Consider the following 144,179-nt stretch of genomic DNA (forward strand, 5'->3'; position numbering starts at 1 on the left):
GTAGGCCACTGGAGTACTGTAGAGGCCACAAAAATTAGGCATTCACCTGACAGAAAAGGCCTTTTATGCTGCTGTATATACATAAGACTAGGACCATTCTTTGTTCTGTGTGTTGGCGGATATGTGTGGGCTGGCAAGAGGAAATTCAATTACACGTGGTCGTCACAGGTGTTGAATTCCTCCGAGACGCATAAAAATGTGAGGTAGTCCACACTCTCGTGAGTTAGGCGAGTGCGCTTATCGGTCACGATCCCCACTGCTGCGCTGAACGTCCTTTCGGACAGAACACGAGACGAGGGGCAAGCCAAGAGTTCCATTGTAAATTGTGCCAGCTCTGGCCACAGGTCAAGCCTGCACACCCAGTAGTCCAGCAGTTTCTCGCTTCTCAGAGGTTCCACATCGGCCGGTAACCCGATGTAGTCGGACACCTGTGGGTCTAGGCGTTCCCTGAGGCTGGATCCGGAGGGCCGGCTGTCGATGGGTTTTCTGCAAGAATGCTCTCATATCCGAAGTGACCAACACATCTTCAAACCGCCCTCTTCTTGCAGGCATGGTAGGATTGGTACCCGCACCTGTTTCGCTGTGGGTGGAAATTCCTCTGCCATCGCCCGCAACAGCAGAATGTAGAATCTCTTGCAGCAAGGCCTGGAAATGCTGCATTCTGCCAGCCCTCTGTAATGCTGGTAACATGTCTGCCATTTTGTGTTTGTACCGGGGGTTTAAGTGCGTTTCCACCCAGTACTGGTCCTTGCCCTTTATGCTTTTTATATGGGGGCCCCCCTTCAAACACTGGAGCATGAAGGCCCCAATTTGCACTAAATTGGTAGTGGTGGAGCGCCCTGGCTCCTACTCATCACCCAGGATAATGTCGTCCTCGGTCTCCTCCCTCCAGACACGGACAACACCAGGGATCCCTGAAAAGTTTAAAGTCCCCCTCAAAGCCTGCTTTTCTTGCTCCTCCTCCCCCAGCCACCATCCTCCACTGACTCCTCTTCAGACTCCTGCTGACTTGTCTCAGATGGAGTAGCCCCCCCCCCCCGGGAATTCATTTAGCATTGCAGGGATCTCAACTCTCCCGGAGGTTCAGGGAGTCTCCCGCTATTAGATATGTGAGACAATATATCCCAGAAAGGTTTATCTCAGTCAGATAGCAGTGCAGAGAGATAAGAGAAGTGACAGGACAGAGTTTAGATTACAGGTAGAATTAACCCTTTAGGGTCAAATTGGCTTCTCAAGGAGATATATATGTTAAAGGCATCCCTTCTGTCTCATACAGTAGCTATAGAACTATTTAGAGAGATGCATTTTTTTGAAAATACATTTACACATTTAACCCTCCATTTTAATTATATTATTTACCCCAGTGTTAAATTCACACCCCCTGGATGCTTTAATCATATATATAAATATGATAATTTGGGGCAGGGTAATGAGCCCAGTCCTCCACACCATAGAGCAAAGTGTGCAGATACTTCATATGTAAAAAGTTTGTGAAAAAAAAAAAAGAAAACCTCCCTGAAATGAGAAGTGCACCTCCCTGAAATGAGGTTTTGCAGGTTGGGATGTCTGGCATTGTGAATACTTCATCTTCCAGGTCCTGCTCCTCGACATCTTGATCAATCACACGATGCATTGCACGCTCCAAAAAGTCCATCAAGATATGGGACCAGGGTCTACTGGGAATGGGTAGGGGTTGTAGGTTACCAGCAGGCCGAGTCCTAGGTGTCTTAGACCTGGCACAAACCTCACAGGCTGACACGTAGGACTTGACATCCCTGGTCAGAGTGGGCCACCAATGAGATCTAGAAACCAGATCCTTAGTGCCCTCAAAACCCGGATGTCCACAAAAGGCAGAATCGTGACATTCACCTAACAGCTGAAGACGAAATTGTACGAGAACAAACAACTTTTCTGTTGGGGTGGATGCCGGTGCCAGATGTTGTTCAGCCTTAATGCCAGCCGAGATATCCTGGGTTAGAGCTGCTAAGAAGATGTTTGCTGGTAGGATGGATTCAGGCGGTGCCTCAGTGGGTTGAAAAGCATGGAAGCTCCGAGATAATGCATCTGCCTTCACATTTTTACTTCCCGGCCTGAACGTAATGGAAAAATCAAAACGGGTAAAAAACAGAGCCCATCGGGCTTGCCGGGGATTCAACCTCTTAGCAGACTTGAGAAACATTAGGTTCCTCAAATGCCCATTTAATAGCCAGCAGCTCCCTATTCCCTATGTCGTAGTTTCTCTCCGTGGGAGAGAATTTCCTGGAAAAGAAGGCACACGGTCTCAGGTTAGTGAGGCTAGCAGGACCTTGTGAAAGGACTGCTCCTGCGCCGTCCTTGGATGCATCCACCTCCACAATAAAGGGTCTCTCCTGATCAGGCTGGATCAGAATGGGAGCGCTACTAAATGCCTTTTTTAATGTTTCAAATGAAGAAATGGCCTTGGTAGACCAATTCTCCAAATCCGTCCCTTTCTTTGTAAGGTCGGTCAATGGTTTAGCAATTACAGAAAAATTCATGATAAATTTACGATAGTAATTAGCGAAACCCAAAAACCATTGTAAGGCCTTTAAGGATGAAGGCCTTACCCATTGCTTAATTGCCAAAACCTTACCAGGGTCCATCTTAAAGGCGTGAGAAGTCAGAACACGCCCTAGAAACAGTATCTCCTGTACACCAAAGACACATTTCTCTTGCTTAGCGGATAGCTGATTCTCCCTCAACACCTCTAATACTTGTTTGACATGAGACACATGAGATTCGAAATCAGGAGAGAATATCAAAATGTCGTCAAGATAGACAATAATAAATTTACCTAAGAACTCCCTAAGAATATCGTTTATTAAGTTTTGGAACACAGCTGGGGCATTGCTGAGTCCAAAAGGCATCACCTGATATTCAAAGTGTCCTATCGGAGTATTGAACACTGTCTTCCATTCGTCTCCCTCCTTGATTCGGATTAGATTGTATGCCCCTTTCAGGTCAATCTTGGAAAACCAGGTTGCCCCCAGAACCTGGTTAAATAAATCTGGAATCAATGGGAGAGAGTATCTATTTTGGACAGTGATTTTATTTAATCTCCTGTAATCAATACAAGGTCTAAGACCACCATCCTTCTTCTTAACAAAGAAAAACCCTGCTCCCATTGGAGAGACTGAAGGTCTAATATGCCCTTTAGCAAGGCTCTCCTTAATATAATCTTCCATAGCCCTGCGTTCGGGCTTAGAAAGATTATAAATTCGTCCTTTAGGAAATTTGGCACTCTCTGTTAGCTCTATGGCGCAATCATAAGGTCTATAGGTGGGTAGAACCTCTGGAGTAGGGGTTGAGAATACATCAGAATATTCCTTAATAACTGAGGGTAATGTATTAGACCTTACTGAAATCCCAGCCTGGACCACGGATAAGCATGAGTAACACTTAGGTCCCCATTTCACCAACTCTCATTTGGACCAATCTATTGTGGGGTTATGTAAACGGAGCCAAGTCAACCCTAGTATCACATCAACTGGTAGGTTCTCCAGGACTAAAAGAGAACATCTCTCAGAGTGGCACACACACACGGTTAGAGAAATTTCAGAGGTACATGACCTCACCGTACCACCAATCAGGGGAGTACCATCAATAGCCATGACATGGATAGGTGTAGGTAAAGCAAACAGTGGAATATCCAATTTACTAGCATATTCAAAGTCAATAAAACTGGCCGCTGAACCGGAATCAATAAAGGCCTTACCCGGCCAATTATTAACCCCCAGAGATATTGTTATGGGTACCAAAAGCTTACATTTAGAAAAATCAGGGTGAACCTGGTCTTTAGGTTGTCTTGCCTTAGGAGACTTGTCAGAGAGGACCCTCTTAGGACACTTGTTGATCCAATGGTCAGGATCTCCACAGTAGTGATGAGCGGGATGTGCCATATTAGATTTCGCGATATTTCGCGAATATTCAATCGAATATTCGTCATTATGCGATTTAATTAATTTCTGAATCAGAAAGAGACAAAAAAATTTGACAAAAAAAAAAATATTATAGCACTACATTAGTGAAATTTCAGTCTATATGTGTAATTTACGAATATTCGCTATGTTGCTGAATATTCTTGTCTTACAATATGACGAATATTCTAAAAAATGAATATATAGCACTATATCACACATATTAGTTTTTTAGAATATTCATTTTTTTCCCCCCAATTAGTACAATTATGGACCTTCGGCATACTCCTCCCCGACAAGCGTCCCCGTCACCATGGGAACGCCTCGTGGTTAGAATATACCATCGGATATGAGTTTTCACGATCTAACTCAGATCCGATGGTATATTCTAACCACCAGGCGTTCCCATGGTGATGGGGACGCTTGAAGTTAGAATATACCGCAGGGCGCTGTGATCCGCGCAATTAACCTCTCAGGTGGGGGTTAATTGCGCAGATCACAGCCCCCTGTGCGCCCTCCCCCCCACCTCCCCAGTATTAAAATAATTGGTGGCCAGTGCGCCACCGTCTGAATTGGGTGCAATACTCCTCCTCAGGGAGATGGCCCTGAACCAGTGCCCTAAGAGCCGTCTCGGCTACCAGGGCCCTATCTGGTTCGTCATAGAGGGTACCCAGGGCCTGAAAAAAAACCTCCACAGAAGTTAGACAACTGGCCCCAGGAGGTAACGAGAATTTCCAGTCCTGGGGATCACCCTGTAGTAGAGAAATGATAATACCCATGCATTGGCTCTCGGGACCGGAGGACACGGGGCGCAAACGGAAGTAGAGTTTGCAACACTCCTTAAAGGAGAGAAACCTCTTCCAGTCTCCAGAAAAGGGTTCTGAGAGCTTGATCTGGGGCTCAAAATGTGGACTGGAGGGCTGAGGAGTGGAAGAACCTTGCCCTAACTCAAAAGAACGGAGTTTCTCTCCTAGCTCCTGCACCATCTGTGTCAGGTTAGAGACATGGTCAGTCAGGGTCACAAGATGATTCATGATACAGTGGTTATTGGGCCTGTTAATCTGTAACGGTCACGTCCACACACACACAGGGAGAAGGATAGTGACCACTGCTCTCCACCCTCACCCCTGGCCCTGCCTACTTGCCTCATGAGTCCTGATGACAGGGGACAACTGGACGACAGTCCCTTACTTAGGATATGTGCAGGGAAGACAGACAAGACAAAATACGGAACGTGAACGGACCGGGTCAGAACCAAGAGAGCTACGCAGTACAAAGGGTTAAGCAAAGAATGGTCAGGAGAAGCCGGGGTCAAATACCAGGAGAGTAGAGAAGTACCAGAGGAGTCCGCAAAGAGTAGTCAGGTGGGAGCCGAGGTCACAATACCAGGAGGGATGCGCAGTACAGGAGGAGCAGGCAAAGGATCACCAGGGAACAGGATCCGGTGAGTATTCAGTAGTCCAACAAATAGCCAGGAACCTAGAATTAACAGGCAACCTGTGGCCAGCAGGCTGCCTGTATTTATAGTGGGGTCTGAGGGTCATGTGACGTTGCCAGCGTCACATGACCAACAGACAGACAAGTCAAGCTTCGAGTGATCAGCTCGGCGCTCAAGGCAGACCTAGGAGCAGAGAGCCTCCCAGCTAGCAACGCTGCCCTTGGAACGAGGCCAAACACAGATCCTCGCTCCCGAAGGTAAGCAGCAGGTCTGCAGCTGATGGGAGACCGAGTGCGCCTTTGGCACCCCGTGACAGTATATTTATCAGTCAGTTTTAATGTATAAATTTTTTGTGGATAGTTTTTAGAATAAAACTAACGATTTCATCGTTCCAGTTTTGCCCTTGTTGATCTGATCTATGCTAAGAACTCTGTCCTCTGAAGAGACATAGTACCGCATTGTCTTATTTTTATACATTGTTGATTGGTTAGCTAGGTTGCAAATAACCATTTCTTCCCTTTAGGATTAGCTAGCCGGGGTCTCTTCTCCCCGATTCAATACGAAGAGTGGTGGCAGCAAATTAATTTGATTTCCAGCTTGAAATCAATAATTTTATTTTTCCGATTGTATCGTATATGGGAACACCAACCAATCTTAAACGTCTACTGTGCTCACAGTGGATTCGCCTCCAGAAGTCTCTAGTGGATGAGACCTGTATGGCAACCGTGGCAAAGTACGACGGGATTGGCGGGTGGTTGTCACATTAGTGGCAGCAGTGGGATAGTAGAACCCAAAACCAGGCAGAAGTCAGCTTTTGGGAGATCAGAGCACAAAGAACTGACAAGTGCAGTTTTTGTACTATCAGAACAATAGGACAGCAGTTACTTAGTATCCTGTCCTGCGGAACTTGAGTTCCTGGCGCAAAACGGTACTCATTAATAGCAAATAGATTAGTATACATTTTCCCAGCTGATCAAAGATTTGACGAAGAGAGACGGCCAAGCGATGCAGGATTCCAATCCCATCCGGGAGGCTTCGCTGCCCCTTCGTTGAACGTCACCCAGCACCGCCAGCTATGGGAGTGCTGATGTTGCCACTTCAGCTACGGGTGATGTGGATACCCTGGATTACACTATGTGTACTGCTCCTGCTAACCCTCAGCAAGTAACAAGCAGCTGTGGACTGAACTTCACTGCCTTGGGCCCTATGAGCCAGCAGTTGTTACCGGGCGTGACTGGCTCGGATTTATGGTTATACCTGAAGATGCAGCTCGAACTAGAGGAGCGACAGTGCCAAAGAGAAGAGCGACAGCTTGAAAAAAATGAGCAACAGCAAAGAGAGGAGCGGCAGTTCCAGCTTCAGAGAGAAGCGCTGCAACACCAGCGGGCACTGGAACTGGCCCAAGTGAGACAGGCCGAGCGGTCTTCCTCTCCTAACACTCCTGCGGCAGGAGGCGTACCTCTACCTGTGGTCCCCAAAGCAAGGTTTCCAGTTACATTTACGCTCATTTGAGTGCTGCATCCCTGAGGATCAGTGGGCTCTACACCTGACGCCTCAGCTGACTGGTAAAGTGCTGGGTGTTTTTGCGGAGCCACCCACAGACCACGACTGCGATTATCAGACTATCAAGGATGCCAAAATCGCTAAGTTCCAGTTAACCCCTGAGGTTTACCGAAGAAAGTTTCGTGCCACCCAGAAAGGGTCCACAGACTTTTACGCGGATGTGGCTAGCCGCTTATGCACCACATTCCGCCAATGGACTCGAACCCTTAAGGAAAAGACTTACGCTAACCTTGAGGATTTGATGATCCATGACCAGCTCCTCGCTGTATGCCCGACAGATGTGAGACAGTTTGTGCTGGAGCGCAAGCCCCAGTCTGCCAAAGAAGCCGCTGAGCTGGCAGACATGTTTGTCGCAAACCCAGGTGCCGGACGTTCGCAAACCTGTAGTGGCGGACGTTCGCAGGCCTATGGTATCAGACATCCGCAAGCCCCTGTTACCTGACAGCCACAAAACTCCAGTACCCAACAAGGACAGAGCCATGTCCCAGAACTGGAGAGAAGGCAGGCCCGCTGGCCCTGTGAACCGTGAGACAACCAGGCCCTGGTGTGAGCTGTGTCGCAGGCCCGGTCACACCAAGCAAACCAGCTACCCCAGGAGCTGCCAGCCCAACCACCTAGCCAGGCAGCTCGTCAAACCCTAAGGGGGCCAACGCCTCCACACCTGCCTCATCTGCTATATTGCTGGTCGGAGTATCCGATGTGCACCGCGGATACCAGAATCACCATTCCGTCACTGTGAACGGCCAGACTGTCATCGGATTCCGAGACACCGGTGCAAATGTCACCTTGGTCCGTTCACATCTTGTTACGGAAAAGGATATCTTTCCAGGAAAGTACCTCCCTCTGACTGGAGTTGGGGGTCCTGGATGATATTCCTGTCGCTACAGTGCTTGGCACTGATTTGGGCACCCTTGTTTGCCATTACGAGTACCCTGAGAACACACAGGAGACCCAAGCAGGACTCCCTGACCAAAACCAGGTACTGAAAAAACCCTTTGGGGCAACAGGGAGATGGGGACACTTTACCTGCTATGTCTACCGTACCTAACGCATCTGGACGGGAGATATCAGATTTAAATGTGCAAGTAACTGAATGTAATTTGCCTATTTCTGCATCTGTCATTGTTGATCCAAATGCATGTGCCAGTGTTAATAATGGTTAATGTTAATAATGGTAATATAAATGATGCTGTACCCGTCCTGGCCATTACACGTGCTATGGCCAGCCGCCTGCATTAAGAGCCGACCGTGAGATCACCCCTTTTGGCCTCTATGAGTTTACTCGTATGCCCTTTGGGATGAAGAATGCGCCCGCCACCTTCCAGCAGGCCATGAATGAACTGCTGGATGGAACGCAAGGTTACACAGTACCATACCTGGATGACATTGCGGTATTTAGTCCAACCTGGGAAGATCACTTTGACCATTAGTCACAGGTATTGGAAAGACTGTCCACTGCCAATCTGACCATTAAAGGGAATTCTGTCATCAGATTTAACCCCTGAACCCTAAACATATGCTCATGTCCAGACTAATAAGAAGAATTCTATGGCTCTATTTGCCCAAAAAACAGGTTTTTATAACCTGTCAATCACTTACTTAAGGTGCCCAAGGGGAGGTCCGTTAATACAGGGTGCCTGGCCGCACCCCTCGCTGTCCGGTGCCCAACGCCGCTTTCCCTGTCTTCAGCGCCACCTTCACTGTCTACAGCGCCGCCTTCTACAGCTCAGCGCCGCCTCCGCAATCCTCCCCGTCCCTCTGCCAGATCCCGCGTCTGCGCACTAGGTTCAGCCTGATGCGCCCGTGCGGACTCCTGGCAGCGGCTTCGTTGAGCGAAGTGCACATGCGCTGGCCTGATGCGCACTTCGCTGATAGGACCTGCAGATTGGCTGAGCCTAGTGCACAGGCGCGGGATCTGGCAGAGGGACGGGGAGGATTGTGGAGGTGGCGCTGAGCTGTAGAAGGCAGCACTGAAGACAGGGAAGGCGGTGCTGGGCACCGGACGGTGAGGGGTGCGGCCAGGCACCCTGTATTAACGGACCTCCCCTTGGGCACCTTAAGTAAGTGATTGACAGGTTATAAAAAACAGTTTTTTGGGCAAATAGAGCCACAGTGAGGTTTAATAAGGCCAGCTTAGGATTCTTCGTATTAGTCTGGACATGAGCATATGTTTAGGTTAGAGGGGTTAAATCTGATGACAGAATCCCTTTAAGCCTAACAAATGTCAGATTGCCATGACAGAGGTTCAGTACCTTGGACACAGAGTAGGCAGCCAGACCCTGAAAACAAATACAGGCTTTTCTGGGAACGGCAGGATACTATAAGAAGTTTGTTTCCTTCTATAGTACTCTGGCTAAACTAATGATTGATGCAACGGGTAAAAAAAACAACCCAACAAGGTCACGTGGAGCCCAGAGCTAGAAGAGGCGTTTCGGGCCTTCAGGGAAACCCTGGCTAGCGTTCCTATCCTTCAAGCTCCCACCTTCTCCCGTCAGTTCATCGTACAAACTGATGCCTCAGACCACGGTCTGGGAGCCGTACTTAGTCAGGTGGACGCAACCGGGAATGAGAATCCTGTCCTCTGCCTGAGCAGGAAGCTACTTCCACGGGAAGCCGCTTAATCCTCGACAGAGAAAGAGTGCCTAGCGATCGTGTGGGCCCTACAAAAGTTACAGTCGTACCTATACGGACGATCCTTAATGGTCGTCACCGATAGTGTTGAGCGCGAATATTCGAATTGCGAATTTTTTTCTCGAATATCGCAATTTCGAGATTTCGCGAATATTTAGAATATCGTTCTATATATTCGCGAAATCGAATATTCGTTTTTTTTCTTTTTTTTTTTATTATATTTTTTTCTTTCCCACTTCCCTAAAGTTGTTCTTACCTGTCCTTTGGATTCCTGGCTTCCTGGCTGCTCCAGTCAGTGGCGTTTTCAACTTACTGCTATATTCCATATTAGCTAAATTACAATCTAATCTATATGTGTATTTTACGAAATTTCGCAATAGTCGCAATTGCGATGCGAGTAATATAACACGAAATATTCGCATGAAGATTTCAACTTAGCACTGCTATACTCCATATTCTAGCCTAATATGGAATATAGCTGTGCTAAGTTAGCACTGCTATATTCCATATTAGGCTAGAATATGGAGTATAGCAGTGCTAAGTTGAAATCTTCATGCGAATATTTCGTGTTATATTAGTCGCATCGCAATTTTGACTTTTTCAAATGTTCTTAATATTGCTCTAACTTCGTCTTTTAGAAATTTCGTAATATTGCTCTAACTTCGTCTCTTAGAATATTACGAATATTCTAAAAGACGAAGTTAGAGCAATATTACGAAATTTCGTAAAATACACATATAGATTGTAATTTAGCTAATATAGTGCTATAATCCCTTTTTTTTCCTGTAATTTTTTTTTGCCTCTTCTGAACTTAAGTTTTGTAAAATATGTACACTATTAAAAATTATTACTATAGCAGTATATTAGCTTAAATACAATCTATGTGTATTTTACGAAATTTCGTAATATTGCTCTAACTTCGTCTTTTAGAATATTACGAATATTCTAAAAGACGAAGTTAGAGCAATATTAAGAACATTTGCAAAAGTCGAAATTGCGATGCGACTAATATAACACGAAATAGTCGCATGAAGATTTAAACTTAGCACAGCTATATTCCATATTCTAGCCTAATATGGAATATAGCAGTGCTAACTTAGCACAGCTATATTCCATATTAGGCTAGAATATGGAATATAGCAGTGCTAAGTTTATATCTTCATGCGACTATTTCGTGTTATATTACTCGCATCGCAATTTCGACTTTTGCAAATGTTCTTAATATTGCTCTAACTTCGTCTTTTAGAATATTCGTAATATTCTAAGAGACGAAGTTAGAGCAATATTACGAAATTTCGTAAAATACACATATTAGCCTAGCCATAGTCATTAGCATAGGAACGTTGCCTTATACTATCAAGATAAATTTTCGCAATATGTGAAAAAATAATTTCGCGATAATTGGAATAATTGCGAATATTCGATTTCGACGAATATAACACGAATATTCATGCGAATATTCGCGAAATATCGCGAAATCGAATATGGCACCTCCCGCTCATCACTAGTCACCGACCACAACCCCCTCAGCTGGCTGAAACGTTCTGCTGGTACCAACGGAAAACTCCTCCGTTGGAGCTTAGCGCTTCAACAGTACGATTTCACAATCCAGCATAAACCGGGAAGTCGCCATCAGAATGCTGACGGGCTTTCCCGCTGTAACAAACCCAAATAGCGAGTGGGGATTGCTTCAGTCCCAGTCTTGCTGACCACTCCTTCCCCAATCTTCCAAAGGGGGGAAGGTGTGACGCTTTGCGATCTCAGCAATACGAAGAAATCGCGAATGTGTCCTGTTTTAAAATCACAAGAGCCCTCTCCTGCACACAAAGAGTTTTTCGACCCAGAAGTAATTTAACTTTCAGTTACTGCTCACAGATCAGAGGTAAAATTAGCACCTCCTTGCCAAAGACTCTTCCTGCCCCCATGCCAGTTTAAGTACCCATCAATCTGGTATTCTCCTGAAAGAACCTCATAAAAAATCCCTTTCTGTAGTCGGAGCGGCTCAAACCCAGCATGAGTCCTCACACCTTAAACCTCGTCAGAAAGCTTCAAAAGAAAATGATAGATCTGTATCAGATCCATAGATTTCATAATTATTCCCATATTTCCTCATATTTAATGGGTTAGGAAAATACTAAATGAACCATCTCTTCAGAGGTTGTTCGGGTTATTCTAACCCACCTTCCAGGAAACCCGCAGGCAAATCAGAGATTCCCGCTCTGAGATATAAAGGTTCTCAGGCACACTGTATTGTCGTCCAGTCGTATTTTGTATCAGATGATGTGTAAAATTGTACTGATTATCAATATAAACTATACTTCTTAATTTGACTTATGGGTACGGAGAAACTGGCAAAGCAAAGATTCTGTGAGATTTTCTCCCTATGGGGCAAAGGACTGCCCCTGTTCCAATTATACAAGGCTGGACCTGGAAGTGTCATAACCACTTCCCGCTTCAGAGTGGGTAAAAACAGTGACACACTCAGGTACTGCGTCCTTCCTCTACCATTTGACGTTGACTAACATTGCGACCGCCCGCTGGACACAGGCACACCACCATCTTGGATTAATCCTTCAAAGACTTTATCTTTTACTGGACTCTACCACGGTAATTCAGACATTCTATTCCCTTCTACCTCTTACCTATTTCTATCCAACCAATCTGTTCGACTGACAGGTACAGTATATTTATCAGTCAGTTTTAATGTATATATTTTTTGTGTATAGTTTTTAGAATAAAACTAACGATTTCATTGTTCCAGCTTTGCCCTTGTTACTCGATGATCTGATCTATGCTAAGAACTCTGTCCTCAGAAGAGACATAGTGCCGTCTTATTTTTATACATTGTTATTGGTTATCTAGGCTGAAAATAACCGTTTCTTCTCTTTAGGATTAGCTAGCCGGGGTCTCTTCTCCCTGATTTAATACGAAGAGTGGTGGCAGCAAATTAATTTGATTTCCAGCGTGAAATCAATAATTTTATTTTTCTGATTGTATCATGTATGGGCACACCAACCAATCTTAAGCGTCTACTGTGCTCACAGTGGATTCGCCTCCAAAAGTCTCTAGTGGACGAGACCTGTATGGCAACTGTGGCATAGTACGACGGGATTGGCGGTAGTGGTAGTCACAGTGCCCTCTTGTCTTTTGATGGGATTTTACATGGAACAGCTTTGCACCATAATTTTTGTACTGCCCATTTATATATTTGTATATGATTATCATGTCCCTACCTTAGACGGTCCTTCGCAAGACTTAATACATTTCATTATTTTAATCTTTCCTCATAATTAAGACTAGGGGTGCACCGAAATTTCGGCAGCCGAAAATATCGGCCGAAAATGCACCTAATCCACTTCGGCCGATATTGTTACATATCGGCCGAAAATATGGGGTGTGGGATTTGTCACCCACCATCTGCGGGCGGGCGCCGGGCGGGCGGTTTACTTTGTCACTGCATCTTTATTTTACCTTACAATCGTGAGGCTCTAGTAACTAACAACTCTGCAGGCAGAGCGGAGGCCGGCGTAACGTCACTTACTCACGTGACGCGCCTGCTCCGCCTCCTTCATTCATAAAGTGGGCGGAGCAGGTGCGTCACGTGAGTAAGTGACGTTACGCCGCCCTCCGCTCTGCCTGCAGAGTTGTTACCGGAGCGTCACGATTGTAAGGTAAAATAAAGATGCAGTGAGTGATGCTGTGAGCAGCAGGGCCGGGGCTGTTATGGGTAGGGGGATCGGTCTATGGCACTGCTATGGGGAGGGGGGATCTGTGCACTGTTATGGGGAAAGGGATCTGTGCACTGTTATGGGGAAAGGGATCTGTGCACTGTTATGGGAAAAGGGATCTGTGCACTGTTATGCCCATAACAGTGCACATATCCCCTTTCCATAACAGTGCACAGATCCCCCTTCCATAACAGTGCACAGATCCCCCTCTCCATAACAGCACCACCCACAGATCCCCCTCTCCATAACAGCGCCACCCACAGATCCCCCTCTCCATAACAGCGCCACCCACAGATCCCCCTCTCCATAACAGCGCCACCCACAGATCCCCCTCTCCATAACAGCGCCACCCACAGATTACCCTCTCCATAACAGCGCCACCCACAGATCCCCCTCTCCATAACAGAGCCACCCACAGATCCCCCTCTCCATAACAGAGCCACCCACAGATCCCCCTCTCCATAACAGCGCCACCCACAGATTACCCTCTCCATAACAGCGCCACCCACAGATCCCCCTCTCCATAACAGAGCCACCCACAGATCCCCCTCTCCATAACAGCGCCACCCACAGATCCCCCTCTCCATAACAGCGCCACCCACAGATCCCCCTCTCCATAACAGCGCCACCCACAGATCCCCCTCTCCATAACAGCGCCACCCACAGATCCCCCTCTCCATAACAGCGCCACCCACAGATCCCCCTCTCCATAACAGCGCCACCCACAGATCCCCCTCTCCATAACAGCGCCACCCACAGATCCCCCTCTCCATAACAGCGCCACCCACAGATGAATTTCATTCATGAAAAAGAATTATTAATAAAATCATAAAAAAAAAAGTATTTTAAAAGTATTTGGGCAAAAAGGCAGTTTCGGTTTCGGTTTCGGTTTTCGGTCAAGGGCATCCTGAATTTTCGGTTTCGGTTTCGGACCAGAATTTTCATTTCGGTGCACCCCTAATTAAGACCCTCCATGCCCCTTATCAGTTTAGTCGCTCTCCTTTGTACTTTTTCCAGCTCCATGGGCATCCTTTCTATGGAATGGTGCCCAGAACTGAACTGCATGCTGCAGACGAGACCACAGCAAAGCTTTGTATAGAGATATAAAGTACACTTGCTTGGCTGTTCTCACAACTCCATAGAAATGAATGGAGCATGCTGGGAGTCATAGTCTCACCACAGCTGGAGTGCCAGAGTTTAGCCATCACTGGTATAGTGGTAATATTACATCCCTGTCCCGCGAGTCCATGCCTCTTTAAATATATGCTAATATCCTGATAGTCTTAGAAGCAGCTGATTGGCATTGCATGCTGTTATTTAATTCGTGATCTACAAGTAGACCCAAATCCTTCCCTACGAATGACTCTCCCAGTGGTACTCGGTCTAGAACATATGATGCACATAGATTATTACTACTCAGATGCATAGATGCATTGAATGTTCTTTTTAGTTCTTGGCTTAAATGGCATCTGTCACCATGATCAACCCTATTAAGGTGGGCACATAACCTGTTGGGGTTGCTCATGATGAAAAAAAGATGACCTGAATATGTATTTTTGTGGTCCCATTAATGGGAAAATAATGTTTTGATTGATATGTAAATGAGCTTACTGGAGCACCGAGGGGGCCAGTTGATTATGCTGAAAGATGCACTTTAACCCTTTCACGACTTGTGACGTACTATTACATCACATATCTGATCTTTAAAGATGGTTTCACACAGCAGACACTCGGGCCTAATGTCCATGACAATTAGTAATTAATTGGGGAGCAATTAGGCATTATTAAGCCAGAGCCTGTACAAGAAGGCTTTTAGGGTTATTACTTGTATAACACAATTCAGGCTAGCAGGTGGCATGATATATCATTACTTTATAAAAATTTCAATCTAATGATTGCAAGTTGGGGTCTACTTGGAGGCCTAAAATATAAAAAAGTATATAAAAATTCTAATCACCCTCTTACCTCAAAATTAAAATAACTTTACATCACAGGCATTGCCGCATCCGAAAACGCTATTAAAATATAAAAAAGTTATCCTATACGGTGAATGGGGGAAAAAAATCAATATAGCCAATTTGCTGTTTTTTCATCACTTCATCTCCTCCTAAAAAATATTTAAAAAATCAAAAAGTCATACACACCCCATTAATAAGAAACTACAGATCGTCCTGCAAAAAATCCTCATATGGCCCTGTTGACATAACGATGAAAAAGTTATGGCGATGAAAATATATATTTTTTTTCAAGGTTTTTTATTTTTTCCAGTCTTAAAACACAAGAAAAACTATACAAATGTGTTATCGCATTAATCGCACTGACCCGGATAATAAAGCACAAGTCAGTTAAACTGCATAATGAATATCATAAAAACTAAACTAAACCCATAAAACTGTGGCGAAATGTCATTGTTTTTTTTCAATTTCACCACATTTGGAATTTTTTCCAGTTTTCCACTATATCCTCTGCAATATTAAATGGTGCCATTAGAAACTACAACTTGTGTCGCAAAAAACTTTGCAAAAGTCCTCATATGGCTTAATGAATGGAAAAATAACAAAGCTATGGCTCCAAGAAGGTAAGGAGTAAAAAATGAAAACACAAAAATGGGAAATTGCTCCGTCAGCAAGGGGTTAATACCTATGGACACTTTTGTGGCATTTAATTTTTTATTATTGCATTTTACTTATTTTTAGCTAAAAATGGTATTTAGACCAAAAGATGTAAAATTGAATAATATAAATATTGCCTTTAAAGGACATTTCTGCATTTAGAATGTAGGCATTCTTTTTTCTTCGAAATGGTGTAATTCTAGTCCATGAGATCTACCTGGCATTACAGTAGAGAAACCCCACGCCTTGGTGCATTTGGAGTGCTTGATTACTAACTCAAGATATGCATTCTCCAAATTATGATTCAAGACTTTGTGTTCACAGAAACACTGGACAGTCCACAAGTTAATGAGCATTTTGAGTCGTGATCTTCTTCAAACCTTCAGATTGTTCATCCTGTCACAGTGTGGGTCAAGAGGTGTGTAAACTGCAAAAAGATTCCAATGTTCCCCACTGGTCTTTGTTTACTGTAGTAGTGCTCACAGTGGCAGTCCTCACTCTGGTTCTCCCTGGGCCATGCCGTGATGGGAAGGGTGCACCTTTTTTTCCCTTCGGGGCACTACTTCTGACTGGTGTTAGGTCGGTCTGTCCTCGGTGTAAATGAATTCTGAGGTGTAAGGCAATGATGAGGCTTGTTTAATGGTATAACTGTGCTTCTACTGGAAATCAAAGTTTCAATACAGTATTCAGACAAGGTAGTTAAAGGAAACCTGTCAACATGAAAATGAAATGTAAACTACAGGCAGCATGTTATAGAGCAGGAGGAGTAGGAGCCTCATTCTGGACTTTGAAGTCAAGGAAATGGTCCCCCTTGAAAGCTATCTGTGTATACACATTCATACAGGGAATGCTGTCCATCACTGATAGGATCGCCTCCTTGACTTCAAAGCCCAGAATGTGCAGGAATTTAAATGTATAAATTACAGGTTAAACTTAATCTTTTACCATAAAACTACAGTATACTGTATATCAATTTGCTCAGCTCCTCCTGCTCTATAACATGCTTCCTTTAACTCAGACACAAAGTTTATCACAACAGGTTCCCTTTAACAGGCCAAGTCTTCTCTTTAAAACATGCATCCAAAAAGAGGAGTGCACACTTCTCTTGGTGCTTTTTGCTCTGTCAGCTTAGATGCTACAGTTGCTGTTGACTGACACATCTAAGTGGTTCAACTGCTAGGATTGGAGTTATCCCCAATCTTGTGTCACAGCCTCTGTTGTGTTCGCCGTGACACGGTTGCCGTGCATGCTGTTGCCAGCGGCAAAGTGTGTGTTGTTGCAGCATGTAGGTATCACGGCCTCTGTTGTGTTCGCCGTGACACGGTTACCGTGCATGCTGTTGCCAACTGCAACGTGTGTTTGTTGTGCAGTGAGCTGGACCAGGGTATGCACTCTGACGACAAATTATGTAATGGCTGGGTCAGGTGTAGATAATAGTCTGGTTTTGTTTGTGACGCTAACACATTGCTCTCACCTGGTGGTGAACATGGAAATTACAGTAATAATGAGATTTAACAAGGTTTTATGCACATTTGTGAGGATATAATGTAAAATTACATCAGATGACAAAATGAAAGCTCTTAACAGATTGTAGCGGGGTAGAAGACTTTCGTAACACAACTCTGGGGTGTTACATTCCCCCTTACTTCGAGTTAAGCTGACCTCGGCTTATGCTTAGGAGGGAAGGAACATGCTCTGGGGTACCCAAATGAATGCAAAGTGCTGCATGTATTACACATATGACATACAAAGACTAACATATAACGGCTACCCTGAGTTTCTTGCCCACATGAGTAGGGTGTCCTAAGTAACAGTTTCCCTCTCGGTATAACCAGTGAACAAAGGTCTGCACTAAGCAATCACTACTGACTGATTTTGAAGTGTTCTGGCCTCTAAACACCAAATAAAGCATGGGGGTGTCTTTACTCTGTAGTCCTGCCATTATGTAATGAAATACTTGAAAATGGAAGTGTGGCTTTATCCTGTATTCCCTTCCCTGCACCAAAGTCAAAATATAAGGCTTAAAGCACAATCATTATGGTGACTATGGGTAGCTAAAATGGCACTACCTTGAGGTACCATACCTTAGGCAAAGGCACAAAAGGGGAGGTATTAGCATCTCCATGCACTTCGGGCAGTCACAGGAGGAGGGCATGATAATCCCATGAAACTCCTGGAAGACACCTCAGGAGGGGAGCAATCCTGAACACATAACAAACGGGAAGGAGGGGTCAAAAACTCCTCTAACCATTCCTGAAGCAGCGGGGTTACCCGTGTAGTTACTAGACCTGCCAGGACTTACCACTTGGTCCTACCCTGGGTACCTATGGGTATATAACACCAGGTGTAGGCAATTAGTATTAAGCGTCCATATAGGCAGTTCGTATAAAGGGGGGAAGAGAACAAGAGCTGTAAAGCAAGGCACACAAGAGTAAGTTGCTACATATCTGGCTAAGTGCAAAAGTTAGTGCAATATCACAATAAGTGCATGAAGGTCACATTGCGGCACCTAAAATAGAATACACACAATGGTCATATTATACTTGAACATTGCATAACAATATTATTATTATTTATTATTAAAGCGCCATTCATTCCATAGCACTGTACATATGATAAGGGGTGCACATACATAATACAGACAATTGCACTAATCATAAACAAGACGAGTTACAAACTGGTACAGAAGGAGAGAGGGCCCTGCCCGTGAGGGCTTACAATCTACATGGTATGGGAGAAGGACACAGTAGGTGTGGGTGAAGTTGGTTATGGTGGTATGGAGGCAGCAGGGTCACTGGTTGTAGGCTTGTCTGAAGAGGTGGGTTTTCAGGTTTCTTTTGAAGGATTCCACTGTAAGTGAGAGTCTGATACGTTGGGGTAGCGAGTTACAGAGTATGGGGGATGCACGGGAGAAATGTTGGAGGCGATTGTGGGAAGAGGCGATAAGAGGAGAGAGAGAAGAAGGTCTTGTGAGGATCGGAGAGTGCGTGTGGGGGTGTATCGGGAAAGTAGCTCAGAGATGTAGGGAGGGGACAGGTTATGGACGGCCTTGTATGTATTTGTTAGTACTTTGAAGTGAATTCGCTTGAATGGGGAGCCAGTGAAGGGATTAGCAGAGGGGAGAGGCAGAGGAGTAATAGGATGAGAGGTGGATTAGTCGAGCAGCAGAGTTGAGGATAGATTGGAGGGGTGTAAGAGTGCTAGATGGAAGGCCACAGAGGAGAGTGTTGCAGTAGTCTAGGCGGGAGATGATGAGGGCATGTACAAGCATTTTCGCAGATTCAAAGTTAAGGAAAGCACGGATGCGGGAGATGTTTTTGAGTTGGAGGCGGCAGGTGGTGGAAAGTACTTGGATATGCGGTCTGAAGGAGAGGGCAGAATCCAAGGTCACTCCAAGACAGCGGACTTGGTTGACCGGGGAGAGTGTGCAGCCATTGATCGTGATAGATAGGTCTGTTGGGGGGGTTGAGCAAGATGGGGGAAAGAGGATGAATTCTGTTTTATCCATGTTAAGTTTTAGAAAGCGAGAGGAGAAGAAGGATGATATAGAAGATAGACATTGTGGGATTCTGGATAGTAAGGTGGTGATGTCTGGACCAGAGAGGTAGATTTGTGTGTCATCAGCGTAGGAGTGATACTGAAAGCCATGGGACTCTATGAGCTGTCCCAGGCCAAAAGTGTAGATAGAGAAGAGCAGGGATCCTAGGACAGAGCCTTGCGGGACACCAACAGAGAGGGAATGAGACGAGGAGGTGGTGCGGGAGTGGGAGACGCTCAACGTCCGGTCTGTGAGGTATGATGTGATCCAGTAGAGGGCCAGGTCAGTGATGCCAAGAGATGAGAGAGTTTGCAACAGAAGGGAGTGGTCAACAGTGTCGAAGGCAGAGGACAGGTCAAGGAGAAGGAGGACAGAGTATTGTTTCTTGGTTTTGGCTGTCAGTAGGTCATTGGTGACTTTGGTGAGGGCAGTCTCAGTCGAATGGTGGGGTCGGAAGCCAGATTGTAGGCGGTCAAAGAGGGAGCAGGAGGAAAGGTGAGAGGACAGTTCAGAATGGACATGTTGTTCAAGTAGCTTTGAGGCATACGGAAGAAGTTATATGGGGCAATAACTGGACAAAGAAGATGGGTCAAGTGAAGGCTTTTTGAGGATGGGTGTATGTAGCATGTTTAAAAGCAGAGGGGAAGACACCAGAGGTTAGTGATAGGTTGAAAAGATGAGTTAGGGCTGGGATAAACACTGTGGTGAGGTTAGGGATGAGGTGGGATGGGATTGGGTAAAGTGCACAGGTGGTGAGATGTGATCTGGAGAGTAGAGTGGAGAGTTTTTCTTCTGTAATGGTGGAGAAGCGGGTTTTGGGAGAAGTGGACCGAGCAGTTGTGTAGAGGGTCTGTGGGGACTGTGTGGTGAAGCTTTCTCTGATGTTGACTATCTTTTGTTTGAAATATTTGGCAAAGTGCTAAAAAGTTGTTTAGGGCTGTGGGCCACAGAACATATGAGAGATGAAAAGTAGGCCTTTTTTGCATCACCGAGTGAGGATTTGAATATGAGGAGGGATTGCTTGTATGCGGTGAAATGATCTTTTGAATGGGATTTCTTCCATCGCCGCTCAGCAGCCCTGGAAGCTTGTCTGAGTTTTTTGGTCAGGTTGGTGTGCCAGGGTTGCCTGTTAATTTTTCGGGTTTTGTTGTGTGTGAGGGGGGCAACAGTGTCCAGAGCTGTACTTATTGCGGTGTTATATAGGGTGGTAGCAGCATCTGGGTCTTGGAGGGAACAGATAGAAGAGAGTCAGAAAGCAAGCGAGAGTCTAGATGTTTAAGGTTCCTGTGGGGGTGTGTTAGTGTATGGACCGGGGGAGCAGCAGAAGAGACCAATGAAGAGAAGGTGAGTAGGTTGTGGTCGGATAGGGGGAGAGGCGGGTAAAGATAAGATCCAAAGTGTGACCATCTCTGTGGGTGGGAACTGAAGACCACTGTGATAGGCCGAAGGAGAAAGAGAGCGATAGGAGTTTAGAGGCGGCTGAGTGGCAGGTGTCAATGTGGATGTTGAAGTCACCCATGATGATAGTGGGGATGTCGGCAGAAAGAAAGTGCAGTAGCCAGGTGTTAAAGTGGTCAAGAAAGATGGTGGCTGGGCCTGGAGGGCAGTAAATGACGGCTACTTGGAGGTTGGAGGGAGAGTAGATGCGAACAGAGTGTACTTCAAATGAGGTGAGCGTAATGGAGGGTGGCAGTGGAGTTGTAGGAGAAGACCAACTCCTCCACCATGTTTGCAGCCGGGGCGGGGGGTGTGAGTGAATTGAAATCCACTATATGAGAGTGCAGCAAGGGAGTAGGTGTCAGAGGGTGTCAGCCATGTTTCTGTGAGACCAAGAAAGGAAAGGTTTTGAGAGATGAAAAGTTCATGAATGTACGACAGTTTGTTACAGACAGAGCGTGTGTTCCATAATGCTCCTGCAAGAGGAACCAAAGGAGCAGGGGTCACAGGAATGGTTATTAGGTTTAAGGGGTTGCTGAAATTTGTAGAAGGAGATTTGTATTGGGACATAGAGGTGATAGTGGGGATTTGCTGAGGGGGGCCTGGATTTGGAGAGATATCACCAGCAGTAAGGAGAAGCAGAGAAAGTGTTAATAGGTGAGAATAGGAGAGGGCAGGAGGTATCTGTGTGTGTTTGGGAAGGAAGTGTTTTATGTTGCCAAGCAGGTTTGTGCAAGCTGTCAGATGAGAAGGTAAGATGGAGGGAGAGATGAATAGTTCCTTGCTGGGTGAATGGACGTGGGGGTATTTCAGGAGGTTGTTGACAAGTGGGAACAGTAAGATGAAAAATTGAAACATTGTTTGTATTAACTAATGTCTGTAATTACCTGTGGTCCCCTTCTGGTCAAATTCTGGTATAATTCAGTCTGTGCTCTTAAGAGATGCACTTGAGAGATGTTGCATTTGGAAAGACCAAGGTCTGAAAAGACCTAGGACCTTAGATTTATACCACTCAGTGTTCAATCAGGTGTGACCAAAGTGTAAACATTAAGCAAAATTAGTGCAATAATATCACAGTAGAGATCACAAAGAGCTCAGGTACACGTTTGAGTATTTTCTTTGGGTGCAAGCTTTTAACGTTGCAGTAACCATTTTGGTAAAAACAGTGCAAATATATTATGCATTTATTAGTGCAATAATATGCTCAAATACGACTTGAGTCCTTCTTTTTCTTGAAGTGATTTCTGTAGAATCCTCTGGAAACAGGCAAAAGTCAATTGTAATCCACAGGAATAATAAAGTTAATTGCTATCCATTAGGTGGTATAGAATGTCATATAAAACACATAAAAGCAGCATATTAAGAATCGCAGTTCCATAAGGCTATCGAGTAACCTGAGAAAGGGGATAAAACAATGTGCAAACTTTGGCACAACCTGGGATGTGAAAGGTTGTTGAAGGTGAAGATGGGTGGAGTCCTTACTGCACATGACCATCAGGGTGAGGACGAAACAGGGCAACCTGAAAAGGAAAACATTAAAACAATGGCAACGGGTCCTCACCCGTCAAGAACAGTCCATGACATGGCTCCCAAATAGTTCAGGTGTTGAAGAGAAGGGCATTTAGAGGAGGACTCGCTGCTAGAGCTACTGAAGCTTATTAGAGGGCGCTCTTGCCTCTGGTAGCTTAATTTTGCAGCTGTAGTGGTGTGCCACTGACCTCTGTGGTGTCTTTAGGTGGTGGCTGTGCAGCCAACCTGGCAAAGGCTGCAGTGACCTGCTGCAGACTGGGATCCCCAGCTGGTGCAGAGGTGGTTAATACCTCCGGCTGAAGGGGCTCTGGCAGGCAAACTGAGGGTGCATGGGGCAGTTTCCAGGGCAGGACATATGGCTGCACCCCGGGGTTGAAGGTCAACACTGAATTGTTGATCTGGCCCACCCGTAGTGTTGGTGGTGCGGCCAGGTCAGGGATGAGGGGTTCAGGCTCTGGATGAAGTTGTTCTTTGAACCGCAAACTGGCATCTTGGGTCTCCTGTAAACAGCGGACTCTCCCTGCAGAGCCTGGGTCCTCCTGCCAGGTCTCTGGGGTTAAGGCAGGGGATAATGGCTTCGCGAGTAAGGTTACACCAGCAGCAAACGGGCCTTGGATGGAGCGCATGGGGGTATACTCCACCTGATCCACTGCGTACAGGTTGTGACGGGCCTGTGGTAAGTAGTGGCGCTTAACAGACCGGCGGCCCAGGTTACTGTGTATGAGCCCACCTACCATCTGGGTCTGCTCATATGGTTAGAAGTCAGGGCCAGGATTAGGGCGGTATTAGGAGGTGACCTGCTCCCTTTTCCTGGTTTCCAGGCCTAGCTGCTTCCCCATTTACCTACGCTATACGGTGGGGAGTTTTCCCCCACTCCCCACCGTGAAATCTTGGCAGGAAGATGGCCGAACCCACACTTGTGGTCCTACTGCTAATTATGCGAGCATGGTGACTACTGTTGAGCGAATCGAAGTATGCAAATCTTTTTTTCCTGAAATAGCAGGGGAAAAAAATACTCACCTCATCCATTTTCACGCAAAGAGGCCATTGCGGCCATTTTGATTGCAGAAACCGCACAAAATCTTGTGTGGGGTCACGTGTGCGTCACAGCGCCCGGCCAGCACGGTGATGCACACGTAACTTGCACACGTGTCTTCAATCAAGATGGCCATGACGGCCATAACTGGATTAGCCACTGGAAGGCCTTAATTTTAATCTTAGATTTTGCAGTCAGCGATAAACGCGGTATCTGAGGGGTTCAATGACGGTGGTGGCACAATCGCCATTCCCCATCATAGTGCCCGGTATATACAAAGGAATTCACTTTTTTGACAAAGTAATTATCACAAATAGAATGTCTTTGTGAAATTCGGCGAAGCAGCCGAATCTAATTTTTCATAACTTTCACTTATTTCTAATAGTGACAGTGCCAATGTGATCAGATGGCATGATAGTACAGGGCAGGTTTGAGGTCTCCCCCAGCGCTGTATTATTGTGTTGTACTGTCAGTATAAATTATTCTGTAATCTGTATTTTTTTGTTTAAATGACGTACTAGCTTTCACAGTTGTATTATACGTTTGTATTGCGGCTTGTTTTACTGTCTGCTCATCCCGTAGGCAGTCTCTATAACTTATCATTTACCATTAATTGACTTATGTTCACTCTGAATATTAGATACTGTAGGCATTTTGGTATTAACAAAAAAACAAAAAACAGCAATTGCGTTATTTAGTCATGACACTTATCTTTCTCCTCCAATGAATGTGATCAAATGACAGCCAAGTAAAATCGGAATGTAACCGAAACACACGCATATGTTTTATTCCAAGATTTCATCTTTTTATTTTGAATGAACTCCCACAAAGGAAAACGTCTAGTACAAATTATGTCATCAAATTAGTTTCTGCTTATCTTCGATTGTAAAAACCCTTCTCCTTGTAAATACCAAAATTTCCATAAACAATGGTAGATGAGGACACAGGAAACTAGCCCACAGAGGCACATGCTTACATTCTAATGGACAAGCAGTGATCAAGAATTGATGAAACGCTGCATGTAGTACCAGTTAAGAAGCCTTGCTGACTCTCAAAACAGTAATACTCAAAATGAGAGAAGAGCCCTGCGTTCTGATACAGTTCCTACAATATAACGGCTTCATTCATTTTTAATGAATAATCTGGAGTTTTGCTTTTATTTTTGTTGAATGTCGTTATAGATGGCTTCATATGAGCGCTCCTGAAAACTTTCATATTCACATTTCTATTATAAATGACGATGCAGCTGAGGGTTAATATATTCAAAATGGCAGGAATCAACTGACGCGGCCGTGAATAAGGGTCCTTTAAGACAGCCGATGTGGGGCCATAACAAGCACCGATCGTTGATAAAACAAGTTGATCGTCACTTGTTTAACTCCTTCTCGCCCCAGCTAATTTTTATATTTTTTTATATTCCTTTCTGCCTTCCAGAAGCCATAACTTTTTCAGCTCTGTGGGTCAGTATGATTCCATTTATATTGCTTTTTTCTATGTTTTACTGATGCATGGCATAATATAAAACTGGCTGACCTGTTGCAGGTGCGCTTGGCAGCTGAAGGCATCTGTGTTGGTCCCATGTTCACATGTGCCCGCATTGCTGAGAAAAATAATGCTTTTATATATGCAAATGAGCCACTAGGAGCAACGGGGGCGTTTCTGTTACACCTAGAGGCTCTGCTCTCTCTGCAACTGCTACGGCCCTCGGCACTTTGATTGACAGGGACAGGTAGTCAATCAAAGCGCAGAGGGTATGGCAGTTGCAGAGAGAGCAGAGCCTCTAAGTGTAATGACAACGCTCCCGTTGCTCCTAGAGGCCCATTTGAATATAGTAAAACATCATTTCTCTCAGCAGTGTGGGCACATATAAACATGGGACCAACACAGATGCCTTCAGCTGCCTAGTGCACATGTAACAGGTCAGACAGTGTCATAGGTGCAGGACAGATGCCCTTTAAGAAGAGCAAGCACCCCCCCCCCCCCCCCTCAATATGATATACTATCAGGTTACAAATAATCATATCAAATTCAAATTTAGACTAAGATTTGCATGGGCTTAAGTTGTTGGTTCCAGGCATATCTGAAGAACCTAAGCAAGGATAACTGATGCACACTGTATGCACAGGTCGTAGAGGAAAGCTTCAGAGAAAAGGTGATTAAATGCGGATCATACTGACCTTCTCTTTTACAAGGAGAGGACAACAAAAACAATGGATGGGTGACAGCCACTGAATTTACCCCATTTGGATGCCCATCCACTGAAGACTCTCCTCATCCTTTATGTGCTGCAAATAAGTGTATTCCTAAATCTGGAAACCTTCACGCTTCATGTATCGATGTCCTGTCAGATGAGGAAACTACAGTGTTATCTCGGTGCGGCTGTATATTCAGCACTCAGGCATCCCATACAAAGTAAGCAGGTAAATTGCTGTAATTCTGCCATACTTGAAGCCTTTGCAATCAGCTAATACAAATCCTATCGAACACTGATCAGGATGAATAGCAGCTTTGACATTTGAAGAAAAACCGCTAGATATCTGGATAGTTTCCAACAAGAAGGAAAGCAACTTATTTGCTAAGGGACTGAGATCTGATTGTATCTGGCATCAGTCTTCGATGTGTTATTCATCTAAAGCTTTTCCACTTCACAATCAATTATATCATGGAGCTGCTTGAAGCCTTGCAGCCTGACCTTCAGTTCAACCACTACCATAATACCGTCCTTCATTGTTCTCATCTAGGGTATATTTTTGTGTCCAAATAATAGTACATTTCAGATGCATACATAAAAAAAAAACGCAAATCTATAATGTCATTGATTTTGTCATTTTTAGGCCTCATGCACACAGCCATTGTGCGGCCGTTCCATGCATTGGGGACCGCAATTGCAGTCCCCAATGCATGGGCAACGTCCGTGCAGCGGGCCGGACCCATTCAACTTGAATAGGTCCTTGGTCTGTCCGTATCGCAAAAAAAAAATGACATGTCATATTTATTTGCGGTGAACAACAACGGAAAGAAACACCACGGAAGCACTCCGTAGTGCTTCTAGTGTTCCGTGACTCCGTTCCGCATCTCCGGAATTGCGAGCCCATTCAAGTGAATGGGTCCGCATCCGTGATGCGGGGTGCACACGGCCGTGGATTGCCGACCCGCCGTTTGCGGGCCGCAATATGGCCACGGCCGCCCAACGACCGTGTGCATGAGGCCTTAGACTGTCAGATAAGTCTGGTTCATGATCAACATTTCAAAAACAGAGTATCAAGAGCTAGAAAATCAGTGTGTGACAGAAAGAAGAGAAGGGAGGGAAAGAAGGAAGGAAGGATAGAAGGAAAAAAGGAAGGAAGGATTGTCAGGGTTTGTTTTGCTTTGGACTTTTTAACTAATAAAAAGCTCGAAAAGACTCATATACAACAAACAAGTAGTGTCAGAAATGATCAATCTGCAAATAAGGGTAGGTTTACATCCAGGGGAGGGCTGGCAGCCTTAGTCCTGGGGGGCAAATCCAGCCAAGTGGCCAATTTTTAGCCACGCCCATTAATAAAAGCCCCTCCTACATATAATAGGCCACTCCCAACAAACACTGTACAGCTGACATTCTATTGTTGATGCCTGTCTAAGCACATCATACCGAGAGGGGGGGCCTGTCCTGGCTGCACTGCCTGCTTCACATTATACAATAAACAGCAGGCTACAGCCAGGAAGCTCCTCCACTCTCCTCCCTCCCCAGATCCTGCTCAGGGCCTGTGGTTCCCCCCACCATCTGCCACCCGCCCGTGGCCTGCTGCCCCCCTTGGCTGTCCTCACCCAGCTCTGAATTCTCCTTCTGCAAATGGCAGGGGGAGGAGCCGGAGCATCTCCTCTCCTACATAGCGCCCCATACCTCTTACATCCAGTGATGTCACCTTTGTTGTAGACGTTCTCTTTCCTCGTCTTCTACATTCAGACCAGACCGCCATGATGATTTTTCAGCCATCTCCCGTCTCTGCAGAGATTGACAAACAGACATTAGTTTCCCACATTTCCATCATCTTCACATCTTCTGAACACCCTTTCCTGCCACCCCCAATACTGTGCCCGCTGTGCCCCCAATACTATACTGCAGAAACAGTCCCCTGGAAATACTACTACCACACAGATAGTGCCCCCTTCAACAATTATTTGCACACAGTGCTCTAAATAATAACTGCGCCCAGACACTAATAGTATAAAGATAATGTCCCCCCAAAATAATTGTGCTAAGCTGATACTATGCCAGGGTGCCCCCCCCCCCCCCCCCCCCAAAAGTAACAGTGCTTGCCAAAATCCCACCAATAGAAATAATTATCTGCCAGAGCACACTTAAAGAGAGTCTGTCACCAGATTTTGACCTAATAGACCGCTCTAGCATAGCAGTCTATGATTCTAATGGTACCTTTGATGTTTTCTTGTGAAGTTTCCCCAAGGCAAAAACGGACTTTTATTCATATGTAAATTAGGGCTCACAAGTGCCCAGGGCGGCGTTCACCTCGTTGGAGCCCAGGCTGTTCTGCCTCTTTTCGTCATATCCCCGCCCCAGCCTCTTCCTCTGCCCGCCCCGCTCTTCCTTTGCGTCCTCCTTCTCTGCAGCGAGATCCCGCGCCTGCGCTATCCATTGCTTGGCCGGGGCATGCGCACTGCGATGCCCATTGTGGGTGTCTCTGGTCCGCCTCCTCGCTGCTGTTTCTCGCCATTGGCCGGCGCATGCGTAGTAGCTACTGCGATGCCGTGCCCACAATGGGCATCGCAGTGCGCATGCCCCGGCCAAGCAATGGATAGTGCAGGCGCGGGATCTCGCTGCAGAGAAGGAGGACGCAAAGGAAGAGCGGGGCGGGCAGAGGAAGAGGCTGGGGCGGGGATATGACGAAAAGAGGCAGAACAGCCATCAAAGGTACCATTAGAATCATAGACTGCTATGCTAGAGCACTATGTAAGCGGTCTATAAGGTCACAATCTGGTGACAGACTCCCTTTAATCATGTTCCTCATAGCCCCTCAGTAGTAGTAGTAAAGCTCCGCATAATATCCCCTAGTAGTAATAATTCTCCCTATAATATGACAGTACATGAAATACCCCCGCTTAGTGCCTGCGGTTGAGCTAATGTCCCCATAATGTATGTGAGTATAAAATACCCCTATATAGTGCCCCAGTAAATGCCCTCATAGTGTAACTCTCCCCCTTCCCCATAGTGTCCCCCATAATATGCCAGTAAAAAAAATGCCCCTCCTTAGTGCCCCCAGCAGATGCTCCTATAGTGCGCCTCTCCCCCATAATATTGCATTAAAAAATACCCCTTCTTAGTGCCACCAGATGCCACAATAGTGCTCCACTTCCCCTTAGTACCCCCAAATAATGCCCCATAGTGCTGCTCTCCCCTATAGTGCCCCCCATAATGTGCCAATAAAAAAAATCCCCTTTAGAGCCCCTGTAGTGTACGGGGACTGTAATGCCCGTCACTACAAAAGTGTCACTTGGTGTGCTGTCGTCCCCCCCCCCTTATTTATGGGGAAGTTGGTATATGTCATCTTTATAAATTGTCATGTAATGTAATGTTATGTATTTCCCTGTTACTGTGACACTTGCATGTACAGGCCTGCTAGGGGTGTCATTCCAGCTTCTAGTCACTAGAGGGAGCTAGAGAGCCCTAGTTTATATAAGGCCCAGACAGGGAAGCAAAAGTCAGTCTAGTTTGGAGTCAGAAGTTTCTAGAGTGTGCTGAAGTTTCTAGAGGCTGAGGAAGCTGAGGGAGACAGAGGCAAAGCGCAGAGAAGCAAGAGGTACTCAAGATAACAGAGGAGGTACTTTATAAAGAGAGAACCAAGGATATACGCCAGAGTTAAGGTATTGGGCCTTGGAGAAGATTTTCTATGTCCCAGGATCAGTCAGGAATAGAGTGCAAGCTCCTGTACTGCAAGTCCTGTGTTTCACACTCTGAAGTCACCTTGCTTAATCTGTATTGCCTGCATCGACCGTATTGAAAAATCAACTGTATGCAAAGGAACTGTGCTTCCGTTAATGTCTCTATATGGAAACTACTAAAGTTGGAGTTTTGTTTTAACATCACGTGGTTCCTCAGTTATTCCTGCTATCAGCAAACGGCGTGCCACCGTTTAATTGGCACTGGCGTCACGAACATTTTCCTACCATCACCTGCCTATGCAGAGAGTCAGCCGTCTCAGGTTAGTGTCATTGCACTACTACACCCAGAAACTCTATTACACACAACTTGAGTACGCTGCACCCCCAGATGCCCCCATAGTGCTCCTCTCCCCCATGGTGTCCCCCCATAATGTGCCAGTAAGAAATGCCCCCATAGTGCCCCCCTAAAATGGGCAAGAAATAAATGCCCCCAGAGTGCCACCCCTAAAGAAATGGAGCTGTAAGAAATGCCAGATGCCCCCATAATGGCAGCAACCACCGGAAAAAACAAAACAAATAAAACCCACTAATTCTTACCTCCATTAGTAGTGATGCGATGCAGGCCTCTTCCGCTGTGTGCTGCCCGGCTCAGGCGGCACAATGATAATTACGTCATCACGCCGCCTGAGCCGGCCTCTGATAGGCTGCAGGCATTAGTGCCCGCGGCCTATCAGAAAAACAGGGAAGGGAGATGCCTCTCCCTCCCCTACCCTGCCGCAGCACAGGCATCTGTATCGCTGTCCTGAGGACGGCGATACAGATGAATATGGAGATGAGCGCTCATCTCCTACTGCCCCCCCCCGCCGCCAACTAGAACCAGGGCCGCGCAGCCTGTGGTGATCGGCGGTCCTGAGGAATTAAAAAATATAAATAAAATTATTTGTTAAAGACAGCCCAGTGGCCGTTTTTAACATGCTTTAGGGCGGCCTGGGGGTCAACTGCCTCCCTGCCTCCCGTCCCAGTCCGCCCCTGTTTACATCTCTACTAAGGTAATCCGGTAGTCTTTTCTGGCAGCGTTACCATATCCAGCATAGCCAGAAACTGCCACACACCACTGGATCCCCACTGACTATAATGGGATCTGGTGTCTTTCCAGCTTAAATGTCGTCAGAAATCTAGCATTTAGGGCTGGAATGCCACCAGATCCTATTATAGTGAAAGGGGATCTAGCAGTGTGTTGTGGTGTCTGGCTTTTCTGTATACGGTAACTCCAGTAGTCTGCTCCTCTGCTGGAACAGACTACCAGATTACCTAAGCGGAGATGTGAACCTATCCTAAATGTAGTAAAACAATTTTCCCAAGAAAAAGGTTGTCTAGAGAGACAAATGTTTTAGTAAAGGGCTCTAAGCATTTTAAAGAGGGTCTGCAGGTAAAAAAATAAAAAACTCGAAATGTCAAAAATTTATCTTTTTATCTGTATGCTAATGAGCATTTGAAGGTTTGAAGCCGGACATATCCCTTTTTTCCTCCACTCAGCCACTCTGACATGATCATTTCAGCTTTTTTGTTTACATTTTTACACTGCTAGGTGGAGGTTTTCGCCTAGCAGTGTTACCGATGATGTCACCAGCACTGATGGGTGGGCATTAGCATTTCCCTAGCTGCTTTAAAGGCTAGGGCAGCGCTATAGCCCGCCCATTAGTGATGGTAATGTCACCGGGAACAATGCTAGGAAGAAGCCACCGCCTAGCTTACCCATGGAGAGCCCGATACATCACTAGATCGCCAGAAAAAGCCGTTGCCCTGCTCCAATGCTCATGTCAGAGGGGCTGAGTGGGGGAAGGAGGGGATATGTTTGGGTTCAGGTCTGAACCCGGACAACCCCTTTAAGTGCACCATGGGTGGGGCTGCCATTCAGAGCACCATCGCTCTGCCACTTTTACGTTTCAGTAACTTTCACTCTGCTTTGATTGTCAGGACCATGCTTCCTCTACATCATTGCCCTGGCCCTGAAATCCCACTGAAACAGCACTCGGTCATGGCCCTACCTCTATGTATTTCAGAGCCAGGAGCAACAATGCAGAGGGAGCACGGCCCTGTCAATCAAAGCATAGAGCGAGACGCTTGGTGTTGAAAGCGATGGAGTCAATGCTAGCTGAATTTCTCCACATTACAAGGTTAAAAGCATACATTTCTCAAAATGCTGACTCATTAGTTTTTTCCTTTTCCAAAAATAAGGGGCCTAGCTCAAATCCTGACATGCAGGGCCATTCCATTATGCCTCCTCCACCACATTTTATTGTACACAGTAGGTGCTCCGACATCTGGTAAGTGGCATTCTTTTGGCATCTGCCAAATACAGATTCTTTCATCAGACTGCTAGTGAAATAGGATTCATTTTTTGCTTGACTGATTTGCGTCAAAGGTTGCATGCTATGACACTGCAAAGTAAACAGGCTCCTCAGTACAACCGCCATGGCCACCAATGTTTGTTTATGGAGATTGCATGTGCAACGAGCCAGACCGTGGTACGGTTACATGGACGCCAAATTATGCAGTGGGTCAGGATATGTGTATAATAGTCTATTGTTTGTTCGTGACGCCAATTGCAGCGTGCGCAGGGTACTGTCGCAGGGCCCTTTAAGGTGTTGTAACTCATGTACCAGGTTAGGAATGCCAGAGTGGTGTAATGTCTCTGTATGGTAGTAGTAATGGTGTCAACGGTGTCTCCTACTTAAGTACGGCTGGACTCCTGGATCCTGGCTCACTTGCAATAAAATGAGTGTGGTGCTAGTAGGAGTAATAGAGGGATTTGCAGCAGTAATTGAGATCCAGACCTTGAGTAAAGTTCAAACTTGTCTTTACTAGTTGCAGCTTTCATCCAAGCGAGATACAGCATTAGTCTTTGGTCCCAGCAGGTATTGGCAATGTGTGGCAGGAATATATCTTCTGCTCTATCATGTGCCTAGAGATTTTGCAGGAAAAGGACGTCTGCTTAGTAGCTCTGTAATGTGGCAGGAATTTATCTTCTGCACTATCTATCTTCTGCTGTCTTGGGGACTGACTTGCTGAGGAGGAATATGGCTTCTCCTGGGTTTCTGGACGGTACTCACAGCTATTGTCTTAGGGTATGCTTCTTCCTGTAACTGGAGGTGGCTGCTTGCTTTCTTCCAGCTGAGGCTGCAATGCTCAGGCTGGGGAGGATGATCAGTGTCTCAGCCGAGACAAGATCCTGGCTTTGGATCCCTATATCTGGGAGCTCCTACACGCACACAGCCTTTCCCTAGCAAGGGTGGCTGGCACACTAACTTAACTTCCTTCCCCACCCATGAGGCAGGATGTGGGAACAACCCATTTCTGCTCACAGAAGGGGGGCTGAGCTGGAATGAACTATTCCAGTTCAGAAACACTAAACTGTAGCTAAGTCCTTGCTGAACACATTGCTGCCACCTGCTGGTGTACATAGAAATTACAGCAACATATATTTACAAGGCTTATAATGCACATTTGTGAGAATATGATGTGAAATTACATTAGATGACCAGGTAAATACACTTAACAGGTTGTAGCGGGGTAAAAGAGTTTCGTAACACAACTCTGGGGTGTTACACATGGCTGTGTCCTTGAGTTTATGCACCTGCTTACAATGAGTGAGGCTGAAACACCTGAACTTAATAATTTGGAGAGGCATCCAGCCCTCCTAGTATGCTTACTTTTTCAAATCCAGTCTTAACCTGATTATGCTGTTGCTTATAACTACTTGCCAACCTACAGCTCTACTTAAAGAGGACCTTTTATGGGTCCAGACATTATAAAATAAGTAGCACGTTATGTAAGGCATAAAGCAGGGATCTAATAGTGCTTACTATTTTTCCTGCGCACCGCTCCGTTGGCCCGTTGTGTCCCCTGTTAAATTCTCCCGCCTGGTATGCTAATTAATAGCATCGGAACAGGGAGGAGGACATGCCAGGGTATCTTAATGGGCGTCTCCTTCTCCCTGGCTGTAGCGCTTTCCAATCACAAAGAAGAGCATCACAGCCAGGGAGAAGGTGATCTTTTTTTTCTCCCTGGCTGTGACGCTCTCCTTTGTGATTGGACTGCGCTACAGCCAGGGAGAAGGAGACGCCTATTAAGAAACCCTGGCATCTCCTCCTCCCTGTTCCGATGCTATTAATACCAGGTGGTAGAATTTAAGAGGGGGCACAGCGGGCGAACGGAGCGGAGCCCAGGAAAAATAGTAAGCGCTCTTAGTCCCTGCTTTATGCCTTACATAACGTGCTACTTATTTTATAATGACTGGACTCATGAAAGGTCCTCTTTAATTGGTGCATTAGTGTAGACTGAAAATAACACCCAAAAGCTGGCCAAACACTTCAGATACTGTAGCTGTTAGCTGAAATGTGCTTGTGTTCTCAATGGAGAGAGGGAAGTAAGATGCTGCCAGAATCCTCTGGTTGTGACTTTCCTCCTCTGAAAACCAAAAGATTGGCTATTTAAAAATCAAGCATGCCAAACCTTTGTTCCCCCGACATCTGCCATCATTGGAGAGTTGGGAGGCCACTATAAACATTGGTTGGTCATCCAGCTCTCTCGAAAATAGTAGGATTGGTTGACATTAATCTAATGAGTATGGCCACCCATAGCAGTCATATTGTATCTAGGAAGGTCCAACGTCTTTGAAAACCAATAATGCATACTTGTTTTTCTTGACACATATTTTGTTGGGACATGTGTAAAGATGAGCGAATCGAAGCTGACGAAGAAAAAATTTGATTTGCACCGAATCCAAATTTCCCCACTCTTCTTGGTAAAGAATCACGTTTTTTCCTAAAATAGCTGCTGCACGTGTTAGGACATGGAGCAAGGAACTCTGGGAACGAGGGATCACCCACAATGCCATGCATGAAGCCAATCAGCAGCCAGCAAGCCCTGAGATGTCACAGCCATATAAATAGCCTCAGTCATCTTGGATTTAGCCATTTTTCAGTGTACTTAGTGCAGGGAGAGACATTAGCAGGCGCTATGGACAGTGCTAGAAAATACTTTAAAACTCTTGTTTTGCTGTTTAGAAGTTCAGGGAAAGGATAGGGAGGAATCATTCCACAGTATTGAAGCAGAACAGGGTTCAGTATAGGAGTTTACAGCCTGGGTAATAGGAATAATCATATTACCCCTTGCTGCACTGACTGGGGATCCAAATTGGCATTATATAGCTCTGTAATTCCAGCAAACCGTTCTTGTTATAGGGATGCAAGTGCTGTTAGATACAGCCATTAATAGGGTTTATTACAAGGAAATATTTCTATGTCTTATTTGCCCTTGTGCAGTGCAGTTATATGCTCTAAAGCAGGGGTACTCAACTAGTTTTATTAAAGGTCCACATACCTGGGTCTGCAGTCAGGTGAAGGTCCGAGCTGAACGCCAACAGTAAAGATGCCATGCGATCATGTGATCCATGCGCGTGGGGCGCTCTGACGTTATAGTGGAGCGCCCCGGGTAAGTCCCAGAATTAGTAATGGCCACATTAGTGCCCCAGTAAGAATAATGCCCCCAGTAAGAATAATGTCCCCATTAGTGCCCCCAGTAAGAGTAATGCCCCCATTAGTGCCCCCCTTCTCTGCTTTTGCAAAAAAATAAAATAAAATTAGCATTCACCTGGCTGCGGTGAACATTCGCTGCTGACTGCAAGCTCAGGACCGGTGCTCCAACGTGATGACGTCTTGTAGGTCCTGTCTTGAGCTTCTAGTCAGCAGGGAGTGCTCTCCACAGCGTGAGCAAATGGAGGTGGAGGTACCGTAATTTTATTAATTTTTTTACTAGCACAAGTTGCGGTGGAGGTAACGGCTGTACTAATGGGCGTTCCATGATGGAAGCGCTCATTAGTAAGGGTACTTTCACACTTGCAGAAGGACGGATCCGACAGGCTGCTCACCCTGTCAGATCCATTTTGCCACTACTTCACCGTGCCGCTGCTCTGTGCCCATCGACTATAATGGGGATGGGGGCAGAGCTACGGCGCAGCACAGTGAGAGGTTGCCAGACTAAAAGTACTACATGTCCGACTTTTTCGTCTGGCGGCCTCACGCCGTGCACTGCCATGCTGCACCGTAGCTCCACTCCCGCTATAGTCAATGGGGAGTGGCAGTCCGGCGAAATAGCGGCAGGACGGATCTGACAGGGTGAACAGCCTGTCGGATCCGTCCTGCCGCAAGTGTGAAAGTACCCTAACAGTCCTTGCAGGAAAATTCTGGCACCGGCAAGGGAACTAAAATACCAGCCTTGCTGGTGAACTACTGGCCGGGTGGCAACCCAAGCCACAGAACAGACATATGATAGTTTTGTTCCGCATCCAATTCCCATTATTGGGGGATTGGATGCGGCCCCTTAATTACAATGGGGCCCCAAGAGATGCAGACAGCACACTGTGTGCTGTCTGCATCTTTTTCCGCTCCATTGAAACTAAGGGGTCCGCATCCAATGCCCCAATAATGGGAATTGGATGCGGAACAAAACTATCATGGTTTGATGGGGCTTAATCACTTTATTTAATCAGGTTACCTAAAGAAGATGGCCCAGGAGAGGTGGGAACATGACACTGGAGTCAGTGACGTGTTCCCGCCTCTCTGTAGCCCTCTCCACGCACCCCTTACTTTCCAAATGTGACATTTATTTCATTGGTGGCAGTGGTGATGTCCCTCCCCTCTCCAGCAGCACGTAAGTGTCCTTTGGAGCTTGAAGCTCCCTTATGTGCTGCCGCTGCTGCAGGGGAGGAGGGACCTGTGAGCGCACTGAGGGAGAAAGCTCCCTCCACCTGCAGGTGTCGGATGAAAGCGCTGGTGCCTGCATGTGGAGGGAGCCCTGTCTCACTGCGCCCCTGGGAAGGAGGAAGTTTGCCGGTAAGCTCCGCCTCTTGCACATACCAGAGTGTGCAGGAGGAGAAGCGCTATATGTGGAGGGAGCCGGCCTGTCTCACTGCGCTCTGGGACAGGAGGAAGTGCGTCGGTAAGCTCCTCCTCCTGCACGGCACAGTGTGCAGGAGATAGTGATGGGAAGTTCGGTTCTTTTAGGTGAATCGGTTCATTTGAATCAGCTCATTCGGATCAGAATCGGATCTTCGGTTCACTTGGCGAGTCAGACTGCTGAGCTGACTCGCAAGTGAACTGAAGACTCTAGGTGCCGGTGCGCATGCGCAGCTGCTGACTCAGTCAGTGACACTGCAGTGAGTCGGCTCTTCAGCTCTCTGAAGTTGAACTCGTCTCTGATTAGTATTGAGTGAGTCAGGAAGAGTGATTTTTTTATAGTAAAGGGAAGCTGAGGCTGACGTTGGACAGGCGGACAGGAGGAAGCTGTCACTGTGGTGTGCAATGTGAATTGTTGTCTGTTGTGCATTGTTCCCCACAGTGACAACAGTCTGACACTGACAGTAGTACAACCAACCAAGTGATGTGAAATGTGAATGCACAGGGAAAACTATGTGCTGAACTGTGTCATCTGTCCCTTCTCTTATCTCTCTGCTCCTGTCCCTTAATCTTATCACTGCTGCAACAAGAGCCGACAGCCTCAGTGTAACCTGTTCTACAGTCTGACAGCCTCAGTGTAACCTGTTCTACAGTCTGACAGCCTCAGTGTAACCTGTTCTACAGTCTGACTCCGGCTCTTTTAACTCAATGAATCGAATGAGTCACTGACTGAGTCGGATCTTTAGGTTCTTTTGACTCATTCCATTCATTTAGACTCCCTGACCCTGCACTACTCCGAGGACTCGAGTCAGAGCTGCTAGTGTGCTGTGCTTGCCTCGCCCCCTCAGCTCTGGTCGGTGATTGGTTGGTGGGCGGGGAGGGGTGGGGCTGGCAGAAGCAGCTTCCACTCTAAGATCATATTACGCTCCTCCCGAGTCCCTCCCTCAGGCTCCTGCTGCCAGCGTGAGGTGAGCTGAGCGTCTCTGTCAGCATTGCTGTGTGCTGTGACTGAGCTGAGCCGGTTCAAACGGATCGGATCACTCTGAACTGAATCGATTGGAGGAGCGCTCTGAAGGATGGCCGGGGTCCGGACAACTGGCGGCCGCGGTCCGTATTTGGACCGCGGTCCGCCAGTTGAGTACCCCTGCTCTAAAGCATTGTTTGGCTTGCATTAGTGGGAAAAAATGGCTTATTAGCCGTTGTGTGGTAAAGTGAGAAAATTACAACCTTTTTTGGTGTGTATTAGTGGCAACAAAATTTATATTATTTGCCGGTCAGCGGTGCAGTTATATGTTCCAAAGCCCTTTTTGGCGTGTATTACTGTAAAAAAAAAAAGTATTTGCCATTGTGTGGTGAAGTGAGAAAATTACAGCCCTTTTTGGTGTGTATTAGTGGCAAAAAATATATATTTGCCATTCAGCAATGCAGTTATATGTTCTAAAGCCCTTTTTGGCATGTATTAGTGGCACAAAAAAGTATTTGCCGTTGTGTGGTGAAGTAAAAAAAAATTACAGCCCTTTTTGGTGTGTTTTAGTGGCAAAAAAATATATATTTGCCATTCAGCGGTGCAGTTATATATTCTAAAGCCCTTTTTGGCGTGTATTAGTGGCAACAAAATAAATATTATTTTCCGTTCAGCGGTGCAGTTATATGTTCTAAAGGCCTTTTTTGTGTGTATCACTGGGAAACAAAAGGGCATATTAGCCGTTGTGTGGTGAAGTGAAAAAATTACAGACTTTTTTGGGGTGTTTTAATTAACTTTTTATTTATTTATTTGATCCAACAGTATGTCAGACAAAGAAGTGCCGGGCCCTGCACAGGGAAGTGGCAGAGGTCTAAATGTTTCTGGCGCAGGCACAGGTCGCAGCAGAGTAAGGGGGCGGGGCAGCAGGAATCGCAGCGAGAGACCTGAGCTCCCGGTGTCATCTAGCGGTCGTGTCTTGACCAGCAACCCAGTGGTTCTTGAATGGTTGACTCGGTCATTCACTTTGTCCCAAGTGACATCAGACACCCCCAGTCGGTAGGTTCATCGGACACAACCCTTAGTTGGCATGGCCAAGGAGTAGGCCCTTTGCCCTCACCTGTCGTCAACCTGCCTCTGTCCTTTTCTGTTCCCTCAGCCAGAGAAGTGTTATATGCTGTGGGCTCAGCTCCACTATACAGCGAGGATGAGCTACTAAAGGAGAGTCAGCAGCTACTGGCCAGCCAAGATGTGGAGGAGACATCCGCCGCTTCCTCCGGTAAGCGGGCAAATCGTGATGAGGAGAGTGGCTTGGGAGCTGTTGTTGCGATCGGTCAGGCTCCTGACCCAGAGACCGCTGAGTAGGACATCAGTGACGTGTAGACAGTACTCGATGATGATGATGTAGCTGATTGCACTTGGGAGCCGGGTGAATTAGGGGTTTCATCATCATCGGGAGAAGAGGGTGGCAGCTTGCCCGGGAGGCAGCGGCAGAGCCAGCAAGTAGCTTGTGTGGGCAGGAGTCAGCAGGGTCGCAGTAGTGGGAGGTCGGGAGCCAAACGTGTCTGGGGTAGACCACCCACTTCGCAGGAGCCTACCTGCTGGGGTTCACTGAAGCAGCGGCGGTAGCAGTCAGTAACTGCGGTGTGTTAGGGGTAAAATCACCTACTCGGCGGTGTGGCAGTTTTTTGTTAAGCCGCCGGAGGAGGTGAACATGGCCATTTGTAGAATCTGTGGGCAGAAGGTGAAGCGTGGCCAGGGTGCCAATGTTGTCACCACAGCCCTGCGTCAACATATGCTGCGTCACCCACAAGTGGCTCTGATGTGGTGGTCCAGCCTGCCGCAGCAACCCAGTGGCACGCACCCGATTTCAGGCAGTAAAGGCTCCACAACCTCAGCCGAAGGGAGCTGTCTGTCCTTCCCATCATCTGCTGGTCCTGATGCTCCTGCTTCTCCTCCTACTCCTCGTCAGTCATTCCATCAGCAATCGATCACAGAAGCAATTGCCAAGAGACAGCAGTATGCGTGCACTCATCCAACGGCGCAGAAGCTGAATGTGCTCCTGGCCAAATTACTGGTGCTGCACTCCCTCCCTTTCCAAGTGGTGCACTCTGCACCTTTCAGAAAACTGATGGCTTGTGCTGAGCCGAGGTGGAGAGTCCCAAGCCGTCATTTCTTTGCCAAAAAGGCAGTACCAGCCCTGCACACACATGTAGAACAGAACGTGGGCCAGTCCTTGAGCCTGTCGGTGTCTGCCAAAGTGCACGACAGCGCCGACGTGTGGAGCTGTAACTAAGGTCAGGGACAATACATGTCCTTTACGGCCCACTGGGTGAATTTGGTTCCTGCACAGCGACACCAGCAACTTGGCCAGGTAACTTTGCTTCTTCCTCTACGTTCTCACGCCATTGGTCCTGCAACAATGTCCGCCTCTGCCTTTTTATCCTCCACCGTGTCCTCAGCCTACACTGCAGGGAAAATTCACAGTGCGCCTCCAGCATACCACATGTGCAAGGCACGGTGGTGTCACACTGTTCTACACCTCGTTTGCCTGGGCGAACGGAGTAACACAGGGGAGGAACTTTATTAAGAAATTGAATCAGCTTTCTCTGCGACAACTCAAAATTGGAACCATGGTGACCGACAACAGGAAGAACATGGTGTCGGCGCTGCCTCAAGGAGGGCTGAGCCATGCGCCCTGCATGGAACTCATGTTCAATCTGGTTGTCAAGCGGTTCCTATAGTCTTCCACCCATCTGCAAGACATCCTAAAAATGGCCAGGAAACTTTGCATGCACTTCAGCCACTCGTACACCGCAAAGCACACCCTCCTTGAGCTGCAGTGGCAGAACGGCATCCCCCAACATAGGCTGATATGCAACGTTTCCACCTATTGAAATTCCACCCTCCATATGTTGAACCGACTATAAGAACAGAGAAAGGCCAGAAACGATTTCTTGATGATCCAAGTGGACAGAAGTAGTCCACTGTGTAACTTCGATGTCAGCCAGTGGCAGCTCATGCGTGACACCGGCCGTTCTCAGGCTCTTTGAGGAGGCCACGTTAATTGCCCTGTCGCCAGAACTACGGGATGAACAAAGTCATTCAACTGCTTCATGTCCTGGAACAGATGCTGGTAAATCTTGTTGCTCAGGGGACTGGAGACGTGGCGCCTAGATCTCACAGCCACATGAGGGGGCTGAACCGGAGGAGGAGGAAGACATTGGAGAACAAGCAATGTGTAGAGAAATGGGTGGTTTTTCTACACAGGTGACAGGAGAGAAGGAGCAGAAGCAGCCAGAGGAGCTACAGGGCGATGAGGAAGACAAGGCAGAGGACCCAGACACACTGTGGCAGTATATAGTGAAGATAGAGGTAGGGAGTCCCTCCGAGTCACTTGCACAAATGGCCCGATGCATGCTCACTTGCTTGCTTGAGGGATGACTTCTGGCTCTCCACCTTGTTGGACCCTCGCTACCTATCCAAAATGGGGGCCTTTTTTTACACCCGCTGAGAGGGAGGACCAACTGAACTACTATAGAGACATCCTATGCAGTCAGTTGGTTGCTGCCTATCTGCGCCATCGTCCATTCTCTCGCAGGTCTGACCGGGGGGCCCTTTGCGCTCACATTCCTCTGCCATGGCTGCCGTGGCAGGGTGGGAGGGTAGGAGCAGTTCCAGCTCCATCAGCAGCAACTTGAGTCTAGAGACCCTGATGAGCAGTTTTCTTCACCCGCCTAGTAAAGATACTACTCACCAGCAACAGCAGGTGGTGGCATACTTGGACAGCACCCTGCCACCCCACAATGAAGATCCGCTGGACTACTGGGCAGCCAAACTGGATTTGTGGCCGCAACTGGCAGAGTTTGCCCTGCAAAAGCTGTCCTGCCCGGCCAGTATTGTGGCATCAGAGCGGGTGTTTAGTGTGGCGGGGGCCATAGTTACCCCAAGAAGAACTCGCCTGTCCTCCCAAAATGTGGAGAGACTGACCTTTGTCAAGATGAATCAGGCGTGGTTCAGCCAGGATTTCCACCCACCAATGCATGATGCATCAGACTAGATCATCCTTGGTGTCACAACAACACTTTGACAAAAGAGACTGGTTTCTTCTGGCTATCTGCTTCAGCTACTATTCTGATGCTGCCACTCGCCTCATGCCACACATCTGATGCCAAGTGCTCCTTCTTTCACCCACCATCTTCAGGTGGTACTGGTATTGCCACCCACCTCCCCAATCTGTCACTGGGTCACTCTGTGGTCTCGTGATGCTGCTGCCACCTCACCACTCAGGTCTCCTGATGCTGCTGCTGCCACCTCTACACTGTCATTGTGCCACCCTGTGGCCTCCTCCTGATGCTGCGGCCACCACCTCCACACTCTGTCATTGTGCCACTCTGTGGCCTCCTGATGCTGCTGCTGAAACCTCCACACTATCATTGTGCCACCCTGTGGCCTCCTCCTGATGCTGCTGATGCCGTCGCCACTTCCTTGCTCTGTCATTTTGCCACTCTGTGGCCTTCTGATGCTGCTGCCACCTCCACACTGTCATTGTGCTACTCTGTGGCCTCCTCCTGATGCTGCTGCCACCTCCAGACTCTGTCATTGGGCCACTCTGTGGTCTCCTCATGCTGCTTCCACCTCGCCACTATGTCATAGGGCTACTCTGTGGACTTCCCATGCTGTTCCCACAATCACCTCTTCATGACTGGGCCACTATTTTGCCTTTCGGACTGGCTGAAATCATCATTTATTTGACCCTTCTTCTGATATGTCAGAAGGAACAAAAAATGAGACACACAACGGATCCTGTCTATGTAACAGCTGTAAGGCCTGAATGACATTGTCCCTATTTTGCATCAGAATTGGCTTATCATTTGGTAGCCAAAAGCAGGAATGGGTACAAAACTCAGAAGACATGCAAATATTCCATTCATGTGTCATCTCTGTTTTGGACCCACTCCTGTTTTTTTGGGCTTTAGCAATACTGATGGATTACTGACCAAATGCTGACCGAGTGAAGGTGTATGCTCCACAGACAGGATTCATTTTTTGGGGGGTTATTGTTCTGATGGATTAGAGGAAGGGCAAAATAATCAGTGATGTCAACACAAACTTACTGATGACACCCACTCCACTTTGTCAGGGTAACTCTACTTGTATAAGCATTTAATAGAACAGGTTCTGTAGAAATTTATGTGGAATCAGTGATTGGTGTAAAAGGAGTGCGCTCTTTCACGCTATAGTAGGTTCTTGGGCCTCTGCATGGTTCTTTATACCTGGCACTAACATTGACATGTAAGGCTGAGTTCACACTAGAGTTATTCGGTCAGTTTTGGCCACGTAACTGCCCAAATAAGTGAAGTGTGCAGCAGGGGCGTTGCTAGGGTCTGGGCAACCCCACAGATCATCCTAACCTATGGTCAGCCTATTTAAAATTAAGCAAACCCCCCAATTATAAACTAATCACAGAAGTTGGAACCCATCAATCCCCCTTGTACTTGTTCCGCTACTTGTAGGCTGCACGGGCATGAGTTCAGAACTTCAGTCGATTCGGTCAGCAATTCTGTTCTGTGGCACGTGATCCAGCGAAACCCGTGACTGAAGTTCTGAACTTATGCCCGCGCAGCCTGCAAGTAGCGGAACAAGTACAAGGGGGGTTGGGGGATTATCTGTGGGATTGCCCAGACGGCTAGGAATAGCCTAGTAAAAAAATAAATAAAACCCACCAGCATAAACATTCGGGGCACTGGACAAAACATCCGGGGCTACAGCCCCGAATGTTTTGACCTAACGACACCCCTGGTGTGCAGTGATTATAAGAGCGATGCCTGTCATCTGCATGTCATACTGACTCACAGTATTGTTTCACTACCACAGCAGACTCCCTTTGCGTGTTACTGCAAGGCACAGTGTTCTACACCACTATAAAGGCTCTCTGCAGCCAGGAAATATCTGTTTTTTATCAGATCGAACCGAATTTCTTCAGAAAATTCGGCGAACCGGCCGAATCAAATTTTTGAGAGATTCGGTCATCTCTAGATATGTGTAAACTGAAACATCATTGAACTCACTGCCTCCAATGCATGGTGGACAAATGACAGAACAAATGTCTTTTATGGTTTATTTCATGAAACTCTATACCTATATGCACTTTCTGCAAAGACAAATGTCCTTTTGTCAATGTTATGTCTGTGCAAAAAGGTTATTTGTACGCTGGGAAGCAACTTTATTGATGGATGAGTGGGAGTTGTCAAGACCATTAAAGAGAAGAAAGAAGATAAGAGCAGAATACATGAGCACTGGTTAAAGAATCACAATCAATCAAAGTAAACGATAAAGAGACTTTAATATTCAAGTAGATGAACTCTGAGTTATCATTAATAGTTTAGGACTTTCCAAGGCCCTGATGTTAGTTTTTTTTTCTAGTCAAAAAGTAACTCCCCACAAATACGACCACACAAAACAAATCCTGATAAATTCAGTTTTGGTAAATTATTCTGTGTTGTTTTGTTTCCTCCTGATACAATAATCACACATGGTGGAGACAAATATTCAGGTTTATTGATGTTACAAACAACAAAGAATTCTTTGTTGCCTCATCCTTGCCTGTTTAATAGTGTTGAGCGCAAATATTAGAATCGCGAATTTTAATCGTGAATATTGCCACTTCGAGAATTCGCAAATATTTAGAATATAGTGTTATATATTTGTATTTGCAAATAGTGTTGATTGCGAATATTCTAATAGCGAATTTATTGCGAATTTATCTCAAATATCGGCCCTTAGCAACATCCCTAGCAACAAATAGGAAAGTTGCCTACCCCTTAGTGTTGATCGCGAATATTCTAATTGCAAATTTGAATATATTACATTGCCGATTTTCATAATCAAGTAAATAACAGTGATGAGCGGCAGGGGCAATATTCGAATTCGCAATATTTTGCGTATATTCGTCATATATTCGCGAATTCGAGAATTTGTGATCTTGTCATTTTTTCTTGATTGCATAAATCGTTAATCGGAATATTAGCGAAAAAAATTGCGATAAAAACAAAATACGCGAATACGCGATACGAAAATGTGCAATCAACACTGCTCCTAAAGTCAAAGAAATTGCAGCCTTCTCATTGGCCCACAAGCAAGAAGCAGTGAGGGATCATGGGTACTGATAAAAAAAAATCTAGAATATTCACGATTACGAAGATATGGCACTATATTCTAGATATTCGCAAATTCTCAAAGTGCCAATATTCACAATAAAAATTTGCGATTAGACTATTCGCGATCAACACTAGTAAATAATGACTGGAGATCATGAATTCTTGAATTTGCTAATTTATGGCGAATATTCGCCCAAAAATTTGTGAAATATCGCAAATTCGAATATTGCCTATGCCGCTCATAACTAATGTTTAATAACGTTGTTTGAGGCATGCTATGCAACTCCCTTGCATCTGAGTCTGGGTAAGTTTATTGTCTAGCTTTTTTAGCTTGATCTAGTTAATTTAGGGAGGATTGCTTAGCCTTTAAAACTCCTGGTGTTTTGCTTCTCTGTTTGCTGGAGATAACGTATGAATTGTGCTTTTGTTTCCGGGATCTTGTTCTAGACTATTGTGTTGTATCATTGTATCCTGAGACCTGTGGTTGTCCGGCCTTTCATTGCTGTCAACAGTGAAGACTATTGTTTGTTTATTCCCCGTGATTCTGTTTGGTTTCTGAATTACCGTATGTTGTCCATCTTGCTGGGTTGTATTACAGAGCAGGGTCAGCTCAGTAAATATTTTGTTGGTGGTTACAGTCAAAGGCACAGTACGCGTAACAGTTCTCACTTGGAGGCACAGTGTTTTAACTACATATAGTCTAAAGTTTTAGTCTATATACATAGTAAATACTTCCAAGGTAGACCTCCCTGATCCAAAGATTAAGTTTGGCCACTAGGCTCCAAGATCTGCTCTTACATGCAGATGTCACATTTGCCTGGGGCATTGCACCTCCAGCTATGCCAGTTTTTCTGGAAGCTGGTGCACAGAACAGAATACTGGCTCCTCTTTAGCGCTGTAGCACTAACTCTTTTCTCAGAAAGCCAACTCTCTCCTGTCAAGAATCTCTCTCCTCCCAAGGTTTTAGTTGCTGGTCAAAGGTTGCTTGAACTAATAGAATGAGCACTTTAAGGATTTCATGTTCCGGCTATATCCTTGAACTTTCAGATAACTGGACTCAGAAGTTACAGCTGTATATGTTAATAGAACTTTAAAGTGTTAGAACTGAATCTTTCATGGTTTTGTTTACTCTGTATTTCCAGAATAAGAAATAACATTGGTTTGCAACCTATCATTTCCTGTATCTCTTGCTGTTTGCTCACAAATCTAGCACCTGCTCAGATAAATAAACCAGCGAGTAATTGCTTCCGCTGCCTTTTCCAAGAGGTTTAGATTAGGATATTTTTATTGCCTTAAAATCATGTAAATAAAGGCGCCATTTACATGTTAAACATCATCAGCTGAAAATAAAAACATTTTGCGCTAAAAGGCAACAAGGTCAAAGCCGAAATTAAAACGAACTGTTTGTAAAATGTACTTGTAGAAATCTACCCAATCTTGAGCTGCACAATCATTATTACATGATTACAAAATACATGAAAGCGTTTCTTTTCGGAAAGCTGCAATTTTAGCCTTTGGTACATTTTATCTTTAAAGTGAAGGGCAGACCTTGAAATGCGATGCTCATCAAGATAATGTCTGCTATCAGAGAGAAAGTGATTTTAAGCTGTCTGAAAGCAGTTTCACTTACTGATGCAATTAGCATTTCACTTCCCCAGATGACTTCTTAAATGATAAATCCCGATGGGAAGAATGCTTTTTGTCAAACAGAGTAACAAAATCAATTTGATCAAGATATTACAGAAAAAAAAAACAATCCAAACAAAAACCTCCAATACAACAAATAATACACAAGTAAATGTGGAGGAGGCAAAACATCAATCTACAAATTCTGGTAAGATCTGACTACCAATGGTATATCTATTGGTGGTACCCATCTCAACCGGTGCTTTATGTGCCATAAAGATCATTTTTCCGCATAGGACACCAATATCATAAAAAGTTACAGAGCATAGGTGATGATACTGCGGAAACTAAAGTCCAATTGCCTGAAGCAATTGATGAGAGGACAGCGAAGAAGTCAGTAAATGTACTCAGAAGAACAGTTCAGAAGATGGAGTTACTGTAAATTAGAAGTAAATCCGGCAAATTATTAGGAACAGTCCAGCAAAGACAGATGACAAGGTCATGAGACAACAGAGCCAGTCACAAAATTCAAGTTTTGTCTGGATCTCCATGTTGTCTGAAATAGCCCCAAACAGAAAGATGGCTTCTACAAGACAAAGTGTGTGCTTTCTCTTGAGCCATGTGTGCAGGTATTGGCTGACTGATACCATATCTGATGTATGGCCAGAGTAACTACAGAGACAGAAATCAGCAAGGAAATTAGATAAATTATGGTATGGTAAGTTGGAGCCTGTTACAGATTTTTACATTGGAGCCCTAATGCATCACTTTTCACCTCTACCTCCTAATGCCATGAATTGGCCGTACATTCTGAGTGAGGAAATGCTCATGATTAGCATGAGTTCCATTGCACGTACTAATGGTAGGTCTAGCTTGATTAATCAATCAGCTTTTAATGGATATTATTATCAGTGGTCATAGAAAAGTCATCACAGTGAAAGTGAAGCCAAGGAAGAAAATGTTCTTAGGATTTTGCAAATATGCCAGCATACAACATGTGTAGCTGCAAGCTGCAGGGCTATTCATTTCAGTTATTTCTCTAATGATTCTTGTCTTGCAGTCCACTGTGCATCATCCATTTTACTTACATTTATTTTGACTGCGTTAATACAGTTTACCCTATAGAATTTTGTTATTTTATTCTTTAATGTATATTTATGTGGTGTAATGCCTTCCAATAGACCAGCCTCAAACAATTCTGTAGCAGACAGTTGTATACTATGCACTATCAAGGCTGGCCAAAATAACATGTATCCTGGTGGCACCCACACATTGCTTTAAATCTCCTCTATAACCAGATGGAGATGCCTGTTTACATTTTATATAGGCAGTAGTGTTGAACGAAGCATTCGAAGCAGAAATCGGTCCAAAGTTTAGGAAAACTTTGCTTCTAAACTATTCTGAATTTAGTTGCGCTTTGTGGTAACAAATCAGCTAAAATGGCAGCTGCACGTGTTAGAAAGTGAAAGTAAGTGTAGAGGAGACAAGCCCGAGAACTCAACATTACCCATAATGCAGTGCAGCCAGCCCATTCACAGGTAACCATCCCTTGTACTATCACGGCCCTATAAAAGCCTCATCCTTCCCGTTCTCCGCCATTGTCCTGCAAGCTGAGCGAAGGGAGAGACATGGCAAGCACTCATGCGCTAGGGACAGTGTTGCTGTAAACAGTTTTAAAGAACAATATTGGAGAGGGAGACTGCAGGGAGAGTTTATCTCTGTGTGCATCACTGTGCAGCGCACCGACATTCATAGTTAATCCATTCTGTTAGCCATACAGTTGTTATACACTTTGGCCAACAAACAGTTGCCTGGACACTCCAAAGGAATGGGCAGTGGAGAAAATACTGTAGCCGGCATATGTAGCAGCAGAAAAAGGGGAGTGGTAGCAGTCGCAGCTACCTCAATTGACAACAGATACACACAGTCAGGAATCGGTGGGTTCCTCTGAAAAAATGTTTAGTTGGCATGGCCCTGCCTCTTTGCTTTCACCTGTCCTGAACCTGCCTAAAGCTTTTGCTGCTCCTTCTGCTAGCCAAGTACTGATAGCCGCCAGATCTGCCCCACTTTTGAGCAACAATAAGCTTTGTGAGGACAGTCAGCAGTTACAGGCTAGCCCAAACTTGGAGGAGAGGTCTTCTGTGGACTCCTTTACGCGTGCAACTACTGATAATGACAGTCGGGTGGACATAAACACCCAGGAATTTTATACACAACTAGGTGGTTTACCTGCCCAAGCGACAGGAGAGGAGCAGGAGGAACATGAGAAGCTAGAGGATGAAGATGATGCAAATGACCCCGACAGTCCGTGGCAGTATGCAGTGGAGATGGAGGCAGGGAGGCCCTCTGAGTCCCTTTTAAAAATGACCAGATGTATGCTTTCTTGTTTGCATAGTGACAGCTGCATTGTCAGGATCCAGAAGAGGGATGACTAATGGCTATACACATTGTTAGACCCACCTTACCGGTCAAAAATGGGTGTATTTTTTAGACCTTTTGAGAGGGATGCAAAAATGGACTACTATAGAGACATACTGTGTAGTCTGTTGGTTGCTGCCTATAAGTGCCAGTGCCCGTCCTCAGGAAGGTTTGACCTTGGGGACTCCACTGCCATGACTAGTGGGGACGGTGGGCAGGAGCAGCAGCAGATCCATAAGCAGCAACTTAAATCTGGAGTCTATGATGAGCAGCTTTCTTCATCCGCCTTCTGAAGAAATCACCCAGCAGCAGCAGCAGTGGGACTTGCAGCAGAACCTCAACCAACAGGTGGTGGCATACTTGGACTGCACCCTGTCATCCACGATCCAAGATCCCCTGGATTAATGGGTATGCAAACTTGAAGTGTGGCTGCAACTGGCCATTATGGGCATGACTTCCTGCCTGGTCAGTAGTATCATAGCAGGTGTTCAGTGTGGTGGGGTGTATTATAGTTACCCCTAAGAGAACTCACCTCTCCTCCCAAAATGTTGAGAGACTAACCTTCATAAAAATGAATCAGACACGGATCAACCAGGATTGTCAGACACCAGTGCCTGATGCAACAGAATAGATCATTCTGCCCCTAATCAACATAATGTAGTGTGCTGGCACACCAGAATATTGTGAAAAATGGGCCTTTACATCTGGCCATGTGCTGCTGCCACCCGCCTGATTCCACCCACCTGTTACTGCCACTGTTGTTGCCCCCCCTTCCCACTCTTTCATGGGCACACTATTGTAAACTGTTTAGCCGTGTTCACATCAACGTTCATTTTTTCATTCTTCTTATCCATCAGAAGAACAGAAAAAAAGGATTCTGTATTTTGAGCATCCATTAGGCCTCTATCACATGGTCAGAATTTGATCAGAATTTGTAAGCCAAAAGCAGGAGTGGGTCCAAAACACAGAAGAGATTTCCATGATATTTTATCTCTGTTTTGGACCAATTCCTGGTTTTGGCTTACAAATACTGATGCAAAATACTGACCAAATATTGACCATGTGAGGGAGGCTTTATGGAGGCTCAAAATACAGGATCCATTTGTTTTTTGTTCGTTTGTTAGTTTTTTCAGTTCTTCAGACAGATCAGAAGAATTGAAAAATAAACAGTGATGTGAACACATCTTTACTGCCACTGCCACCGTCCCCACTCTATCATGGGGCCACCTTTGTCACTGTTACTGCCACTGCTGCTGGCACCCTCCACAGTCTTTCATGGGGCCACTACTTGTTGCACTGCACAGTTATGTATAGGGCAATAAATTAGGCTTGAAAGCAACATTGACCTATAATACTGATGCACAGTAATTCGACAGCTAACAGAGGGGATTAAAAAGCATATGTTTGGACTGCCATAACATGGATTAAAGGAACCTTTTTTTTTTTCCACCACTACTTTACTTCTCTTTATTTTGTTCCACTAAGAAGCCATTTGGACGCAGCTCCTGCAAGGAGCTGAAGGGTGCTTTATGCATTTCTTCAACAGAAGGGATTAGCTATGTATCTTGGGGCACACTCTTACTGCTACTGCTACTAACTACTTGAATCTTAGTGCACTGCACACTGCACTGCAATAAATTAGACCTGATTGTAACATTGACCTGTGCAACGTACGCCTCCCCCAGGGCCCTCTATATCGTGTCCCAGGTTTAGTAGGAATGCTGAGTGGTGTAGCATGGCCTAAATGTCTCTTTATGTGTGTCACGGTGCTCCTACCTGGATACGGCTGGACCCCAGGCTTTGGCTCCGAAGCAATAAATAGGGGGAATAATTGAGGAATTTGAAAGAATAACTTGAGTCCACACCTTGAGATGAAGTTCAATGGCATCTTTACTTGAATAAACGTTTCTTCAAACAGTTTTCAGGCTATGTCTTGGTTCTGGCAGGCTTTAGCATGAATTGGCAGCAAACTCAACTCTGCTTTATCTATTTCTCTCTGCGGTGTTGACAAGCTAGCTTAGTAACTTTGATTGCTTCTTTATGCTGCACTCCACACACTTTAGTCTGACTTAGTTTCAGCCAAGGAATAGGATAGTGTCCTGTCAGCTCCAACATGGAGTCTGAACCAGAACAATCTAGAACTGCCACACCTCCTTCTAGTCACCAGCAGGACTCACCCATTTCTGCCCAATGGGGAGAGAATGGAATGGTGAGTTTCATTCTGTCTAAGATAGCTCTGCCAGAAATGCTTCCACCAGGCATATTACATATATACCAGTGGCATAACAATATTATAGATGCACATTGTGGTGAACCTGGAACACAATACATAAGATGACATTGTGTTAGACTATTAGAGATATTAACAAAAGAGAACCAGTACTATATGATACCCAATAAAATTAAATCTTTATTATGACATAAAAATATACAAACAAATACATATTTGTAGAGACTCTGACTGTATGGTCTCTACAAATATGTATTTGTTTGTATGTTTTTATGTCATAATAAAGATTTAATTTTATTGGGTATCATATAGTACCGGTTCTCTTTTGTTGGTATATATATTAAGGAGGTACACCTTTGCTAATACAAGGCTGCTTTGATCCAGTTGAATATTAGAGATATTAGCAGGGTGCAGGAGTGGTAACACCTGTAATACTGACGCACAGTAAATCTATAGCTAACAGAAGGGATTAGCTATGCATCTTGGTGCACTGCACACTAATGTACACAGTGATACACTCTCCCTGCAGTCTTCACGCAGTTTCCATGCAGTTTCACTTCTAAGCCTTCACACTGAGATTGGAAAGAATATGATTAGACAGACTGAGCTGAGTATACCAGATTTATAGCAATTCCTAACTAATTAATTTGGAAGAAATCAAATTTCTTGGCGAACTTCGGTGAAGCTGTCAAATCAAATTTTTCTAAACTTTGCTCAGCTGTAATAGGCACAGTACATAATCCCTCACTGAATAATAAAAAGTCAGTTAGGCAAGATGAGGTGACTGCCTCAGGCAGTGAACTCCTGGAGACAATAATGCCTGTAGCCTATCAGAGGCCGGTGCAGATGGCGCAATGACATCATCATTGTGCCATTTAAGCCAGGCAGCATACAGCGTGGGACACAGGCCAGAATAGGCCTGCACCACAACGCTGACAGTTGCATGGAGATAAGTTTTTTTTTTTTTCATTTGGCAACATGCTGTTGAGACACTATAGAGGTAGGCGAGGGCGAGGAGCCCTATGGGGCATCTATTGGGGGCATTAAATAGGTGCATTTTGTACTGGCACACATTATGGGGGCACTATGGGGCATTATCTCAACTGGGGGCACTAAGAGGGGGTATTTTTTGTACTGGTACACAGAAGGGGCATTGGCACACATTATGGGGACACTATGGAAATATTGGCTCTACTGGGGCCTCTAATAGGAGGTATCTTTTGTACTAGCACACAGAAAGGGGACATTTTTGTACTGGCACACACAATAATGCGCCTTTTTTTTACAGATAAATATTATAAGGGGGTATTTTTTGCACTGGCACACATTCTAAAGGGGTATTTTTTTTTACTGGTACACATTATAAGGGAGCATTTTTTGTACTGGCACACATAGGAATGATTTTTTGGACTGGCACACATTATAAGGGGATATATTTTCTAAGCATATACAAGCATGTTTTTCCAGCTCACCATATCTTTTCCCATGCACGGAACAGACCGGACCAGTCCTCACTTGAAACACGAAGAAAAAGAGAAGTTCCAGCATTCAGGATAAAACCTAGATGTTTTCTTTATTCATAATGGTCACAATTTGCATACATGGACAGCTTCTCCTTCCACCGCTAGGTTGAACCTAGCGGTGGAGGGAGAAGCTGTCCATGTATGTGAATTGTGACCATTATGAATAAAGAAAACATCTAGGTTTTATCCTGAATGCTGGAACTTCTCTTTTTCTTCGGTTATATTTTCTACTGGCACACATTAAGGGAGATTTGTCAACTCTCATACATTATAAGGAGAATTATTATTACTGGGGCCATTATGGTGAGCTTTATTACAGCTAGGGGACTATGGGGAACATGATTACTAGTATGGGAGCATTATTACTTCTTGGGCACAGTGGGGACATAATTACTGTTGGGGGCACTGTTGGGGGCACTGTAGGGTCACGATTACTACTAAGTGCACTCTGGCAAAAAATTATTACTTTTGGTGGGACTTTTGGGACCACTATTACTGTGGGGGGCACCTGAGCACATTATCAGCTTAGCACAATTAATTTTGGGGGATATTATGCTTATGACCCTATTAGTTTGAGGGGCACAATTTGCTTGGTGCAGTTATTTCTTAGAGCACTGTGTGCCAATAATTATTGAAAGGGGCACTATCTGTGTGGTACTAGTATTTTCAGGGGTATTTGTTTCTGAAGGATAGTATTGGGGAGCACAGCGGGCACAGTTGCTCTCTCTGCATCTTCCGCGCCCTCTCCACTTTGATTGACAGGGCCAGGAGAGATGTCATTTGCACTACCTGGCCCTGTCAATCAAAGTGGAGGGGGCACGGCAGTGGCAGAGAGAGCAAAGCCTCTAGGAGTAACGCCAACACCCCAGTTGACAACATGAAATTTATAAGATAAAAGGAACCAAGAACTTCTTTATCCTCAGATTATAATTGAAATTTCTCTATTTAGGATGTGTGTAGATAATGTTTTTGCCCCACATTTAACCCCTTCAGGACCTTGCGATTTTCCATTTTTAGCGCTTTTAAACTCCCTGCCTTCCTGCAGCCATAACTTTTTTCAATTTACATAGCTGTTTCAGGGCTTGTTTTTTTTGCAGGACAAGTTGTACTTTTTAAAGACAAGATTTACTATTGGATACAATATAGTGGGAAGCTAGAGTTAATTCCAAATGGGGTGGAACTGGAACAAAAATGGAATTGCGCCACAGTGTAATCTCCGTACAGTATTAATCCGAAGTTTTGAATGTAGCGACTTCGAATGTAGCATCCAAAGTTCAGTTCGCTCATCACTGCTGCTCACTTTTGGATGTTAGGCTAAGAGTGCAACACCTCCCCAGACCTTGAACAGTATGGGTCCGCTGCTGCACGTTTTGCTTACAGGTCCGTTGGTGGCCTAGGTCAATACAGTGAAGATGCAAGTGGGTAAAATGGATGTGGGGTTTCTGATTACCCAACATGGATGATCGCTATAAATGGATTTTTATTTGTTTCAGCTAATTTGAGCAAAAGCATATGTTCTCAGTAGGGAGAGGAAGCTGCAAGACTCCACTGGAGGCAACATATCTCCTTGAGAACAAAAGAATCAAGTGCAGTGACCAGGATGCGGGTATACTGACGCCACTTTAATGCAGTGGGTCAGGATATGGGTTTAATAGTCTATAGTTTTGTTTGTGACGCCAATTGCACCGTGCGCAGGGTACTGTCACAGGGTCCTCTAAGGTGTTATAACTCACGCCTCAGGTTAGGAATCCCAGAGTGGTGTAATGTCTCTGTATGGTAGTGGTAATGGTGTCAACGGTGTCTCCTACCTGGGTATGGCTGGACTCTTGGATCCTGGCTCACTTGCTACTAGTAGTAGTAATAGTGGAATTCTGCAGCAGTAATTGAGATCCAGACCATGGGTAAAGTTCAAACTTGTCTTACTGGTTGTAGCTTTTATCCAAGCAAGATACAGCTTTAGAACAAAAAGGTATAGGACGGCTCACCCCTGTGTTGGTGATGTATAGGTGCTCCAAACTAGTGCGACACCCTACTCACCAGGTTAAACGAATGTATATAAAGTGAATGGGCACTCTGATAGATGGAGTCACATATAGAATCAATACCAAATTGAACCAATTTAATAACACAATATAAAACACTATAAGTATAAAAATCCTAGCATGGATAACCATATGGCATAAAATAAATATTATAATATTGGCACTGTATGATACAGTAATACAATAATTAATGTTGACTGATGTTGATCCGACAAAAGATATCATCACAATTGTTCAATGGGCTATAAAATGTTCATGTAGAAAAAAAGGAAGAAAAAAAGAAGAAAAAAACAGAGTCCAAAGTTCCTCAACGTGAATATGAATATAGATTGTTGTGCAGACTCACATTGATCTGGCAGAAAATGATGATGGTAGTAATTGATATTAAAAAATAGTGGTAGGTTGTGGTGGCTCACTAGCAAGTAGTTAAGGTATGGTGCTGCAAGCTCATATAGAGGGAATCACCCCACCCTCTCTTAAAGGCAAATGTAGTAATAGAGTAATGAGCGAGCACTCATACACTTGGCAACCAAATTGACATGTGCAGAAAATATTTATTATATCCCCATAAAATACAAGTAATAAAATTTATAAGAACAATGTAGCAATAATATACAACATTACAGTCACATATATTGTGGTAGATATGATCAACACTATATTCATATGACTCAATAGTGTCGATAAATTCAATAATATATATCACACCAAGAAACTTCAAGTATATGCTGTTATTTGGGAAGAGGGGGTATTATCTTCTAGCGCTCTATCCCAATTTGGGAAACTGAATGTCACTGAAAATGCTGTAGGTGTATTCACTGGGAGCGCAATATGTTCATAAAGTGTCCACAGGAATCCTGATAATGTGAAAAGTCTCTTATAGCATATCCTTTTAAGGTCGATATGAGCTTTGGATTGGAGAAAACTTTAAATCGATGTTTGGCTTACCGTCTAGCGTCTGCTGTCTCCCTATTGCTTCAATGGAGCTTTAAATATTTGCCGGCTTATTCAGTCGCTCCATACAGCAAGCTGGTTTAAATTTCGCAGGAGTTCCAAAGATCTCAGGAGTTACCACTCTGTTCCGCAATTTCCTTTGGTGCAGCTTTCAACGATAAGAATAGTTAATCCTTTACTGTAGAGATTTTCTTCTGTATGGCCATACAGTATTATCGGAGGCTTTTCAATGCAGGTACATCACTTGTTTCACCATACGCGTTACGGGTAGATTCACTCTCCCTTCCTCAGTGGTCAAGTGTCTGCCTGCTCTGCCTCCATTTTTATCCATTCCTTTGATTGCTTCCCAAATCTCGGACACCTGTTGTTCATGCTACTCCCAGTTTGCAAGGGAATCCTCCCACATAATCAAGGGATAATTCTATACAGCCTTGATTTAAAAAAAAAAATATAAAAAATAAAAATTTTTTTTTTTTTCCCTCTTGCAGTTTCCATGCGTTTTTTATGCGTTTTTTGGGGACACATGCGTTTTTTGGCCCAGATGTCCCAATTGGTGTGATATATCATTATGTGAAATATAAACTTGATATCTGATTGCCAACACTTATAAAATGACTTTTTATAATAAAATATTATTAAACAAATTTTCAAGATTAAAATATCAATATAAGAATATAAAACAATAAATAATAAATGTGAGGAATCTTGAAAGTTTCATAGGAATCCTAGAGTTTGATACAATTATTCGGATTTGATAGAGAAAGAAGGGTGGGTATCTCGGAGCCAAGGACACGTCGCAGCGCCGATAGACGGCCTAGCATGCGACGTGCCGTCGGCCTCGAGACATCATAAATCCAAAAATTTCCAACTCCGAATTAAGGCCTTTCGGTTGTAGAGATCCAAATTCATAAATGCGTCTGGATTCTATCCTAGACATTTGTCTGATAAAATCACCGCCTCTCCAGTGTTTCTCCACCTTCTCCAGTGCCGTAAACACCAGACTTGATGGATCCTGATTATGCATCTCTTTATAATGTTTAGATAGGGAATGTTTATCGTACCCCTTCCTGATGTTGGCAATATGTTCGGCCACTCTTTTTTTGAATGGCCTCTTGGTACGTCCTATATATTGTCTGTTACAGGGGCACTGGAGAAGGTAGATAACTCCACTGGAGTCACATGTAAGACAATCTTCTATCTCCCAATTATAGTTGTTCTGAGTCGAGGGGACATTAGTCGTCAGGCGGGGTTTTTTATTCATTCTACAGCCCATACACCTTCCACATTTATAAAAACCCTTCAAACTCAGCCAAGTTCCTGAAAAACTCAACTTATTCTGTTTCCACGGTTTTACGGTAGGGGCCACCTTGATACCTAGATTGGGTGCCCTAGTGAAGGTAATCGTCGGAACAGTCGGGAGTAAGTGTCCCACAATTTTGTCATTCAACACATGGTGCCAATGGGTTTTAATAATTTTCTGAATCTTCCTATAATTCTCATTAAATGGAAGAACAACTCTCATGGCTTCTTCTTTATTTTGTGTTTTATCTTCCTCATTATCCATCTCATTTTTATCTTTATTGTCCTCCTTATTAAAGAACTCTCTTCTATCTAATTTCCTAATTTGGTTGAGTGACTCTTCCACTAAGTTTTCAGGATATTCCTTCTCAATAAATTGTCTTTTCATCTCAATGGCTTCCATCTCAAAAGTATGTCCCTCTGTGCAGTTCCGCTTAATCCTACGGAACTGACCAGAGGGAACATTTGTCAGCCATTTCGGCAGGTGACAGCTAGAAAAATCGATATAACTATTTCTAGCTGTGGATTTACAAAATGTCTCACATATATATTTATTATCAGATTGTGTGATTAATAAATCCAAGAATTCGGTGCTCTCCTGTATGTTTGAGGTAAAGACCAGATTTAAATTATTAATATTGATTGTTTCTAGGAATTTTTCCAATTCTTCTTTACTCTTTTTCCAGATGAAGATCACATCATCTATATAACGGCGCCACAGGGCCAGATCCGTCCCCAGCCTTGGCTTGATGTGGTTATATTCCCACTCGGCCAAGAATTTCCGCGGAAATCTTCGGTCATCAGACTTAAATAGCCGGGCATATGTTGGATAACATCGACTAGATGGCCCATAAGTGAAGCGCTTCACTAAAGAAATCCACTGGCGGAATCCACAGCCTGCAAATAACCGGTTCATAGCAGGTATTTCAGCAAACACTGAAGCTCCGCACATTTGGAGACACGTGGAACGCCAAAGGAAATCAGCTCGAGTATTGGGACCGCGTGTGTTACAGCTCCACACAGCCGTGTTCTAACAGAAAGAATAAAGATTCGGTATACCAACCGTATGAAAAATCTTTAACTAAGAAGCAACCTCACCACATAAGGACAGCTCGTGGGACGCCACGAATCGAAGCTGCTAACTGTGAGTAATAGCTGCTCATACCGAGAGCTGAGTAAAATCTGTGCAATCACTACTTGCTGTTATCTATCAAAATTTACTCTTGGAAAGATTTAATATAGAAACCGTCTGTGTGCGGTATCACCAACATATACCATTGTGTATTAAGAATAACAATATCAATTACTACCATCATCATTTTCTGCCAGATCAATGTGAGTCTGCGCAACAATTTATATTCATATTCACGTTGAGGAACTTTGGACTCTGTTTTTTTCTTCTTTTTTTCTTCCTTTTTTTCTACATGAACATTTTATAGCCCATTGAACAATTGTGACGATATCTTTTGTCGGATCAACATCAGTCAACATTAATTATTGTATTACTGTATCATACAGTGCCAATATTATAATATTTATTTTATGCCATATGGTTATCCATGCTAGGATTTTTATACTTATAGTGTTTTATATTGTGTTATTAAATTGGTTCAATTTGGTATTGATTCTATATGTGACTCCATCTATCAGAGTGCCCATTCACTTTATATACAAGATACAGCTTTAGTCTTAGGTCCCAGCAGGTATTGGCAATAGTTGGCAGGAATTTATCTTCTGCTCTCTCATGTACATGGAGCTTGCAGGAAAAGACGTCTGTTTTGTAGCTCTATACTGTGGCAAGAATTTGGCTTTTGCACTTTCTATATTGTTCTGTATGGGGACTGACTAGCTGAGGAGGAATATGGCTTCTCCTGGGTCTCTGGACTTTACTCACAGTTATCTTCACAGGGTATGCTTTCTTCCTGGAATTCTGGAGTTGTCTGCTTGCTTCTTCCAGCTGAGGCTGAAGTGCTCAGGCTAGGGATGATTATCAATGTCTCAGCCGAGACAAGATCCTGGCTTGATTCCCTATATCTGGGAGCTCCTACATGCACAGCCTTCCCCTAGCAGGGGTGGCTGGCACACTGACTCTAACTTCCTTCTACACCCATGAGGCAGGATGTGGGCGCAACCCACTCTGCTCACAGAGGGGGAGCTAAACTGGAATGAACTATTCCAGCCTAGGAACACTAAACTGAACTTAAGTCCTTGCCAGAACATTGCTTCCACCTGCTGGTGAACATGAAGAATGACAACAATATACATTTAACAAGGTTTACAATGCATATTTGTGAGGATATAATGTGAAATTACATGAGATGACAAAGTAAATGCTCTTAACAGATTGTAGTGGGGTAGAAGAGTTTAGTAACACAAATCTGGGGTGTTACACAAGTATTTGAAATCCTCCTGACAACTGCCGTTGTTGTTGTCGATTGATCCATACACATTAGATGACTGGCCAGTCCCACTGAAATCAGCAGGCTCGGCTGACATACATCTAATATGCATGAACAACTTTCCTGAATATATTGAGATGTTTATTACAAGCATTGGTATGTCATTCAGTTCTTTCTAGAATTTTACGTGTTACAGTTAAATGATTTTTCTTGACCCAGAGTTGGTTTCTATCCTGGCTTGATAAATAGGCTGCACAAAACTTGGTGTTTCCACTGCGATAAATCAAAAAGGAAACCATTAGGTTAGTTGCAACTTTAATAAATAGACCCTTGAAACACTAATGCATCCATACTAACAGCTGACTAATAGTTGGTCTGAGACAGACAGTGATCAAACTCATGTTCCTATTGGGAAGGACAGAGGAACCAAATATATTCACAAAGTCATTGAAAGTCCAAGGTAGCAGAGATGTAACGCATTGTTGCCTTCCAGAAGATTGTGATTCACATGTTGAATTCTTGATCAATAAAATATGTTTTATTTTCTGGACTATTCCAGCATGTCTTCCATTTTCTTCTATTTCCAGTTGTGTATTTCCGTCAATGTAAACTACCCTTTATCATGTAGAAATAAATTCAGTTGTCTTATCTTATTTGGCAAAAATCCTGAGTTGCTTCTGTATTAAACTTAGCTGGCGTGAAAAATGTTTTCCTGTGGAATAGAGAACACAACATGATTTATGGAAACCTGGGCACTTTCTGAACAGGGTTTTTTATTATGGCTGAAAAAGATGTTTTGATATGACCACAGAACGATAATTAATCACTTGCAGGGATTTTTTGATGGCTTTAACTATACAATATATACTGGCCAATGTAATAAGCAAAAAGATTTCACAACAATCAAACTAGTATAGATTGTTAAAACACAAATGCAATAGCACTCTGCAACCAGCACTCTGCCCTGCCTCTATGCTGGATGTTGAATGAGGCATTGGTGTACATTTTGGCCAAAGCGTAATAAGCCACTCACCACGTTAAGGTCGCCTCTATGAGTGGTCCCTAACACTCCCACATTTTTTCTTTATAGTATATATTGGAGGCGTGGCGATCTCCATGCAGTCATGCACACCTGACCAGTTCGTCTGCACTGGAGGCTGGTTTTAAAGTCAGTATAAAACTGAGTCTGCTTTTACAGCGCCTACCAGTAGCCATTTGGCTCCAGGAGAAGTATATAGTGGGCTCAGCATGCATGTTGGTACTTGCATCCCTGGATCCGATGACAGCTGTCGCGGCACCGGACGGGTTAAAAGCAGAGTGTGCCTGGCGTGCATGCTGTACCTGCGCTCCCTGGACTTTGTGTGGCTTTCATGGCCCATAACAGGTAGGAACTAGTGTTAGGGACCACTCATAGAGGCGACCTTGACGTGGTGAGTGGCTTATTATGCTTTGGCCAAAATGTACACCAATGCCTCATTCAACATCCAGCATAGAGGCAGGGCAGAGTGCTGGTTGCAGAGTGCTATTGCATTTGTGTTTTTGCATTTGTATATGTATTTCGCCATAGCGATGTGCACCTGCATACAGGGTTGTGCTGACTGAACCCCCACATTTTTTCTTTGTAGTATAGATTGTTACCACTTAAATTAAAATTACCAACACAAAAGTTTATAGAGGTCTATAGAGATGTCCTCTGTAATGGTATCAACCATTGGCGACGTCCTTCTCCCCTAGTAAGAGTGGTGCTGTAGAGTTGCTCCAGCGACTTCCAATCCAAGGCCAAGTTGTGATTCCCAGTAGCTGTGCAGGTCTTACAAGAGCTAGTAGTAATATAGCTGTTCCCTACAACACGACAGTTTCCCTACAACACGAGGCTGCGAGTTGAGGGTAAGAATATTCACCTTTATTAGTGCCACACTTGGCCTTATATACAAGTCCCCATGCAAGGTGACAAACACACAGACCAATGGAAATAACCACACAATCCGGGACACTCCGACACAATGCCTCCCCTCTGCCTGGAAGATAATTAGGTCAGAAACTGTATGTAACCCAATCATCTCAACAGACAAACAGAGGGCTTTTGTTACATCCTCTATTGCCATTTTAAAAAAAGGCTTCTACTTAGTTATACCTCCTACACCATCACAGCTTATATAAAGTCTCAATGGAGCTAACCTCCATTACGTAGCTAGATATTTTCTAGCTTCCTGGCCCCTCCTAGCACCCCCAAAGGTCTTCAGTGGGCAGTACACATGTTCAGTTACTTCATACCTCAGGAATGCGGTCAGTTATCTGATACCATTAACCAACTACATTACAAGCAATTAAAGGGAAAGAACCACTAAATACCTTGCTAAACACATCTGGAAAAGTGCACATTTCCTTGCAGAGAGCAAGAATGAAGAATCTATAATCCATTCCTTAGACTGTACTTTCTAGCCAATGACAAAACAGTCTGGCCATTGAGAAAATTCCCCCTGCCCCCCATATAGAGCCTGTATTTTAAACTGGCAGTCCATTCATTTATGTTCATTCTTGTTTATACCTCACAGTGCATTGGTAGAACCACTATGGAGGCATGTGAGAGCCTGGCTGTGAGTTGATTTCTAGCACTGATTCAGACCCTGTTCACACACCACGGGCAGTTGAGTGGTAGGGCCCCACGCGTGCTGAGACACAGTGACGTGGTGCATGAGGGGCTCCGATATGTTCCTGACTGGAAGATATTGGCACAGTTCTCAGCTTTTAACATCAGCCTGAGGAATTAGCTAGTATTGTCAGTTGCGTATCATTTTGGTGCATTTTTTGCAGTGATTGTTGTATGTATATTTTTTCATCTGCACAATGTATCATTTTGTGTAAGATGTTCTTGTGGTGCATGCGGTCCGCCCCGGCATCCTCCATTGTACGCATTTTTTGCTGGGGATTGCCGTTGTCTGTGGACCGCATGCGGAGGAATTGCTCACCCGGTTAAAGACACGCTACAGTGTCTGGGTTTGGAGCATTTTCACCCGTTTAGAGTTTTTTGATATACCAGCTTCAACTAACAACTGATTGAGGCCTGCCATATATCAGCTTCCACAAATACTGCTCTTCTCTATGGACTTGGCACAAGGTCATTTTGAAAATGACAGGCAGAGGAAGAGGCAGGTCGTTCCGCAGGGGTGGTAGAGGTCGGGCAGGTGCAGCAGGTCGGAGCCTAAGTGGGAAGTTGGAGAAGGTGTGTGCGATTATGTCAAAGGACGCACCAGAGTTGGTTGAGTGGCTCACTCAGCCTTCCACTTCTGCACCCTCCTCATCCTCTGTATCTGCACCCTCCTCACTCTCTGCTGTTTGAACCCCCAAAGATACCACCACCACCATAGGCCCTCAACTCGAGTCAGAGGAATTATTTTCCCATCCATTCCCAGATCTTACAGATGCGCAGCCATTCTTGGCATCAGATGAGGAAGAGGAGGTAGCAACGGACGCCACCCAGCGGTCTGACGACAGTTCCCAGATCAGCCCAAGGAGGGTGGTCCCCGATGTTGCTGCCTACTCTGAGATCTCTAATGTCGGTGGTGGTAAAGGTGACGATGATGACGTGTCGATAGACGTCACGTGGGTGCCAACAAGAGAGGAAGAGGAGGGGAGTTCAGAGGGAGAGACGAAGCAGCAGATAGGGAGGAGAAGGAGGAGAAGCAGGCAGAACTCGCAGTGCACAGGAGGCAAAAAGCAGACTGCAAAAGTATCAGGAGCGAGCCATCCTCCATGCACGGTCACACCTTGCACTCCCAGGGCACATGGCTCCGCAGTGTGGGCTTTTTTTAATGAGTCAGCTGCTGACAATAGTGTTGCCATCTGCAGCCTGTGCTGTCAACACATAAGTCACGGTAAGCCCAACACTGGACTGGTGAAGACCTCCTTAAGAAGGCACCTGGCCTCCCAACACCGAGCCCAGTTTGAGCAACGCCGTCAGAACCCACAAAGCCACACTCCTGGCACTCCATGTCCAGTCTCTTCTCCTTCTCATCTCTCCTCCCATTTGTCCTCCACTCCACCTTCCACATGCCGTCGTCGCATTCATCAGGCACAAGGCAGGCTTCCGTGGACTAAATGTTCGAGAGTAAAAAATGATGACGCCGGATAATCCTCTTGCCACACGGCTGACCACTGGTTTGTCGGAACTTCTAGCCTGCTAACTATTGCCATATAAATTGTGCCAATGGCCATAAAGGAAAATTTATGGCCATTGGCACACTGCAATGGAAGGTTACCCGGAAGGAAATATTTCTCCTAGAAGGGCATCCCTGAACTATATGGCCACGTTCAGCGACAAGTTAATATATCTCTAGCACACAATGTCATCTTACCACAGACCACAGACACGTGGTCTAGCAAACACAGGCAGGGAAGGTACATAACTTTTACTGCCCACTGGGTGAACTTTCTGATGTCCATCAAGCATGAAACCCGTGGCACCCGTGTGGATTTGGTGTTAACGCCACGGATTGCATGCAGGCCGGCCTCTTCTTCTCCTCCTCCTACTCCATCCTCTGTCTCCTCCTCAGCTGACTCCCCCTTTTCCACTGCTACCGCCTCTTTTGCTGCACCCCCCCAAGCTCCCCAGAACCTATTTGACGTGCCAGGTGAGACGTTGCCATGCTGTGCTGTTGTGCCTGGAAGCCAAGAGCTACATCAGTCCTGCACTGATTTCAGCTCTGCGGTCACAGGCCGATCAGTGGCTAACCCCGCTCAATTTGACAGTTGGTAAAGTGGTGTGCGCCAATGGTGCAAATATGCTGAGCACGCTGAAACAGGGCAAAATGACACACATGCCGTGTATGGCACACGTCCTAAACTTAGTCATGCAGCGATTCGTTGCCAAATACCCCGGGGTCCAGGATGTCTTGCGGCAGGCAAGGAAAATCTTTGGTCATTTTAGAAGATCTTACATGGCCATGGCTCGCCTTGCTGACGTTCAGTGGCGACACCACTTGCCCGTCAGACATCTAATTTGTGACTGCCCGACGTGCTGGAACTCCACCTTGTATATGCTTGATAGGCTGCTCCAGCAGAAACAAGCCGGTAACGACTAGCTATACGAACTATGCGGCAGGACAGGTTCTGGTGAGCTTGGTTTCTTTTGACCGCGCCAGTGGCTGCTTATGATCGGCGCATTCAGAAATCCGCGGCCATTTGATGAGATCATCAAACTGGTCAGTCGCAGCCAGGGCCCCATCAGTGACATCGTACCTTACGCTTTTCTGGAGCGTGCATTGCTTGTCATTGCGTGTCATTGATCAAGCCGTCAAGGAGCAGGAGCTGGAAGATGAGGAAGTCGCAATGCTGAATGAATTCCCAGGGGGGCTACTCCATCTGAGACAAGTCGGCAGGAGTCTGAAGAAGAGTCAGAGGAGGATGGTGGCTGGGGGAGGAGGAGGAGCAAGAAGAGCAGGCTTTTTTGGGATCCCTGGTGTTGTCCGTGGCTGGGTGGAGGAGACCGAGGACGACATTCTCCTGGGCAATGAGCAGGAGCCAGGGCGCTCCACTGCTTCCAATTTAGTTCAAATGGGGGCCTTCATGCTCCAGTGTTTGAAGAGAGACCCCCATATAAAAAGCATAAAGGTCAAAGACCTGTACTGGGTGGCAATGTACTTAGACCCCCAGTACAAACACAGAATGGCAGACATGTTACCAGCATCACAGAGGGCTGGCATAATGCAGCATTTCCAGGACTTGCTGCGAGAGATGCTGCATTCTGCTGTTGTGGACACTGGAGGAGGAATTTCCACTCACAGCGAAACAGGTGCGGGTACCAATCCTACCGCGCCTGCAAAAAAAGGTTTGAAGATGTGTTGGTCACTTCGGATATGAGATCATTCTTGCAGCCAACCCATCGACAGGCGCCCTCCATATCCATACTCAGGGAAAGCCTAGACCGACAGGTGTCTGACTACATCGAGTTAACAGCCAATGTGGACACTGAGAACTGAGGAACCCCTGGACTCAGGGGCGTAGCTAATGGCTCATGGGCCCTGGTGCAAGAGTTCAGCTTGGGGCCCCCCTTCCCTCAGTATACTGGTGTCTTCTTATGCACCACAAGGGTCTTTGGGCCCCCTCAGGCTCCTGGGCCCGGTAGCGACTGATACCTCTGCACCCCTTATAGCTACGCCCCTGCCTGGACTACTGGGTGTACAGGCTTGATCTGTGGCCAGAGCTGGCACAATTTTCCATGGAACTCTTGGCTTGCCCACTCGTCGAGTGTCCTATCTGAAAGGTTCAGAGCAGCAGGGGGGATTGTGACCGATAAGCGCACTCGCCTAGCTCACGACAGTGTAGACTTCCTCACATTTCTAAAAATGAATGAGACAAGGATTTCGGAGGAATTCAACACCTGTGATGACCACGTGTAATTGAATTTCCTCATGTCAGCCCACACATATCCGCCACCACCCAGAACAAAGAATGGCATAAAAGGCCTTTCATGTCAGGTGAATGCCTAATTTCTGTCTACTGGCCGACAGTTACATATTTATCCTGTGACTGCCTAATGTACATCCAGCCACAGAATCCAAAGTTCTTTGCTGTAAGGTGAATGCCTATTGCCTAATTTTTGGGGCCTGTTCTGGCCGACAGTTACATTTTGTTCCTGTGACTGCCTACTTTACCTCCACCCACAGAATCCAAAGTTCTGCGCTGTCAGGTGAATGCCTATTGCCTAATTTTTGGGACCTGTACTGGTCGACAGTTAAATTTTTTTATCTCTAGCCACATAATCACACCCTTGTTTCACTCCTCTGCCTCTCATTATGGTGGCGTATGAACCGCATTCACCATAAGGACCTTCTAATGTCACAGGGTCATGTGACTGTGCCCCCCACCCCATACTGTGCCCCCTTATACCCTGCATTGTGCCCTCTTACAACACCCTGTGCAGTGCCCTTAGTCATTCCCTGTACTGTGCCCTCTTATATCCTTTTATCCGGTCACGGTATGGTGGTGTTATCCGGTCACTGTGCAAAGGTGGGATTCTGTCAATGTATGGCGGTGGTATCCAATAACTGGATGGCCATAACTGTATCCCTTTCCCTGCCCACGTCATCCTTTTTTAGACCTGCCATGAGCGGGAATAGAAACATAGAAACATGGAATGTGTCGGCAGATAAGAACCATTTGGCCCATCTAGTCTGCCCAATATTCTAAATACTATGGATAGCCCCTGGCCCTATCTTATATGAAGGATGGCCTTATGCCTATCCCATGCATGCTTAAACTCCTCCACTGTATTTGCAGCTACCACTTTTGCAGGAAGGTGTCATGACCGGCGTGCCGATCACATACGTGACGCAAAGGGAGGGAAATGGGAAGGCCCTGTCCAAGGGAGAGGGAAAAGTGGTGACCCCTAACTCACCTTGAGGCTGGCACCTGACTGCCCTGACGTCCCTAGACGGGTTTCTCACCCGTACGGCGATCACGTGCCTAAACTCTGGCTTTCCCTGAGATGAGCCCTACGTAGTGAATAGGGCGGTGGGAACACTAGTCCGCACCACTAACACTAAAGGGAAACACCAAGGAGAGGACAGACAATACAGACAAACATATAATCCCAGGTGGGCGACAGCAGCGGACAACAAAAGCCCAACAGGGATCCGGAGGGTAACGTTCTGGAACAACAACCAGGAATCACAGCTACACAGCTCCAGTGGGTCAGTATAGAAGTCCAGGCAGGAAGCTCTATATCTGGCAACCAGAGAAGTGGGAGATGGGAATATACAGAGGTTGGGATTGCTGGACAAGAAACAGCTGAGGAGGAGAAGCTACGGATCCCTGAGTGAGCCAAAAAGGATTGCAAGGCAAACCCAGAAAGCTACCATTAAGAAACAGCACTATCTTTAGACATAGAGCGCGCAGTCACCCGCTGTGACTTCCTGACCCCGGGTATAACGGAGTCAGACGTGGCTCTTGACACCCTCGTGACAGTACCCCCCTTTCCACGAGGGGCCTCCGGACACTCAGGACTAGGTCTCTCAGAATAAGAGGCATGAAAAGCCTGAACTAACCTGTCTGCGTTTACCTCAGACGCTGGGACCCACATTCTTTCCTCGGGACCATAACCCCGCCAATGCACCAGGTATTGAAGAGAGCGGCGGACCCGACGAGAATCAACAATTTTGGATATTTGAAACTCTAGATTACCATCAACAACAACAGTAGGGGGTGGCAGCGGTGATGGTTCTAGAGGTGGAACATACTTTTTGAGTAACGACTTATGGAAGACGTTATGGATTTTAAAAGTTTGAGGTAGCTCCAGGCGAAGGCCCTGTCCAAGGGAGAGGGAAAGGTGGTGACCCCTAACTCACCTTGAGGCTGGCACCTGACTGCCCTGACGTCCCTAGACGGGTTTCTCACCCGTACGCCGATCACGTGCCTAAACCCTGGCGTTCCCTGAGATGAGCCCTACGTAGTGAATAGGGCGGTGGGAACACTAGTCCGCACCACTAACACTAAAGGGAAACATCAAGGAGAGGACAGACAATACAGACAAACATATAATCCCAGGTGGGCGACAACAGCGGACAACAAAAGCCCAACAGGGATCCGGAGGGTAACGTTCTGGAACAACAACCAGGAATCACAGCTACACAGCTCCAGTGGGTCAGTATAGAAGTCCACGCAGGAAGCTCTATATCTGGCAACCAGAGAAGTGGGAGATGGGAATATAAGGAGGTTGGGATTGCTGGACAAGAAACAGCTGAGGAGGAGAAGCTACGGATCCCTGAGTGAGCCAAAAAGGATTGCAAGGCAAACCCAGAAAGCTACCATTAAGAAACAGCACTATCTTCAGACATAGAGCGCGCAGCCGCTCGCTGAGACTTCCTGACCCCGGGTATAACGGAGTCAGACGTGGCTCTTGACACCCTCGTGACAGAAGGCTATTCCATGCATCCACTACTCTCTCAGTAAAGTAATACTTCCTGATATTACTTTTAAACCTTTGCCCCTCTAATTTAAAACTATGTCCTCTTGTAGCAGTTTTTCTTATTTTAAATATTCTCTCCTCTTTTACCTTGTTGATTCCCTTTATGTATTTAAAAGTTTCTATCATATCCCCTCTGTCTCGTCTTTCTTCCAAGCTATACATGTTAAGGTCCTTTAATCTTTCCTGGTAAGTTTTATCCTGCAATCCATGTACCAGTTTAGTAGCTCTTCTCTGAACTCTCTCCAAAGTATCAATATCCTTCTGGAGATATGGTCTCCAGTACTGAGCACAATACTCCAAATGAGGTCTCACTAGTGCTCTGTAGAGCGGCATGAGCACCTCCATCTTTCTACTGGTAATTCCTCTCCCTATACACCCAAGCATTCTGCAAGCATTTCCTGCTGCTCTATGACATTGTCTGCCTACCTTTAAGTCTTATAATAATGAATAGTGAAATAATGACCCCTAAATCCCTTTTCTCAGATACTGAGGTTAGGACTGTATCACTGATTTTATATTCTGCTCTTGGGTTTTTACGTCCCAGGTGCATTATCTTGCACTTATCAACATTAAATTTTAGTTGCCAGATTTTTGACCATTCCTCAAGTTTTCCTAAGTCCTTTTCCATTTGGTGTATCCCTCCAGGAACATCAACCCTGTTACAAATCTTTGTGTCATCAGCAAAAAGACACACCTTACCATCGAGGCTTTCTGCAATTTCGCTGATAAAGATATTAAACAATATGGGTCCCAGAACAGATCCCTGAGGTACCCCACTGGTAACAAGACCTTGGTCTGAATAGACTCCATTGACTACAACCCTCTGTTGCCTGTCCCTCAGCCACTGCCTAATCCATTCAACAATATGGGAGTCCAAGCCCAAAGACTGCAATTTATTGATAAGCCTTCTATGTGGGACAGTATCAAAAGCCTTACTAAAGTCTAGATAAGCAATGTCTACTGCACCTCCTCCATCTATTATTTTAGTCACCCAATAATATGCAGATTGCGGTGCTAAGGACCTTTGTGCCACAATCTGTGTCAGAAATACGCCTAACATAGACGTATTTCTATATAATAAATGACCACCTAATTGTATTATTATTCGGGGGTAGGGCTAATATCTTTGTATTATATAGATTCTAGTGTATTATACTGTGCCCTGTATTTCCCAGTAGAAAATAATCCTTGGGAAACACAGTCCTCATCTCTGACCACCAGGACCAGGTAGCGTTCTGTCAGTACATGGCGGCTTCCCCTCTCCGCCACGCTGCTCCGCTGTGTACTGGTGCTTATTCTGACACAAGGGCTGGGTTCACATCCTATTTTTGCCATCCATTTAATGCATACCAAAAATGTATGCGTTAACAGATACTTCAGACTGATGCTGTACAGTGGCGTCCGTTCACCATACAGTTCCATGGTAGAAAAGAAAATTACGTTAACGTAAGCATTTTTTTAATGGACTCTGCAGGATACAAAAACGTGGAGTGCTTCACATTTGCATACATAAAACTAATAGGAAATAAAAAATTTCTAGACTCCAGCAGGGCACATTTTTGAGAGTTTCCCTTTGAGACACATAAAAATGGCCCCTGATTAAAATACATATTTTTTGTGGGAATTTTGGCCAATCCCCCTCTGGTATATCACTGTCCATTTGTGGGACTATTTGGGTACTTCTAGTAAGTGTTTGCTGGCTGCAAATATGACCTGGAGGTTTTTCAGGTTCGCCTGCCATTAAAGTGAATGGGGCCCGCCGCGAACCCGCGGTTCGGGAACATTAACGTCCCGGCCGATGTTAGTCCATCACTATTAACAAAAAGAATTGTATAGATGTTATCATGAAACTTCTTGTCCATTTTCATCAACACTAGTCTAATGTGTATGGGCACCTTTAACACTTCAGAGTTTATTATTTACTTCAGAGACAAGGAGAATTGATCCATCACCTGGTTAAAATCTAAAGGTCTCCTTCAGTTATTAATTCAAGTGTAAAATCACAGCAATACAAAAGCAGGTAGCATCACCTCACTGGAACTGATCTATGCGTTTTGAACGTCTAGTGTGTTCTTAATCATAGCAAGACTAGCATAGTGCATACTATTCATTTGAGTCCCACCACCATATGGTATCAAGTAGCAATTAAAGAGAAGCTGAACCAGCACCACCCTAGTACTTCATACTGAATGTCAGCAAAGAAGGCAGGGAAACACACACAGTGAGCCCTAACTGAGCCCTAACTGAACCCAACCCGCTATCCCTGCCTACTTGCAGTGCAAGCCCTAAGAAGCAAGACTGCAACTGGTCAACGTTCTCTGTACTGCTAAGTGACAGACAGACAGACAGACAGACACAGAGATGCAATGAAACAGAAATGGGTCGTACAGAAATAGGTAAAACCGTAAGGTCAATGCCATCCAAAATCAGAGGATGGAGAGTAGTCAAAAAATCCAAGCCAAAGTCAGAACCAGACGGGTAACACGGTACAGAATCAATAGACAGAGGGAGGTTAGAGGAAAGCCAAGGTCAAGATAGCAATCCAATATGAACAGACAGAATTAGGAGCACAGCAAGGGAGTAATCCTACAACTGGCAAGGGTGTATTGCCAGCAGGGGATTAAAATAGCCAAGTACCAGTATCAGAACCTGATAGGTCCAGGGACTTGGCAACTATTAAACCAGAACACCAGTATCAGACAGTCACTCAGCCTGCATCCAGAACACACACTTAATTCTAATAAACACTAAATTAATATCCAGGATCTCCTCCAGCATTCATGTGCTGCTTCAGGGAAGAGGTGAGCAAGAGCTCCATTTTCATGGACGTGCTCACGTCACCAGGGGTTGTGTTTAGACTGTCATGGGGGGGAAGAAGCAGGGCCTGGCAGCGTGTCTGACACGGTGCAGCCATGACCGAGCCCCAGACTGAGGCGCTGGAGCCAGGACCGGTAAGTTGGTGACACTGAAGAATAGTGTTAACATTGTGTTCAAGGTGTGGTACTGTAATAGAAAGGTTTATTATTGGTGGAGCGATACTGATGAATAAAAACCGAAAATAAATTAAAAATGCATTAAAAACACATGGTTAAGACATAGTAACATTGTAACATAGTACATATGGCCGAAAAAAGACATTTGTCCATCCAGTTCGGCATGTCATCCTGCAAGTTGATCCAGAGGAAGGCAAAAAAATAAAAAACTGTGAGGTAGAAGCCAATTTTCCCCACTTTAGGGGAATAAAAAATTCCTTCCCGACTCCAATCAGGCAATCAGAATAACTCCCTGGATCAACGACCCCTCTCTAGTAGCCATAGCCTGTAATATTATTAGACTCCAGAAATACATCCAGGCCCCTCTTGAATTCCTTTATTGTACTCACCATCACCACCTCCTCAGGCAGAGAGTTCCATAGTCTCCCTGCTCTTACCGTAAAGAATCTTCTTCTATGTTTGTGTACAAACGTTCTTTCCTCCAGACGCAGAGGATGTCCCCTTGTCACAGTCCTGGGGATAAATACAGGGAGTGCAGAATTATTAGGCAAGTTGTATTTTTGAGGATTAATTTTATTATTGAACAACAACCATGTTCTCAATGAACCCAAAAAACTCATTAATATCAAAGCTGAATATTTTTGGAAGTAGTTTTTAGTTTGTTTTTAGTTTTAGCTATTTTAGGGGGATATCTGTGTGTGCAGGTGACTATTACTGTGCATAATTATTAGGCAACTTAACAAAAAACAAATATATACCCATTTCAATTATTTATTTTTACCAGTGAAACCAATATAACATCTCAACATTCACAAATATACATTTCTGACATTCAAAAACAAAACAAAAACAAATCAGTGACCAATATAGCCAGCTTTCTTTGCAAGGACACTCAAAAGCCTGCCATCCATGGATTCTGTCAGTGTTTTGATCTGTTCACCATCAACATTGCGTGCAGCAGCAACCACAGCCTCCCAGACACTGTTCAGAGAGGTGTACTGTTTTCCCTCCTTGTAAATCTCACATTTGATGATGGACCACAGGTTCTCAATGGGGTTTAGATCAGGTGAACAAGGAGGCCATGTCATTAGATTTTCTTCTTTTATACCCTTTCTTGCCAGCCACGCTGTGGAGTACTTGGACGCGTGTGATGGAGCATTGTCCTGCATGAAAATCATGTTTTTCTTGAAGGATGCAGACTTCTTCCTGTACCACTGCTTGAAGAAGGTGTCTTCCAGAAACTGGCAGTAGGACTGGGAGTTGAGCTTGACTCCATCCTCAACCCGAAAAGGCCCCACAAGCTCATCTTTGATGATACCAGCCCAAACCAGTACTCCACCTCCACCTTGCTGGCGTCTGAGTCGGACTGGAGCTCTCTGCCCTTTACCAATCCAGCCACGGGCCCATCCATCTGGCCCATCAAGACTCACTCTCATTTCATCAGTCCATAAAACCTTAGAAAAATCAGTCTTGAGATATTTCTTGGCCCAGTCTTGACGTTTCAGCTTGTGTGTCTTGTTCAGTGGTGGTCGTCTTTCAGCCTTTCTTACCTTGGCCATGTCTCTGAGTAATGCACACCTTGTGCTTTTGGGCACTCCAGTGATGTTGCAGCTCTGAAATATGGCCAAACTGGTGGCAAGTGGCATCTTGGCAGCTGCACGCTTGACTTTTCTCAGTTCATGGGCAGTTATTTTGCGCCTTGGTTTTTCCACACGCTTCTTGCGACCCTGTTGACTATTTTGAATGAAACGCTTGATTGTTCGATGATCACGCTTCAGAAGCTTTGCAATTTTAAGAGTGCTGCATCGCTCTGCAAGATATCTCACTATTTTTGACTTTTCTGAGCCTGTCAAGTCCTTCTTTTGACCCATTTTGCCAAAGGAAAGGAAGTTGCCTAATAATTATGCACACCTAATATAGGGTGTTGATGTCATTAGACCACACCCCTTCTCATTACAGAGATGCACATCACCTAATATGCTTAATTGGTAGTAGGCTTTCGAGCTTATACAGCTTGGAGTAAGACAACATGCATAAAGAGGATGATGTGGTCAAAATACTCATTTGCCTAATAATTCTGCACTCCCTGTAGATGATGGGATAGAACTCTGTACTGACCCCTGATATATTTATACATAGTAATTAGATCTTCCCTCAGTCGTCTTTTTTCTAAAGTGAATAACCCTAATGTTGATAATCTTTCAGGGTATTGTAGTTGCCCCATTCCAGTTATTACTTTAGTTGCCCTCCTCTGGACCTTCTCCAGCTCTGCTATGTCTGCCTTGTTTACAGGAGCCCAGAACTGTACACAGTACTCCATGTGTGGTCTGACTAGCGATTTGTAAAGTGGTAGGACTATGTTCTTATCACGGGCATATTTTATGCAACCCATTATCTTATTGGCCTTGGCAGCAGCTGCCTGACACTGTTTTTTTGCAGCTTAGTTTGCTGTTTATTACAATTCCTAGATCCTTTTCCATGTCAGTATTACTGAGTGTTTTACCATTTAGTATGTACGGGTGACTTGCATTATTCCTTCCCATGTGCATAACCTTACATTTGTCAGTGTTAAACCTCATCTGCCACTTATCTGCCCAAGCCTGCAATCTATCCAGATCCCTCTGTAGTAGTATACTGTCCTCTTCAGTGTTAATTACTTTACACAGTTTAGTGTCATCTGTGAAAATTGATACTTTACTATGCAAGCCTTCTACAAGATCATTAATAAATATATTGAAGAAAATAGGGCCCAATACTGACCCCTGAGGTACCCCACTAGTGACAGTGACCCAATCTGAGTGTGTACCGTTAATAACCACCCTCTGTTTTCTATAAGTCAGCCAGTTACTTACCCACATACAGACGTTTTCTCCCAGTCCGAGCATTCTCATTTTATATACTAACCTTTTATGTGGTACAGTGTAAAATGCTTTGGAGAAGTCCAGATATACGACATCCATTGATTCGCCGCTGTCAAGTCTAGAACTTACCTCCTCATAGAAACTGATTAAATTAGTTTGACATGACTGATCCCTCATGAAGCCATGCTGATATGGCGTTATTTGCTTATTTTCATTGAGGTGCTCCAAGATAGGATCTGTCAGAAAACCTTCAAACAGTTTACCCACAACAGATGTTAAACTTACCGGCCTATAGTTTCCAGGCTCTGTTTTTAGACCCTTTTTTAATATTGGCACCACATTTGCCATGCGCCAATCCTGTGGGATATTTCCTGTCAGTATAGAGTCCGCAAATATCAGAAATAAGGGTCTGGCTATGACATTACTTATTTCCCTTAGGAGACGGGGGTGTATGCCATCCGGTCCTGGCGATTTGTCTATTTAAATTTTTTTAAGCTGTTGTACTTCTTCCTTGGTCAGACAGGACACTTTTAGTGGGGAATTTATTTTTACATTCTGCATCTGACAGTTTATTTTCCTCAGTGAATACATTGGAGAAAAAAATATTTAACATCTTTGCTTTCTCCTCGTCGCTCTCTGCGAATCCCCCCTCATCACTCTTTAAAGGGCCGACACCTTCAGATTTATACTTTTTAACATTTATATAATTGAAGAACATTTTAGGGTTAGTTTTACTCTCTTTGGCAATTAATCTCTCGTTCTCTAATTTGGCCGCTTTTATTAGTTTTTTACATGTTCTATTTTTTTCCTTATAGTTTTTCAGTGCTTCCGTGCTACCCTCCTGTTTTAGTGATTTATATGTTTATTTTTGTCATTTATTGCTTTCTTTACAGTTCTATTTATCCACATTGGTTTCTTTTTGTTCCTTAACCTTTTATTCCCATACGGTATGCACCTCTCACAATGAGATTTTAGGATGCTTTTAAAGATATCCCATTTTGTGGCTGTATTTTTATTTTTGAGGGCTTTGTTCCAGTTAGTTAGGCCTATGGCCTCTCTTAGTTAGCTAAATTTAGCTTTTTTGAAGTTTTTTTTTTTTTGTTCCTCCCTGTAGAAATGCTCTTTTGAATGATAATTGGAAGGTTATTACTTTATGGTCACTATTTCCCAGGTGTCCCCCAACCTGCACGTCTGTTGTTCTGTCAGGCCTATTGGTTAATACTAAGTCCAATATATTATTATAACGTGTTCAAAGTCTCAAGATCATGAGTTGTTACTGTAAAATCAATATCCTTCAGTTCTTTGTCTCTCCGCTCATTATATATCTCGTCAATCCTTCACTTGAGCTCAGCTGCTGAGTTTCCACATTATGTTGTCTCTACGTTTATTTCTTATTTACAGATTAAGTCAAATGAGTTTATTGATGTAGGAAAGCAGAGTTTGTTATTTTACAGCAACAATGTGTTGTTTACGATTGGCAAGCAGGTCTACTACTGTAGCGTAAAAACGATTATTATAAAACTAAAATCAGACATCAGATAGTACGCGGCAGTTTCTTTCTAGCAAAGCTACCACCAATCATATGGATCCAGCTTTTTTTCTAAGCAGGGGGTGTATCCTATCTTAGGAAGTGTGTCATTTATGCTGTAGCTCAGGGGTCATATCCTTTCTGCTGCAGCTCTCACCATGTAACTGTCACAGCTAGTGGCAGTTGAAGGATGAAACTGAGCATGTGCGACCACTTCAGCAATGTTACTGAGGTGGACAGAGAAGTAAAAAAAAGTAAAAACAAATAGGTGCTATACAGATATATGTTATTGAATAACTATGGCCATGCTACATTTTTAAAAGGGTTGTCCAGGTTCAAAGCTGAATCCAGATATAAACTCTTCTTTATTAAATTACCCTATATGAGTGACATTGAAGCATTTTCTTGCCACTAGTACCCGCCTCTAAAACAGCCTAGGGCCAACACCATACACCACCCACCTGTCACCAGCCTCATTGCTAGGAGTCTCCAGTCCCCCTTTGCTTCTCACCAGCATAAGGCTACTTTCACATTAGCGTTAGCAGTGTCCAGCAGTCTGTTCCAGCAGGAGAACAGCCTGTCGGATCCGCATTAACGCTTGCACACTTATGCCGCTGGAAGTCCGCTTCATTATAATGGGGACGAGCTGGAGTTCCGGCCAGACAAAAGCCATTGCATGTGTTTATAGTGAATGGGGCCAGAGCAGACTTTTGGTGGTTCAAGTGTGCAAGCGTTAGTACGGATCTGGCAGGCTGTTCCCCTGCCGGAGCAGCCTGCCGGCCTCTGCTAACGCTAATGTGAAATTAGCTAAACTTTGGTGAGAAATTTGTATGGAGCAGGGTTCAGCATCCTCCAGCACGTCACTTGCTGTGAACCTGCAACTCACAGCATGTACACTTACTCGACTCCTATAGAAGTGAATGAAGCATGCTAGGAGTTGTAGTCTCACAATAGCTGCAATTCTGGAAGTTGATGACCTTGTGCACTGCCCTTCCATTCCATACAAATTAACGGGAGATATAGAAAAAGCCAAACAGAGTGGATTGGTACAGATTCAGCCCTACTACATCTTTTTTTATGTCTTATTTACTCTATTTTTCTTGCCACTCTCTTATCTTCATGGTTTTAGGTCATCTTTTAGTTCTGTTGTGTGCAGTTCTCCTCATCTGGGGCACCTCTACCTCTATACTTCAGTAGGACTAGATTCAACCACATAGCCAGGTCTCTTGATGCAGTTTTGGATGCCAAAACCAAGAGTGAATAAAAAAAAACATTGTCAGTTACCTGGTATTTTAGATGAAGAGGCAGATAACTAGCATGCATTCTGGAGAATTACATGGACAGCATATTTACTTGTTTTTACAGTTTCCTATATCAAGTGAATGGGGCTGAGCTGCAATACCAGGAGCAACTGCAACGTGCCAGTCTACAGGGGGAGAACACGTGAGGTTCACGGTGGGCCGAAAGGGTACAACAGTTCATCGGTTACTCACAGTTTAGCAGAGGCCTCCCTGGATCAGCACTGCAGTGAAGGGAAGAACAGCACTAGATTCTCCGGGGCACACTCTATTACAGGGGACACCGGCCAGGTGGTGATTGAGGTGCCATTGATGGTGCTTGGGTTTCTGAGTGCTTGTGTGGCTGGGCCCCTGACTTAGGTAATGTCGTGACGCCAGCACCTTAATGGTGCAAGATGATGAGAGTAGTGGTAGTATGGAGATAGAAGAATGAGGCAGGTTTGAATCCAACTGTGAACTTTACTATAACCAGGTTCTTGATAACAATTTGCATCCAGTAATAAAACAGTCTCTGATACATATGTGATCCCAGTAACAGGCTGTACTTGTAGTTATGTCTCAGGCTATAGTAGATAATTGTGTACTAACTGATATTCAGCTCTTTAATCTGGTTCTGTTTCTCCAGCTTATTAATGGTGAAGCTGCCGGAAGCTAATAGATCCTTCACCTTGAATCCAAAGGTCCTTAAAGCCTGGTAAAATGGCTGTTGTCCTTTGTATCTTTATCTACTTTTTCTCACTTGAACTGACTTTCACTAAACACAGCTAGCAGCTGCACTCTCACTCCTTCAACTCCTACTCCTCCTCTCTCTACAACTAGGCCTGAACTGAGGTATATATATATATATATATATATATATATATATATACACTAGTGTTATCCACATCTAGTGGTGGAATGTGTGTAGTACACCTGACAGCCTGGTAACAGGGATTTCACATAAGAATAAAATACAGCATGATACAGCAGTGCCCATGTACACTAGTGGGACGCTGAATACCCCCGTTGTTTAATATGTGTCACCCTCGGCACATTCTTAACAAAGTCTCCTGAAATATATAAAGAAAAGAAGAAGCATGTATGCATAAAGAACAGTACTATAATCCCATTCTTGTAGTCTCTTATTTTAATTGCAAGATAAATAGGTTAGGCATATACACTCACCTAAAGAATTATTAGGCACACCATACTAATACGGTGTTGGACCCCCTTTTGCCTTCAGAACTGCCTTAATTCTACGTGGAATTGATTCAACAAGGTGCTGATAGCATTCTTTAGAAATGTTGGCCCATATTGATAGGATAGCATCTTGCAGTTGATGGAGATTTGAGGGATGCACATCCAGGGCACGAAGCTCCCGTTCCACCACATCCCAAAGATGCTCTATTGGGTTGAGATCTGGTGACTGTGGGGGCCATTTTAGTACAGTGAACTCATTGTCATGTTCAAGAAACCAATTTGAAATGATTCGAGCTTTGTGACATGGTGCATTATCCTGCTGGAAATAGCCATCAGAGGATGGATACATGTTCTCATTCTGTTTACGCCAAATTCGGACTCTACCATTTAAATGTCTCAACAGAAATCGAGACTTCTTCAGACCAGGCAACATTTTTCCAGTCTTCAACAGTCCAATTTTGGTGAGCTCGTGCAAATTGTAGCCTCTTTTTCCTATTTGTAGTAGAGATGAGTGGTACCCGGTGGGGTCTTCTGCTGTTGTAGCCCATCCGCCTCAAGGTTGTGCGTGTTGTGGCTTCACAAATGCTTTGCTGCATAACTCGGTTGTAACAAGTGGTTATTTCAGTCAACGTTGCTCTTCTATCAGCTTGAATCAGTCGGCCCATTCTCCTCTGACCTCTAGCATCCACAAGGCATTTTTGCCCACAGGACTGCCGCATACTGGATGTTTTTCCCTTTTCACACCATTCTTTGTAAACCCTAGAAATGGTTGTGCGTGAAAATCCCAGTAACTGAGCAGATTGTGAAATTCTCAGACCGGCTCGTCTGGCACCAACAACCATGCCACTTTCAAAATTGCTTAAATCACCTTTCTTTCCCATTCTGACATTCAGTTTGGAGTTCAGGAGATTGTCTTGACCAGGACCACACCAGTAAAATGCATTGAAGCAACTGCCATGTGATTGGTTGACTAGATAATTGCATTAATGAGAAATAGAACAGGTGTTCCTAATAATTCTTTAGGTGAGTGTATATATTCAGGAATATTGAAATATATCAAAGCATAATCTGGGTGACAAGGGGCCGTCGTTCTCCTTCAAGACTGGTGATCTGGGGCGCTGACCTGGCACAGCGAACAGTCAAAGCCAGCATAGTCCATAATGAAATCCAACAATAAATCTTACAGGAGGCTCACAGGGCATGAGTTCGTTCACTGAGCAAAATGTCAAAAGTGGAATATCACGGTACGTTAAAGTCTATCTCCGACACAGTCTTGGGTTCAAAGGGGGTGTAAAGCCATTCAAATATCTGCTCCAGGGTTTTCTTCTCTGAGCTTGGCCAGGACTTCACTTCTCTGAGAGCAGCTCCTTCCAATTGCACAAGCAGAATTTCCATTTATTGCTCTACTGTCACAGGGTACAACCTGAATATAGCAAGAATCTTTTCTTAAACCTCTTGGGGACATAGGGTGTACAGGTACGCCCTGATGTCCTGGTACTTCGCCGTATTGGCAATCGCGAGAGGCACAAACAACCTCCCAGGAGGACAAAGATCAGGAGCCTCTGCCTGGGCTGCCTGAACCTCTGCCTCCAAATCAGGATAAAGAGCAGAGATGACCACCCCTTCAGCCAAAATGGGACCCGGGTCGTCAAAGTTCCCCCCACCCGGAAAACAACGTGACAGGGCATCCGCCTTCACATTTTTAACCAGGGCGGAACGTAACAACAAAATTAAACCTAGAAAAGAATAAAGACCATCTGGCCTGTCTCGGGTTCAGACGCTTGGCTGATTCCAAGTAGGCCAGATTCTTATGGTCGGTAAACACGGTAATAGGGTGTCTGGCTCCCTCTAGCCAATGGCGCCATTCCTCAAAAGCTAATTTGATAGCCAACAACTCCCTATCTCCCACATCGTAATTTCTCTTTGCGGAGGAGAGTTTCCTTGAGAAAAAGGCACACGGTCGCCATTTGGCAGGAGAGGGACCCTGAGATAAGACCACACCCACACCCACCTCAGAAGCGTCCACCTCAACAATAAAAGGTAGAGAGACATCAGGTTGTACCAAAATGGGAGCGGACGCAAAACTCTCTTTGATACTAGAAAAGGCCTTAAGCGCATCTACAGACCAGGAGGAAAAATCTACCCCCTTTTTAGTCATATCAGTGAGTGGCTTAACAACAGAGGAATAATTCAAAATGAACTTTCTGTAATAATTGGCAAAACCCAAAAACCGCATCAGCGCCTTCTGATTCTCAGGAAGCTCCCAATCAAGCACAGCGCGGACCTTCTCAGGGTCCATGCGAAAACCAGAAGCGGAGAGAAGAAAACCAAGAAATTGAATCTCCGGAACTGCAAACACACATTTTTCTAGTTTAGCGTACAATTTATTTTCCCGCAGAATGAGCAAGACCTGACGTAGGTGGTCCCTATGAGTTTTGAAATCAGGAGAAAAAAATCTAAATGTCATCTAGATACACCAGTACAAATTTCCCCATTAAATGATAAAAAATGCTGTTCACAAAATGTTAGAAGACGGCCGGAGCATTCATCAAACCAAAGGGCATAACCAAATTCTCGAAATGACCCTCAGGGGTATTGAAGGCCGTCTTCCATTCGTCCCCTTCCCTGACCCTGACTAGGTTGTATGCCCCTCTTAAATCCAACTTAGAAAAAACTTTAGCCCCAACAATCTGGTTAAACAGGTGTGGGATCACAGGAAGCGGATATGGGTCACGAATTGTGATACAGTTCAGCTCCCTGAAATCCAGACAAGGTCTTAAAGAACCATCTTTTTTCTTAACAAAAAAAAACCCAGCGGCAACAGGTGACTTCGAGGGTCGGATGTGTCCCTTTCTCAGGCTCTCAGAGATAGAAGTACGCATAGTGACTCTTTCAGGTTGGGAGAGATTGTATAAACGTGATTTTGGCAGCTTGGCTCCTGGGATGAGATTAATAGGGCAATCGTACTCCCGGTGAGGGGGCAGCTCCTGGACACCACTCTCAGAAAACACATCCGAGAGAAAAGATGGTACAGTCTTGGTAGAAACCTCTGAAAGAGACGCCGTGAGGCAATTCTCTCTGCAAAAGTCACTCCAACCATTTATTTGCCTTGCTTGCCAATCAATGGTGGGGTTATGTTTAGTGAGCCAGGGCAGCCCCAACAGTAGAGGAGTAGGTAATCCGCTTAGGACGAAACATGACATATCCTCAACATGAGCATCACCCACAGTCAAATGGATATTGTGAACTATGCCCTTTAACGATTTTTGAGAAAGTGGAGCGGAATCGATAGCAAAAACAGGTATATCCTTTTCCAAAGTGCATACCTGGAAACCATGTGTTATAGCAAATTGATTATCAATGAGATTGACAGCTGCTCCACTATCTACAAAAATCTCACAAACAATGTTCTTGCTATCTAGCGCCACCCTGGCAGGTAGGAGAAAACGGGAACTACAAGCAAACGGCAAACCTTCAATTTCCGCATCAACCTTGCGAATAGTAGCAAATGGAAAGTTTTTAGAAGTTTTTTTTCTTTTTGTTTCTTTATTACCCTCAGAAAACTCCCTGAATCTCCTAGAGGGGCAAACATTAGCCACATGATTTATACCCCCACAACAGAAACAAACCCTCCTCTGAGAGCTGAATCCTCTACTATCAGAGGCAAGCAAACCCAGCTGCATGGCCTCCTGCTCAGAGGGGATTGAGAGAGACTGAGGCCCCTGCGCACTAAATGAGACCGCCCCACTGTCCTTGGACTGAATATGACAGGAAGGAGTGGTCTCTTCTTTCTCTCTAAGACGCCTGTCAATACGAACAGCTAGAGACATGGCAGACTCCAACGAGGCAGGTCTCTCATGAAAAGCAAATTCATCTTTCAATCCCTCCAAAAGACCATGGCAAAATTGACTTCGGAGTGCAGCATCGTTCCAACCAGTATCAGCTGCCCATCTCCGAAATTCAGAACAATATATCTCTGCGGACTGTTTACCCTGGCATAAAAGACGCAGTTTAGAGTCAGCCAGAGCAATACAATCCGGGTCATCATATATCTGCCCCAGGGCTACAAAAAATTCATCCACCGATCGGAGGGGCCGTGCCCTCACCGGCAGCGAAAAGGCCCAAGACTGAGCGTTATCCCTGAGCAGTGAGATGATGATCCCCACCCTCTGCTCCTCATCACCAGAGGAATGGGGAAGTAGGCGAAAATGGAGTTTGCAAGCCTCTCTAAAGCGAACAAAATTCTCACTACCCCCGGAGAACGTATCCGGAAGCGAGATCTTAGGTTCGGAACAAACTCCATGAACGCAAGCAGAACCGGTCACCTGAAACTGAGGCACAGTTTTACGGAGATCTGCTACCTCCAGTGAAAGACCTTGCATGCGGTCAATCAAGGCTGAAACCGGATCCATGCTTAAGACGGTAATGGCGGTTTATAATGTCACAGATGATGTTCCAGATAACTAGAAGTTATAGATAAACATCCGACTGGCTTGATCCCAAACTAAGGAGCATAAAGGTGACCCCTATAAAACCTTAAGAGCTCACCCTGACTGCTAAGCACATACAAGGGTCTCAGAGGTAGACGATTGCATGCCCTCGTACCTAGACTGTGTGACACCTAAAAACCCTATTATAGTGAGGGGACACAACCACCGGCTCCCTGCACTTAATACTGAGGGAGTCAGGGTCACCTAGAATCAAGCCAACAAGGAAACACAATAAATGAAAGGACTTATCTGAACAAGCAGGAGGAGAAGTCTCCAGCAGTGAACACTTCAATCCAGGAAGTAGTATAAACCGCAAAGTGAGGCAGTATGGGAGGGAATATAAAGGAAAGAGGATTAGTCTAAATAGGTGACACCTGGGAGAAGGAAATGAGATGACAAAGGGAAACCAAAACAAAGAACATCATGCAAGAGGTAGAAAAGGACGTCTGTCAGACCTTGCCACAGACGTGGCGGTGACACGCGGTCCCTACGGACCGCTGTATGGAAGGGGTTAACAGCAAGAGAGCTCCCAATTCTTGATGGGATCACAGAGGGAGGGGGCCCCCCTCCCTCCCCATCACCCGCTACTCTGTTGTGGCAGCGTGTAATGGTTATAATGGCAACCGGACGCCTTCATAGGCTTCCAGCTTGACATCGTAAGGCTAAGTCTGATCAGACTTCTGCTAAAGGCATGATCAGACTAAGTGTAAAGTGAAAATACTATATAGTGTACTGTATTGTATTATACAGACATCAGAACCACTGGATCTTCAAGAAAAAAAAAAAAACATTTATCACTGATAAAAAATAAAAAATATTTAATGCACTAGACATGTTTGATATCACCGCGTCCATGATGACCTGATCTATGAAACGGTCATGTTACTTTCCCCACACGGTGAACGCCATAAAAAATAAAAACTATGATGAAATTGAAATTTTGCCCACCTTACTTCCCCAAAAAGGTAATAAAAGTGATCAAAAAAGTCGTATGTACTCCAAAATGGTACCAATCAAATTGGCACCTCATCCCGCAAAAATTTAGCCCCTACATGAGACAATGGCACAAAAAGTAAAAAAAAATATGGCTCTTAGACTATGGAGACACTAAAACATGATTTATTTATTTTTCTAAAATGCTGTTATTGTGTTAAAGTAAAATAAAAATATATACATATTAGGTATCGCCGCGTCCGTAAGAACCTACTCTATAAAAATATCATATAACCTAACCCCTCAGGTAAATACCGTAATTAAAAAATAAATAAAAACAGTGTCAAAAAAGCCATTTTCGTCAACTCACATCACAAAAAGTGGAATAGCAAGTGATCAAAAAGTTATATGCCTCCCAAAATAGTACCAAACAAACTGCCATCTCATCCCACAAAAAATTTGCCCCTAAATAGGACAATCTCCCAAACAAATAATACAAATATGGCTCTCAGACTATGGAGACACTAAAACATGATTTTTTATTTTTTTTTTAAATGATATTATTGTGTAAAACTTAAAAAAAAAAAAAAAAGTATACATATTAGGTATCGCCGCATCCGTAAAAACCTGCTCTATAAAAATAACACATGACCTAAACCTTCAGGTGAACACTGCAAAAAAAATAATATAAATACGGTGTCAAAAGCCATTTTTGTCACCTTACATCACAAAAAGTGTAATACCAAGCGACCAAAATGTCATATGCACCCCAAGATAGTTCCAATCAAACCGACATCTCATCCCACAAAAAATGAGCCCCTACATAAATGGCTTTCAGAATGTGAAGACACAAAAAAATCCTTTTTTTCAAAAATGCTTTATTATGTAAAACTGAAACAAATACCCCCAAAAAGTAGTCATATTTGGTATTGTCACATCTGTAGCAACCTGCTCTATAGAAATAGCACACGATCTAACCTGTAAGATCAACAATGTAAATAAAAAAATAAAAAACGGTCCCAAAACAGCAATTTTTTTTGCAAATTTTCCATTTTAATAAATTTTTCCAGTAACAAAGCAAGGGTTAACAGCCAAACAAAACTCAATATTTATTGCCCCGATTCTGTAGTTTGCAGAAACACCCCATATGTGGTCGTAAACTGCTGTATGGCCAAACGGCAGGGCACAGAAGCAAGGGAACACCATATGGTTTTTGGAAGGCAGATTTTGCTGGACTGGTTTTTTGACACCATGTCCTATTTGAAGCCCCCCTGATGTACCCTTAGAGTAGAAATTCCAAAAAAGTGACTCCATCTAAGAAACTACACCCCTCAAGGTATTCAAAACTGATTTTACAAACTTTGTTAACTCATTAGGTGTTCCACGAGAGTTATTGGCAAATGGAGATGAATTTTCTGAATTTATATTTTTTGTTACCTTGCCTCAAAAAAAGTGTAATATAGAGCAACCAAAAATCATATTTACCCTAAAATAGTACCAACAAAACTGCCACCTTATTCCGTAGTTTCCAAAATGGGGTCACTTTTTTGGAGTTTCTACTCTAGGGGTGCATCAGGGGGTCTTCAAATTGACATGGCAGCTTAAAATGATCCCAGTGAAATCTGCCTTCCGAAAACCATATGGCCTTCCTTTCCTTCTGCGCCCTGCCATGTGCCCGTACAGCAGTTTCCGACCACATATGGGGTGTTTCTGCAAACTACAGAATCAGGGCAATAAATATTGAATTTTGTTTGATGATTAACCCTTGCTTTGCTACTGGAAAAAATGGATTAAAATGGAAAATTTGCCAAAAAATTGAAAGTCTGAAATTTTATCTCCATTTGCCATTAACTCTTGTGGAACACCTAAAGGGTCAGTCAGTTCATGTAGGCGTGTACACACTTACTGCCCCACCATGTCGCACGTCCCTGTGATGTTCACCATCCAATTTGATATCTGCTCTATCAACTTTCGATGTTCTTTTATGCGCCTACCATGGTGATCACGGGTGCCAGGGAATCAGGGTTCCAGGCCAGAGAGGGAGCTTGAGAAAGAGAGACCACATCCAAGGGAGGATTCATTTGTTTAAATTTAAGATTATAGAGTTGAAATATGGGAGAAATTATTAAAGCATAAAAGTGTGACAACTTTTCAAAGTTTAAGCATTGAATGAAAGGATGTGGTGCGCATTAATTACTGAATAATTTATAAAATTTTATTCCCTGTCACCTATGCATAGCAGGTGTTTATTCACGTCTAAAATTGTATAATGTCAACCCAAGAATGTAACAGAAAAATTATTGAAATTTATTAAGCTGTCAACTAGGTAGAGGAGGGCTATATTACACCCAAAAATTGGTGAATTTCAACAAAAAATGTAACTGACAATTTTTTTTTTAAACCTGTATACTAGGTATAGCAGTGGTACATCACACCCAAAAATTTGTGAATTTCACCGGAAAATGTAACTGACTATTTTTTTTTTTTTAACCTGTCTACTAGGTATAGCAGTGGTACTATACACCCAAAAATGTGTTAATTTCACCAGAAAATGTAACTGACAATTTTTTTTTTTTTTTTTACCGGTCTACTAGGTATAGCAGTGGTACTATACACCCAAAAATTGGTGAATTTCACCCAAAAATGTTAATGACAATTTATTTATTTTTATAACCGGCCTACTAGGTATAGCAGTGGTACTAGACACCCAAAAACTGGTGAATTTCACCCGAAAATGTAAATGACAAAGTAGTGAAATGATATAAAATAAAATATGTACAAATAAAAAAAAAATTGATTTATGAGGTGGAGTTCCATATGGAGTAGGAGTTTGAGGAGGCGGTAGACGTTGCGGTGTAGGTGAAAGCGGCGGTGGAGGAGGATGAGGTAGCCAACACAGGTTTTTGGTTTTAATAAAAAAAAAAATAATTAGGGTACACTGTAAAAGAGTGTGAAATATCTAAAATACAGGAATGAGCAATTGCGCTGCAGTATAACAATGGCTGGTTAGTGCCGGTATACATGTCTATTCTGCACAAGGTACGGACAAGACCTGAGGGATCCATGCCTGGTTCATTTTAATGAACGTGAGCTTGTCCAAATTGGCTGTGGACAGGCGGCTGCGCTTGTCTGTGATGATGCCCCCTGCCGTGCTAAACACACGTTCAGATAATACACTGGCTGCAGGGCAGGCCAGCACCTCCAAGGCGTAAAGGGCAAGCTCAGGCCATGTGCCCAATTTGGAGACCCAGAAGTTGAAGGGGGCAGACCCGTCATTCAGTACGTGTAGGCATGTGCACACATACTGCTCCACCATGTAGGTGAAATGCTGCCTCCTGCTAAGACGTTCCATATCAGCTGGTGGTGCTGGTTGTTGTGGCGTGCTGACAAAGCTTTTCCACATTTCGGCCATGCTAACCCTGCCTTCTGAGGTGCTGGCGGTGCCCCAGCTGCGTTGGTGACCTCTTCCTCGTCCTCTGCCTTCGTCTTGTGCTTCCACTGTGCCCCCGCTGTCAGGTGGGAATGCCACCAGCAGCTCGTCTACCAGCGTGCGCTTGTACTCGCGCATCTTACGATCACGCTCCAGTGAGGGAAGTAAGGATGGTACGTTGTCCTTGTAACGGGGATCTAGCAGCGTGGCCACCCAGTAATCAGCACAAGTTAGAATGTGGGCAACTTGGCGGTCGTTGCGGAGACACTGCAGCATGTAATCGCTCATGTGTGCCAGGCTGCCCCGAGGCAATGAAAAGCTGTCCTCTGTGGGAGGTGTATTGTCTGTGTCCTCTGTATCCCCCCATCCATGCACCAGTAATGGCCATGAGCTGGTCTGGGTGCCACCCTGCTGTGAACATGGTTCCTCCTCCTCCTTCTCCTCCTCCTCATCCTCCACCTCGTCATTCTCTAGAACTGTGCCCTGGCTGGACAATTGTGTATCTTGGGTTTGTGGGTGCAGGAACCCATCCTCGGAGCCACTTGGGAATGACTGGCTGGAAACCCTATGAAATGATCCCTCTTCCTCCTCCTCCTCCTCCTCCTCCTGTGCCACATCCTCTTCCATCATCGCCAGGAGCGTTTTTTCAAGGAGGCATAGAAGTGGGATAGTAACGCTGAGAACGGCGTTATCGGCACTGGCCATGTTGGTGGAGTACTCAAAACAGCGCAACAAGGAACACAGGTATCGCATGGAGGCCCAATCATTGGTGGTGAAGTGGTGCTGTTCCGCTGAGCGACTCACCCGTGCGTGCTGCAGCTGAAACTCCACTATCGCCTGCTGCTGCTCGCACGGTCTGGCCAGCATGTGCAAGGTGGAGTTCCACCTTGTGGGCATGTAGCATATGAGGCGGTGAGCGGGAAGGCCGAAGTTACGCTGCAGCGCTGACAGATGAGCAGCCGCAGGGTAAGAACGCCGAAAGCACGCACAGACGTACTTTATGCAGTAGCTCTGACATATCGGGGTAATTTCTAAGGAATCTCTGCACCACCAAATTCAGCACATGCGCCAGGCAAGGGATGTGCGTCAAACCGGCTAGTTCCAGAGCTGCTACGAGATTTCGCTCATTATCGCACACCACCAGGCCGGGCTTGAGGCTGACTGGCACAAACCACTCATTGGTCTGTTGTTCAAGGCCCGTCCACAGCTCCTGCGCGGTGTGGGGTTTGTCCCCCAAACAGATACGTTTTAAAACTGCCTGCTGTCGTTTACCCCTGGCTGTGCTGAAGTTGGTGGTGAAGGTGTTACGCTGACCGGATGAGGAGCTGGTAGAGGATGAGGAAGCAGAGATGGAGGAGGAAGCAACAGGAGGCAAACTGAAGCGCCCTGCAATCCTCGGTGGTGGAAGGACATGCGCCAAACTGCTATCCGCCTCAGGCCCAGCCGCCACTGCATTTACCCAGTGTGCTGTTATGGAGATATAACGGCCCTGACCGTGCCTAATGGTCCACGTATCCGTAGTCAGGTGCACCTTGCCACAGATGGCATTGCACAGTGCACACCTGATTTTGTCCCCTACTTGGTTGTGCAGGGAAGGGATGGCTCGCCTTGAAAAGTAGTGGCGGCTGGGCACGACATACTGTGGGACAGCAATCGCTATAAGGCCTTTGAAACTATCCGTCTCCACCAGACGAAATGACAGCATTTCAAAGGTCAGTAATTTAGAAATGCTGGCTTTCAGGGCTAGGGTTCGCGGGTGGGTAGGGGGGTACTTCCTCTTCCTTCTCCAGCGTTTGGGAAATGGAGAGCTGAACGCTTCCGTGGGACATTGTGAAGATACTTGGTGACCCAGGTGTTGGTGTTCCTGGAAGATCCTCTGTTTGCGGGGTGACAGGTATCACTGTTACTCCAGAGGTGGATGAAGAGGCCGAGACTGCAGCAGAAGAGGAAGCAGGAGGAGCCAGAGATCTTTCTTTGTTTTTGAGGTGTCTACTCCACTGTAGCTTGTGCTTTGCACTTAAATGCCTGGTCATGCAGGTTGTGCTCAGGTTGAGAACGTTTATGCCTCGCTTCAGGCTCTGATTGCACAGCATGCAAACCACTCGTGTCTTGTCGTCATTGTCTGAAGAACTGCCACGCCAGGGAACTCCTTGGAGCTGTCTTTGGTGTGCTCGGTCCCTTGCTGCGGTGGGAAGTAACAGACGTACTGTCTAGAGGACGGCCGCTCCGCTTTGGCACCCTGCTCCCTCTTCTGCTGTGCTGGTGGCTCTGTGCGACCACCGCCTCTTCCACCGAACTACATAGGTCACTCGCATGACCTTGATTCCATGTGGGGTCGAGGACCTCATCATCCTCCACATCATCTTCCATCCAGTCTTCACCCCTGCCTTCCTTGTCGATATGCACACTTTCGAAAGCCCCAGCAATTGGCACCTGTGTTTCGTCATCATCCGAGACGTGCTGCGATGGTCCTCCCATGTACTCATCTTGAAAGATAAGTGGCTGGGCATCGTTGCACTCAATCTCTTCCACTTCTGGGGCAGGGCTAGGTTGATGGCCCTGGGAAACCCTGCTAACAGAGTCATCAAAAAGCAGAAGAGACTGCTGCATGACTTGGGGCTCAGACTGTTTGGCTGATTTGCAAGGGGGTGAGGTGAAAGACTGATGGACATCGGCTGCAGGAGACTGGGTGGGAGACAATGTGGAACTGAATCCACTGTCAGCAACCCAATCTACTATCGCCTGTACTTGTTCAGGCCTCACCATTCGTAGAGCCGCATTAGGCCCGACCAAATACCGCTGCAGGTTCTGTCGCCTAATCGCACCTGAGGAAGGGGTTTCACTTGTGCGTGTAGCTGGCACAGATCGATCACATCCTGTCCCTGCAACAGGAGCTCCACCAGCAGCACCACGACATGGGCCCCGTCCCTTATTTGACGCTCTTCTCATATTTCTCGAATTAAGGATCTTGCCTAAAATGGGTGTTTAATTAATAGTAGAATAGAACGACAGTATGTAAAGGGTGTATCTCACACAGCCTGAACAAGACTAGGCCTCAATTAAAGATTTGTTTGGCCAAAATGGCTGTATTTCAAATACCTGAATCACACCCCTCTATGAATAGGGTGTATCTCACACGGCCTGAACTAGTGTAGGCCTGAATTAAAGATTTGTTTGGCCAAAATGGCTGTATTTCAAATACCTGAATCAAACCCCTGTATGTAGAGTGTGTATCTCACACGGCCTGAATCAGTGTAGGCCTGAATTCAATATTGGTGCACCAAATGGCGATATTTCAAATCTCTGAATCTAACCCAAATGTATTAAGGGTGTATCTCACAATGACATATGCAGCAAAGGCTGCCAAATAAACTTTTTTTGCCCAAACTGGTTTTTGTTTATTAACTCAATATTGCAGCAGTATATAACCTAGGAATTTCTAACGTGCTTATGCTGCAAGGCCTGAAATATTGTGTATTTTGCCCCAAAAAGGGTGTTTTATTAATGAAATAATATAAGCCCTGTATATACAGGGTGTATCTCACACGGCCTGAACCAGTGTAGGCCTGAATTAAAGATTTCTTTGCCCAAAATGGCTGTATTTCAAATGGCTGTATATCAAATGCCTGAATCAAACCCATGTATGTAGAGGGTGTATCTCACACGGCCTGAACCAGTGTAGGCCCGAATTAAAGATTTCTTTGCCCAAAATGGCTGTATTTCAAATGGCTGTATTTCAAATGCCTGAATCAAACCCCTGTATGTAGAGGGTGTATCTCAAATGGCCTGAACCAGTGTAGGCCTGAATTTTTAGATTTCTTTGCCCAAAATGGCTGTATTTCAAATGCCTGAATCAAACCCCTGTATGTAGAGGGTATATCTCACACGGCCTTAATCAGTGTAGGCCGGAATTCAATATTGGTGCACCAAATGGCGGTATTTCAAATCTCTCAATCTATCCCAAATGTATTAAGAGTGTATCTCACAATGACATATGCAGCAAAGGCTGCCAAATAAACTTTTTTTGCCCAAACGGGTGTTTGTTTAATAACTCAATATGGCAGCAGTATACAGGGAGTGCAGAATTATTAGGCAAGTTGTATTTTTGAGGATTAATTTTATTATTGAACAACAACCATGTTCTCAATGAACCCAAAAAACTCATTAATATCAAAGCTGAATATTTTTTGAAGTAGTTTTTAGTTTGTTTTTAGTTTTAGCTATTTTAGGGGGATATCTCTGTGTGCAGGTGACTATTACTGTGCATAATTATTAGGCAACTTAACAAAAAACAAATATATACCCATTTCAATTATTTATTTTTACCAGTGAAACCAATATAACATCTCAACATTCACAAATATACATTTCTGACATTCAAAAACAAAACAAAAACAAATCAGTGACCAATATAGCCACCTTTCTTTGCAAGGACACTCAAAAGCCTGCCATCCATGGATTCTGTCAGTGTTTTGATCTGTTCACCATCAACATTGCGTGCAGCAGCAACCACAGCCTCCCAGACACTGTTCAGAGAGGTGTACTGTTTTCCCTCCTTGTAAATCTCACATTTGATGATGGACCACAGGTTCTCAATGGGGTTCAGATCAGGTGAACAAGGAGGCCATGTCATTAGATTTTCTTCTTTTATACCCTTTCTTGCCAGCCACGCTGTGGAGTACTTGGACGCGTGTGATGGAGCATTGTCCTGCATGAAAATCATGTTTTTCTTGAAGGATGCAGACTTCTTCCTGCACCACTGCTTGAAGAAGGTGTCGTCCAGAAACTGGCAGTAGGACTGGGAGTTGAGCTTGACTCTATCCTCAACCCGAAAAGGCCCCACAAGCTCATCTTTGATGATACCAGCCCAAACCAGTACTCCACCTCCACCTTGCTGGCGTCTGAGTCGGACTGGAGCTCTCTGCCCTTTACCAATCCAGCCACGGGCCCATCCATCTGGCCCATCAAGACTCACTCTCATTTCATCAGTCCATAAAACCTTAGAAAAATCAGTCTTGAGATATTTCTTGGCCCAGTCTTGACGTTTCCGCTTGTGTGTCTTGTTCAGTGGTGGTCGTCTTTCAGCCTTTCTTACCTTGGCCATGTCTGTGAGTATTGCACACCTTGTGCTTTTGGGCACTCCAGTGATGTTGCAGCTCTGAAATATGGCCAAACTGGTGGCAAGTGGCATCTTGGCAGCTGCACGCTTGACTTTTCTCAGTTCATGGGCAGTTATTTTGCGCCTTGGTTTTTCCACACGCTTCTTGCGACCCTGTTGACTATTTTGAATGAAACGCTTGATTGTTCGATGATCACGCTTCAGAAGCTTTGCAATTTTAAGAGTGCTGCATCCCTCTGCAAGATATCTCACTATTTTTGACTTTTCTGAGCCTGTCAAGTCCTTCTTTTGACCCATTTTGCCAAAGGAAAGGAAGTTGCCTAATAATTATGCACACCTAATATAGGGTGTTGATGTCATTAGACCACACCCCTTCTCACTACAGAGATGCACATCACCTAATATGCTTAATTGGTAGTAGGCTTTCGAGCCTATACAGCTTGGAGTAAGACAACATGCATAAAGAGGATGATGTGGTCAAAATACTCATTTGCCTAATAATTCTGCACGCAGTGTATAACCCAGGAATTTCTAATGTGTCAAGATGCTGCAAGGCCTGAAATATTGTGTATTTTGCCCCAAAAAGGGTGTTTTATTAATGAAATAATATAAGCCCTGTATATACAGGGTGTATCTGTCACGGATGAATTTGCAGATAGCTGGAACTTATAAATAAACGACCAACTGGCTTGATCCCAAACTAAGGAGCATATAGGTGAGCCCTTTAAAACCCTAAGAGCTCTCCCTGACTGCTATGCACATGCAAGGGTCTCAATGGTAGACAATTGCATGCCCACGTACCTAAGACTGTGTGACACCTGAAAACCCTATAATAGTGAGGGGACACGACCACCGGCTCTCTGTACTTAATACGGGTTTAATTGGTTTCACTTTGTCGAGAAGACAAAATGAAACCAAAACAAAGAACGTCATACAAGAGGTAAAGAAGAATGTCTGTCGGACCTTCTAACAGAACTGGCGGTGACAGTATCTCAAACGGCCTGACCCACTGTAGGCCTGAATTCAATATTGGTGCACCAAATGGCAGTATTTCAAATCTCTCAATCTAACCCAAATGTATTAAGGGTGTATCTCACAATGACATATGCAGCAAAGGCTGCCAAATAAACTTTTTTTTGCCCAAACGAGTGTTTGTTTAATAACTCAATATGGCAGCAGTATATAACCCAGGAATTTCTAACGTGCTTATGCTGCAAGCCCTGAAATATTGTGTATTTTGCCCCAAAAATGGTGATTTATTAATGAAATAATATAAGCCCTGTATATACATGGTGTATCTCACACAGCCTGAATCAGTGTAGGCCTAAATTCAATATTGGTGCACAAAATGGCTGTATTTCAAATCTCTCAATCTAACCCAAAGGTATTAAGAGTGTATCTCACAATGACATCTGCATCAAAGTAAATTAAATTGCTAACTAAATCTTTTTGGCCCAAACGAGTGTTTGTTTAACAACTGAATTTGACAGCAGTATATAAGCCTGTAATTTCACACGTGCTGATGCTGCAAGGCCTGAAAATAGTGGTTTTTGGCAAAAAAATGTGTGTTTTTAAAACCCCTGAAAATGATTGGTGTATTTCTAGCTTAAATTGCACACTGACTAATCCAGATGTTGTAGATTGCCAAAAAAAAAGTGTTTTTTTGGTAACAGAATATGAAAGCTGTATATATTAAACTTGAATTTAACACTTGCAGATCAGGAAAATACAGTTTTTTGGCAAAAAAGTGTGTTTTTAAAACCCTAGAAAATGATGGCTGTATTTCTAGCTTAAATTGCACATTGACTAATCCAGATGTTGTATATTGCCCAAAAAATGGTGATTTACAATGTCCCAAAAGCTCAGATGCATTGCTGGTGCACTGAGCTTGCATAAAATGGCCGCCGCCCACCTTACTAACAGACGGATAAAAGTTATTTTTTTGTTGGTCAATGGGCTCAGGGCAGTGTAAAACGATTGTGCCCTGCACCCACACAACTATTTCTATGTAGATCGCTGAGTTAGATTCTCTTCTATTCTCTCCCTGAAATCACCAGTCCAGCAGCATCCTCTCCCTACACTTGTAGCAGCAGAGTGACGTGCAGCGCTACGTGACTCAAGCTTATATAGAGCCTGGGTCACATGCCGCTCTGGCCAATCACAGCCATGCCATTAGTAGGCATGGCTGTGATGGCTTCTAAGGTCAGACAGTTAACTGCTTGTTGATTGGCTGCTCTGCAGCCTTTCAAAAAGCGCCAAGAAAGTGCCGAACACCGAACCCGAACTCGAACTTTTACTGAAATGTTCGGGTTCGGGTCCGGGGTCCAAAAATCCAAAAGTTCGGTATGTCTTCCGTTCCGTCCCTTGTACGGTATTTGACCGGACAAAATACGGTATTTGACCGGAACACTACCGCACTTGCCGGATCTGACATTAATTTCCATAGAGATGTATTAATCCGAGATCCGGTACCAAGTGTTCCGGAAATTGCCTCGTTGCCGGATCCGGTTTACTGGTCTGCGCATGCCAGGGACATAGGAGGAGCTTTTTTTCCATTTGATCTTTGAAAAAAAATTTAATACCGGATCTGTTTTTCCGGATGATACCGTTGCCAGAACGGTAGTGTGAAAGTACCCTAAGATCTATTGCTGGTTTGCCCTCATGCTTTATTGCACTTCTGTAGTTATAGAATTGAAATGAAGCTATAGCCCAAATGTATCATTAAAGCAGTATCATTTTCATTTTTGAAGCTCAGCACTGCTGAAAATAGAAATATTCAGAATAGTAGTAAAATAACCTGAAATCTTATTGGATTGATTTACACACCAGATAACTAACAAATTACAGTATGATACATTTCAGTTCCACGAACCTACTACAAAATCTGCATGTAATGCGACAAATTCTCCCACAGATTTTTTTAAATCAGATAATTTTTATTGAAGTAAAAATAAATACAAATGTATTCAAAAAATACAATTCTCCCACAGATTTAATGTAAAATGGTGTCTTTACTCTTCCCATTATTTCACAATGAGTGCAACAATGATCGACCATTAAAGCTTTATCCCACAATTCAACATGATATGCTTCTGTTAGATCAGAGAACAAGTAGATCACAGACAACAGAACAATTTTTAAATTGGAATAATTTTAGAAAAATGCTCCTATGCCTAGATATTGCTGTTACATATTTGCTATAAGGCCTCCTGGAGTTTCTTTGATGACCTCTCAAAACGTTTACCTAATGTGGCCAGTGCTGGTGGTCGCACATGCTCAGTAGCTGTGTCCCATTGCCTGAATCTTCTTGCACAAGGTATTACAGGGAGTGCAGAATTATTAGGCAAATGAGTATTTTGACCACATCATCCTCTTTATGCATGTTGTCTTACTCCAAGCTGTATAGGCTCGAAAGCCTACTACCAATTAAGCATATTAGGTGATGTGCATCTCTGTAATGAGAAGGGGTGTGGTCTAATGACATCAACACCCTATATTAGGTGTGCATAATTATTAGGCAACTTCCTTTCCTTTGGCAAAATGGGTCAAAAGAAGGACTTGAAAGGCTCAGAAAAGTCAAAAATAGTGAGATATCTTGCAGAGGGATGCAGCACTCTTAAAATTGCAAAGCTTCTAAAGCGTGATCATCGAACAATCAAGCGTTTCATTCAAAATAGTCAACAGGGTCGCAAGAAGCATGTGAAAAAACCAAGGCGCAAAATAACTGCCCATGAACTGAGAAAAGTCAAGCGTGCAGCTGCCAAGATGCCACTTGCCACCAGTTTGGCCATATTTCAGAGCTGCAACATCACTGGAGTGCCCAAAAGCACAAGGTGTGCAATACTCAGAGACATGGCCAAGGTAAGAAAGGCTGAAAGACGACCACCACTGAACAAGACACACAAGCTGAAACGTCAAGACTGGGCCAAGAAATATCTCAAGACTGATTTTTCTAAGGTTTTATGGACTGATGAAATGAGAGTGAGTCTTGGTGGGCCAGATGGATGGGCCCGTGGCTGGATTGGTAAAGGGCAGAGAGCTCCAGTCCGACTCAGACGCCAGCAAGGTGGAGGTGGAGTACTGGTTTGGGCTGGTATCATCAAAGATGAGCTTGTGGGGCCTTTTCGGGTTGAGGATGGAGTCAAGCTCAACTCCCAGTCCTACTGCCAGTTTCTGGAAGACACCTTCTTCAAGCAGTGGTACAGGAAGAAGTCTGCATCCTTCAAGAAAAACATGATTTTCATGCAGGACAATGCTCCATCACACGCGTCCAAGTACTCCACAGCGTGGCTGGCAAGAAAGGGTATAAAAGAAGAAAATCTAATGACATGGCCTCCTTGTTCACCTGATCTGAACCCCATTGAGAACCTGTGGTCCATCATCAAATGTGAGATTTACAAGGAGGGAAAACAGTACACCTCTCTGAACAGTGTCTGGGAGGCTGTGGTTGCTGCTGCACGCAATGTTGATGGTGAACAGATCGAAACACTGACAGAATCCATGGATGGCAGGCTTTTGAGTGTCCTTGCAAAGAAAGGTGGCTATATTGGTCACTGATTTGTTTTTGTTTTGTTTTTGAATGTCAGAAATGTATATTTGTGAATGTTGAGATGTTATATTGGTTTCACTGGTAAAAAAAATAATTGAAATGGGTATATATTTGTTTTTTGTTAAGTTGCCTAATAATTATGCACAGTAATAGTCACCTGCACACACAGATATCCCCCTAAAATAGCTAAAACTAAAAACAAACTAAAAACTACTTCCAAAAATATTCAGCTTTGATATTAATGAGTTTTTTGGGTTCATTGAGAACATGGTTGTTGTTCAATAATAAAATTAATCCTCAAAAATACAACTTGCCTAATAATTCTGCACTCCCTGTATATAACGGTGTGCAGCCATTTTGTTTTTTGTAATTATGTTTGCTTCATGGATATGCACCTTTGATTCTGAAGGTTCTAGTCTAAATTTTCTTGCAATATATTGAGGGTAGCACCTCTTTTAGACTGAACACGCCCATCTACCTGGGACTTCTGAGCAGAGTACGTTTGTAGCTGGTTCCTACACTGCCCTGAATATTGTAGGCTTAAGTAAGTCCAAAGTGAGGCATTATATTTAGTGATAGGGACACATCTGCGGAAGCCACCTTGACGCCTGGTAGATGGGCCCGACACGTATGTGCGCTAAGAGCTTCCATTATTCATTTATAGTCGGTATTGTACCACTTTTATCTAGAATGACCCCATTTCTTAGCTCTATTGTTTGTGTATATATAACGGTGTGCAGCCATTTAGTTTTTTTGTCCTCCTGTAATACAGCGCAGTCAGTAAGAAACAGTGCACCGAAAGCTGCTTCTTCTCACCAGTATTGGATACTTTTGGTGGAAGGCATGAAAACAATACCAGGGGGCACCATAATAAGTATGTAACAGCAATATCTAGACACAGCGTACATGATTCTAATTAGAAAGTTACGTATCATGTGATTATTATTTTTATTTTAAGTTTATTTATTCAATTTTTTCCTTTATAACACAAAGTTAAAAAAACCAACTTGACAGTACCGAATCTGAGTATATCAATACAAATTCTGCCAACATAGCAGATATAATACATTATATATCACATTGAACAGAAAGTAAAATGTAGATCTAATACATAATCATAAGCTATTTAGAAAAATTCATACACTCCCTGTTCAATTCCATATTACATTAAACTCAGATCTCCCACTGTCTGTCCTAACTTATCCCCCATATCCCCCCCCATGGTGTTCATGCCGGTGGACTTCGCCAAAGGTCGCTCCAATCTCTCTCCCCCCCTCTCGCGCCACCCCCGCTCCAGGCGGCAACGGCACTCATTCAGCGCCCGCTGCAAATGCTTCATATCTCTCAATCCTTGCCAGAAGGTTCTTCCATTCCCTAATGCAAGGTGCTCTTTTTGCTCCCCACTCTCTTGCGATGATAACTTTTGCCGCCATAAGACCTCTTGTCCAGACCCTTTTCTTCTCATTTTCCCTAATTGGTGATGGAAAACAGCCTAACACGGCCACTTCCGGTTTATATGGAAGGGATACTAGGGACTCTGCACTTAGCAGATCAAAGACCTCTCGCCAATAAGATTGCATACTTGAACAGGTCCATATCATAGGGATATAGTCAGCGGAATCTTCACTACATTTCCAGCATTTTGATTCTCGTTCTTTGTAGATCTTACTAAGCAACATTTGAGTCAAATATATTCTGTGGATAATATTAAAATAGATGATCCTAAAATGACTAGATATCGTTGTCTTTTTTATATTTTTATATATGTTAGCCCATTCAATTGTGTTTGATCCTATATCCTTTACCCATTTTTCCTCGCTGTTGAACTTTAATATTTTCCCCATTCCTTTCCTTATTATCCTATACACCTGAGAAATGGTCACCCTTGATGTCATGTACAAACCGGATTCCAAAAAAGTTGGGACACTATACAAATCGTGAATAAAAACTGAATGCAATGATGTGGAGGTGCCAACTTCTAATATTTTATTCAGAATAGAACATAAATCACGGAACAAAAGTTTAAACTGAGAAAATGTACCATTTTAAGGGAAAAATATGTTGAATCAGAATTTCATGGTGTCAACAAATCCCCAAAAAGTTGGGACAAGGCCATTTTTACCACTGTGTGGCATCTCCCCTTCTTCTTACAACACTCAACAGACGTCTGGGGACCGAGGAGACCAGTTTCTCAAGTTTAGAAATAGGAATGCTCTCCCATTCTTGTCTAATACAGGCCTCTAACTGTTCAATCGTTTTGGGCCTTCTTTGTTGCACCTTCCTCTTTATGATGCGCCAAATGTTCTCTATAGGTGAAAGATCTGGACTGCAGACTGGCCATTTCAGTACCCGGATCCTTCTCCTACGCAGCCATGATGTTGTGATTGATGCAGAATGTGGTCTGGCATTATCTTGTTGAAAAATGCAGGGTCTTCCCTGAAAGAGATGACGTCTGGATGGGAGCATATGTTGTTCTAGAACCTAAATATATTTTTCTGCATTGATGGTGCCTTTCCAGACATGCAAGCTGCCCATGCCACACGCACTCATGCAACCCCATACCATCAGAGATGCAGGCTTCTGAACTGAGCGTTGATAACAACTTGGGTTGTCCTTGTCCTCTTTGGTCCGGATGACATGGCGTCCCAAATTTCCAAAAAGAACTTTGAATCATGACTCGTCTGACCACAGAACAGTCTTCCATTTTGCCACACTCCATTTTAAATGATCCCTTTCCCAGTGAAAACGCCTGAGCTTGTGGATCTTGCTTAGAAATGGCTTCTTCTTTGCACTGTAGAGTTTCAGCTGGCAACGGCAGATGGTACGGTGGATTGTGTTCAATGACAATGGTTTCTGGAGGTATTCCTGAGCCCATTCTGTGATTTCCTTTACAGTAGCATTCCTGTTTGTGGTGCAGTGTCGTTTAAGGGCCCGGAGATCACGGGCATCCAGTATGGTTTTACGGCCTTGACCCTTACGCACAGAGATTGTTCCAGATTCTCTGAATCTTCGGATGATGTTATGCACAGTTGATGATGATAGATGCAAAGTCTTTGCAATTTTTCGCTGGGTAACACCTTTCTGATATTGCTCCACTATCTTTCTGCGCAACATTGTTGGAATTGGTGATCCTCTACCCATCTTGGCTTCTGAGAGACACTGCCACTCTGAGAAGCTCTTTTTATACCCAATCATGTTGCCAATTGACCTAATTAGTGTTAATTGGTCTTCCAGCTTTTCGTTATGCTCAAATTTACTTTTTCCAGCCTCTTATTGCTACTTGTCCCAACTTTTTGGGGATTTGTTGACACCGTGAAAATTGGAATCAACGTATTTTTCCATTAAAATGATACATTTACTCGGATTAAACGTTTAATCTGTCATCTACATTCTATTACAAATAAAATATTGACATTTGCCAACTCCACATCATTGCATTCAGTTTTTATTCACAATTTGTTTAGCGTCCCAACTTTTTTGGAATCCGGTTTGTAATTGTGACAGAAATCTATAAATTTGTGTTTTGTTGTAGTAAGATATTCCCTATTTTGTGTAGCTTCAAATGCGTGTTTTAATTGGTGATACCGATACTGGCTCATTGAGTCTATATTTATTCCAGGACATAATTCTTTTAGTGCTCTTATTCTCCCATTCTTTACTAACTGTGATACATAAATAATACCATTATTTACCCAGTATATATAGTCAGTGATTAACTGGAATTCTGCTATATTACTATTACACCACAAAGGTGAGAAATTAGAAGTATTGAAGATTCCCAAGATTTTTTTTTATCTTTTTCCAAGTCAAGTCCACCATTCAACATATTGGGCATTTTTTCCCTTTATTTTTAATAAATCCCGTCTCCAATATGCTGAATATATCATATTTTGAGCCATTAAAACCCCATTCCAATTTTTTTTTAATATTATTTCCCCCTGACTTTATCCACTTGGACTTGAGAGGCCAGATAATATCCGCTAGTCCTCCGTCTTCCTCCGCTAACCAGAGATATTTTTGCTTAAGTTTTACCCTTTTTCTCCCCCAGATTGTCATTCAGCAGTCGTTCCAAATGGTTGAAGAAACGATCCTCTATCTAAACTGGACAGGCCGCCAATATATACAGAATCTGGGGAAGCAAAATAATTTTTATTAATGCAATTCTGTCCGCTCTGCCCAATAGGTAACTTCTACCAAACACCAATTTTGCTTTTACATCTAGTCAGCAGGGGGGTGACATTCAATCTCACGAAATCTAATATGCTTGCACTTAACTTTATACCCAAATATTCCATAGATTCCATAGTTTTTAATACCCTAATTCCTAGGGAATTTGGTGGGTTTTCCTGATCGAGTTGTAGCAATACTGATTTTGCCCAGTTGACTTTACATCCCAAAATATAGCTAAACTTATTTATTAGTTCCATGAGATATGGCAGCTGCAATATGGGGTTCTCCAGGAAGATCAGAATGTCGTCTGCATACATATTTATCTTATCAGAGGTTCCCTTCATACCAAAACCGGAAATCCCCTCATCCGCTCTTATTTTGGCTGCCAGTGGTTCTATAAATAAAGTAAACAGTAAGGGAGAGAGGGGACATCCCTCTCTAGTTCCTCTATGCAGCTCCATTTGCTCCGACCATACTCCATTGATGTTAATTTTGGCCTTAGGGTGATTGTATAGGATCTGGACCCATTTAATAAAATATTTACCCATATTCATCTTATACATTACTTTCCAGAGATATTCCCACTCCACCCTGTCAAACGCCTTCTCGGCATCTAATGACAGGATGGAGCGGGAGCCACCCCCAAAATGGGGGAAAATGTCCCTGCGTCTTATGGGGTGAATACTAATGAGCACTTCCATTATGGAAGCGCTCATTAGTACCGGAGGACCGGGAAGTGGTGAAGGCTCTGTACTCACCACTTCCTGGTCCTCGGTTGTCGGCTATGCAGGTCACAGCACATCCGACAGCAGGAAGAAAAAGAAGAGAGCTTTGGAGATGAGGAACGGCCGTGTCCAGAGCAGGAGAGGTAAATGTTTTTTTATTTTATGTCATGTGCGGCTGGGGGCTGATCAAAAGAGGTATGGGGGCTCATCCAAATGATGCATGGGGGCTGATATGAGGCTGGGGGCTGATCAGAAGAGGCATGGGGGCTGATATGTGACTGGGGGCTAATCAAAAAAGGCATGGGGGTTGATCTGAGGCTGGGCGCTGATCAAATGAGGCATGGGGGCTGGGGGCTGATCAAATGAGGCATGAGGGGGTGATTTGAGGCTGGGGATCTGATACGAGGCATGGGGATCTGATCTGAGGCATGGGGGTCTTATATGTGGTATGAGGGTCTCATCTGAGGTCAATGGGGGTCTCATCTCAGGTCAATGGGGGGTCTTATTTATTTTGGGGCTCTTATCTGAGGTCTTATTGGGGTCTTATTAATATTGGAGGTCTGATTGCTGGTCTGATTTGAGGTCTAATGAAAAATATTTTTTTATTATTGTCCTCTAGGTGTGTCTTATGGGTCGGTACATCTTATAGGGCGAAAGATACGGTAAATCATATAATAAATGTGGTTCAAAACATCACCAGTTCTTGGTGCAAACTGAGCCAGGGTTACGAAGTAAAAAGTCACCCTCCTTATACTTTTTCTAAAACTGATGCAATTTTTTTGGCAGTTTTTGAGACAGTCTTTTGAGACAGTCTTTATATATTTTCTCAAAGATTTATGTAGAAAAAGTGAGAAAAATTCAATTTGTGCCTAAATAATAACTCAGAGACTCACAGAGGTTGAAACACAGGGAGTCATTTATTAGCTCCATCAGATGGCTGGATTACGGATTTAACTTTTGTAACTGTTATAATAATTGTATTAAGGTCATGAGGAGCAGAATAACCAAAACAGGAAATGGTATTAACACATGTTCTTGACTTTTCAAAACTTTCCAAGTACACTGAGAGAAATGCTGAATTCTGTTCTTCTCACCTTACACTGCAGAGAATGCCTTCATTCTCACACTGGGTAACACTAACATGGAAAAGGACCTAGCAATTTTAGTGAACAGAAAACTATGCTGTAAAAACCAGTGTCAGGCAGCTGCTGCCAAGGCCAATAAGATAATGGATTGCATCAAAAGGGGAATAGATGCCTGTGATAAGAACATAGTCCTACCACTTTACACATCACTAGTCAGACCACACATGGAGTACTGTGTACAGTTCTGGGCTCCTGTGAACAAGGCAGACATAGCAGAGTTGGAGAGGGTTCAGAGGAGGGCTACTAAAGTAATAACTGGAATGGGGGGACTACAGTACCCTGAAAGATTATCAAAATTAGGGTTATTCACTTTAGAAAAAAGACGACTGAGGGGAGATCTAATTACTATGTATAAATATATCAGGGGTCAGTAGAGAGATCTCTCCCATCATCTATTTATCCCCAGGACTGTGACTGTGACGATGGGACATCCTCTGCGTCTGGAGGGAAGAAGGTTTGTACACAAACATAGTAAAGGATTCTTTACGGTAAGAGCAGTGAGACTATGGAACTCTCTGCCTGAGGAGGTGGTGATGGTGAGTACAATAAAATAATTCAAGAGGGGCCTGGATGTATATCTGGAGTGTAATAATATTACAGGCTATAGCTACTAGAGAGGGGTCATTGATCCAGGGAGTTATCTGATTGCCCGAATGGAGTCGGGAAGGAAATTTTTTCCCCTTAAGTGGGGAAAATTGGCTTCTACCTCACAGTTTTTTTTTGCCTTCCTCTGGATCAACTTGCAGGATAACAGGCCGAACTGGATGGACAAATTTTTTCAGCCTTATATACTTTATTACTATGTTACTATTTGTAAGTCTGAATAATCTGTAATACACTGTTAGGACTTGCTCCTGTAAGCAGCAGTAGCGATCCAAATATAACCCGCTGTAGGGAACCAATTCACTGTTATAAATGATAGACTATAGTTTCTGGATGGGAAATTAAAACAGGCCCATGGAGTTTGCTGCTTTATTTTCAGATCCTGTTAAAAGTTATTTAAAGGAACACAACTCCGGAAAAACATTAAAATAATTTAAAAAAAATGAATTCAATATATGATGTTCTCCTGTAGCCTCATCCTGTTTAGCTTGAAACTAGAATTCTTAGGAGAGAGTTTTTGGACTATGTAAATTGTCTAAATACTGTGTATTCCTCCTTACCCCTCATGTGTTCACCATTCCATACTAGTAGCATATGAAAATGGACCCGTTACCTTTATTCTCTGAGTCAGTATGATTACAATGATGCCACATTTATGTCGTTTTTTTGTGTGTTTTAATACTGAAAAATAAAATAAATACTTTTGATTTTTTTTTTCTTTTCATCGCCCTCATAACTTTTCTATAGTTACATCTATGTAGTTGAGTAAGGGCTAATTTTTAGTGGGGGGGACTGTAGTTTTTATTTATACCATTTTGGATTGTGTATGACTATATAGTTTTTTTGAGTTTTAATACTAGAAAAAAAAGAAAATATTTTTTTTCATTGCCATATTCTGACCCACATAAAATTTTTATAGTTACGTCTACAGAGCAGTGTAATGGCTTATTTTTTCCAAGGCCATCTGTAGTTCTTATTGATACCATTTTGAAGTGTGGATGCCTTTTTTTATTACTTTTTATTCCAATTCTTTTGGAAGTGAAGCGACAAATTTATATTTCAATAGCATATGTATTTTGGGACACGGAGATGCCAATGATGTTTTTTTTTATAGATTTTTTTATTATGAGGAAAGGGGGTCATTAGAATTTTTTTTTTTTTTTTTTTTATATTGTTAAAAAAAACCTTTTTTTTAGCTCCCAGGGGGCTTGAAGTCGCAATCTTCAGATCACTTCTAGCTTTCATTGCCACCTGGATGTGGAGGTCCTGGGCTGGTGTGGTTACACGTGGTCTGCAGTTGTGAGGCCGGTTGGATGTACAGCCAAATACTCTGAAATTCCTTTGGAGACGGCTTATGGTAGAGAAATGAACATTCATTGCACAGGCAACAGCTTTTGCATGCTCCCTCAAAAGTTGCGACATCTGTGGCATTTTGCTGTGTGATCAAACTGCACATTTCAGAGTGTCCTTTTATTGTGGGCAGTCTAAGGCACACCTGCGCAATATTCATGCTGTCTAATCAGCACCTTGATATGCCACACCTGTGAGGTGGTGGAATTGATTATCTCGGCAAAGAAGAAGCACTCACTAACACAGATTTAGATAGATTTGTGAACAATATTTGAGAGTAATGGGTATTTTGTGTATGTAGAAAATGTTTCAGATCTTTGAGTTCAGCTCATGCAAAATGGGAGTAAAGCCGAAAGTGTTGAATTTGGGGCTGCGCACAATACTCTTGTAGACGGCCATAACATGGTTGAGGATGAGCCGGCAGTTATTAAATTGAAGATTGCTGATTTAGAGGACCGCTCAAGGCGGAACAACATAAGATTCAGAAACATCCCAGAATCTATACAAGATTCTCAGCTCACTGAATTCATCACAGATCTTATTGTGGCATACATACCAGATACTCCCAACTCTGAATTGATAATTGATAGGGCTCACAGAGTGCCTAAGCCAAAAACCCTGCTGGCCTCAGTGCCCAGAGATGTTCTTGCTAGAATACATTTCTTACATCTGAAAGAGGCAGTGATGAAAGCAGCTCAAATTAAAAAAACACCCCAGAAAGATTTCAAAATGTGGCTTTATATACAGATGTGTCACCAGTAACCCTGGCAAGAAGAAGAGAGTACCTGCAATATACCAAAGCCCTCAGACTAAACAACATACCATACAAATGGGGGTACCCAGTGAAGCTAATTGTTTGTTACCACAGCTCCACTCATATTTTAACCTCTTCACACGAGGCCACTGAAGCACTTCTCAAATGGGGCATTACTCTATCACCAGACAGAGATAAGAACAAAGAGAAGTCCCCTACGGATTCTCCACCGAGAAAAAAACCAGCAACACTAACTCAAGAATGGACAAAAGTAGGAAACATGTCGCCTTAACTGATGTCCACCTTGGACTCCTTATTACATCATCATAAAAATACACATTATGGCACCGTACAGAATTCTGTGTCTACCTCTCCAAAATCCAACTTCTTAATCCACCTCCTAAAAGAAGTGTCTAATTGACCAAAAAGTTAGACTCTGGGTACCAGTTGGACCAATGATTGTACTGCTTCTGTTTTTCTTTTATGTTTATTTCTACAGGCTCTTTTCATACAGATATCACCAGGCTCCAGAGAACTCTTCTTCTAATCTGGACACTTACCACTTTATCCACATTCTTAAGTTAATATCCATGGAAACATTATTGTTTATTCTGGTTCTCCTATAATGCTTTGTATTCTACATACTCATGAACGCAAAGTTTCTTCATCTCTCCACAATGGGGATCAAGATTATGTCACTAAATGTAAAGGGCTTAATCAACTCTTTGGTCAGAGATGAAGAAACAAAATTGTGATATCATATGCATTCAGGAATCTCAACTGAATTCATCTGATTCCCATAGACTACACCATTCGTCTTTCCCTCACTTATATTTTTCCCATGCTGTACGTAAGAAGAGTGGCGTAATCATAGGTTTTAAAAACTCTATCTCTTTCCAATGTCACAATACAGTAATAGACAAAGAGGGTAGATATGTAATGATTGTATGTTCTGTTAATAATGCTTTATTCTCTATAATCAACCTTTATGCCCCCAACAAACATCAATTAAGATTTATCAAGAGGATTATTAAACAAGCTTAAGAAATCAAACAAGGCTCACTCTTGATCTGCAATGACTTGAATATCTGCCCAGATCCCTTGATTGATAGAACAAATTCTCCTCTCCACTCCATGAAACAATCCACTCTACAGGAGTATTTATTTAGTGAAGGCCTCTTTGATACCTGGCGTTCAATGCACGCTAATGAAAAAGATTATACTTTCTACTCACATCCTCACAATTCATTTTCACAAATAGACTTATTTATAAGTCCAAAAGGTAAATTCCACCGACATTATAAATATTACTTGGTCTGACCATGTCGCAATAATCCTTAATATACAGGAACAATTCAATAATACACTATATTCCCCATGGAGATTAAATAACTCATTACTACAAATAGCTTCAATTCATACAGATACCATCAAGGTTTTGAAAGAATACTTTACCCTCAACGACAATGACTTAGTTTCAGATACCACGCTTTGGAATGCCCATAAATCAAACATTAGGGGTCACTTTTTAAAACACGCAGCTACCCAAAAATAAATTAGGCATGAAATTACTAATTCTCTACTGTCAATTATTCAAAAATTAGATAAAATATACAAAGATACCCTTTACAAATCGCTAGTCAGACCACACATGGAGTACTGTGTACAGTTCTGGGCTCCTGTAAACAAGGCAGACATAGCAGAGCTGGAGAGGGTCCAGAAGAGGGCAACTAAAGTAATAACTGGAATGGGGCAACTACAGTACCCTGAAAGATTATCAAAATTAGGGTTATTCACTTTAGAAAAAAGACGACTGGGGGAGAGCTAATTAATATGTATAAATATATCAAAAAGGGGAAAGCAGTCGGCACTCCTCTGGCAGAGTCGTGGTGCACGCGTCCAGGGTATGAAAAGCCCACTTAATATGGAACAGAAGACCGGCACTTCACAGGTGGAATCTTCAAACTTTTATTTCAGCATAGGAGGAAATAGCACAGAAGCGACACGTGTTTCGGCTCAGGTGTGAGCCTTTGTCAAGCATAATGAACTATTGCATGAAACACATTTAAATAGGCCGCCTACATGGGCGTCGAACGTGATGAAGTCACATCACCATGGGAACGGAGATACAAATCATAAGGTGCAACAATTCTCTACATTGTTGCAACAAGGTACTATGCTGTATGTGATACAATTACATCTTTAAGAGTATTACAGAAAAGAGAAATCAATAGTAGACATGGGATACAATAAATCTAGAAATTACAATAAACATATTCAATGTAATGATAATAATAATCATCTATTTGAGAACTAAATAACCCACTGGCTGTCTCAAAATATCAACATATTAAATCTTGCTGCTCTTTTTTCTTTTTTCAGATGCTTCATTATTTTCATTTTCTCTGTGACTGAATGAATAAAGAATATATATAGTACATTAAAAATGTAATTACAGTAGAATTTCCTATTGGATCTTACAGGAATGCACTCAAATCATATTCTCGATTTAAACCTTTCGGTTCAATGGTCTGCAGGGTGTGAATCCAAAAACTTTCACGTTTTTTCAGTAATAGCAACCTGTTGCCACCTCTGCGCGGTGGCAGTACCTGCTCAATTATTTGAAACCTTAATTGTGAGACATTGTGAGCACACCTGTCAAAATGAAGGGGAACAGGCAATAGCAAATTTTTCTTACGTATGGTGGATTTGTGATTACTGAACCTGTCCTTCATTCTGACAGATGTCTCACCAATGTACAATAAGCCACAAGGGCATTTTAGCAGATATACAACAAAATTGCTATCGCAAGTGAAGAAACCTTTTACTGGAAATTTCTTACCAGTGTGCGGATGAAAAAAGGATTCGCCCTTAATTACCGCAGAACAGTGAACACACTGTAGACAAGGGAAAGTGCCTCTTTTTGGTGTGGAAAGAAAAAGTTGACGGGGCATGCTAGTAGTACCACCTATGTCCGCTTTTACAATAGTGTCTCTAATGTTCCTGGTTCTCTTATAGCAGATCATAGGGATATCGTGGAATTCGGCAACATCTGGATAAGCTGAGCGCATAATCCCCCAGTGTTTATTAACCACATGACGAAACTTATTTATCCAGGGGTGATATTTGACAATAAACGGTAACCGCTTATTTTCAACATGGGGCTTAAATGTCTCAATCTTACATTTCTCTATCTCTGAATCTAAGAGGGGTTTAGGATATCCCCTTAGCAAGAATTTTTCTGCCATTTCATTGAATCTGACCTCCCTCACTAATGGATCTGACACAATCCTCTTGATACGCTTAAATTGTGAGGAGGGTAAAGACCTTTTCACCGCCGGTGAATGGTTGCTGGAGTAGTACAACAAACTGTTCTTATCCGTTTTTTGATGTATAAATCAGTCTGTACACAACCATCATGACCCTTTATCACCAAAGTATCTAAAAAATTAATTTTGTCATGGTCATGCTGCACTGTAAAGCACAACTCGGGCCATATATTGTTAATGTACTGGGTAAATTTTTCCAAGGACTCAATGCCGCCCCGCCATACGCAAAAAATGTCGTCTATAAAACGACGCCAGGCAATACACGATTGTTTATATAATGGATTTACGTATATGAATTTCTCCTCAAGCCACGACATATAGCTATTTGCGTACGGCGGTGCGGCATGCGAGCCCATCGCGGTACCCCGTTTCTGCTGAAAGAATGTGTCCTGGAACAGAAAATAATTTTCCTGTAAAGTCAGTGCCAATAATTGTAGAAAAAATTGTTTTTCTTGACTAGAATATTCTGACTGTTCCAGGATCCATTCTACGGCAGTAAGACCTGGCGTCGTTTTATAGACGACATTTTTTGCGTATGGCGGGGCGGCATTGAGTCCTTGGAAAAATTTACCCAGTACATTAACAATATATGGCCCGAGTTGTGCTTTACAGTGCAGCATGACCATGACAAAATTAATTTTTTAGATACTTTGGTGATAAAGGGTCATGATGGTTGTGTACAGACTGATTTATACATCAAAAAAACGGATAAGAACAGTTTGTTGTACTACTCCAGCAACCATTCACCGGCGGTGAAAAGGTCTTTACCCTCCTCACAATTTAAGCGTATCAAGAGGATTGTGTCAGATCCATTAGTGAGGGAGGTCAGATTCAATGAAATGGCAGAAAAATTCTTGCTAAGGGGATATCCTAAACCCCTCTTAGATTCAGAGATAGAGAAATGTAAGATTGAGACATTTAAGCCCCATGTTGAAAATAAGCGGTTACCGTTTATTGTCAAATATCACCCCTGGATAAATAAGTTTCGTCATGTGGTTAATAAACACTGGGGGATTATGCGCTCAGCTTATCCAGATGTTGCCGAATTCCACGATATCCCTATGATCTGCTATAAGAGAACCAGGAACATTAGAGACACTATTGTAAAAGCGGACATAGGTGGTACTACTAGCATGCCCCGTCAACTTTTTCTTTCCACACCAAAAAGAGGCACTTTCCCTTGTCTACAGTGTGTTCACTGTTCTGCGGTAATTAAGGGCGAATCCTTTTTTCATCCGCACACTGGTAAGAAATTTCCAGTAAAAGGTTTCTTCACTTGCGATAGCAATTTTGTTGTATATCTGCTAAAATGCCCTTGTGGCTTATTGTACATTGGTGAGACATCTGTCAGAATGAAGGACAGGTTCAGTAATCACAAATCCACCATACGTAAGAAAAATTTGCTATTGCCTGTTCCCCTTCATTTTGACAGGTGTGCTCATAATGTCTCACAATTAAGGTTTCAAATAATTGAGCAGGTACTGCCACCGCGCAGAGGTGGCAACAGGTTGCTATTACTGAAAAAACGTGAAAGTTTTTGGATTCACACCCTGCAGACCATTGAACCGAAAGGTTTAAATCGAGAATATGATTTGAGTGCATTCCTGTAAGATCCAATAGGAAATTCTACTGTAATTACATTTTTAATGTACTATATATATTCTTTATTCATTCAGTCACAGAGAAAATGAAAATAATGAAGCATCTGAAAAAAGAAAAAAGAGCAGCAAGATTTAATATGTTGATATTTTGAGACAGCCAGTGGGTTATTTAGTTCTCAAATAGATGATTATTATTATCATTACATTGAATATGTTTATTGTAATTTCTAGATTTATTGTATCCCATGTCTACTATTGATTTCTCTTTTCTGTAATACTCTTAAAGATGTAATTGTATCACATACAGCATAGTACCTTGTTGCAACAATGTAGAGAATTGTTGCACCTTATGATTTGTATCTCCGTTCCCATGGTGATGTGACTCCATCACGTTCGACGCCCATGTAGGCGGCCTATTTAAATGTGTTTCATGCAATAGTTCATTATGCTTGACAAAGGCTCACACCTGAGCCGAAACACGTGTCGCATCTGTGCTATTTCCTCCTATGCTGAAATAAAAGTTTGAAGATTCCAAAAAAAAAAAAAAAAAAAGCATCTGTGCTATTTCCTCCTATGCTGAAATAAAAGTTTGAAGATTCCACCTGTGAAGTGCCGGTCTTCTGTTCCATATAAATATATCAGGGGTCAGTATAGAGATCTCTCCCATCATCTATTTATCCCTAGAACTGTGACTGTGACGAGGGGACTTCCTCTGCGTCTGGAGGAAAGAAGGTTTGTACACAAACATAGAAAAGGATTCTTTACGGTAAGATCAGTGAGGCTATGGAACTCTCTGCCTGAGGAGGTGGTGATGGTGAGTACAATAAAGGAATTCAAGAGGGGCCTGGATGTATTTCTGGAGCATAATAATATTACAGGCTATGGCTACTAGAGAGGGGTCGTTGATCCAGGGAGTTATTCTGATTGCCTGATTGGAGTCGGGAAGGAATTTTTTATTCCCCTAAAGTGGGGAAAATTGGCTTCTACCTCACAGTTTTTTTTTTTGCCTTCCTCTGGATCAACTTGCAGGATAACAAGCCGAACTGGATGGACAAATGTCTTTTTTTGGCCTTATGTACTATGTTACTATGTTAATCCAAGTATAGGAGACAAAATAAAAACAGCTAGACACCACTTATATCTACACCTTCATAATGGATATGAACTCCAATTGAGGAAACTTAGATCAGACCATTATTGGCAAGGCAACAAAGCTTCCAGACTAGTAGATAATACTGTAGATAAAAGAAAAAAGAGAAGCCAAAACTAAAATTCCATTTCTATATGACAAAATAAAAAAAAATATTAATTCTAAATTAATATCAGAAGAATTTGCTCAATAAGATATTACCTCTCAGGAATATGGGTTAATATTTACTGTCAGCCATGTCCTCACACCCACCATTTGCTGAAAGATAGCATAGGTAGCGAACTCCACAGGAGGGCCCTGCTTCAAAGCCAAAGCCAGATAGCAGAAAACTCCTATAAGGCCACATTTGGTTACATTTCACACCTCCAGCACGGATCCTGCAAGAAAACCTCCCTGCAGGGGGTCTAAGCCATTCCTCAGTTCAATCAAATCTAGCAGACAGCATGGAACCGGCAATTTATAAGGAATTATGAATCGCACGGCCATCACAGACACAAACAGGATACATATTTGTGTCCTGGTGGCCACGATGAACATGGTCTTAGTTTGGTGGTGGGATGCCAGGGAAGGGAGATATATATAACTCCCCACAGAAACCAACTAACAGAACCATGTTTGGACTCTATTTGTAGCCGGAAGCCAGGCAGATCTGTTGGTCCCAGAACCATCCCCCTGTGACGTTCTGGTCTGAAGCTATGAACCCTAAAGCGTTTTGTGGGTCATTGAGCTGCCAGGATCAGCAGGGAGGGGGGGACCACTCCCAGAGGCCAGGAGGGGAGGGGACAGCTACAGGTTAAAAGGCTTGTGCCTGCAAGCGGGCGTGTCTTTTTCTGGAAGGGGGTCACATTGTGCCATGTGTTTGGGGAGAGCTTGAAACACATGACATCACTGTCACCCTTGTGACCGCAGCCAAGGACTATCACACCATCCTAACCCAAAGGAACATTCATCTACCCGGTAACTGACTTGTACTCTGTGTAATCTTGTGTGTACCATATTACCTGTATTTGTAACCTCAGACCACTGTATATATTCTGTGTGTATAGTGTTATATCTAGTGTGCCCTTAAGGCGATTAAATATATAATTTAATTTTGTGCTGTCTTGTATCTCGATCACGAATCCCCACATCCGTGTTTTGGCCTAGTTCTAAGTTACCGCGGGTTGGTTTCTCACCCTATATAATCCCGTTAGCAGACTGGGCTTATATTAAACGAGAAGCTTGTGGAAGACTACCCGGGCTGAGACAGCTCTGTTTTCACTGCAGCAGTGAAAAGGCTCTCTCAGTTTGTTGCCTCTCTGTGCCCGTGTGGACAGGAGATGTCTGTGTAAACTGCACCAAACTGACCTTATATGCTCCTCCAGGAGGGTGTAACATCACGCTTTGGTAACAAGTGACCATACTGCGTCCCATGAGCTCGACGTTGGTGACGTCAAGCGGGAATGAGGCGTGGTATCCGTCACATTAACCATCCACATTCGGCCCTAATCAATACATTTCTCAATGAAATCTCCCTTTCCTCTTTATCTTCTAAGCAATGCCAAAAAATAAATAATAAAATATCGACTCTAGAAGTTCTTAAGTTTATTCACACATTGAAACCTAACAAGTCACCTGGCCCAGATGGCCTCTCCAATGAATGTTATAGAACTTTCTCTTCTATATTAGCCCCTTATCTAACTAAAACTTTCATCTTATTAGCTTCTCAAGGAGAAATCAACCAAGAAATGCTTAGTGCTCTGGTCATAACACTTCCTAAACCTTGCAAATCTCCTGACTCACCTCCCAATTTTAGACCAATATGCCGACTCAATTCTCACCTAAAAATTTACACCAAAATCCTAGCTGATAGAATAGTTGATATCTTGCCTTCGCTTCTTCTGATGGAACTAGACGTTTTATAGATTTAATAGATGTGGCTTATTGCTCTCGAACGCCTTCTCTGCTCCTACATTTGGATGCAGAGAAGGCGTTCGATAGGATACACTGGGGATATGTGGAAGAAACTTTGAAGAAATGTGGCTTTTCAGGTTTTTTTCTCTCAGCGGTAATGGCACTATACTCTAATCCGAGTGCCTCTGTATACTCTTCAGGCTTCCTATCCAAACCATTTAACATAAAAAACGGACAAGGGTGTCCAATGTCTCCTTTAATTTTGCTTTGTCAATGGAACCATTCGCAGAACATATCAGATCGTCACCCCTCATTAAAGGAATATCTATAGGCTCACAAGACCACCGTATTGGCCTATTTGCAAACAATGTCCTTATTATCACCTGTAATTCATTATCTTCACTCCCAGCCATTAATAAAATTCTAAACAAATTTAGCCAAGTATCATATTATAAGGTTAACATAAACAAATCGCAAATGCTAAACTTAGGCTTATCAATATCCATTAAGAAAAAAATCTCCACTTCATATGGTTTCTCTTGGGTAGATAATGCACTTTCTTATTTGGGAATTAAATTAGTCTATTCTTCCAACAAGTTGTTTGAGGCTAATTATACCCCTCTTTTTGAGGACATAAAGTCCTGTATACAAGGACTCAATCTCCAATCACTGTCCTAGCTAGGCAAAATGGTTATAATAAAAATGATTATTCTTCCTAAGATACTTTAGATAATATGTAATGTCTAGTGTTGAATACCTGTTCGGCTCGAGCATCGCTATGCTCGGCACATGGCAAAACTCGGCCGAGTACCGCATGTGCTCGAGCGCCATGCTCGAGTCTCCACCCCACACGTTTCGCGGCTGCTAAGCAGCCAATAAACGTGCAGGAAAGTACTGCCATCACTGTAATGCCAGTAGCCATGTTGGCTACTAGCATTACAGTGATTGGCTGGCCGAAACGCACCATCGGGTGCTATATACCCAATGACGCGGGTTTGGCTCATTATGAGTCAGGGAGAGCTGCGCTTAGGAAGTGACAGATAGTGTAGGGAGTGTGATCGCAATATATTCAATAGAAAAACGTTTCAAAAACCCAAAAGTCCTTTTAAGGACTATTGTGTGTGGTGGCAGGCTGGCAGCAATATAACATAGCCAGTGAATATTTTTTTCCATACTTTGCAATACTTTTTCGATAGAGGGTGTCTGCAGTGACTTGTGACATCTGTGCTGCAATACCTTCTGTGTGTCAGGGCCAGAGATAGGAAAAATATAATTGAAAACAATTATATTTTTTCCATAATTTATCCACATTTTTCCTATAAACGGTCCCGTCAGTGAATTTTTACATCTGTGCTGCAATAGCGTCCGTGTGTCAGGGCCAGATATTGGGAAAAATATTACTGACAACAAATATAATTTTTCTATAATTTATCCATAATTTTCCTATAAACGGTTCCTGCTGTGAATTGTCACATCTGTGCTGCAATAGCGTGTGTGTGTGTCAGGCCCAGATATTGGGAAAAATATTAGCGAAAACGATTATATTTTTCCCATAATTTATCCACATTTTTCCTTTAAACAGTCCCTGCAGTGAATTGTCACATCTGTGCTGCAATAGCATCTGTGTGTCAGGGCCAGATATTGGGAAAAATATTACTGACAACAAATATATTTTTTCCATAATTCATCCATAATTTTCCTATAAACGGTCCCTGCAGTGAATTGTCACATCTGTGCTGCAATAGCGTGTGTGTGTGTGTCAGGCCCAGATATTGGGAAAAATATTAGCAAAAACTATTATTTTTTTTCCATAATTTATCCACATTTTGCCTAGAAACGGTGTCTGCAGTGATTTGTCACATCTGCGCTGCAATAGTGTGTGTGTGTGTCAAGACAAGAGATAGTAAAAATATAAGTGAAATCTGTTTTTCTTTTTCCATACTTTTACGTACTTTTTCCATATACTGTGCTTGCTGTGAACTGTGGCATCAGTGCCACATCTTGTGTGTCAAGCGTGCATATAACATTTAATATGAAGTAGGCAAGCATTAAGGGACGGGGAAGTGGCCGTGAAGCTGATGGTGCACGCTGAGGCCATGGCCTTGGGCACGGTGAAACTGTGCCTGCTGTCAGAGCAGAAGAAAAAGAATCATCCAAGATACCTAGTTTCATATCCCAGTTTGCGGGCGGTGCAGGACACCACTCTTGAAGTCAGCCCAGTGAGAGCAGGTGGTCGGTTGGATTGCAGCAGATAGTGCTTCCAGTCGGTTAAGCACCATCCTGTCTTACACCAAGTCCAGTCTCAGTAACCAGGAGTCTGGTCCACACAATTCTCACCCTGATCCTCCTTCCTCCCACCATTTACAGTCTGGCCAAACAAGTGATCCCACACTTGGATATTCCAAGGACCTCTTTTCATTGCCATTAATTGATTTGGCCCTCTCGCCAAGCACGCCTGAAGAGGGATTTGAGATCTTGTGCCCCGATTCCCAACCTCTTGAGCATCCAGAGTCAAAAGAACATGATGCTGGGGAACGGCAATTAGTGTTTAATGAGGTAGATGATGATGAGACACAGTTGCCAATGACTCAACTGCAATTACTGTCTCAAGAGGTTGAAGAAGAGGATGACACACAGTTGTCAATCACTGAGGTTGTGGTTAGGTCAACAAATCAGGAGGATGATCTAAGTGAGGAAGTGGAAGAGGAGGTGCTGGACGACGAGGTCATTGACCCAACCTGGGAAAGTAGCAACAAGCCGAGCGAGGAAAGCAGTATAGAGGGGGCGGGATCTTCAGCACTGCAACAGGCTGCAAGAGGCAGTGGGGTGGAAAAAGGTAGAAGGCGGGCACCACCGAACAGGCCCGCAACTGTTCCACAGAGCACCCCCTTGAGTAACTCTCCCTTGACAAGGGGTAGGTATTCGGCAGTATGGCGCTTTATTGAGGAAAGTGTGAAAGACAAAAGAATAGTAGTTTGCAACCTGTGCCACAAATGAGCAGGGGCGTGAACACTAGCAAACTCACCGCCACCAGCATGATCCGCCACATGGCATCAAAACACCCTAATAGGCGGGCTGAACGCCTGGGTCCACAATCTGTGTCTGAGGGTCACACCACTGCGTCCTCTTCCCCTGTGTTACGTGCTGGCCAATCCCGTGTCCAAGAAGCAGGCCCAGATGCCTCCCGCCCTGCACCTGGAACTTTGCAAGCACCATCAGTAACCACATCCACTTCCCTGTCCCAGCGCAGCGTCCAAATGTCATTACTCCAGGCATTTGAACGCAAGCGCAAATCCCCAGCCAGCCACCCACAGGCCATAGAACTAGATGCGCAGCTTTCAAAATTAATGGCCCTGGAAATGTTGTTATTTAGGCTTGTGGACACTGAGGCCTTCCGCAGCCTGATGTCAGTGGCCGTCCCTCGTTACGCAGTCTCCAGCTGCCACTATTTTTCAAGGTGTGCGTGCCAGCCTTACACCAACATGTGTCCCTTAACATCACACGTGCCCTGATCAACGCAGACACATGGACAAGTGCTTTCGGCCAGGGATGCTACATTTCCCTGGCGGCACACTGGGTGAATGTTGTGGAGGTCGGGAGCGACTCGTACCCTGGGATGGCACAGGTGCTACTGACGCCAAGGATTGCGGGCCCCAATTTCATCAGGGTTTTTGCCACCACCTACGTTAGTGGCTCCAACCCTCACTTCTCTTCCTCCACTTCAACCTCGTGTGCAGCACCAGTCAGTCATCAGTCGGTAGCTGGAAGCAGTGTAGCACTGCAGTGGGGAAGCGGTAACAGGCCGAGCTGAAGCTGATTTGCGTAGGTGACAAACAGCACACCGCCGCAGAGTTGTAGCAGGGGATAAGAGATCAGACTGAGCTGTGGCTCTCGCCACTTAACCTAGAACCAGGCATGGTTGTGTCTGATAATAGCCGTAACTTGGTGGCGGCTTTGGAGCTGGGCAACCTTAGACACATCCCATGCCTTGCCCACGTATTCAACCTTGTGGTTCAGCGGTTTCTAAAAACATACCCCAATTTGCCTGAGCTACTGGTAAAGGTGCGCCGCATGTGTGCACATTTCCGCAAGTCACCGACAGCTTCAGTCGGTCTGTCAATGCAGCAGCATCCTTGAAATTGCCAGCTCACCGGCTGTTGTGCGACGTGAGCACGCACTGGAACTCCACGTTCCACATGCTGGCCAGGCTTTGTGACCAGCAGGGGGCAGTTGTGGAATACCAGCTGCAACATGGTCGTCGCCTTTACAGTCAGCTTCCGCTATTCACAAGCGAGGAGTGGGCATGGATGTCTTACCTCTGTGAGGTTTTACGCAACTTTGAGGAATCAACACAGATGGTGAGCGGCGATAACTTCTGTGTCTTCTCAAATGCTCGCTGCTCACAATTAAGGACGACGCTGTGCATGTGGAAGAGGTGGAAATTGGGGAAGACATTTCACAGGTTGATGATAGCCAGATCAACCTCAGTTCGTCTTCTCAGCGCAAATTGGAGGCTGACTAGGAGGAGGAGGAGCAGGATACAGTTGCTTCAGCTACAGAGGGTAGTACCCATGGAAGTTTAATTCCATCTGTTCTGCATGAGTGGGCAGAAGAGGATGAGGAGATTGGGAGTGATCCTCCTGATGACGACAGCAAAGTCTCGCCTGTTGGTACTCTGGCACACAAGACTGACTTCATGTTAGGCTGCCTTTCCCGCGTCCCGGGCGTTATACGCATTTTAAACAACACGGATTACTGGTTAGTCACCCTTCTCGACACCCGCTACAAAGAGAACTTCTCATCTCTCATTCCCCTGGTGGAGAGGAAGAGCAAAATGGTGCAATACCAGAAGATCCTTGTTGGAAAATTGCTGCAAAATTTTCCAGCTGACAACGCTGGCGGCAGAGTCCATAGTTCCTTGGCCAACCGAGGAGGGGAGACAAGGGGAACACACAGCAGTTCCAACAGATGCAGGGCAACACTCTCAAAAGCCTAGGACAGTTTCATGACACCCCGCCAGCATCCTCACCCTGATATGCGGCCTACTGCCACAAGGAGAGAAATTTTTTGGAAGATGGTGAAGGAGTACATAGCAGACCATGTCAACATCCTCAATGATCCCTCAGTGCCTTACAAGTACTGGGTGTCAAAGTTGGACACGTGGCACGAACTGGCACTCTACGCTTTGGAGGTGCTGGCCTGCCCTGCCGCCAGCATTTTGTCTGAGCGTGTATTTAGTGTTGCTGGTGGCATTATAACAGATAAGCATATCCGCCTGTCAACTGAAAATGCTGACAGGTTGACTCATATAAAAATGAACAAGGCCTGGATTGACCATGACTTCTCGACTCCACCAGAGGAATGCTGATGAACAGAAAGGCACTGTACATTTGTTGTTTTTAACCCTTTCATGACCAAGGGTCATTGATGCCCCAGTGTCCAGGTCAAATTTTATAAATCTGACATGCGTCACTTTATATGGTAATAGCTTTGGAACACTTTTATTTATCCAAGTCATTCTGAGATTGTTTTCTCGGGACACATTCTACTTCATGATAGTCATAAATTTGAGTCAATATATTTCACCTTTATTTATGAAAAAATCCCAAATTTACCAAAAAGTTAGAAAAATTTGCAATTTTCAAAATTTCAATTTCTCTGCTTTTAAAACAGAAAGTGATTCCTCATAAAACATTTATTACTTAACATTCTCCATATGTCTACTTTATGTTGGCATCATTTTGGAAATGTCATTTTATTTTTTTAGAACGATAGAAGGCTTAGAAGTTTAGAAGCAATTCTTAAAATTTTTAAGAAAATTTCTAAAACCCACTTTTTAAGGACCAGTTAAGATCTGAAGTCACTTTGTGGGGCTTACATAGTGGATACCCCCATAAATGACCCCATTGTAGAAACGACACCCCTCAAGTTACTCAAAACTGATTTTACAAACTTTGTTAACCCTTTAGGTGTTCCACAAGAATTAAAGGAAAATGGAGAATAAATTGTAAAATTTCACTTTTTTGGCAGATTTTCCATTTTACTACATTTTTTCTTTAACACATTGAGGGTTAACAGCCAAACAAAACTCAATATTTATTACCCTGATTCTGCGGTTTACAGAAACACCCCACATGTGGTCGTAAACTGATGTAAGGGCGCACGGCAGGGCGCAGAAGAAAAGGAGCGCCGTATGGTTTTTGGAAGGCAGATTTTGCTGGACTGGTTTTTAGATGCCATGTCCCATTTAAAGCCCCCCTGATGCACCCCTACAGTAGAAACTCCCAAAAAGTGACCCTATTTTGGAAACTGGGGGATAAGATGCCAGATTTATTAGTACTATTTTTGGGGGCATATGCCTTTTTGATCGCTTGGTGTTGCACTTTTTGTGATGTAAGGTGAAAAAAATTGCTTTTTGGCACTGTTTTTATTTTTTACGGTGTTCATCTGAGGGGTTAGATCATGTGATATTTTTATCGAGCATGTTGTTACAGACGCGCCAATACCTAATATTGTACACTTTTTAAAATGTATTTCACTTTAACACAATAATGCCATATTTGAAATAAAAAAATGATGTTTTAGTGTCTCAGTGTTTTTGAGCGATTTTCTTATGTAGGGTCTCATTTTTTGCGGGATGAGGTGACGATTTTATTGGTACCATTCTGTGGGACATACGCCTTTTTGATCGCTCGGTGTTGCACTTTTTGTAGTGTGAGGTGACAAAAATGGCTTTTTTAACACAGTTATTAATTTTTATTTTTTATGGTGTTTATCGTACTGGGTCGATCATTTGATATATTTAAAAAGACTGTCGTTACGGACGCGGTGATACCTAATATGTGTAGTTTTTTTACTGGGTCAGCTCACACGCAGGCCCGCAACTCAAATCTTTTACAGGGTCAGCTCACATGCAGGCCCTCGCATAGAATTTTTTAGAGGGTCAACTCAGCTGCAGGCCCTCGCATATAATGTTTTGCAGGGTCAGCTCACCTGCAGGCACTCGCAAATAATGTTTTACAGGGTCAGCTCACCATCAGGCCCGCACCTAAAATCTTTTACAGGGTCAGCTCACCTGCAGGCCCTAAACTCAAATCTTTTACAGGGTCAGCTCACCATCAGGCCCGCACCTAAAATCTTTTACATGGTCCTCTCACCTGCAGGCCCGCAACTCAAATCTTTTACAGGGTCAGCTCACCTGTAGGCCTGCAACTCATGCTGCCTTGCTTTGAAGTAGTAGCCGTAGCCGTTTATCAGGCTCCCTCTCCAAAATCAAGCATTGATTCCCCGTTACCAGTGGTCACCATAGTAGGCGCATAAAAGAACATCGAAAGTTGATAGGGAAGATATCCAAATTGATCATGGAGGTCACGGGGACGTGAGATCAGGCAGAGGTTATCTAAAGTCAACAAATCGGCAGCAGGGCCTCTCCTCTATAACGTTTCCTCATCCAAAATACTGTAGTGACATTCTCTGTAATTTTTTATTACTATATTCCAATAACTGGGCATCTTAAGAGTCCTGTATGGGTATTTATCGTCTCTACCTCCACGAGTCGGGAGTGTGTGATTTGCGCGCCACCCACTTGCCTTCTTGTATGTGGTAGCCGTTTCTCAGGCTCCCTCTCTGGAATCAAACACTGATTCCCCATTACCCGTAGTTTACAATGGTTTTGAGCTGACAATTACATTGAAAGTTGATAGGCCAGAGATCCGAATGGATCGTCATCATCACGGGGACGTGCCATCGGCCCCAGGTTAACTAGAGTCACCAAAGCGGCAGCAGGCCACCGCCCATAATGTTTTAGATGGTCAGATCAGCAGGCCCTTGCTCCTAATGTTTTTGAGGGTCACCAGCAGGCCATCAATCATAATTTTTAAAGGGTGTGTATGATGCCCTCCTTTATGTGTAGCTAAGGGTGTATCGGAGTGCCTCTTCCTTGTAATTTTTGGCAGCACTTGCACTTTATATCCAAGTAAATATTCAGGAAAGAATGTTTTGTATAAAAAAAAATCTAAAATAGATTTTTTCCCCCTTGGTTTTGTGCGTATTATTGTCATTATGTAAAAGTGGCGGACTATTCGGAAAACATAGTTCCAAACAGCGACCAGTGAGTCCAAGATGCATCCATACATCCTCCCTATGCTATTACACAACCATTTCGGTGGTGTTACCAACAATTTCTGACATTTTCTTATGAACCAGGCACCCTCCTCTCTTCAGAGCAGGGGGTACCTGGTTTAATGCTCGGGTTTTCCCATTGATTTCCATTATACTCGGGTGCTCGGTCGAACACCCGAATATCACGATGTGTTTGGCCCGAGCACCCGAGCACTACGGTGCTCGATCAACACTAGTAATGTGCAGCGTACTCAAGTTGTGTTTAATAGAGTTTCTGGGTGTAGTAGTGCAATAGACACTAACCTGAGACGGCTGACTCTCTGCAAGGGCAGGTGATGGTAGGAAAATGTTCGTGACGCCAGTGCCAATTAAACGGTGGCACGCCGTTTGCTGATAGCAGGAATAAATGAGGAACACCGTGATGTTAAAACAGAACTCCAACTTTAGTAGTTTTAAATATAGAGACATTCACGGAAGCGCAGTTCCTTTGCATACAGTCGATTTTTCAATACGGTTGATGCAGGCAATACAGATTGAGCAAGGTGACTACAGAGTGTTAAACACACAGGACTTGCAGTACAGGAGCTTGCACTCTATCTCTGACTGATCCTGGAACATAGCAAATCTTCTCCAAGGCCCAATACCTTAACTCTGGCGTATATCCTTGGTTTTAGCTTTATAAAGTACCTCCTCTGTTATCTTGAGTACCTCTTGCTTTTCTGCGCATTTTGCCTCTGTCTCTCTCCCTCTTTCCTCGGACTCTAGAAGCTTCTGAACAGTGGTCTTCCTGCTTCTGCATATATATATATTCAGGAGGGGAACCTTCTCCTTGGATTCGGAACCCGGTTACAGGGACTGCAATACCCTCTCCTGGTCCGCAGGCTTCAGGCCTGGACTTGTCTCTGACATAGTCTAAGCTCCAGCTTCAGACTACAGGCTGCAGCTTTAGACAGACACTTAGACTAGACTGACCTTTGCTTCCCTGTCTGGGCCTTATATAAACTAGGGCTCCCTAGCTCCCTCTAGTGACTAGAAGCTGGGATGACACCCCTAGCAGGCCTGTACATGCAAGTGTCACAGTAACAGGGAAATACATAACATTACATTACATGACAATTTATAAAGATGACATATACCAACTTCCCCATAAATAAGGGGGGACGACAGCACACCAAGTGACACTTTTGTAGTGACGGGCATTACAGTCCCCGTACACTACAAATGTCCCTATCCCTAACTCCTATCTTCAAAAAATGCAATCACTGCTGAATCACCATATTTGGAGTAATTCTAGACCCAGAGGTAAATCCTCCATACTACACTGCTCAAAAAAATAAAGGGAACACAAAAATAACACATCCTAGATCTGAATTAATTAAATATTCTTCTGAAATACTTTGTTCTTTACATAGTTAAATGTGCTGACAACAAAATCACACAAAAATAAAAAAATGGAAATCAAATTTTTCAACCCATGGAGGTCTGGATTTGGAGTCACACTCAAAATTAAAGTGGAAAAACACACTACAGGCTGATCCAACTTTGATGTAATGTCCTTAAAACAAGTCAAAATGAGGCTCAGTAGTGTGTGTGCCCTCAACGTGCCTGTATGACCTCCCTACAACGCCTGTGCATGCTCCTGATGAGGTGGCGGACGGTCTCCTGAGGGATCTCCTCCCAGACCTGGACTAAAGCATCTGCCAACTCCTGGACAGTCTGTGGTGCAACGTGACGTTGGTGGATAGAGCGAGACATGATGTCCCAGATGTGCTCAATTGGATTCAGGTCTGGGGAACGGGCGGTTCAGTCCATAGCATCAATGCCTTCGTCTGGCAGGAACTGCTGACACACTCCAGCCACATGAGGTCTAGCATTGTCTTGCATTAGGAGGAACCCAGGGCCAACCGCACCAGCATATGGTCTCACAAGGGGTCTGAGGATCTCATCTCGGTACCTAATGGCAGTCAGGCTACCTCTGGCAAGCACAAGGAGGGCTGTGCGGCCCTCCAAAGAAAAGCCACCCCACACCATTAATGACCCAATGCCAAACCGGTCATGCTGGAGGATGTTGCAGGCAGCAGAACGTTCTCCACGGCGTCTCCAGACTCTGTCACGTCTGTCACATGTGCTCAGTGTGAACCTGCTTTCATCTGTGAAGAGCACAGGGCGCCAGTGGCGAATTTGCCAATCTTGGTGTTCTCTGGCAAATGCCAAACGTCCTGCACGGTGTTGGGCTGTAAGCACAACCCCCACCTGTGGACGTCAGGCGACCGTTTGAGCAGACACATGCACATTTGTGGCCTGCTGGAGGTCATTTTGCAGGGCTCTGGCTGTGCTCCTCCTGTTCCTCCTTGCACAAAGGCGGAGGTAGCGGTCCTGCTGCTGGGTTGTTGCCCTCCTACGGCCTCCTCCACATCTCCTGATGTACTGGCCTGTCTCCTGGTAGCGCCTCCATGCTCTGGACACTACGCTGACAGACACAGCAAACCTTCTTGCCACAGCTCGCATTGATGTGCCATCCTGGATAAGCTGCACTACCTGAGCCACTTGTGTGGGTTGTAGACTCCGTCTCATGCTACCACTAGAGTAAAAGCACGGCCAGCATTCAATGGTGACCAAAACATCAGCCAGGAAGCATAGGAACTGAGAAGTGGTCTGTGGTGACCACCTGCAGAACCATTCCTTTATTGGGGGTGTCTTGCTAATTGCCTATAATTTCCACCTGTTGTCTATCCCATTTGCACAACAGCATGTGAAATTGATTGTCACTCAGTGTTGCTTCCTAAGTGGACAGTTTGATTTCACAGAAGTGTGATTGACTTGGAGTTACATTGTGTTGTTTAAGTGTTCCCTTTATTTTTTTGAGCAGTGTATATAAACCCCTTGGTCTTGGTGGCCTTAACCTTCCATCTCTAAATCATTACTATAAAGCCATTATTCTAGATCAACTCAGAGTACTAATTTTAGAAGATACATCTAAAAAATGGGTATCTATTGAAAATACAATGATAGGAAATACGCCTATATTAATGCATCTCATGGCCCAAAGTATATTTAACTCTAAATTAAGAAGTCCACTTATTTGTACTCAAGCTATCGCCAATATATGGAACCCCCTAACTAGAACAGAAAAACTTATTCCTGTTCCTTTTTTCACATCTCCTTTAAAAATTTGTGAGCTAGCTATCCCAAATCTATCTATCAGTCAGGGAAAAAACGGGTCTATCTACTATTTCTCAACTCTGGCACAATAACAATTTTATCGACTTTGCCCATTTAAAACAAAAATTTGATGTCCCCAATAGAGATTTCTATAAATTTCTACAATTAAGGCATCTCCTCCATTCACCAGATGTGTTTATTACTGGGAATTCATCTTCAAAACTTCAGGATTGGTTGCTTTCCGATAGAACGTCAGATAAAGGTATTACAAAAGGCTAACAGATAATAACAAAAATGCCATAGAAGACCCTCTTCAACAAATTATCAACCTATGGAACTTAGACATAAACAAAACTTTATCTGACACACAATGGTTGGAAGCCTATACAGCAACTTCCAAACTATTGAGATGCGCAGGTCATCTTGAAGGTGCAAGAAAGATTCTGTATACTGTAGATGGTACAAAACCCCTCAACTCTTCAATAAGATATTCCCAGAACTCTCTCCTTCATGCTGGAGATGCCAGACCTCTATAGGGACTTATTTTCATATGTGGTGGGAATGTAATGACATAATGCGGCTATGGAAAAACATTTCTGAACTTATTTCAGAGATCTGCTCACACCCTGTTATATGCTTTTCATAACTGCCACTACTTTCCATAGGTATTAACACATATCCTGTTCAACATAGATCAATTATAATCCATTGCCTTATAGCCACTCGAAACAAAACTGCCTCATGCTGGAAGGATAATAATCTTCCATCTATAAGTAGAATTATTAGAGAATTAGATAACAACTGCTGGTTCGAAGGTATATGGGCCTCTTCAAATAATAAAAAGTCTACATTCCATCACAAATGGAAAGCCTGACTTAGCAACAAGAAATGTAGCATTTCTGCAGACTCTTTCATAAGAAATTAGTTATGTGACTCTATAATTAATGCTTTAAGTTCCACCAAATATATATATATATATATATATATATATCCATGGACGAATGTAATCACCACCTGTCCCCACTCTTACAATTAGTTTACGTCAGATATGATGGAAGCCAAAATGTCCTATTTGTACAACATTATATGATATCCGAATTGAAACCTTATAAATGTTGATTACTTGATCATTTTTGCAATTACTTAACTGTACTTATATATTACACCAATATACGAGCACTGGCCCTAAAGTAATAGCTGTGAGGTAGCTATAAAGCAGATAACCCCTAAAAATACACTACACAGCAATTGATAATAGAAAAATGTTTATTGTACAATTACCAAATATAGTAAAATACATATATAGGTGGCTTTGCAGGCACAGGACAAAAACAGGACTACATATACTTTGTCAATAAATAGTTGCAGATAATCCCAAACATTCCCAAACTAACAGGAAGAAAAAATCTCACTAAACAAATATATAAAGTGCAAAGTGCATAAAGGAGAGAGTAACCAAGGGAGAGTTAACTGCCAATTGTATATAGACCAGTGTAGTCCAGGCTCCGACACGCGTTTCGCTATCGCTTCCTCAGGGGATGTACTTATATATTGTAAACCTTATCACTTCTCAAAAAAAAGAATTACAGATAAGACAGGATCCACCATTCACAATAGATGATGGTCAAATCTTATTCTTTCCTTGTACAATGACCTCTGCACAGAGCATGCCTAGAAAACTTTCCCATAGAAGTCAATGAGGTCCTCTCCTGTCCATTGTGTCTATGGCCCACTGCCGTAAAGCAATTTTCTTAATGCATTCTAAATGCCCACCCACATAATCATGTTCAGCAAATAGAATACAGTGCCTTGAAAAAATATTCATACCCCTTCAACATTTCCACATTTATTTACCTTACACCCACAAACTTAAATGTATTTTTATTGAGATTATATGTGATAGACCAAGACAAAGTAGCAAGTATGTGTGAAGTGAAAAGAAAATGATACATGGTTTTTGAAATTTTGATAAATCAAAATCTGAAAAGTGTGGTGTGCGTTTGTATTCACCTCCTGTGCTCTGATACCCTTACATAAAATCCAGTGTCACCAACTGCCTTCAGAAGTCACCTTATTAGTAAATAGAGTCTACTTGTATGTAACTTAGGCTAATTTCACACTAGCGTTCGGAGCGGATCCGTCTGATGTTTCATCAGACGGATCCGCTCCGATAATGCAGACGTTTGCATCCGTTCAGAACGGATCCGTCTGCATTATTACTTAGAAAATTTTCTAAGTCTGAAAGTAGCCTGAGCGGATCCGTTCAGACTTTACATTGAAAGTCAATGGGGAACGGATCCGCTTGAAGATTGAGCCATATAGTGTCATCTTCAAGCGGATCCGTCCCCATTGACTTCCATTATAAGTCTGGACGGATCGCTCGCCTCCGCACGGCCAGGCGGACACCCGAACGCTGCAAGCAGCGTTCAGGTGTCCGCTCACTGAGCGGAGTGGAGGCTGAGCGCTGGCAGGCGGATGCATTCTCAGTGGATCCGACTGCACTGAGAATGCATTGGGGCCAGACGGATGCGTTCGGGGCCGCTCGTGAGCCCCTTCAAACGGAGCGCACGTGCGGACACCCGAAAGCTAGTGTGAAAGTAGCCTTATTCTCAGTATAACTAAAGCTGTTCTGTGAAGGTTTTAGAGGTTTGTTAAAAAACATTAGTGGTCATACAGCATCATGAAAATCAAGGAACACATTTTATGGAGAAGTGTAAAGCAGGGTTAGGTTATAAAAAAAAAATATCTTAAGCTCTGAACATCTCACGGATGCAAACCTCCCAAGACATGTCCGTCCACCTACACTGACAGCCTAGGCAAGGAGAGCACTAATAAGAGAAGCAGCCAAAAAGCCCATGGTCACTCTGAAGTAGCTGAAGAGATACAGTTGCAAGAAAAAGTATGTGAACCTTTTGGAATGATATGGATTTCTGCACAAATTGGTCATAAAATGTGATCTGATCTTCATCTAAGTCACAACAATAGACAATCACAGTCTGCTTAAACTAATAACACACAAAGAATTAAATGTTACCATGTTTTTATTGAACACACCATCCAAACATTCAGTTTGCCACAAGCCATGTAGGGGACACAGCAAACGTGTGGAAGAAGGTGCTCTGGTCAGATGAGACCAAAGTTGAACTTTTTGGCCTAAATGCAAAATGCTGTGTGTAGCAGAAAACTAATACTGAACACACCACTCCCACCATGAAATGGTGATGACAGAATTATGCTGTGGGGATGCTATTCCACAGCAGGGAAGCTGGACAGAGTTGATGGGAAGATGGATGGAGCTAAATACAGGGTAATCCTGGAGGAAAACCTGCTAGAGGCAGCAAAACACTTGAGACTAGGGCGGAGGTTAACCTTCCAACAGGACAACGACGCTAAACATAAAGCCTGAGCTACAGGGAGTGCAGAATTATTAGGCAAGTTGTATTTTTGAGGATTAATTTTATTATTGAACAACAACCATGTTCTCAATGAACCCAAAAAACTCATTAATATCAAAGCTGAATATTTTTGGAAGTAGTTTTTAGTTTGTTTTTAGTTTTAGCTATTTTAGGGGGATATCTGTGTGTGCAGGTGACTATTACTGTGCATAATTATTAGGCAACTTAACAAAAAACAAATATATACCCATTTCAATTATTTATTTTTACCAGTGAAACCAATATAACATCTCAACATTCACAAATATACATTTCTGACATTCAAAAACAAAACAAAAACAAATCAGTGACCAATATAGCCACCTTTCTTTGCAAGGACACTCAAAAGCCTGCCATCCATGGATTCTGTCAGTGTTTTGATCTGTTCACCATCAACATTGCGTGTAGCAGCAACCACAGCCTCCCAGACACTGTTCAGAGAGGTGTATTGTTTTCCCTCCTTGTAAATCTCACATTTGATGATGGACCACAGGTTCTCAATGGGGTTCAGATCAGGTGAACAAGGAGGCCATGTCATTAGATTTTCTTCTTTTATACCCTTTCTTGCCAGCCACGCTGTGGAGTACTTGGACGCGTGTGATGGAGCATTGTCCTGCATGAAAATCATGTTTTTCTTGAAGGATGCAGACTTCTTCCTGTACCACTGCTTGAAGAAGGTGTCTTCCAGAAACTGGCAGTAGGACTGGGAGTTGAGCTTGACTCCATCCTCAACCCGAAAAGGCCCCACAAGCTCATCTTTGATGATACCAGCCCAAACCAGTACTCCACCTCCACCTTGCTGACGTCTGAGTCGGACTGGAGCTCTCTGCCCTTTACCAATCCAGCCACGGGCCCATCCATCTGGCCCATCAAGACTCACTCTCATTTCATCAGTCCATAAAACCTTAGAAAAATCAGTCTTGAGATATTTCTTGGCCCAGTCTTGACGTTTCAGCTTGTGTGTCTTGTTCAGTGGTGGTCGTCTTTCAGCCTTTCTTACCTTGGCCATGTCTCTGAGTATTGCACACCTTGTGCTTTTGGGCACTCCAGTGATGTTGCAGCTCTGAAATATGGCCAAACTGGTGGCAAGTGGCATCTTGGCAGCTGCACGCTTGACTTTTCTCAGTTCATGGGCAGTTATTTTGCGCCTTGGTTTTTCCACACGCTTCTTGCGACCCTGTTGACTATTTTGAATGAAACGCTTGATTGTTCGATGATCATGCTTCAGAAGCTTTGCAATTTTAAGAGTGCTGCATCCCTCTGCAAGATATCTCACTATTTTTGACTTTTCTGAGCCTGTCAAGTCCTTCTTTTGACCCATTTTGCCAAAGGAAAGGAAGTTGCCTAATAATTATGCACACCTAATATAGGGTGTTGATGTCATTAGACCACACCCCTTCTCATTACAGAGATGCCCATCACCTAATATGCTTAATTGGTAGTAGGCTTTCGAGCCTATACAGCTTGGAGTAAGACAACATGCATAAAGAGGATGATGTGGTCAAAATACTCATTTGCCTAATAATTCTGCACTCCCTGTATATTGGAATGGTTTATATCAGGGCTGGCCAACCTGTGGCTCTCCAGCTGTTGTGAAACTATAATTTACACCATGCCCTGCTGTAGGCTGATAGCTGTAGGCAGTCTGGGCATGCTGGGAGTTGTAGTTTTTCAACAGCTGGAGAGCCGCAGGTTGGCCGTCCCTCGTTTAGATAAAGGCATATTCATGTGTCAGAATGGACCAGTCAAAGTCCAGACCTAAATCCCATTGAGAATCTGTGGCAAGGTTTGAAATATGCTGTTCACAAACACTCTCCATCCAATCGGACTGAGATTGAGCTACAGATGTTGTAGAGTTAACATACAGTGAGGAACAGAAGTATTTAAACACCCTGCTATTTTGCAAGTTCTCCCACTTAGAAATCATAGAGGGGTCTGAAATTTACATTGTAGGTGCATTCCCACTCTGAGAGACAGAATTTAAAAAGAAAATTCAGGAAATCACATTGTAATGATTTTTAAAGAATTTATTTGTCTTGCACAGCTGAACATAAGTATTTGAACACCTGAGAAAATCAGTATTAATATTTGGTACAGAAGCCTTTGTTTGCAATTACAGAGGTCAGTTTGACCAGGTTTGCACACACTGCAACAGGGATTTTGGCTTACTCCTCCACACAGATCTCCTCTAGATCTGTCAGGTTTTGAGGCTGTCGCTGAGCAACACAGAGTTTCAGCTCCCTCCAAAGATGTTGTATTGGATTTAGGTCTGGAGACTGGCTAGGCCACTCCAGAACCTTGATATGCTTCTTACAGAGCCACTCCTTGGTTATCCTGGCTGTGTGCTTCGGTTCGTTGTCAGCCACGACCCATCTTCAATGCTCTGACTGAGAGAAGGAGGTTGTTGCTCGAAATCTCACAATAAATGGCCCCATTCATCCTCTCCATATTACAGTGCAGTCGTCTTGTCCCCTTTGCAGAAAAGCACCCCCAAAGCATGATGTTACCACCCCCATGCTTCACAGCAGGGATGGTGTTCTTGGGATGCAACTCATCCTTCTTTTTCCTCCAAACACGACGAGTGAAGTTTAGACCAAAAAGTACTACTTTGGTCTCATCTGACCACATGACTTTCTTCCATGCCTCCTCTGGATCATCCAGATGGTCATTGGCAAACTTCAGACGGGCCTGGACATGTGATGACTAGAGCAGGGGAAACTTCCGTGCATTGAATGATTTGAAACCATGACGGCGTAGTGTTCTACCGACAGTGACCTTTGAAACTGTGGTCCCAGCTCTCCTCTTGTCATTGACCAGCTCCTCCCTAGTAGTAATGAGCGGCAGGGGTTATATTCGAATTTGCAATATTTCACGAATATTTTGTAGAATATTCATCATATATTCGCAAATTTCGAGAATTTGACATTATTTTATTGAATAAGAAAAATCGGCAATCTAAAAATCGCGTAATTCGAATTTGTAACGCGAAATACAGGCGTGGGTCACTTTGGCTACATTTTTCAAGCTGGTATAAGTTTCCTGAGACCGGGGAAAATGGTTGGCACGGCAGAACATTAGAATAGCTTTATATGCAGATAGTCAAGTGCTCCAATATATTTGCGATTGCGGTAATCGGCAGTGATTAGTATATTTTTTCACAGGTCTGACTGCAGATTAGTGATTGGTGCACTAAGTATTGTTGTGAACTTGACATTGCTTCCTTCTCATTGGCCCACATGCAAGAAGCAGAGAGGAATCATGTGTTCAGATGGAAAAAAAAATCAAATATTCGATATAACGAATATATAGCACTATATTCTAAATATTCGCAAATTCTCGAAGTGGCGATATTCGCGATAAAAATTAGCTATTCGAATATTCTTGCTCAACACTACTCCCTTGAACTTCTGGGCTTATTCCTCACCTTTCTTATCATCAGTGATACCCCACGAGTAGTGTTGAGCGCGAATATTCGAATAGCGAATATTAATCGCAAATATCGCAACTTCGCAAATTCACGAATATTACGAATATAGTGCTATATATTTGCTATATCGAATATTCGTCATTTTTTTTAAATCTGAAAACATGATTCCTCCCTGCTTCTTTCTTGTGGGTCAATGAGTCATTGGCCCATAAGCAACTTAAGCAGGAAGGAATCATGTTTTCATATGGAAAATAAAATGACAAATATTCTAAACGAATATATAGCAACATAGGGAATATATTCGTTATTTAGAATATTCGTCTTTTTTTTCCCTCCAATCTGTACAGTCGTTCGCATACTCCTCCCCGACAAGCGTCGCCGTCACCATGGGAACGCCTGTGGGTTAGAAAATACCATCGGATCTGAGTTTTCCCTGAGATCGTAAAAACTCAGATCCTATGATATATTCTAACCCACAGGTGTTCCCATGGTGACGGGGACACTTGTCGGGGAGGAGTATGTGAACGACCGTACAGATTGGAAAAAAAAAGACGAATATTCTAAATAACTAATATATTAGCTATATTGCTATATATTAATTTTTAGAATATTCGTCATATTCTAAAACACGAAGTTATAGCAATATAGCGAATATTCGTGAAATACACATATAGACTGCAATTTAGCTAATATAGTGCTATAGTACTTTTTTTTTTAATAGTGTACATTTTTTCCAAATGTGAACTTCAGAAGAGACTAAAAAAATTCGACTATAAAAAAAAAGATTATAGCACTATATTAGCTAAATTGCAGTCTATGTGTATTTTACGAATATTCGCTATATTGCTATATATTCTTGTTTTAGAATATTACACTCATCACTGCCCACGAGGTGAGATCTTGGATGGAGCCCCAGTCCGAGGGAGACTGACAGTCATCTTTAGCCTCTTCCATTTTCTAACAATTGCTCCAACAGTTGATCTATTTTCACTAAGCTGCTTGGCAATTCCCCCGTAGCCCTTTCCAGACTTGTGGAGATCCACAATTTTGTCTCTGGTGTCTTTTGACAGCTCTTTGGTCTTGCCGATGGTAGTAGTTGGCGTCTGACTGACTGTGGGGTGGACAGGGGTCTTTAAAGAGCTCAGACAGATGCTACTAAGTTAGATTAATCAGTGGAGTAGACGTGGACTTTTTAAAGGCACAGTAACATGTCTTTGAGAGCCAGAATTCTTGCTGTTTCTCAGGTGTTCAAATACTTATGTTCAGCAGTGCAAGACAAATAAATTCTAAAAAAAAACATACAATGTGATTTCCTGATTTTTTATTTTTTTATTCTATCTCTGAGTGGGAATGCGCCTACAATGTGAATTTCAGACCCCTCCATGGTTTCTAAGTGGGAGAACTTGCAAAATCGCAGGCTGTTCAAATACTTCTGTTCCTCGCTGTAGGTCAGTTTTTTCAAAACACGCAAAACAAAAATCAAACCTGTGCTGATCTCCTCTAAAGAAGCAATCAGAAATGATCATAGAGGCACAGTTTATTCAATACTTGCTAGTTTGTAGTGACCTTGTACTGTATCCCGGCTGCCGTTGATCACATCATACTGTTGCCACTGGTAATGGCTAAACACCCTTTACTCACATATCCTGCAATCCTGTAGAAAAGGAAAGAGGCACACAATTCCAAAAGTGAAAAACCATTGCAACAAGAAAAGTCATTCACGGAAAGGTTTTATTGTACTCACAAAATGACAAGCATTAAAAACATGCAAAATGCAGCTCAGGGTGACAACATGTGGCTTGTCCTGCCCAACTCGAGTTTCATAATCATGCTACTTCTGGGGCAATCAGAACTTGAGTTGACAATTAGTAAGGGAGAAGTGAGTGGTGGTGACTAGAGTTGAGCGAACACCTGGATGTTCGGGTTCGAGAAGTTCGGCCGAACTTCCTGGAAATGTTCGGGTTCGGGATCCGAACCCGACCCGAACTTCGTCCCGAACCCCATTGAAGTCAATGGGGACCCGAACTTTTCGGCACTAAAAAGGCTGTAAAACAGCCCAGGAATGGGCTAGAGGGCTGCAAAAGGCAGCAAAATGTAGTTAAATCCCCTGCAAACAAATGTGGATAGGGAAATAAATAAAAATAAAAATAAAATAAATAAAAATTAACCAATATCAATTGGAGAGAGGTCCCATAGCAGAGAATCCGGCTTCATGTCAGCAGAGAATCAGTCTTTATGTCATAGCAGAGAATCAGGCTTCACGTCAGCCAACACTGGAACAGTCCATTGTCAGATATTTAGGCCCCGGCACCCAGGCAGAGGAGAGAGGTCCCATAACAGAGAATCAGGCTTCATGTCAGCAGAGAATCAGTCTTCATGTCATAGCAGAGAATCAGGCTTCACGTCACCCACCACTGGAACAGGCCACTGTCAGATATTTAGGCCCCGGCACCCAGACAGAGGAGAGAGGTCCCATAGCAGAGATTCAGGCTTCATGTCATAGCAGAGAATCACGCTTCACGTCACCCAACACTGGAACAGGCCACTGTCAGATATTTTTAGGCCCCGGCACCCAGACAGAGGAGAGGTTTATTCAACTTTGGGTTGCCCCGCAATATAATGGTAAAATGAAAATAAAAATAGGATTGAATGAGGAAGTGCCCTGGAGTACAATAATATATGGTTAAGGGGAGGTAGTTAATGTCTAATCTGCACAAGGGATGGACAGGTCCTGTGGGATCCATGCCTGGTTCATTTTTATGAACGTCAGCTTGTCCACATTGGCTGTAGACAGGCGGCTGCGTTTGTCTGTAATGACGCCCCCCTGGTGGTGCAGTTAGCTGTGGCGTGTTGACAAAACTTTTCCACATCTCTGCCATGCTAACCCTGCCCTCCGAGGAGCTGGCCATGACACAGCTGCGTTGGCGACCTCTTGCTCCTCCTCTGCCTTCGCCTTGGGCTTCCACTTGTTCCCCTGTGACATTTGGGAATGCTCTCAGTAGCGCGTCTACCAACGTGCGCTTGTACTCGCGCATCTTCCTATCACGCTCCAGTGCAGGAAGTAAGGTGGGCACATTGTCTTTGTACCGGGGATCCAGCAGGGTGGCAACCCAGTAGTCCGCACACGTTAAAATGTGGGCAACTCTGCTGTCGTTGCGCAGGCACTGCAGCATGTAGTCGCTCATGTGTGCCAGGCTGCCCAGAGGTAAGGACAAGCTGTCCTCTGTGGGAGGCGTATCGTCATCGTCCTGCGTTTCCCCCCAGCCACGCACCAGTGATGGGCCCGAGCTGCGTTGGGTGCCACCCCGCTGTGAACATGCTTCATCCTCATCCTCCTCCACCTCCTCCTCATCCTCGTCCTCCTCGTCCTCCAGTAGTGGGCCCTGTCTGGCCACATTTGTACCTGGCCTCTGCTGTTGCAAAAAACCTCCCTCTGAGTCACTTCGAAGAGACTGGCCTGAAAGTGCTAAAAATGACCCCCTCTTCCTCCTCCTCCTCCTCCTGGGCCACCTCCTCTTCCATCATCGTCCTAAGTGTTTTCTCAAGGAGACATAGAAGTGGTATTGTAACGCTGATAACGGCGTCATCGCCACTGGCCATGTTGGTGGAGTACTCGAAACAGCGCAACAGGGCACACAGGTCTCGCATGGAGGCCCAGTCATTGGTGGTGAAGTGGTGCTGTTCCACAGTGCGACTGACCCGTGCGTGCTGCAGCTGAAACTCCACTATGGCCTGCTGCTGCTCACACAGTCTGTCCAGCAAGTGCAAGGTGGAGTTCCACCTGGTGGGAACGTCGCATATGAGGCGGTGAGCGGGAAGGCCGAAGTTACGCTGTAGCGCAGACAGGCGAGCAGCTCTGACATGTCGGGGTAGTTGTAAATGAACTTCTGCACCACCAAACCGGCTAGTCCCAGAGCTGCAACGAGATTTCGCCCATTATTGCACACCACCAGGCCGGGCTTGAGGCTCACCGGCAGCAACCACTCGTCGGTCTGTTGTTCTATACCCCGCCACAACTCCTGTGCGGTGTGGGGCCTGTCCCCCAAACATATGAGTTTCAGAATGGCCTGCTGACGTTTACCCCGGGCTGTGCTGAAGTTGGTGGTGAAGGTGTGTGGCTGACTGGATGAGCAGGTGGGAGAAGAGGAGGAGGAAGCCGAGTAGGAGGAGGAGGCAACAGGAGGCAAAGAATGTTGCCCTGCGATCCTTGGCGGCGGAAGGACGTGCGCCAAACAGCTCTTCGCCTGGGGCCCAGCCGCCACTACATTTACCCAGTGTGCAGTTAGGGAGATATAGCGTCCCTGGCCGTGCTTACTGGTCCACGTATCTGTGGTTATGTGGACCTTGCCACAGATGGCGTTGCGCAGTGCACACTTGATTTTATCGGATACTTGGTTGTGCAGGGAAGGCACGGCTCTCTTGGAGAAGTAGTGGCGGCTGGGAACAGCATACTGTGGGGCAGCAAGCGACATGAGCTGTTTGAAGCTGTCTGTGTCCACCAGCCTGAATGACAGCATTTCATAGGCCAGTAGTTTAGAAATGCTGGCATTCAGGGCCAGGGATCGAGGGTGGCTAGGTGGGAATTTACGCTTTCTCTCAAATGTTTGTGAGATGGAGAGCTGAACGCTGCCATGTGACATGGTTGAGATGCTTGGTGACGGAGGTGGTGGTGGTGTTGGTGGTACATCCTCTGTTTGCTGGGCGGCAGGTGCCAACGTTCCTCCCGAGGCGGAGGAAGAGGCCGAGGCAGCAGCAGCAGAAGAGGTAGCAGGGGGAGCCTGAGTGAGTTCCTTGTTTTTAAGGTGTTTACTCCACTGCAGTTCATGCTTTGCATGCAGGTGCCTGGTCATGCAGGTTGTGCTAAGGTTCTGAACGTTAATGCCTCGCTTCAGGCTCTGATGGCACAGCGTGCAAACCACTCGGGTCTTGTCGTCAGCACATTGTTTGAAGAACTGCCACGCCAGGGAACTCCTTGAAGCTGCCTTTGGGGTGCTGGGTCCCAGATGGCGGTGGCCAATAGCAGACGGACTCTCTTGGCGGCGGGTGTTCTGCTTTTGCCCACTGCTCCCTCTTTTGCTACGCTGTTGGCTCGGTCTCACCACTGCCTCTTCCTCCGAATTCTGAAAGTCAGTGGCACGACCTTCATTCCATGTGGGGTCTAGGACCTCATCATCCCCTGCATCGTCTTCCACCCAGTCTTTCTCCCTGACCTCCTGTTCAGTCTGCACACTGCAGAAAGACGCAGCAGTTGGCACCTGTGTTTCGTCATCATCAGAGACGTGCTGAGGTGGTATTCCCATGTCCTCATCATTAGGAAACATAAGTGGTTGTGCGTTAGTGCATTCTATCTCTTCCACCCCTGGGGAAGGGCTAGGTGGATGCCCTTGGGAAACCCTGCCAGCAGAGTCTTCAAACAGCATAAGAGACTGCTGCATAACTTGAGGCTCAGACAGTTTCCCTGATATGCATGGGGGTGATGTGACAGACTGATGGGCTTGGTTTTCATGCGCCATCTGTGAGCATTCTGCAGAAGACTGGGTGGGAGATAATGTGAACGTGCTGGATCCACTGTCGGCTACCCAATTGACTAATGCCTGTACCTACTCAGGCCTTAGAACGGCATTGGGCCCCACCAAATTTCGCTGTAAATTCTGATGGCTACTGGGACCTGAGGTAGTTGGTTCACTAGGACGTGTGGCTGTGGCAGAACGGCCACATCCTCTCCCAGCACCAGAGGGTCCACTAACACCACCACGACCATGTCTGCGTCCGCGTCCCTTACTAGATGTTTTCCTCATTATTACCGTTCACCACAATAAGAAAAAAATTATTTGGCCCAATGTATTGAATTCAAATTCAGCCCTTTTTTTACAGGCACCTAACACTATCTGGCTATCTATTTAGGTACCGTATTACACTAATACAGGCACAACAGTAACGACAGATTTAGCTGAATATAAATTGTAGGCCTAGTATTTAGGCGCTGGATGACAGGTATCCCTTTTACGGACAGAATTAAACTTGGAAATGCACGGTAACGTGGGAAGTTATTGAGGATGACCCTATCCGCACCTTCAATCTAATATACCCTTTTATGGATAGATTTAACCTTGGCCTGATAGTAATTCCCTAAATTTGTGGTTTCTGCTCTAAGTTGGGAATTGTATTTCAACCCAGAACAAAAACTGTGCTTTGGCAGACACTAAATAGATTGACCAGCCACAGCAGTATCAACAGATTTAGCTGAATATAAATTGTAGGCCTAGTATTTAGGCGCTGGATGACAGGTATCCCTTTTACGGACAGAATTAAACTTGGAAATGCACGGTAGCGTGTGAAGTTATTGAGGATGACACTATCCGCACCTTAAATCTAATATACCCTTTTATGGATCAATTTAAACTTGGCCTGATACAGCAGAAAAAAATTATTTAGGGGATTGCTAAGTTGGGAATTGTATTCAACCCAGAACAAAAACTGTGCTTTGGCGGACACTAAATAAATTGACCAGCCTCAGCAATAAACACAGATTTAGCTGAATATAAATTTTAGGCCTATTATTTAGGCGCTGGGTGACAGGTATGCGTTTACGGACAGAATTATTTAAACTTGGAAATGCACGGTAGCGTGTGAAGTTATTGAGGATGACACTATCCGCACCTTTAATCTAATATACCCTTTTATGGATAGATTTAACCTTGGCCTGATAGTAATTCCCTAAATTTGTGGTTTACGCTCTAAGTTGGGAATTGTATTTCAACCCAGAACAAAAACTGTGCTTTGGCAGACACTAAATAGATTGACCAGCCACAGCAGTATCAATAGATTTAGCTGAATATAAATTGTAGGCCTAGTATTTAGGCGCTGGATGACCAGTATACGTTTACGGACAGAATTAGACTTGGAGATGCACAGTAGCGTGTGAAGTTTTTGAGGATGACCCTATCCGCACCTTCAATCTAATATACCCTTTTATGGATAGATTTAAAGTTGGCCTGATAAAGCAGAAACCACTGATTTAGGGAATTGCTAAGTTGGGAATTGTATTCAACCCAGAACAAAAACTGTGCTTTGGCGGACACTAAATAAATTGACCATCCTCAGCAATAAACACAGATTTAGCTGAATATAAATTTTAGGCCTATTATTTAGGCGCTGGGTGACAGGTATACGTTTACGGACAGAATTATTTAAACTTGGAAATGCACGGTAGCGTGTGAAGTTATTGAGGATGACACTATCCGCACCTTAAATATAATATACCCTTTTATGGATCAATTTAAACTTGGCCTGATACAGCAGAAAAAAATATTTAGGGGATTGCTAAGTTGGGAATTGTATTCAACCCAGAACAAAAACTGTGCTTCGGCAGACAGCAGACAGTATTACAATTGGCTAGCCACAGCTGAAACACCAGATTTAGGGTACTGCTATTTTGGCCAATTGTATTTTACCCCTCAATAAAATAGCAATCACAGCCAAGCCCCTGATGTAGGATATAGCAAAAAAATAACCACACTATTGATGGTTAAATGGACTTGGTGGCAGCTTGTGCTGGCGCACCACAAGACACAAAATGGCCGCCGATCACCCAAGAAAAAAGTGACATAAAAACGCTCTGGGCAGCCTAAAAACAGTGAGCAATTAAATAGCAGCAGTTCAATGATCCACAGCTGGAGATCGATCACTGAATTAAGTGTTTTTGCAGAGTTAATCACTGTCTAATCTCGCCCTAACAGCAGCTGCAACCTCTCCCTACACTGATCATAGCAGAGTGACGTGCGGCGCTACGTGACTCCAGCTTAAATAGAGGCTGGGTCACATGCTGCACTGGCCAATCACAGCCATGCCAATAGTAGGCATGGCTGTGATGGCCTCTTGGGGCAAGTAGTATGACGCTTGTTGATTGGCTGCTTTGCAGCCTTTCAAAAAGCGCCAAGAAAGCGCCGAACACCGAACCCGAAACCCAGACTTTTACGAAAAACTATACAGTTCAGGTACGCTCATCCCTAGTGGTGACTCAATCAGAATCCTACACCTCCCCTATGATGCCCCAGTAGTGTGACTGGTCAGTGCTACTTACATCATACTAAGCGCTCATACACATGGCAGTTGGATGTTTTGCGGTCCGCAAATTGTGGATATGCAAAACATGGGTACCAGCTATGTACATTCGGAATTTTGTGGAATGGAATGGCCGGCCCCTAATAGAACAGTCTTATCCTTGTCCGTAATGCTTAATGAATACATGTTCTATTTTTTGGTGGAACGGCCATGCAGACATACAGACAAGGAATGCACACGGAGTCATTTACGTTTTTTTGCGACCCCATTGAACTGTGGTATACAGAGAAAAGGGAAGTTGTATAAGTCCTAATTGATGCAATGTTCCTCTGTTTGCATGCTTATCCAGAGCAATCAAGAGAACAATAAGGCTGGCATACTGTCATTAGAATTCTTCACCAACTATTCTAATGAGAATTACCAGGTAGATAAACCCTACAATATGCATAAACTGAGATCACTCTGCTCTCCCATTGTGAACTTTTCTCTCTAAGATTACTGCTGCAGAAGGACAATATTTTACATCTAAGTATTAATGGCATAACACTGATGACATAAAAAAAAATTCCAAACTTTTTAAAAAAAATTGTTTCTATGAAGATTGATTTAAAAAAAGATGACCCCTTTTCTGAAGGAAGTTTCTCTTCAACGTTTCCAAATAAGAAAAAAGTTGCAGGCAGACCAAATTTTTAACCATCTCACAAAATGTCTCACAGGGCCCCATAGCAAAACTTAGTAGGGCCCCCATGCCCCTAGTTTCCCAGTATACATGCGTCAATCGCTCCCAGGCACTTCAGAACATGCACAAAGCTCCAGATTTATGACAAATGTAAGTTTTTTTTTTTTCTTGCTTGCTTTTTTTTTTTTTTTATCAAGTGGAAGAATTTTTTATTAACTACAAATTGTACAAAAAGTTTGCCTTTTGGCCTCACCCACCTTATCCAACCTATGTCAGAAAAAGTGGAACAGGTACTTCAAATATATGGCGCTCATCCTGAACATCATAATTCTCAATGTAGTCACACCAGAAAACTGGCAAAAATACATTTGATAAATTTCCTTCTTCTCTTCTTTTACAAAGCCACCACTTGGGGGAGCTCAGTGCATAGGTATACATCTACCATGTGTCACTCACATTCCTGTGACAGGTGCCAGGAGATTAGTGAGACTTGTCTGTGTTGTTTCAGGTAATGGCCACACCCCTTGCCTCAGATGTTGCTTATGTGGTCATTTAACATTCCCTATTTATTGTGGTTTCTCCCACCATGTTGTGCGGTTTATAGCTTCATTCTTGTTGTGGATTGCTGGTGTTTGGATCTTGGCGGAATTCCTGTGCTTCCGTAGCCATTTAAAGTTAAGTGTCTTCTTCCTCTTTTGTTTATTGTTTAGGTTTTCTTGTGTTGCTCTTTTCACTGTCATTTGTGTTTAGGCCTGAGGGAGACTACTGTTCATCCTACCGCTTGGAGGAACAGGTTGTCTCTTGTCCTGACATTAGTACCAGGGTCCTACAGGGTGAGTTAGGAATTTAGGTTCCTGTGTATGAACTCATCTACCTCTGGAGTCAGTTCACACTTGCAGTCAGTCAGGACCTTGATTAGGGTTTCTCTAGGAGGCGACCTGCTCCTTTCCCTAGTTTCCAGGACTTTCCACTCACCCCTTTCCCTCCTACGTTTGTTGTGGGTTTCCCTAACACACCAAAGCATGATACCATGGTAGCCGTAATAATCTCTTTGCATTGAGCTTCCCCTAGTGGTGGCTGCATGCAGTGTTTTTACGCATGTTAGAGAAGAACAATGTCACGCCCGTGTGTGGGAGGGAGACACCACACCGTACGAAGAAGGAGAGGGAACAAGGAATAAGGCCTGAAAGCAAGGGAAGAAAGAAGGACACCTCCTAGTCAAATCCCTAGTCACAGTCCTGACCGGCTATCAGTATGAACAGACCCCAAAGTAGAGATGTTGCGAACATAAAATTTTCCGTTCGCGAACGGCAAACGCGAATTTTCGCAAATGTTTGCGAACGGGCGAACCGCCATAGACTTCAATAGGCAGGCGAATTTGAAAACCCACAGGGACTCTTTCTGGACACAATAGTGATGGAAAAGTTGTTTCAAGGGGACTAACACCTGGACTGTGGCATGCCGGAGGGGGATCCATGGCAAAACTCCCATGGAAAATTACGTAGTTGACGCAGAGTCGGGTTTTAATCCATAAAGGGCATAAATCACCTAATATTCCTAAATTGTTTGGAATAACGTGCTTTAAAACATCAGGTATGATGTTGTATCGATCAGCTAGTGTAAGGGTTACGCCCGCTTCACAATGACAGACCAAACTCCCCGTTTAACGCACCGCAAACAGTCCATTTGCACAACTGCAAACTCCCCATTTGCACAAGGTTGGATACCAAGCTAGCCATGTCCCGTTCCTTGTCCTCACTGATGTCATTGAAGGTCTCTTCCTCCACCCAGCCACGTACAACACCAAGGGTCCCTGAAAGGTGACAACAAGCCCCCTGGGAAGCCTGCTGTGGTTGGTCTTCAACCTCCTCAAAGCCACCCTCCTCCTCTGACTCCTCTTCTTCAGACTCCTCTCTCTGCGTTGCCTCTCTCTGCGTTATTATAAGGTGTGTTAAGTAGTACTATTCCTATCAGTTTAATCCCTGTTACGTCCCCTATCAGGGGACGTGTATATGGCATCGATTGTAGGAACGGAGAGATGGAAAAAGATGCTTGGTCGGTCCTCCTACTTCATTTTGGGGCACTGCGCGTGCAATCTAATGTGCCACCAGATAGTTGTGGTGTGTTATGTTGTTCTATTCTTATCAGTTTAATCCCTGTTACGTCCCCTATCAGGGGACGTGTATGGAATAGATTTTAGACAACCGCAAAGAGTTGTCAATAGTTGACACACTCATGACATAAATTTTATACCTCTATGTGTCAATCTTGGTGTAGTTATGACTGTGCTCGTGCGCACGTTTGGGAGATTGCAGGCGATGGGGGTTTTACAAAGCCTATGGTCATGCTGAGGTAGTTCAGTGACAGTTAAGTGACCCAGAAAACAATGATTCTGCAGTGTGGGCCCATTGTTGGCCTAGTAGGCTTTAATGATCACCTTAGATGATCACAAAGAAAATTAATGTTTTTTCTATGCAAAATCCAGCCGATCGCTTTTGGACTGTTCCCAATGAAGCAACGACCTTATGATCTGGGGTGTGCCAACATTGCAATTGCCAACACACTCATAGAGGTGGTCGCTTCATTGTGATACGCAAGCCCCTTCACCACGACAAAATAACGATCACGAAGGGGAATTGACACATGTATGTGCCTTTTTTTTTGTTTGGTTTTTGAAGCCACAGTGCAGCACCAGAGGCCAGAAAAATTAGGCATGTACACATGCCTGAAAAATTAGGTATCGTTGCAGCCGCTGCTGTAGCAGCGGCCAGAAAAATTGATGTTTGTTTCCCAGGCAGAAAGTGCCCTAAAACATTGCGGCTTGAACCCTAGTTGGTGGTGGATAAGTCACGCAAGTCATCCGGCATTCAGAGATAAAATACAGCAGCGTGTGGACCATTTATAGCCCAAGGCAGCTCATCTCATCAGGCCTTTTTTAGTCGAATGTATCTCCCACTGTCAGTCCCTTCGGGATCCATCCCTCATTCATCTTAATAAAGGTGAGGTAATCTAGACTTTTTTTTAACCTAGGCAACTTCTCTTCTCAGTGACAATACCTCCTGCTGCACTGAAGGTCCTTTCTGACAGGACACTTGAAGCGGGGCAGGCCAGAAGTTCTATTGCAAATTGGGATAGCTCAGGCCACAGGTCAAGCCTGCACACACAGTAGTCAAGGGGTTCATCTCTCCTGAGAGTGTCGATATCTGCAGTTAAGGCGAGGTAGTCTGCTACCTGTCGGTCGAGTCGTTCTCTGGGGGGTGGACCCCGAAGGGCTGTGGCGATGCGTAGGACTTAAAAAGCTCCACATGTTTTCCATCAACAACACGTCTGTAAAGCGTCCTGTCCTTGCCGGCGTGGTCGTGGGAGGAGGATTACTTTCACCTCTTCCCCTGTTAGATTCCCGTAGTGCTGTGACATCACCCTTATACGCTGTGTAAAGCATACTTTTTAATTTATTTTGGAACTGCTGCATCCTTTCCAACTTCTGGTAATTCGGTAACATTTCAGGCACTTTCTGCATACCGGGGATCTAGTAGCGTGGACACCCAGTACAGGTCGTTCTCCTTCAGCTTTTTTATATGAGGGTCCCTCAACAGGCACAACAGCATGAAAGACCCCATTTGCACAAGGTTGGATGCCGAGCTACTCATGTCCCGTTCCTCGTCCTCAGTGATCTCACTGAAGGTATGTTCTTCCCCCCAGCCACGTACAACACCATGGGTACCAGATAGGTGACAACGAGCACCCTGGGAGGCCTGTTTTGGTTAGTCTTTCTCCTCCTCAAAGCCACATTCCTACCTCTGACTCCTCTTCCTCACAATCCTCTTCCAGAGTTGCCGCAGGTCCAGCAAGCGATGCTGATAAGGCTGTTTCTGGTGGTGATGGTGACCACAACTCTTCCTCTTCACGCTCATCTACGGCCTGATCCAGCACTCTTCGCAGGGCACGCTCCAGGAAGAAAACAAATGGTATGATGTCGCTGATGGTGCCTTCGGTGTGACTGACTAGGTTTGTCACCTCCTCAAAAGGACGCATGAGCCTACAGGCATTGCGCATGAGCATCCAGTAACGTGGCAAAAAAATTCCCAGCTCCGCAGAGGCTTTCCTAGCACCCCGGTCATCCAAATACTCGTTGACGGCTTTTTCTTGTTGGAGCAGGCAGTCGAACATTAGGAGTGTTGAATTCCAACGTGTTGGTCTGTCGCAAATCAAGTGCCTCACTGGCATGTTGTTTCGCCGCTGGATATCTGAAAAGTGCGCCATGGCCGTGTAGGAACGCCTGAAATGGCCACACACCTTCCTGGCCTGCTTGAGGACGTCCTGTAAGCCTG

Source organism: Bufo bufo, chromosome 5 (genome assembly GCF_905171765.1).
Source record: "Bufo bufo chromosome 5, aBufBuf1.1, whole genome shotgun sequence".
NCBI lineage: Eukaryota > Metazoa > Chordata > Amphibia > Anura > Bufonidae > Bufo > Bufo bufo.